At 42.2% G+C, this 144,179-nt stretch overlaps 1 protein-coding gene across 2 annotated transcripts; it reads left to right on the top strand.

Moving 5' to 3' along the window:
• Positions 1 to 27,693: 27,693 nt before the first annotated feature.
• Positions 27,694 to 138,700, top strand: cnih3 (cornichon family AMPA receptor auxiliary protein 3). 2 transcript variants are annotated; one of them, XM_061754841.1, is made up of 7 exons: positions 27,696 to 27,961; positions 58,121 to 58,189; positions 69,577 to 69,624; positions 114,632 to 114,744; positions 128,421 to 128,567; positions 129,010 to 129,065; positions 136,558 to 138,700. In XM_061754841.1, exons 1-6 carry the CDS (start codon positions 27,884 to 27,886, stop codon positions 129,035 to 129,037), a joined length of 483 nt encoding a protein of 160 aa, XP_061610825.1. In that variant the 5' UTR covers positions 27,696 to 27,883; the 3' UTR covers positions 129,038 to 129,065; positions 136,558 to 138,700. The 2 variants fall into 2 exon arrangements, with proteins under 2 accessions (XP_061610826.1, XP_061610825.1); XM_061754842.1 differs by lacking the exon at positions 129,010 to 129,065 and having other exon boundaries at positions 27,694 to 27,961.
• The last annotated feature ends 5,479 nt before the right edge of the window (positions 138,701 to 144,179 follow it).

The raw sequence follows: 144,179 nt of genomic DNA, 5'->3' as shown, positions 1-144,179 counted from the left end.
CTTGAACAACTTCTACTGCAGATTTGAAAAAACACTTTCCTACCCCACACCCACCCATCCGCACCACCGACCACCATCACACCTCTGACTCCTCCTCCTGTGTTGACCATCCACAAACAGGATATGAGACATATCTTCAAACAACAAAAGATCAACAAAGTGGCAGGCCCAGACCTTGTGTCCCCATCCTCCCTCGAAGTCTGCACGAACCAGCTCGCTCCAGTCTTCACACAGATCTTTAATAGATCTCTGGAACTGTGTGAAGCACCATCCTGTTTCACACGCTCCACCATCATACCAGTCCCTAAGAAACCTGCAATCTTGGGTCTGAATGACTACAGGCCTGTCGCTCTGACATCTGTGGTCATGAAGTCCTTTGAATGCCTCATGCTGGACCACCTCTAGAGTGTCACAGGTCCCCTGCTGGACCCCCTGCAGTTTTCCAACCGAGCAAACAGGTATGTGGATGACGCAATCTACATGAAACTGCACTTCATCTTAGAGTACTTCAATGGCGCGGGGACCTACGCGAGGTTCCTGTTCGTGGACTCCAGCTCTGCGTTCAACACAATCATCCTCAAACTCCTCTCCTCCAAGCTTCTCCAGCTCAGCATCTCACCTGCCATCTGCCAGTGGATTTATAGCTTTGTGACGGGCAGGACACAGCAGGTGAGGCCGACACAAACTGGTGCTGAACACGCTCAAGACTGTAGAGATGACCGTGGGCTTCAGGAGGCATCCTTCACCACCGCTGCCCCTCACGCTGTCCAACTGCCCTGTGTCAACCATCGAGACCTTCAAGTTACTGGGAATTACACTTTCTCAGGACCTGAAGTGGGAGACGAAAATCAACTCCATCCTCAAAAAGGCCCAGAAGAGGATATACTTCCTGGGGCTTCTGAGGAAGCACGGGCTGCCACAGGAGTTGTTGACCCAGTTCTACACAGCAATCATCGAATCAGTCCTGTGTTCATCCATCACAGTATGGTTTGGTGCTGCCACAAAAAGGACAAACTCCGACTACAACGGACAATCAGGACTGCTGAAAAAATTGTCAGTACCCCCCCACCACCCTTGAGGACTTGCACGCTCCCAGAACTAAGACAAGTGCATGCAAAATCCTCTGACCACATCCTGGTCACCACCTCTTCTCGCTTCTTCCCTCAGGTAGGCGCTATCGAACAATGCAAACTAAAACTAGCAGACATTCCAACAGCTTCTTCGCTCTTGCGATTAACTTCTTAAACAGTTAACTTACAATTCCTTTGTAACATGCTGCCAATTTTGTTTTGAGATTGCTGTCACATTTGTTGGGCCAATTATACATTATTCTTGCACTCACTATAGTAGTTTCGCTACTCTGCACTATTTGCTGATCTGTTGTTGACCAATACTGGCCACTCATGTGGTTGAGAAGTATCTGCACCATTTGCACAATTGTCATTGGCCCAGATTATCGCACTGCTAGTCACTTTAAACTTTTTAAATTTCTTGAAGGCTCAGGGTCATTTGCACAATGGTCACTGTACCAGAGTATTGCTCTATTAGTCATTTCAAATTGTTCTAAATTGCTAAAGGACTCTGCATCATTTGCACAACTGTCAAAAAAAAAAAAAAAAAAAAAGGATCGGCATTACCACATTACTAGTAACCTTTCATTGCTCAGTGACTATCCGTAGTGTGTTTTTGTTTTTATGTCTCAAAAGTATTTTCTGTCAAATGGCTGTCTGTTGTCATACTAGAGCAACTTCAACTACCAGAGACACATTCCTTGTGTTTTTTACATACTTGGCAAATAAGGATCATTCTGATTCTGATAGAAGAGGGTTTACTCTATACTGTACACTGCTCAAAAAAATAAAGGGAACACTTAATACATTGCAACTCTAAGTCAATCACACTTCTGGGATATCCACCTGTCCAGTTAGGAAGCAACACTGATCGTGAATCAATTTCACCAGCTGTAGTTCAAATGGTGGAAATGAGAGACAATTAGCAAGACAACTGAATGAATGGTTCTGTGGTGACCAGAGACCATTTCCCTGTACTCATCCTTTCTGGCAGATTTTCTGATATATTTATTTATTTTTTGTCAATTCTAACCCTAACCTTAACCCTAACGCTTGCCAGTGCTCTCATCACTAGAGGTATTATGAACGGGTGTCTACAACCCACAGAAGTTATTCAGGTAGTCCAGCTCATCCAGGATGGCACGTCAATGCGCACTGTGGCAACAAGGTTTGCTGTGTCTCCCAGCACGTCGAGAACATGAAGGAGGACAGGGCAGTACACCAGGAGACATGGAGGGAGCCGAAGGAGAAGAACCCAGCAGCAGGACCGCTATCTGCTCTTTGTGCACAGAGGAACAAGAGGAGCACCGCCAGAGCCTTACAAAATTACCTCCAGCAGGCCACTAATGTGCATGTTTCTGCTCAAACGGTCTGAAACTGACTCCATGAGGGTGGTATGAGGGCCCGACTTCCACAAGTGGGGCCTGTGCTTACCGTGCAGTTCGATTGGCATTTGCTAGAGAACACCGATATTGGCAGATCCGCCATTGGCGCCCTGTGCTCTTCAAGTTCACACTGAGTAAATGTGACAGACATGACAGAGTATGGCAATGCTATGAAGAAGGTTCTGCTGCCTGGAACATCTTCCACCATGACTGCTTTGGCGGTGGGTCAGTGATGTTCTGGGTGACATTACTTTGGAGGGCCGCACAGCCCTCAGGTAGCCTGACTGCCATTAGGTACCAGGATGAGATCCTCAGACCCATTGTCAGACCATATACTGGTTCAGTGGACCCCGGATTCCTTCTGAAGCACGACAACGCTAAGGCCTCATGTGGCTGGAGCGTGTAGTTCCTGCATGATGAAGTCATTTATGTCATGGACAGGCTTGCCCGTTCCCCAGACCTGATTCCAACTGAGCACATCATGTTTTGTTCCATCAACCAACGCTATGTTGCACCAAAGACTGTTCAGGAGTTGACTGATGCTCTGAGCCAAGTCTGGGAGGAGATCCCTCAGGAGAACATCCGTCATCTCATTAGGAGCATTGTAGGAAGTGCATACAGACACGTGGAGGCCACACACACTACTGGGGTTCATTTTGACGCGTCTTGACGAATGTTCACAGAAGCTGGATGTGCCTGAGATCTGATTTTATACTTTGATTTTCTGTACGATTCTGAATCCAGATGTCCAGGATTTTGATTTCTATTCATCATTCTTATGTTATTTTGTTCTCAACACATTCCACAATCTAATGAATAAAGATTTTCAACCGGAATATCTCTTTCGGTAAAATCTACGATATGTCATTCATGTCTTCCCATTTACTGTAGTTGCAGTAATTTTTTTTTTTTTACTATATCCATAGCAAGAAGTAATTTCCACAGTGCTGCAAGACAAGTCGGCGCAACGGCGCTGTTAGACAATCCACATGCTGTTTAGTCTAAGACCACCACGTGCAACCACATTCTTTTATATATTGTAGCATCTGACAAGATGCTGAAAGCTTGACAAGGTCGTTTATCAACAATCTCTCTTATAATAGCCACACCAAAATAACAACAACTAATTTAGCTGTGTGCTCAACCTTCTGCCCTCCCTCACGCACAAAGGCTAAGGCTCCCTCTTCCTTTTCTCGGGCCCCTTAACTTTCTCATCAAATCATAAATCAGGATTCAGCCTAAACACATTCACAGCCTGACAGAGAGTCGGAAATGATAACACTCTAAACACAACACATTAACAGCAGGGTAACTATACACTATTTTTTCTCACTTTCAAATTCATCAAGTGGGCCAAACTGAACTGCCTAGCAGGCCCGTTTTGGCTGTCCATGTGGATGTTGATTTATTTTTTATTTTTTTTGTCCAATCACTTACCAGCCTCAATGTGTTGCAATGTCAATCTAATCTGCCAGGGGCGTTCAGAATCAAAATGGTTCTGGTTTAGTCTGTGTAGGGCGTACAAGTAAAAAGTAGTACATAGAGATAATAAATAATCTTTACACTACATTATTCAAGGTTAAAATAATTTACAATTCAAGTATTTTTTTAAATGTTGAAGGCTTTGTCAATAAAATTTTAATCCTGAACGTCATCCCTGTATGAGACTTTACTACTGACTGCATTTGACAACAGTCATTGACTTTCATTACCCTAAAAGGACTTGCTGTTTGTGTTCGATAAAAGTCACTGAGAGCTACACTCATCGGTTAGGTGTAACATAAAAAAAAATTATGAATCAGACCATAAATACAGTACGAGCTGACACTTAGCAGAGAGCCTCTGCAACTAATAGGCTCCAGTTAGGGCATTATCCAAGATTCTTCCCTTCAGAGGGAAACAGAAGGCCACCATCTATCATTACTCAGAGGAAGCAGGGCTGCAAATGTAAAGAAAAACAAACTGCATCACTTAAGAGTAGCATATGTGACGCATACGCTCTCATTAACCTTTTATTAACTGAGGCAGTAACAGAAGCAACAGCAAACCCTACCAACATAAATGTAATTATATTTTTTATCATTGTCTAAATGATTGCTTTTTATATGACAATAATTCATTAAACCAGTTAACACTTCCCAGCATCAAGCTTTATTCAGACTTGGCTTAATTATCTAAATTCATTCATTCCTTCATTTTGCGTACCGCTTTTCCTCACTAGGGTCTGAATTCAACTGGAAAAATATATTACGTGGTGTTCATTATGGTTTATTCTTCGTGATGCACTGAAATGAAAATTCATGACTGAAACCAAAAATGTGGAAGCCATGGCCCAAAACCAAAAGCCGAAACCCCCGAAATAAATTATTATGTCAATTATTAGTAAACTTGTATTTATGGTTATGACTGCAGAGTTGCCCCAAACTATAAAAATTCACTTCCACAACAATTTGTCTGAATTTCCATATTTTTGAAAATTATGTCATGAACATTACCGGAGGACAGTTATTGCAATTATTGCAAAATATGTAATTGGATAGAAATAATTCTGCATGGATCTAGGTTTCCCTTGACCGGACGCGGGTCACCGTGGTCCCCCACTGGAGCCAGGATTGGAGGTGGGGCTCCAAGGCGAGCGCCTGGTGCACCCATGGGGCCCGGTCAGGCACAGCCCGAAAGGGTAACGTGGGTCCCCCTTCCCATGGGCTCACCACCTGTGGGAGGGGCCATAGGGGTCGGGTGCAGTGCGAGCTGGGCGGTGGCCAAAGGCAGGTACCTTGGCGATCCGATCAGAAGCTGGCTCTAGGGACGTGGAATGTCACCTCTCTGGCAGGGAAGAAGCCCGAGCTGGTGAGTTCCGACTAGATATAGTCGGACTCGCCTCCACACACAGGTTGGGCTCTGGTACCAGTCCTCTCGAGAGGGGTTGGACTCTTTTCCACTCTGGAGTTGCCCACGGTGAGAGGCGCCGAGCAGGTGTGGGAATACTTATTCCCCCCCAGCTCAGCGCCTGCACGTTGGGGTTCACCCCGGTGGACGAGAGGGTAGCCTCCCTCTGGCTTCGTGTGGGGGGACGGCTCCTGAGTGTTGTTTGTGCCTATGCACCAAACAGCAGTTCAGAGTACCCACCCTTTTTGGAGTCCTTGGAGGGGGTGCTGGAGAGCGCTCCCGCTGGGGACTCCATCGTTCTGCTGGGGGACTTCAATGCTCACGTGGGCAATGACAGTGAGACTTGGAAGGGCGTCATTGGGATGAACAGAACCTCAATCAGAACCCGAGCGGGGTTCTGTTATTGGACTTCTGTGCTCATCACGTATTGTCCATAACGAACACCATGTTCAAGCATAAGGGTTTCCACACGTGCACTTGGCACCAGGACACCCTAGGTCGCAGTTCGACGATCGACTTTGTGGTCGTGTCATCGGACTTGCGGCCGCATGTCTTGGACACTCCGGTGAAGAGAGGGGCGGAGCTGTCAACTGATCACCACCGGGTGGTGAGTTGGCTCTGATGGTGGGGGAAGATGCCGGTCTGACGTGGCAGGCCCAAACGTATTGTTAGGATCTGCTAGGAACGTCTGGCAGAATCCCCTGTCAGAAGAAGTTTCAACTCCCACCTCTGACATAACTTTGCTCATGTTCCGGTGGACATCAAGTCCGATTGGACCATGTTCTGCACCTCCATCGCTGAGGCGGCCGACCGGAGATGTGGCCGTAAGGTGGTCTGTGCCTGTTGTGGCGGCAATCCCCGAACCCATTGGTGGACACCAACGGTGAGGGATGCCGTCAAGCTGAAGAAGGAGTCCTATCGGGCCTTTTTGGCCTGTGGGACACCTGCGGCATGGGTACCGGCTGGCCAAGCGGAATGCAGCTTTGGTGGTTGCTGAAGCAAAAACTCAGGTATGGGAGGAGTTCGGGTGGCCATGGAGAAAGACTTCTGGATGGCTTCGAGGAAATTCTGGCCCACCATCCGGCGTCTCAGGAGGGGGAAGCAGTGCACCATCAACACTGTGTATAGTGGGCATGTGGCGGCGCTGACCTCGACTTGGGAGATTGTGAGCCGGTGGGGAGAATACTTCGAAGACCTCCTCAATTCCACCGACACACCTTCCCATGAGGAAGCAGAGTCTGGGTTCTCTGAGGCGGGCTCTCCTGTCTCTGGGGTTGAGGTCACCGAGGTGGTTAAAAAGCTCCTCAGTGGCAAGGCAGAGTTCCTAAAGGTTCTGGATGTTGTGGGGCTGTCCTGGTTGAGACGCATCTGCAACATCGCATGGAGGTCAAGGACAATGCCTCTGGATTGGCAGACTGGGGTGGAGGTCCACCTTTTTAAGAAGGGGGACTGGAGGGTGTGTTCCAACTACAGGGGGATCACACTCCTCAGCCTCCCTGGTAAGGTCTATTCAGGGGTGCTGGAGAGGAGGGTCCGTCGGGAAGTCGAATCTCAGATTCAGGAGGAGCAGTGTGGTTTTCGTCCTGGCCGTGGTACAGTGGACCAGCTCTGCACCCTCGGCAGGGTCCTCGAGGGTGCATGGGAGCTCGCCCAACCAGTCTAAACGTGTTTCGTGGACTCGAAGAAGGCGTTCAACCGTGTCCCTCGGGGGGTCATGTGGGGGGTGCATCGGGAGTATGGGGTACCAAACCCCCTGATACGGGCTGTTCGGTCCCTGTAAGACTGGAGTCAGAGTTTGGTCCGCATATCTGGCAGTAAGTCGGACTCGTTTCCGATGAGGGTTGAACTCCGCCAAGGCTGCCCTTTGTCACCGATTATGTTCATAACTTTTATGGACAAAATTTCAAGGCGCAGAGGGGTCCGGTTTGGTGGACTCAGTATTGCATCTCTGCTTTTGGCAGATGATATGGTTCTGTTGGCTTCATCCAGCCGTGATCTCCAACCCTCACTGGAGCAGTTCGCAGCTCACAGTGAAGCGGGTGAGATGAGAATCAGCACCTCCAAATCCAAAACCATGATCCTCTGTCGGTAAAGGATGGCGTGCCCTCTCCAGGTCGGGGATGAGATCCTGCCCCAAGTGGAGGAGTTAAAGTATCTTGGGGTCTTATTCACGAGTGAGGGAAGAATGGAACGGGAGATCGACAGATGGATCGGTGCAGCGTCGGTCGATTTACTTTCCTACCCTCACTTATGGTCACAAGCCGTGGGTCGGAAGAGCTGGATGAAGTGGCTGGGGAGAGGGAAGTCTGGGCGTCCCTGCTAAAGCTACTGCCCCCACGACCCGACCTCGGATAAAAATGGATGTATGGATGGATAATTCTGCATACTGTTCAATTCCACAACATAATTATGACTCGATAATTGTAATCTTTAATAAATTATGACTTAAATATTTGTTATTTTAATGTATTTATTGCATCAAATTTGTAATGCATTTGCAGCCAAATGTCTTCTCTTGCATGCTATTTTTGTAGTTCCTGTATCCACTATTGCTGCAGTAACAATGCAAATTTCCCCATTGTGAAACTGATAAATATTTATTATATTAATGTACTTTTGTACATTTTCTCAAGTGACGTAGCAGACTAGCAGTGATGTAATAATTCATTCCTGGTTTCCGTTTTCAGTCCCTGGGTGGCTGTCTTGTGTTATTATCCACCCATCCATTTTCTGAGCCGCTTCTCCTCACTAGGGTCGCGGGCGTGCTGGAGCCTATCCCAGCTAACATCGGGCAGGAGGCGGGGTACACCCTGAACTCTTTGCCAGCCAATCGCAAGGCACATACAAACAAACAACTATTCGCACTCACATTCACACCTACGGGCAATTTAGAGTCTTCAATTCATGCATGTTTTTGGGATGTGGGAGGAAACCGGAGTGCCCGGAGAAAACCCACGCAGGCACGGGGAGAACATGCAAACTCCACACAGGCGGGGCCGGGGATTGAACCCCGCACCTCAGAACTGTGAGGCTGACGCTCTAACCAGTCTTCCACTGTGCCGCCTTGTGTTATTATGTATTACCGTATTTTTCTGGAGGCACCATGTATTAATTTGCCTTCTATTTTGTTCTTCAAAGTTGGTTACTGTAACACTGGCTATAAAGCCCACATTTTTTTACATATTTGTAGTTTTTTCGTTCAGTTCACTGATGATGTTTTTCTGTTCGAGTATGAAATATTCTATCGTGTGAACGGTCTTTCAACACACCTCGTGTTTTCCCATTTGCTTCTACCGACGCAGCCATTAACTGTTAGTGCAACAAACTTTACAGCAAGGTTACTATAGTAAATGAAAGTAGAACTATAATAAAAAAAAAAAATAACACTTTGGTAAACTGAAATAAAAATGAGCCTTGTCATTTTGACAAAGCACACTCTTTGCATCTGTTCTCGGCTGGATTAGTGTCTTCTTTCTTCTTTTCCTCTCGGCTTGTCCTGTGAGGGGTCACCACAGCGTATCATCCTTTTCCATGTAAGCCTATCTCCTGCATCCTCCTCTTGAACACAAACTGCCCTCATGTCTTCCCTCACTGCATTAATCAACCTTCTCTTTGGTCTTCCTCTAGCTCACTTGCCTGGCAGCTCCATCCTCATCACCCTTCTACAAATATATACTCACTCTCACTCCTCTGGATGTGTCTAAACCATTGAAGTCTGCTCTCTCTAACTTTGCCTCCAAAACATCTAACCTTGGCTGTCCCTCTGATGAGCTCATTTCCAATTTTTTCCAACCTGCTCACTCCGAGAGCGAACCTCATCATCTTCATTTCTGCCACCTCCAGCTCTGCTTCCTGTTGTCTCTTCAGTGCCACTGTCTCTAATCGGTACAAAAACTCTTATAAACTTTTCCCTTCATCCTAGCAGAGACTCTTCTGTCACTCCTCCACCTGTTCCAACGTGCTTGGACCGGTTTCTTCACTTCCTTACCACACTCCCCTATTGCTCTGGATTGTTAACCCCAAGTATTTAAAGTCCTCCACCCTTGAGGAGAGGAGAAAGGAATCCATTGAGATGTGACATAGGGCAAAGGTAGAGGTGGCAAAGGCCAAACACCACCCTTTGGCTATTCTTCATTCCTCTCCTTTCCAGTGCATGCCTCCACCTTTCTAGCTATTCCTCCACCTTCTCCCTGCTTTCACTGCAGATCACAATGTTATCTGCGAACATAATGGTCCACGGGGACTCCAGTCTAACCTCATCTATCAGCCAATCCATCACCACTGCAAACAGGAAGGAGCTCAGGAAGGGCTGATCCCTGATGCAGTCCCACCTCCACTTAAAATTCATCTGTCACACCTACAGCACACCTCACCACTGTTCTGCTGCCCTCGTAAATATCCTGTACTATTCTAACATACTTCTCTGCCACTCCAGACTTCCACATGCAGTACCACAGTTCCTCGCTGGGTAATCGTCATAGGCTTTCTCGAGATCCACAGACACAATGTAGGTCCTTCTGACCTTCTCTCTACTTTTCCATCAACATCCTCAAGGCAAATAATGCATCTGTGGTACTCTTTCTAGGCATGAAACCATACTGTTGCTCACAAATACTCACTTCTATCCTGAGTCTAGCCTCCACTACTCTTTCCCATAACTTCATTGTGTGGCTCATCACCTTTATTCCTATAGAGTTCCCACAGCTCTGCACATCACCCTTGTTCTTAAAAATGTTCACCAGCACACTTTTCCTCCATTCCTCAGGAATCTTCTCACCCGCTAGAATTCTGTTGAACAAGCAGGTCAAAAACTCTACAGCCACCTCTTGCATACCTCCACAGGAATGTCATCAGGACCAACTGCCTTTCCATTTTTCATCCGCTTTAGTGCCTTTCTAACTCCCCCCTAACTAATCATTGATACTTCCTGCACCACCACACTAGCCTCTTCTACTCGTCTTTCTCTCTGATTTTACTCATTCATCAACTCCTCAGAGTATTCTTTCCATCTATCCAGCAAACTACTGGCACCAGTCACCACATTTTTATTTCTATCCTTAATCACCCTAATCTGCTGCACATCCTTCCCATCTCTATCCCTCTTCCTGGCCAACCTGTAGAGATCCTTTTCTCCTTCTTTAGTGTCCAACCTGGCATACATGTCATATGCCTCTTGTTTGGCCTTTGCCACCGCTACCTTTCCCTTACGTCACATCTCAATGTATTCCTTTCTCCTCTCGTCAGTCCTCTCAGTGTCCCACTTCTTCTTATCTAACCTCTTTCCTTGTATGATCTCCTGTACTTTGAGGTTCCCCCACTAAGTCCCGTCTGCGTAGCTTGACGCGCACATGAAAAAACAAGTTGCTGCACGTAGAATGCAGCGGAGATCATCTCTCATGATTGGTCCGTTTTAGTCACATGCTGTGATGATGTAATCAGCGTTAATCAAGGTTCCGCCTTCTCGATCGATTTCTCAGCATAATTAAACGTATCATCTGTTCATCTAGGTCCATTTGTTCTAGCAGACTCTGTTCCATGGTCGCCATTGTTGTTGCTTTCTTCCTTGTTACGGAAAGGAAAGTAATGTCATGGTCTGTGTTTTGGTTTGGGTTGTGTTTAGTTTTGTTCCATGTTTTCCTGTGTTCCATGTTTGTCGTGTGCTCATTAGGTTGTTGTGTCCACCTGTTCTCGTCTACTTTGTGTCGGCCAATCAGCTCTCTCCAGCCACTCGTGTTTTGTCCAGGTGTTCCTCGTTGTCTCATCAATTTGTTTGTATTTAGTTCCCTGGTTTCTTTCAGTTCTTGTCGGTTCATTGTCGTTGTCAAATGTTTTGCCATGTCATAGTCACCTGTTGTTTTTATCATTGTGATTAAATATTATTATTTTGAGATTCCCGCACTCCTGCCTTGCCTCCCTGCTTCCCTGCAATTGGGTCCACCATGTTCTTTTCTTGCGTTCCTCGCCTTCGCCCTAACCACGTACGTGACAAGTAAAGACGGCTGCCGGAAATGGCCACAAAATGCAGAGGAAACTCCACCCTGTTGCGTCCTAGCCAATACCAGCCGTAGAGACACCCCCAACTTGGAGGAGAACTGCACCACACTTTCAAAACTTGCTTGGGTTGCGCTCGAGTATAAAGGCAAACTGCGTGCGGGATAGCCGCAGTGACGTCAGCGCGGTTGCTGTCCGCGTGAGTATAAAGAAGCCTTTAGGCTGCGTTGACAAAGGACACGAAGCAAACGTTTGCCTCCACGGCTTGACATCATATTTAGCCGCATTAGCTGTAGCTCGTAGGTAGCTGGGGCGGTGCATTCAACAAGCATTCCCCATAGTACCCGAAAAGTGGAAAGAGGCGAGGTTGGGCGACTGTTCAATTTGGACGAGCTTTTTTTTTTCATGTTTTTATTTATTTTTTTAACAATATAGTGTACATGATGCACGGTGGACGACTGGTTAGCAGATCTGCCTTACAGTTCTGAGTACCCGGGTTCAAATCCGGCTTCACCTGTGTGGAGTTTGTGTGGAGTTTGCATGTTCTCCCAGTGCCTGCGTTTTCTCCGGGTACTCCGGTTTCCTCCTAAACCCTAAAAACATGCATGGTAGGTTAATTGAAGAGTCTAAATTGCCCGTAGGTGTGAATGTGAGTGAGAATGGTTGTTTGTTTATATGTGGCCTGTGAATGGCTGGTGACCAGTTCAGGGTGTACTCTGCCTCTCACCCGAAGATAGCTGAGATAGGCTCCTGCACACCCGCGACCCTAGTGAGGATAAGTGGTTCGGAAAATGTAATGAATGAATGTACATGATTGTGTGCTGGCCGCGGTTTTTTCTTCTATTATGACATCCTGTTTTGGCTGTTTTATTTCGGTGACAAAAGTATTTCGTTCTGAAATTGAAAATGCACTTTTCGACCGAAAGATTTCGGTGGCTGAAATTTCGGCACACCACTATTTATTATGTAGTGGTCACTCTGCATAACGTGGGGCAGTGCCCCACAAATTTTCTTTTTTTCTATTATAATATTTAATGTTTAAGTAATTCAATTTTTTATTGAATTTTTGTCAATAAATATATGAGTTTACTTTGCCGTATGTCTTGGCTCAATGGTAGCCCCATGACCTTGAGGTGGATGCAATAAAGCTGTCTGATGAGCCTTATTCTGGTGTTGTTTTCAGAGTAATTAGTGTGTGTTTCTGATTTCAGCCTTTATAGATATCTTGCTATTCAAACACATATTGACAAGGATGTGTCAAGTGTCTATTAAATTTTTTTAAAATAGTAATACTTTCAGATGTCATGATGCCATCTGGTGTCAGGTGAAACCTTTGGTAAAAATCAAAAAATGTATTCTATTTCATTCTAGCATTCTTGTCACGATCTGATATTAACGGGACCCAGAAGCAACCGGAGGCTGAAAGGATTGTGGTGAAAGGTTTACTGAAGTGGATATTTAGGATGGATCCTTGGGGCGTATTGGCAGGTCATCGAGGCGGGGAACGTGCGGCAGGTGGTGGCGTGAGCAGGCAGATGGCTTGGCGGTGTGGCAGTGGAGGTCTTCACAGCGGGGAACACCGAGGAAGCACTGAGGAGAAGGAAGAACACGGAAGTCAGAAGGGAATCTGGAACTGGTGTATCTTACGTGCAAGTAGAGAGCCATTGTACCGCAGGAGAAACCCTAATACTCTGGCAAGAGTTTTCCGGGATCTGGCATGCTTTTATGCAGGTGACGATGAGGGCTGATTGGTGAGAGGTGCGCGGCTGAGTTGGGGCTGATTAGAGAGAGAAAGGGCGAGGGGAGCGCAAAGCGCCACCCAAGCTCCAAAAAAAGACTGCAGGGCACAGCTCATGACATTTCTGATGAGTCAAATGTGTGTGTTCTCCTTCTTGGAGAGTGTTTTTTGAGTTTTTTTTTTTTAAATTAGTAAGTACAACCAGTAAGATACAATATCCCTGCAAGATGAACAATGCAAATCAATATGTCTGATTTGCCATGTTTTAACATGCATGCACACGTCCTCCAATACATAGTTTACAATTACAATGATGTCGAGTAAATGAACCTAACACACATTCTTCACCACTACAGACTGTACTGTACACAAGTGCAAACAGAACTACTCCACTCATGCATCACATTTTTCAAATGAATCGACCCATGTGCAGAGCCATTCTTGAGAATGGACACACATTCAACCACACATGCACACATTAGGGAACATCTGTACCTATTTTCTGCTTCATTGTGATCGGTAAATCATTAATAAATGAACATGGAAGCCTGAGCAATTTTCATTGAGTGCATTTGAAATTGCAGCGTCTACGTTGACAAATTTGAACGTATTTTGTGATGCAAGACAGAAATTGATGGGGTTCATTTCACCATCCTCGCAGCATGCTTACATGCCAGAATGCAGAACGACCAACACATTTAAGTACAACATTAACTACAGCATGTCCTTTACTTGACCCAGTGCATTATATTGTGTTGCTAAAAGGCCCAGTTTGGATGGTCATTATATGGATTGCTCGCAAAATCTAGCCACACTTACCTTAAATTAAGCACCTTTAATTGAAGGTTGGGCGGCACGGTGACCGACTGTTTAGCACATCTGCCTCGCATTTCTGAGGACCGGGGTTCAAATCCCGGCCCCGTCTGTGTGGAGTTTGAATTTTCTCCCCGTGCCTGCATGGGTTTTCTCCGGGCACTCCGGTTTCCTCCCACATCCCAAAAACATGCATGGTAGGTTGATTGAAGACTCTAAATTGCCCTTAGGTGTGAATATGTGCGCGGATAGTTGTTTGTTTCTATGTGCCCTGCGATTGGCTGGCGACCAGTTCAGTGTGGACCCAGCCTCTTGCAAGAGTTAGCTGGAATAGGCTAGTGAGGATAAGCGGTATGGAAAATAAATGAATGTTTCTATGTATGCAGTATTGACAATCTGAAACTGTACCAAGTCAGAAACAAATACAGTAGATAAACTGTAAAATATTATTTTTTTCTGGAGCATGTAATTTCATGGTTTAATTGTTTAATTTAATGGTTATCAATTTTCCTCTTGGTCGAAACCAACCACTTTAATTTTGTCGGTGACTTGTCTTGCTAGTGAATCTGGGCTCAATCTGCATTTTTTTTTTAACAACACTTCCAAGACAGAGCAGATACTGTATATTACAAATACAGTAAGTCAGTGATTCTCAAAGTGGTATGAATACCACCAGTGGTACACGGGCTCCCCCTAGTGGTATGTGATAGAATCAGTGCCCAAGTACAATTCATTTGTATTTAACTTAAGCAAGATTAAATGCCGGTGGCACGGTGAACGACTGGTTAGAGCGTCTGCCTCACAGTTCTGAGGACCGGGGTTCAATCCCCGGCCCCGCCTGTGTGAGTTTTCTCCTGGCACTCCGGTTTCCTCCCACATCCCAAAAACATGCATGCAAGGTTAATTGAAGACTCTAAATTCCCCGTAGCTGTGTATGTGAGTGCGAATTGTTGTTTGTTTATATGTGCCCTGCAATTGGCTGGCAACCGGTTCAGGGTGCACCCCGTCTCCTGCCCGATGATAGCTGGGATAGGCTCCAGCACTCCCGCAACCCTTGTGAGGATAAGCGGCTCAGACAATGGATGGATGGAAGATTAAATGTATTGAACATGTATGTCATGTATTGAACATTTGCATTTATTCTTTCCGAACTGTTGTTTTAAAACATTTATTTAGGTAAAATGTTTACTTGATTTTTCTGTGCATTCCACTTTAATTTAATCATTATTTAAGCTTTTTTTTTTTTTTTAATTTTCATGTACAGTATTTAAGTGCAGTGTCAATGTTCAAAGTGTTCATAATGTTACAGTGACTTAGAAGTAAATGTAGTTAAATATATGTTGTAGGACGAAAACAGCTTTCTCATTTTTGTTGCACACCACTACTATTTGCCTACTATGCTATGATATTTCAATTTCAGTCATGCTGGTGGTACTAGGTGAGCTGAGTAGATTTTTAGGTGGTACTTGGATGTAAAACGTTTGATAGCCACTGCAGTAAGTGATATTAGATACTGAGACAGAGCACAAAAGCTCCATCTTTCGAGCTGCAAACATTATTAGTGCACAATGATCTTGTTTACGATGTACCCTAGGAAAGTGCCGACATCCATTTTCTATATCACTGGGCCTTATTAAGGTCCTAGGTGAGCTGGAGCCCTTCCTTGATGACTTTGGGCGGAAGGTATACCCTGGACTGGTCACCAGTCAATCGCAGGGCATGTTTTTGGACATACAGATTGCTTGACAGTGCAGTTAACAGAGCGTCGAAAGGGTTAACTTGGTGTCTATGTGTTTTGCATTCTTTGACCATGATGCCTCCACAAAGGGTACCAAAGCTGGTATGCTGTGATGATGACCACTGAAACGGAACTTCAACCTTTACTTAATTGTAATGTATTTAATGGGATAATTTTTCAAACAGAGCAGAAATTCTGTTTGACTTTTAATGCTCCATTGTACATTGTGTTGTTTGAAGCCTGTTGAGAGGGCTGTCTCGGAGACTGAAGAAGTTGTAGAAGGCTTTAAGAGTTCAACAATGTAAAGATGACACTTGAGAGGCCTAAAATAGTAGATAAAAGGAATCAAGTACTTTATTGTCAGTTAAAAGTTATCCACCAAAGAGGGGCTTTATTCTGTACAAATAGCATTACTTCTTGTCATGTTGGTATTCGCTGTCGTTTTTTTTCTAACTTACACCAGAGGTTCTCAACTGTTGTCACCCTGGGATCCACATTTTCCAATTGTTGCAAAGTTGTGACCCACTTTTATAGAAATATAATAAAGCTAATAAAGTTGTTTAGAAATAGCTTCGAAAACACATGTACAGCATGTTGATTTAGTTAGACATTTAGTACCGCCAAAAGCATATTGCTAGCGTTGATGCCCACTAGCCAGCGACTGAGCTGCACTGTATTTGTTTACAGAGTAAACTAGCACAAGTAAGTAACATTTCCCTGTCACCTACCTAATATGTTCCAAGTGGGAACTTGTTACACCTATGTACTGTACTGAAAGAAATCAGAATACGAACACTTGTAATTGTTTAATTAGCTGTCCGTGAGCCACCCAAAATGGGTCCGTGACCCACCGGTTGCGAATCACCGCCTTACAACTGTTTTAGATTGAGGTGTGAATGAGTGCAGTTAAAGGTGCCATGTCATCAAACTAAAAAAAAATTCTACTGTTTTACACATAACATACTTTAGATCAAAATGACATCTGTGACATCATTTAAGTCTGACATCCATGCAGTTCGAAAGATTGAATCCAAAAGGCAATAAATGGCATTAGGCTTGTAAAACGGCTCAGATTTCCACACATTTGTGACATAGTTATTAATTATTCAAGTGTCTGCCCACTTCGTGGTTGGTACCCAACTACTCAACTCAGCTGGACAGCAAAATGGAATTCATTTCCGGGTTTTAAGCAAGCGAGTTCCAGCCGCTGCCAAGGACCAATCAGAGCACCCCAAGAAGCAGAAGGCGCATTCGGAATCATATTTACCGATGGAACTGCTGTATATCTGCTATATAATCACTTTGAAATGCCAGATGTGGTTTTTAAAGTTGTTCGAGAGTTATCAAGAAATGTTTTAACATCTGACCTTTAATGTGTATGTTGAGCTGCTGTATCAATTGAGTTGTCTTCCCCCAGAAATTGCGGTTACAGTATGTTTATTTTACGATTCCAGTCCATTCCTATTTTGCTGTGGCTCAATATTTAAAAACCTTTATCAGATTTGCTGGTTTAGTTGCTTTAGTTTTGCACTTTTCTGTCACAAATGAAGGGATGACATTGCATTCAAACCTGTATCTTGCCTGGTCAGCCAGCACAGCAGCTCTAAACCTCTGATTCTAGAACCTACAGTACATGGGCTGTTAAATAGGGCTCACTCATACACTCACTGTGCGTCACACATGAGCGAAGCTGAGGTCCCAGGACAACTGATGTCACACCACCTCTTGTCTACTTCAGCCCCCTTGTCATTCACCTTTCCTTTACCTTGAAATAAATCAACATAAACATTAACTACTGCACCATACTCATGCTTATAATATCATGGTTACCTTAATTGGCTACATTATAGTGGTAAAATATTTGAAAAAAAATTCCAATATGATGAAAAAGAGCATTATTTTATACTGTGCTTGTATTGGAATTCATCAGATGGTGCAGGTGCAGCTAAAGTTGTGACCGAGAAGCATTTGTGCTCACAAAGTCGGTAGTATTTATTTCTCAATTCTGTTGTAAACTTGTGTCAGTCACTGTGCTGCTCTCTGCTCCCTGCTTAATTGCCCCTGCAGGGGATAAATAAAGTTTTCAGAATCTGACATTATTCAGTGTCATTTGTTTTAACCTAGGTGACATTTCCTTTTATTAATTTGTATCGTGGCTTGAGAAAAGCATTGCATTTATTAACTGCAGGGTGAACCCTGGCGCAAAAAAACCCCCCAAAAAACATACTGCATATAGTATTTAAACTGCAAATCCATCAAAATCTATGGCTGATAGATGCTGTCACTCGATCGAAAGTGCCCTGCGATTGGCTGGCAACCAGTTCAGGGTGTACCCCGCCTCCTGCCCGATGATAGCTGGGATAGGTTCCAGCACGCCCGCTACCCTAGTGAGGAGAAGCGGCTCAGAAAATGGATGGATGGATGGATGTCCAGATCATTGCTTTTTCAGTATTTATCCACCAGTATTTTGGCAGAAATTGTGTTTATATTGAACATGGTTTATACAAGCAATGGAAAACTATTTTCTCAATGCTTAATGCTTGAAAGTATGTGTTCTCTAAAAATTTATTACAATATAATGGTAATATACTCAATGGCAAAATGAGGGTTGGTGTTACCAACATCCAATCCTCCAAGTGGAGCATATTTTTACTTGACGTTTGTAGATTTTAACTGCTCCTTATTTGTCTTCCCTCAATAAAAACAAAAGAAACATTGTCAATATGGGTGTGTGCGTGCACGCACCCGTGCCAATGTGTGTGTTTATGTTGTTCCTTGACTAATCTGTCTTCATTAGCGGAACGGACCCTGAGTGTCTAATGTCCTTTTTGCCCTTTAGCTCAGTGCTGAGAATAAACACCCCTGATACCACTAGTGGGGCTACACAAAAGAATTCAAGTCAAATTAGAAAAATGACTCAAAGTCAGAAATACACACGTGGCCCATGTTTTCTTGAATAGGTTTTAAAATGATAGTAAGTTAGTGGGACAGGGTAGCATGTGATTAGGGAGGTTCTGATTAACAATGTGACTTTAAAGGGGCAATTTGCTGAGCTTATTGTTACCACTTCAATGGTGCATATTGATTGGCCACGCATTTACATCAAAGGTGATGTCTTGGAGGGACTGTAAGCAAAGAAAATAGCAAGCGCTCCTCAGGCTCAAGCTGACATCTCGACTTTTCGTTGAATGCAAAAAACAAAAACAATGCCGTTATATACTGTACTATATAACTCAGTGGTGGCGAGGGATGCTGTGACTTTGGAGAAAGGATTTCTCAGCAGGCAGCTGGTGCTTCAGCAGTTCAGTTGTCTCACTTCCAGGAAACTAATGGAGTTCTCTATAGTCTGTCACATTGTGTACAACAGTATTGCTGCGAGAAATACACAGAGGTCACAGAGATGCACTGGTGCAACCACACATTTTATGGTATTGCAGCGTACGCTTGGTGGGATATTGTCGCTTCAATTTGGTCAATTCAGACTTTTTGGCATTATTGTGCAACAATGAACAGTGAACAACAACAAAATAATAATTTCCCTTTTCTAATTGATGTTTTTATGGCCAACATACGATGTGTGTCAGAAACGTTTCAGGACTGGTATCACAAAAGTATACAGTTCGCCCTTGAAAGTAGTCCTTTGGGAGTCTAACGCACTTTCCCAGCTTCCTCTGCCATGCCTTCATGCAATCTTGGAAGGATTCTCCACAGCTCCGTCATCACAGCCATCTTCAGACCAGCGAGGTTACTTCAGCATGGAGATGTTCTTCTCAGCCAGGAGCTGTCAGATGCTCATTTCTTCTCGCCCACTGAATGAAGCAAACACAGCGGGATCTCTTGAAAGACGTGCTGGTTGATCGCCTGGTCCACACTGAAGGGGAAAACTTGTGTCATTACCCGCAAATTTCCACTCTTTACTTTGGTGCTCGGTGCCTAACTCCCAAGAATAGGGAGGGTTCACTGTACTTACTGTAAATGGCCAAGCAAAACAAGTTCATAAAAACCAAATTACTGCTTTAGTGTCACAGGTCACTTACAGTAGGCAAACATTTATGCCTGCAGCACTTTAAGGCACCATATGACTTTTATACAGGCCAGGAAGCAAGAATCAAAATATAATAACTGCAGCTTCAGACAGCAGTGAATTGATTTTTGATACATCCACAGTAGTGGAGAACTGTGTGTGTGTTCATGCAAAAAATAAAATAAAAAATGGTAACTGTAGTCCAAATGGTCACTCACTGGTCAGATCTAAGATCCAATCTTTGGTGGGTGACTGATGAGAGAGGTGAGCGTTGTGAGAAATGAAGCACGCGACATATTAAAGCAAAGAACGTTGCCATCTAGTGGCGAGAGAGTTAAGTACATCGAGCAGTAGCCACTCTTTCAGTGACGAGCTAAAACAAAAACTAATAATAATAATAAAAAGAAGAAGAAGAGTCCAACCTTGGCTTTCAGAGTAAAATGTTATCCATCTTTGTATAAGGTGGACAAAGTTATGTGATAAATGTTTGTTACCTTTAGCAATTTGTAAATACCACCAATGCTGACATTATGTGATTAAATACTGCTCTCTATAAAATCTGTGACAGAGTATGTGTCAACAAATTTGATTGCCCGACATTCTATGACTTCCTAAAATTCAAATATATTGGGGGTGGTGAAGGGCGTTGAGGTCAGGTATCGATAGATTACAAACCTCTGAAATATGCATGGAAAGATTTTAACATGGGTTGAATTCCAAATGTTGTAATACATTCCTATGCGTCTAGATAGATTAGATACATTAGATTGAGGGTTAGAAAACAAAGTAAACAAAAACACAAATATGCATCTATGGAAGCTTCAAGGAACGTTCTGGTCTCTTTAGGAAACTGAAAATACAGAAGAACCTTGTGATGGGTTGCAAACAAGAAGGCAGCAAGCTGTTTGTATTATCTTATCGAGCAGCGCCATACTTTACTTCAGTGTCATACCTCTAATTACATGCAAAGCATTTTGAGGATTTAGTGAGTTTCGAAGTGAGTGCTTATCTCTCGCTGTGGGCACATTCAACCTAAAAAAAAAAAATATTTTACATTTTATACGCTCCTTGTTATGCCTGTCAGACCTGACGACCGTGTTGTAAAAAAGGTATTATGAAATGCAGAGTCAAAGGCTGTTCTGTAAACAGGCTGTTTATGTAACCAACTTAGATTAGGCCCCTGCAATAACTGTATTTTGGCCCTCTCATGGAGCTAAATAAAACAACCAAAACACAGTAAAGGAAATTTCGCTTAAACTGGGCGCAGAATGTATCAATGAAGTCAGCTTCAAACCCAATTCAGAGCTGAACCATTTCAAATTTGTTTCTTCGCAAGTCATGTAATGTACATAGAAGGGGAAACAAGAATAATTGGCAACTTCCAATCAATCATACAACAATTGCTGGAATTTCTGGAGTATCAGAACGGACACAATAAATCTGGCTAAACAACTGTGTTACTTCTTAAAAATGTATGTGCCATTTCCCAAGTTTGGTCATGCGCTGGACAAATATATATCTTATAATATATATATATTTTTGTCAGATATTCTCTTCAACGTTTTTATAAAGGATTATATATTGTATTATATATATATATATATATATATATATATATATATATATATATATATATATATATATATATTGTATTATATGCTGTGTAACTTAACTAACTTAGTGATTCCCAACCAGGGTGCCATGAGAAATCATCACAGGTTCTGTGGTAAATTTCATTTCCCGTAATTGTGTTATTTATCAATTACAAATATATATTCGGCCATCTAACTATGCAACCGTAAAAGAGTGACAGACAGAACAATTAAATGGCCTTCCACTAGATGACCGATTTTACAATAAACTTGTGTAGATCCACCTGAAGTCATGGCTTCCTGCAAGTACCATAATTTCTCGTATATGCACTTTTTTTTTTTACCCCAAAAATTGTCAAAAGTCAAGTTTAATATATTGAAAAGTAGACTTTACACCGATCTGATCGGCTTGATCGGTATCGGCACATAACTAGCATTTTATGCTGATCGGCTTTAATGTCATAATTCACTGATACCATTAATGACGTCATTGATCGGCTCCGCAAAAGACATTTACTCCACGTCGCCGTCGTGTACAGTATATTTGAATCTAAAAGCTAGTTTATTTTTAGCCTTGTCACGTGTCTTTTGACGTCATTTACGATCACTGGGCTTTGTAAAATAAAATGTGACCGGATACGTTCGTTACCACGGCAACGACAACAACAATGGATCGCGAGTGTATTGTGTTGGTCAAAAAATAACAAAATGTGGAAAAACGTGTGGTAGTGGTGGTCACCGGTACTTGGGAGAAGACATTCGTTTAAAGATTGCTTGAGGTATGTTCATGTACTTTTAATACGATACGGCTCGCAAGCAGCCAACAAAACGTTATGTAGCCTAGCAAGCTAGTGCTAGCACTAACGGTTGTACGTAAACATGCCGGCATTATGTTAAATCATGGTCTAAAGTTTTGGTGTGTGTGAAGTTAATTACAATAAAGTATTTTTTTTATTACACTTAATTAGCACCCATTATTTCTGTCATGTCACTGGTGGTGTAGCGGTACACTCGCCTGACTTTGGTGCAGGCAGCGTGGGTTCAGTTCCCACTCAGTGACGGTGTGAATGTGAGTGCGAATGGTTGTCCGTGTCTATATGTGCCCTGCGACTGACTGGCGACCAGTTCAGGGTGTAGTCCGCCTTTCGCCCGAAGTCAGCTGGGATAGGCTCCAGCGTCTCGCGACCCTAACCAGGATAAGTGGTGTTGAAAATGGATGGATGGATGGATATTTCTGTCATGTTGTAATGTTGGTTTGACCTGCCAGATTAGAATACATGACCTGACTAGAGAATATTTTTGAAGATACTCAGTATATAGTACACAAGTACTGGATATACAGTAAATGAAGGAGTCATTTAAAGAGACTCATCGCTTCATCTTGTGATCGGATCGGTGAGCAGTTATCGTTTTATTTAAACTCTCTGATCGGTGATCGGCCCCAAAACTCCTGATTGCGTAAAGCCTTTTGAATAGAATGTGAGGAATAGAGTACTGTAGATTGACTTTAGTAAGTTAAAACAATTTTAAAGGGGACATATGGGAAATTCACTTTTTAATTGCATGTACAGGATGAGCAAATTAAACTTTTCGCTGCATTAAAAAAAAAAAAGAAACTCACCTAGTCGCTATTTTGGTGTTCAAGCCAATGCAATAAAAGTATTACTCTGGTGCCATCTTCTGGCATCTTGGTGTCAAGGAACTATGTTGAAATGAGTTGAGGAGTGTGCCTGCTGCATGCACCAGCAGATCTCACCAACTGACGTGTGAAATGTAATTTGATGCTAAATGATAAAGTGTTGCCTCCACTTTACAAACTTGATAGAAATTGGAAGTATCAATGGATATTTTCAGACATCTGAGAATGTTTTATTAATTAAAAAAAAAAAATGGGACCATCACAGTTGACTGGTGACGTGGAGGCAAAGGCATGTGGATACAGGTCCTGGGAAGCGCGAAGGGAGGACACTCCTAAAAAATATCCATCCATCTATTCTCAATACCACTCATGTCACGTACGTGGTTAGGGCGAAGGAGAGTAACGCAAGGCAAGAACATGGTGGACCCAATTGCAGGGAAGCAGGGAGGCAAGGCAGGAGTGCGGGAGTCTCAAAATAATAATATTTAATCTTCAAAAAGGGAAAACTGAACGAAGTCCCACAACAGATACCAATCAAATCAAAGTAACAAAGAAACACTCGAATATCTAAAACTGGAAACAAACTATGACCTGTGAGTAAGACGTGGAATAGAAAGGGAAAATGACACCTGACAATGACATACCACAATGATAAAGACAACTGGTGACTATGACATGGCAAAGACATGTGACAACGACAATGAACCGACAAGAACTGAAAGAAACCAGGGAACTAAATACAAACAAATTGACGAGACAACGAGGAACACCTGGACAAGACACGAGTGGCTGGAGAGAGCTGATTGGTCGACACAAAGTAGACGAGAACAGGTGGACACAACAACCTAATGAGCACACGACAAACATGGAACACAGGAAAACATGGAACAAAACTAAAGACAACCCAAACCAAAACACAATGACAACTCATCCTGTTCAGGGTCACGGGGTGCTGGAGCCTATCCCAGCTGACTTTGGGCAAAAGGTGGCCTATACCCTGAGCTGGTCGCCAGTCAGGCACAGGGTACAGACAACCACTCGCACTCACATTCACAAGCGTCACTGAGTGGGAAGTGAACCCACGATGCCGGCACCAAAGTCAGGCGAATGCATCAGTGACTCCGAAAAAAATATATTTTTGCAAATAAATAAATAAAACACTAAAGCTGAGGAAACTTGCTCAGCAGTTGTTTCCCCTGTAGAATTCTCAGGCAGGTCAATACAAGGCTCCAACAGGCAAAGAGGGTAACTCGAGTTGTACTTTGGATCCACAAGTTGCACTACCTCCTGTATTAGGATCACATTAAACAATGACTTCTTAATACTATCCCTGAGATACAAAAAAAATTTTAAAATATAGGAACAAAGGATTATAAATTGCTGTGCGAACCACCAAGATTATGATATACTTGGCCACTTTCCAGAGGAACAAATGTGAATCTATATATCTATCTATATAAAAAACTTCACAAATAACAAGTCTTCACCCTATCTAAAGTAGCAGCATTTTTCTCATAAATTGTGTATGATTAGTAGTTTGTGGTGTTCTATATGTTTTATGGGAGCCCCCTTACTGCTGATGACATCCACTCTGCATGACTAATTTTTACAATCTAAACATTACAACATAAACCAATATGCCCTTTCCAATTATGAGGACGACGATGACCCTCATATTATACCAATTTTATGTGCTGTTCCCTGATAAAACAGGTGTTGCACTAAATTATAGTGTTAAGAAAAAGCAAGATTGTTGCATCTGGTCAACTCTATAGAAATTGTGCATGGTGAGAAATAAGAATCATATTAATGGTAAATCTAAATGTTGCAGCTCTACCTTTGCATGTTGTTTCTTGTGTTATTAACTTAACTTAATTGGAAAAGTGAGGATAAACAGTAAAGAAAATGGATGGATGGATGGATGAAAATAGTTTTTGTTAAAGACTAATACAACATGCAACAGTATACACTAGTTTGGAAATTTTACTGCTGGAATGGGACTGATTCAGTCAAGTGTACCTCATCCCTTAAAATATTTTGGTAAAAGTTATGATGCAAGGTGGAATCTGAGTTCCATGTTAGTTCACTCCTGTAGTCAAAATTATTTTAAACATGAAGGGCCCTATTTTTGTAAATAACTGCACGCTTGCTGTCATTGATTGAGTTGACAACAAAACTAAGCAGCATCATATTTAATTTTCTATTTTAGGAGAGACTCGCCAAGTCTGTGTGGTGGTTCAAAGTCAGAGTCTTGTTTTGGTTGTGCACAAGGGTCAAATACATTTAAAACAGTTGTAAATCTAGTTCTTTAATCTAGCTATAATCATCCGTCCATCCATCCACCGCTTATCCTCACTAGGGTTGCCGGCGTGCTGTCACCTATCTCATCTGATTTCGGGCGAGAGGTAGGGTACACCCTAAAATGGCTGCCAGCTAATCGCAGGGCACATAGCATCTTAAACATTATTATCAAAATGATGGATAGTGAAAATGCTGAGTGGCTAGTAACTCTGGGAGACCACTAGCCACAATGGCTGGTGAGCAAAAATGTTGATGTCAAGCCCTGTCAGTGTTGGTAATTTCGTGGACAAGCGCTGGACAACGGATCTGAGAATGGGCGGGCTGCGCCGCTGTGGGAATGTTTACAGCCGAGATCAGTCACCGCCAATCAAAGTGGCTCCTCTTTTTGTCTATAAATGTGGCGCAACTGACTGTCTCGATGGAGACATGACATGATTCTCTGTGTAGAAAAGGACGATGTGTAATCGCAGCGATCTGTGCATAAGTGGAGCATTGTCACTGCTCTGGCCATGGTGTGGCAAAAGATAATGTGAGTGGCCCCCTTGTTAAATACAAAATAAGATGGTGATAACAGCTGGCAACTTAAACATGTCTTCGGAGATCATTGTCTGTCTGCTTGTGCCCTCTGATCAAATCCACCAAAATCACATTAGACCAGCGGTCGAGCCTTGCGCCACAACTTACAGTCGATGTGGTATGAGCAGACTTAAGTTTAATTCGACCTTCTGCCACCAAATTGCCACCAAGGAAACTCCCTCGCTGCGCCGGAACACCAAAGGTTGGCACACACCGGTCTGCCAAATTGGCAAACACACGCAGTGAGCCTTGCGCTTGCACCAACATTTGCACCCCGCTACAGATGCGCTGTCTATGAAAATAGAACCCATCGTCTTATCTTTGAAGACACCTGTCAGTCCACAAACAAACACAAATTTCCTCTCCAAGTATATGCAGAAATGTGTTGATGAGAATTTTAGTTGCTGTAGGATTAAAAGCAGCATTTTTAATTTAACATCATAGGAAAGCTTGAGTGACAGGCTTAGGACAAAGAAGTTCTGAAATAAGAAAATTGTTCACCTCTTCATTACTCTAGAAACAAACTATGCTCTGAAATGAGTTTACTTGAGTATCATATCTTCTATGCTTTTAATTAAATTGTATACATTTATTCTATTTAATCAATTTTGTTCTTGTTTGTCATTTCAGGCATTAATTATAATTTGGATTATAGTATGCTCATTACACAACTGTTTATCGGAAGAACACAGTACAAAGATTTCAAAAAAAGTTCCATCCATCTCCATCCATCTTCTACTGCTTATCCGAGGTTGGGTCGCGGGGGCAGTAGCTTTAGTAGCTTTCCCCAGCCACTTCATCCAGCTCTTCTAAGGGGATCCCGAGGCGTTCCCAGGCCAGCCGAAGGACGTAGTCTGTAATCGAGTAAATGTGCGTTACTGCCCACCTCTGTTTTAAGCCATTTCAAATAGGAAAATGTATCTGATTTGCGAATTAACTGAGTTAAAAGTTATGCAACGAATAAAAATTGCAAGTGTCTTACAATTTACTAACATTGTACTTCAGGTCACCACGGATCATCGAGGACCCCATGGATGCTGGAAAAATAAAATCCTTTGATTATCCTGTGCATTTGAACATGCACATTGGTTGCACGGTTAAAATGTGTTAACACGCTCTATATTATTTGATTACTTACAATGAAAAGAGGGGAGAATAACGTCAGTTTACCACATTTTCATCAAGTGCAACCGAAAATTAAGATACTTTATTTTAATTTTAATTTTTTTTTTTTTTAGTGTACATGGAAAATACATGTATACAATAATAGCCAGTAGAGGGTGCCAGTCGCCCAGAAATATATTTTGTATAGCTTGGTTACAGTATGTTGGACGCCAGCAGAGATACTCTTATTTTAGTCTTTTTCATCATCGCGATCATATTTACAAAATCATTAGGCAACTCATTGCCCCCCCATCATCCTAAATGTGTCATGTTCTTCTTTCCCTTGATAATCATCGATGTTGGCAAATTGATATGCTCATCGTTTTGTCGAATATTAATTGGAAAATCAATCACAAGCAAACGTTCAAGATAAAAAAAAAAAGCGTTTCCAAAAGGTAACACACGCACACACACACGCACACACACACACACACACACACACACACACACTAATACACTATTATAATACTAATAATAATATAGAGTGAAATGAAGTATTTTTGCGCGTGCACACGCCCTGGGTGCTCTTGTCAATCCACCTGTTCGCGATCTTGCGTATGATGTGCTCTCAAACGCTTTTTTTTTTTTTTGCATATCTCCCAACAACCTTCCTCTGGAGACACGAGCCTTGCAGCCAAGACGGCGAACACCGCTGTGGGCTGATCTCGAACCAGTTTGGATTTCTGAGTCGCAACATCATTGCGTGGGGAGACGCAGTGGAGGCGCCGCTGTGAGCTTTTTCTTTTATTGTTATTATTATTATTCTCCCCCCCCCCCCCCATGTTATTTATTTTTCTGCATTTTATTCCTTGATATGGGCGAAGTCGTGGTGCCGGTACCACCTCGCCTTCTCGTGGCAGCGTGACAACTTTATTGTTCACCACAGCCCTCTTTTTTTTTTTTTTTTTTTAATGGGATCGTCCTTTTTTTCTGGGGAATTACCCGTCGTTTTCCTTCCCAATTATGTTCACTTTTGCTGCCTTCTGCTATATGCTGTCTCTGGTCCTCTGCGTGTCTCTCATCTTCTTCGCAATATGGCATGTAAGTACATTAGATGTGGTTCATTTTTAGATGTAATGTTCTCTTCCACTGCAGCCTATCAACACACTTCAATTCATGTAAGATGCACTTAATATCCGTGGGACATATACAATGTGCGGAGTAATTTTTTTTTAATACAGTGACTGGTGCACACCTGTATCAGCTCTCATTGTCGCATGTTTATTCCTATTGTCATAATTTGACCCCTAATTGTGTTTCATGCAATCGGGCTTCGGCTTAATGCAGGTTGCAACACGACGCAGCATCTTAAATCAATAGATCAGCAATCTTCCGCGATCTATTCGGGAGTCCTGCGGCCGCACGCACGCGCACGTACGCACAGATCCATCCTCGGCTCCACATCACCATGCAGTGTAGAAATGATTGACTGCATCACGACATCTTGAATAATATAATGAATGGCAGGTGGTCCACACCTCCATCATGATCGACCTTTTGTAAATTCACACCGATCAGATATTATATCCTGTTCAATGAATTGTAAACAATAAGCAGAACTGAATGGCCGCAGCAAGTAAAAATATAGCCTACACTGTATTAATACATGTATATGGGTCATTTTAATATCATTGGATCAATAACGGTAAACGCACTTGTTAGAAACAAAAAAAAAAATAATAATAATGCATCAATTTTTGTTTTTATGTCGCCTGGGTTTTATATGGGTAAATATATCCCGTGTTGAAACAGCCACACTTAAAGTCCTATTCTCAAAAAGAGGATGGAAGATTTAAAATTGTAGGCATTCATAATAAAGGCACACTTATTGGCTAACTGTAAAGGCAGACAGCTTCATAAAAATCACGTGAGTTGCACAATTTACATGTGTTGCCTTTCGAACTCTGCAGATACAAGTGCAGAATGATCCCTACTACTCATTAAACCAACTAACCGCGTGTCTTTAAACAGTTGTAATAATGGTACAGACATGCAATAGTTATGACACCTTCTCAAATTCATACATATCTCACAAATAACAATTTATTTTGCGGTCTGCTATTGTGTGAATGCAAAATGACTGCCTCATCCTGGCACTTCAGCTCACAGATCCCTCGAGTGTATTGCAACAATATGATGAGGCTCTTTCCAGTAGCATGGGCAGTAAAGACAACTGAGTGACAAAGACGGACAATTTGTAAAAATAAAAAAAAATTAAAAAAATTGTAAAAAAAAAAAAGCAAAAAAAAAAGGAACTCTGAAGACACTAAGATGCAATTTCATATTAAGCAATAGGAGACAAATCCTATAAATTCAAAAGTGTAATTAGCAGCTTCACAAAACATGTTACAAATACTAAAGACTTTGAAAAACATTTGAATATTTATTTTTTTCTTATAAACTATTATCGATGTCTGAATGATAACATGGCGGCGCAGTGCACGACTGGTTAGCACATCTGCCTCACAGTTCTGAGGACCAGGGTTCAAATCCCGGCCCCCGTCTGTGTGGAGTTTGCATGTTCTCCCCGTGCCTGGGTGGGTTTCCTCCCACATCCCAAAAACATGCATGCTAGGGTGATTGAAGACTCTAAATTGCCCATAGGTGTGATTGTATGTGCAAATGGCTTTTTTTTTGTTAATATGTGCCCTGCGATTGGCTGGCGACCGGTTCAGGTTGTACCCCGCCTCCCGCCCGAAGATAGATGGGATAGGCTCCAGCACGCCCGCCGACCTTTGTGAGGAGAAGCGGAACTGATGATGAGAGAATGAATGATAACAGTCACCAATAATCCAAATACATCAGTGAAATTAAGTGATTTATAACAGGAAATTCAGTGGGTTGTCTTTGTCGTTATTGATCAAATAATATGAAAATGACCCATATGTTTAGCAAAAAATAAAAATAAAATAATACTGGTAGGTCTTACAGACTTACAGTACATTTTCATCACAGCACTTTTATTATTATTATTACATATCTGGTAATAGTATTATACAGTATATTGTCTGACATTATGTTATTCATACAATCAAGAAAAACTATATTTTTAACTTGTGTATTTATTTCTGTTAATAAAATCAACACTGTCAATAAAACAACTGTTAACAAAGAAGGTGAAGGGAAGCTGCGGAGGATATAAAAAGTCTACACACCCCTGTTCAAATGGCAGGTTTTTGGTATATTCAAAAATGACACAAAGGCAAGATTAATCATTAGTTAATCTCTAACCTGTACAACTCAATTGAAGAACAAAAAATAGAGAGGGGAAGTAAAAATAAACAATTGAGATAACGTGGTTGCACAAGTGCACACACCCTCGTATAAATTTGTTTAGAATTAAGCAATCACATTCAAACAGATGATTAACCCGAAATAAAGTTAGGGGTTAATAGAGTTTGTACAATTCTAACATGGACTTAAATTAATGCAGCTCAAATATCAAAACAATTTGAGTGGAATTGATGACAGAAAGTTTGCGTGTGTGTGTGTGTGTGTGTGGGCAACAGAGGAACTCGCAGTGCTTTTTAAAATACATTCTAGAATGTCTTTGCGACATTTCTGCTTGTAAAAATCCCACAATAAACAAATGTAACCCAGCAAACAGCATTATTACTCTGTCTTGAATAACAATATGCTGTCCAGTCTGATTGTGACTTTAAGCATATGTTTATACTGGCAGCCTTGGTCCAATGATGAAAATGCCAGTGTGAACACCAAGAGATCCAGGACTAAACGTGTGATTCTAAACACACCATGTGCTTTGGTCCAGATAAATATAACACAGCCTAAAATGTGATTTTAATTAACTCTGCAATTCTCACACAGTTACACTCGTATTCTAAGGAACTAAATAAGTACATCTGAATAATGAGATTCATTTTCAAAGTGTCATTGTAATGTGCACATAAATTAACTGAGGTCGGTGGGGGGAAAGGTTGAATATACAATATTTGCATGCACAAGGACTATTTCACAAGTTATTTGTTTTTAAAAAAAAATCTTTGTTCTGTAGTTCAAAGCAAATCCCTGCTGATATGCACTACTTGCACTCACAGTATGGTTGCAGTGTGGAGCTAACTTACAAAAACACAGTAAATATTGTCAAATTAGCGATATAACTATGATGATGATGATGTTAATATTGCTATATGGAGTGACCACTCGCAACTTTACTTCCTACTAAGAAACAGACATGGATGGAATCATTTTCATATTGTGTTCCATATGACAATAAAGGTGCCCATTAGAAGGCAATTAGAGAATCAATCGCACTAAATAATGCCAAAGACACGGTGCCCATTGCAAAAAAATGGAGATTTATCGACATGCTGGAAACTTTTGATGTGAGCTGTGTGTTTCCAAGCCGCAAATTATTTGCTGAGGTTGCTTTCCCTCACTTGTACAACTCTAAATGAGAATAGAGTGTGAGAGAGCTGGAGGGGTTGCGGTGTTTCTCTTCAAAAACAAAGTAATATGGATTAGCCAAGCCGTTCAATTTGATAACTCATTTGATTATGTTAAATTGTTGAACATTTAGAATGTTCATTTATTCATTTAATTTATTAATTTGTTCATTTATAATTTATTCATTTATTCTTTCCATACAGTATGTTTTGACAACATATTTTTTTTTCCCCAAATGGGAACAATTTATTTTAACTTATTTTCAAGAGTAACAATTTGTCACATTTTCTGTAAAAAAAAAAAGTTTTAAATGTTATTTGCTTATTCTACAAGTAAATTGGAAAACTCCATTAATATAATGAAATTTTTTTTGTGGAAAAAAAACAAAAACAGACTAAGGCCATATTCCCCACCCCTGACATGCACAATATTACACTATTGATTTTTTAACGTATTTTATCAAAAGTATGTCAGTCATTATCAATGTTGGTTGTTTTTTAATTGTTAAAAGAAAGTTACTTGCATTACATTCTAATTGGGGGCACATCACCTCTAAAGTTACGATCCCATATCGCTGCTGTTTCATAAATAAGGGACAGAAAGCAGACCATTCCCACCAGTATTATTTTGTTTACAACTGGACATATTTGTCACAATGAGGGTTCTTTGAGGGCAAGGCAAAACATGGAGGACCCAAGTGCAGGGAAGCAAAGCAGGAGTCTCCAGAAATGTCTTCATTTCCAAAAAACTAAAGAAAACGAGGATCATGGAAAACTCTAAATACAACAATCCAAATGCAAAGTAACAAAAGAAAACAAGACATGACTAGTGATATAACAACTTCGACATGTGACACTAACATACTAAAATGACAATGAAGTGACAAGAACCAAAAGAAACCAGGGGACTAAATACAAACAGACTGACGAGACAAGGAAGAACACCTGGACAAGACATGAGCGGCTGGAGGGAGCTGATTGGTCGACACAAGGTAGAAGGGTTGACGAGAACAGGTGGACACAATAACTAAATGAGCACACAAGACATGAAAAAAATGGAACACAGGAAGAGATGAAGCAAAACCAAACAATCGAAACCAAATCACAGACCATGACAATATTATCTGGAAGGTACAACAATGATCCACGTTGTGAGGGGCTTGATTGTGTATTCTGCTTAAGACTGCAGAAAGAGTGGTGATGCCTTCTCCACAGATTCCCACTCACACTGACATATAGCAGCATAATAAGATTAGGCTCCGCACTGAGAGGAAACATAATTAGGTAGCGGCTGTGGGAATATAATGGCGGGCTGTGGAAGCATGCTGCAGAGCCACGCTGTGCACATCTAAACTAGACACCTGCCGAAAGCTGGGAATGTTGGCTTCGGTCAAACCTGTTTGGCAGACACCCCTCCATCAGTTTGTGTGTGATTTTTTATCATATACATTCACACGACTTCAAATTTGGCTGGTGGTGGCAGCACTTAGCATCCATCCATCCATCCATCTATCCATCCATCCATCCATCCATCCATTCATCCATCCATCCATCCATCCATCGCTTATCCGAGGTCAGGTCGCGGGGGCAGTAGCTTTAGCAGGGACGCCCAGACTTCCCTCTCCCCAGCCACTTCATCCAGCTCTTCCGGGGGGATCGCGAGGCGTTCCCAGGTCAGCCGAAGGACGTAGTCTCTCCAGCGTGTCCTGGGTCGTACCCGGGGTCTCCTCCCGGTGGGACGTGCGCGGAACACCTCACCGGGGAGGCGTCCAGGAGGCATCCGAATCAGATGCCCCAGCCACCTCATCTGGCTCCTCTCGATGTGAAGGAGCAGCGGCTAAACTTTGAGATACTCCCGAATGACCGAGCTTCTCACCCTATCTCTAAGGGAGAGCCCAAACACCCTACCGAGAAAACTCATTTCAGCCGCTTGTATCCTGGATCTTGTTCTTTCGGTCACGACCCACAGTTCATGACCATACGTGAGGGTAGGAACGTAGATCGACCGGTAAATCGAGAGCTTCGCCTTTCGGCTTAGCTCCTGCTTCACCACAACAGATCGATACAAAGTCCGCATCACTGCCGACGCTGCACCGATCCGCCTGTCGATCTCCCGTTCCATTCTTCCCTTCTCCAAGTCCACAAAACACATGTAGACTGGTTGGGAGAACTCCCATGCACCCTCGAGGACCCTGCCGAGGGTGTAGAGGTGGTCCACTGTTCCACGGCCCTTGCGAAAACCACACTGCTCCTCCTGAATCTGAGATTCAACTTCCCGACGGACCCTCCTCTCCAGCACCCCTGAATAGACCTTACCAGGGAGGCTGAGGAGTTTGATCCCCCTGTAGTTGGAACACACCCTCTGGTCCCCCTTCTTAAAAAGGGGGACCACCACCACCCCAGTCTGCCAATCCAGAGGCACTGTACCCGATATCCACGCGATGTTGCAGAGGCATGTCAACCAGGACAGCCCTACAACATCCAGAGGCTTGTGGAACTCCAGGCGAATCTCATCCACCCCCGGCGCCTTGTCACCGAGTAGCTTTTTAACCACCTAGGTGACCTCAACCCCAGAGATAGGAGAGCCTGCCTCAGAGAACCCAGACTCTGCTCCCTCATGGGAAGGCGTGTCGGTGGAATTGAGGAGGTCTTCGAAGTATTCTCCCCACCGGCTCACTACGTCCCGAGTCGAGGTCAGTGCACTGCTTCCCCCTCCTGAGACGCCGGATAGTGAACCAGAATTTCCTCGAAGCCGCCCGGAGGTCTTTCTCCATGGCCTCACAGAACTCCTCCCATGCCCGAGTTTTTGCTTCATCGACCACCAAAGCTGCATTCCGCTTGGCCAGCCAGTACCCATCAGCTGCCTCAGGAGTCCCACATGCCAAAAAGGCCCGATAGGACTCCTTCTTCAGGTTGACGGCATCCCTCACCGTTTGTGTCCGGGTTCGGGGATTACCGCCACTACAGGCACCAACCACGTTACGGCCACAGCTCCGGTCGGCCGCCTCAGCAATGGAGGCGCGGAACATGGTCCACTCGGACTCCATGTCCCCCGGAACATGAGCAAAGTTCTGACGGAGGTGGGAGTTGAAACTCCTCCTGACGGGATTCCGCCAGACGTTCCCAGCAGACCCTCACAATACGCATCTTCCCCCACCATCGGAGCTAACTTCCCACCAGGTGGTGATCAGTTGACAGCTCCGCCCTTCTCTTCACCCGAGTGTCCAAGACATGTGGCCGCAAGTCCGACGACACAACCACAAAGTCGATCATGAAACTGCGACCTAGGGTGTCCTGGAGCCTTAGAACCTTAAGCTTTAATGCCTGCAGTAAATTTCTTAAAATGTGTGTGCATTGAAAAACATTCAAAGCAAGCCATAAATTATACCAACATAGACATGAAGTAATGAAAACAGCCCACAGATAAAACTGCATTGGAAGTAAAATGAATAGGGAACTTTTAGGTCACTGAAAATAAGATGAGTCTGCCGTGACTGTTATTTTCACACAGACGCTGGACCTTTTGGCCAACTTTCAAATGCATTTTTACGAAAGGCAAGAGCATGCATAATTAAATTACTCAAAAAGAAGAATGTGAATAATATTGTTAAATCCTAGAATTGTTGGGTTCTTACAGTGATTTTTACATTCACTTTTTAAATCATGTAAATCAATGAGAGAGGGTACATGGTCTAACAAATTAAATTCATTATAAAATAATAATAATTAAAAATAATTGTAATGACTGTGAGAGGAAATTAATAATATGGGGTATACAGACAAAGTCATTGTTGTGTAATTGCAAACAGGAGACAGGAGAAAGTCTTTAGAAAATATGTTCATGTTAAATCTCCAGAGTAGCTTTGCAGGAATGCTATCAGGGAATTAATACGTTTTTTTAAGTAGTTCTGACACCATTTAAAAAAAAAAAAAAAAAAAAAAAAAAAAAAAAAAGGGTTTTATATTTTTCTATATATAATGAAGGCGGCACGGTGGACGACTGCCTCACAGTTCTGAGGGTATAGGGTTCAAATCCTGGCCGTGCCTGTGTGGACTTTGCATATTCTCCCCGTGCCTGCATGGGTTTTCTCCAGGTACTCCGGTTTCCTCCCACATCCCAAAAACATGCATGGAAGGTTAATTGAAGACTCTAAATTAGCCGTAGGTATTAACGTGAGTGCTAATGGTTGTTTATATGTGCCTTGCGATTGGCTGGCAACCGGTTCAGGGAGTACCCCATCTCTCGCCCACAGATAGCTGGGATAGGCTCCTTCATACCCGCAACTCCAGTGAGGATAAATGGTGTAGAAAATGGATGGATGGCTGGATAATGATCAATTTATATAAAGGAGATATAATGTGCAATGTTAAAGATACAATTAAATGTTGCATAATGTACATATTTAGGAAACAAATCTCTTCAGGTGTTTTTGGCCCAACGTCTGTGAAAAAGTGACCATGCATTTTCAAGTCTTACTATTTGGGAGAGCAATTGTATTGATCAATGATGTTTGACAGGGTGAGCTATGCGTGTGTGCATGCGTGCGTGTGTGGTGTTCTAAGAGAGAAAATGACTAAATACAGATTGGTAAGTAAATCCAATAGGATCAGTCAGTAGTGGCTGGTCAATTGAGGATGCTAGAGTGCCGCCCCACCCCTGATGAGTCACCTTTAAAAGGACAAAAGTTAAATAATGACAATGAAATATTATAATAAAAAATGTGAGAGCAGTTTAGTCATGGAAGTAAGGAACTCCCCTTCAATAGGCAGAAAACTTAAACAGAACAGTGTGTCGTGGCCATCTGACTTGACTGGTTGGATTAAGACAGACAGCAAGAGAGACAATGTGGATCACAATAGTTTCATTAACAGTAGTAATGCTAGGGGCGATAAGGAATTGTGATGTATTGAATTATTGATCCCCATGGGGGAATTTGAACTGTTCCGGCAGTATTGGGTAAAGCAGCACACAGCAGATTGTTAAAAAAAAATACAATACAAGATGCAGTCATTGAAAGAATCTGTCTGTTCATTGCACAAGAAACAAGACCAGTCGGCCACAGGGGAGCTCACAAAAACAATTATGAAGCCGTTGTAATTAACATACAAGGTGAACTGCAACCTCCCTTGAGCTCTACTGCTCAACGCTTCACTAGGCCAACTCCGCTTGAGTAATTCTCTTCCCGTGTACCAGGAATCTCTAATGTCCTCCATGTGTCATTAAAGCTGAAAGTGTGCCAAACGATCCTCTGGCACCATCTGTGAGATGGGGAAGTCCTCTGGTGCAGACATGATATAGAGACTGTCTAGCCAGTGTTACGCTGGGCACACCGGGAAAATTACATTCTCTCTCAGCAATAGGCCACAACTTTTTGGGTCCCTATTTCCATGGTAAAGCACAATCAATCAGATGATGAATGTGTGCAGATGCCATATCACACCTACTGTAGCTGGGAGGGAAACATCTGCAAAGTAGTGGCTGCTGGGGACATTGTACTGGGGTTCCAAATTCTCTCATACCTTGTGAAATCCTTCCTCCTCAACCACGGAAAAGTGGTGGAATTCTCATTAATATTTGATATGTAAATAAGCTTTGGTCTGATTGGATCGCTCTCCTCTTTATTTGAATGTGGAAACCAGATTTGGTGTGATTGGTAGTAGGCTCCTGTATATATCGGCAGGTTTCATCATGCTTGCCGGGTCGCTTTTTGATCCTTCGATGTCAGCTCTGCCTATCATTTGGAAGCAGAATTCACCAAGGGGTGGATTGTAGCTGGAACATGAGCTCGGTTCAGACTGCCGTGAGAGAGGTTAATTTTACCCGACTGATGATGTGTTGTCGCAATAGTAATTATTCTCGTCGCCAAGATAAAGCCTGACTCTGACCTGAAAGAGATACAGTAGCAATTTGTAGCTGCAGAGGCTACTTTGACTGTCGAGCGTTGTCCAAATGTGCTGCTAATGTCCATCCATACCATCCATTTTCTGAGCCGCTTCTCCTCACTAGGGTCGCAGGCGTGCCTACGGCAATTTAGAGTCTCCAATTAATGCATGTTTTTGGGATGTGGGAGGAAACCGGAGTGCCCGGAGAAAACCCACACAGGCACGGGGAGAACATGCAAACTCCAAACAGGCGGGGACGGGGATTGAACCCCGCACCTCAGAACTGTGAGGCTGACGCTCTAACCAGTCAAAATTATTGAGAATATGTTTGATTTGTGTTCATAAAAGTACTTGTGGAGAGGTGGCTAACCTGCGTGTTGCTGGCCCAACTCCAAGTTTGGCTGTACTCCGCGGAGTATTCGAAGTTATCCTCCACGAAATGTGCCGACACAGCACAATTCTGGTTCTGAAATACTTGGGAATTTGTCCGAAAATAAATTGAAGGCATTTATTCCTCAACTCCTCTGAGGTTGGCGGGTGATGCAAAGTACAAGTTTTAGCTTTCCATAAGACGTCGGTGCGTTGTCAGCCATTTTCCAAAGTTGAGTTTAGTGGGTGGGTACCAAACAAGAATATAGCGTAACTAGGTCACACAATGACGCCTGAAACTGATTGGCTCACTTTCCTGCCTTTGGCCTTTCCTTGGCTATTGCATACAATCAACACACTTCATGGATTTCAAACTTAAAGCAGGTCACAGACCAATTTCAACCTGATTCTCCATGGATCAATGGTACTCCAATAGGTGGCTTCTGGGTCGCATATTGTGGACCTATCGAAGCTCAGACGAGATCGGAGGTTCTCAGAGTAATAGTATGGGTATAAGCCACTCTTCACGTCACAGAGCACAGTCCGTAGTCAGCCAGTCCATTCATTGTGGATGTGAGGTGCTTGCAATGTGGCAAGTGGAAAAGATTTGTATCTTGGTTGGGTTATCACATGCTAACGATACCGCAAAGTCATTCATTGTCAGGGATAATCTTTTCTTTCATCTTTATAATTTGGTTGTCTTGAACATTTATTACATGAGTGTTCATGTGTATATTTATTATTCAAGCAGTCCAGTTCACATGGCTTGTGTATGGGCAGTGACGTCACGGTGGCTGCAGTAGCAATTGGTGTGTCAGAAGCATGCTTATAACATTATAAGTATCATTTGGCTGCGTGCGTCAATGACAAAGTGAGCAGTGACACAAGTATACTTTAAATGTCTTGTTGGCATTAGCCATTACTTGTTGCACCAGAATGCATTATTACAGTGTTTTATGTGATATTAATAAGTGAAAGTTACCGTGTATTGTTCGCTAAATCAGCTACTTCCGCTCCCTCTGCTACCGGAATTTGTTTGCTTTGTCTTTCAGAACAAGAGCGTAATACAGGAAGTATTATGTTAACTGTGTAAATGTTGTTAACTTAACAGAGTTCTTGATGGATACGGTATCATTTGTGTACTCATTTGATTATTATCATTGATCCTACGTATGTTTGGGTTTACTTAGCAATCTGTATAAGGTTATTCTTTTTCCCATTCTTAGAAAACCACACACAAACACACACACACACTCTTCCCAGTAACACTGTGTATGATCAATCAGATTAGAGTAAATTTGCAGTGGTACTATTCATGACTTGTTTGCAGATCATAGTCCACATTTTTCCCTTAGCTGAGAAAGTAACACAATTGCTGAATAATAATTCATGTTGATTTTACAGTCATGCTGCCAACCCCCCTCCCCATCCGTCCGTCCATCCATCCATCCATCCATCCATCCATCCATCCATCCATCCATCCATCCATCCATCCATCCATCCAACCATCCAACCATCCATCTATTTTTGATACCGCATAGCCTCACTCGGGTTGCCTATCCCAACTGACTTTGGGTGAGAGGCAGGGTACACCCCTGTACTGGTTGGTGAATACAAATGAAGGATAGGTTTGTGTACCAAGCCATGTGTTATTGTTATTATTTTTTATGGTCCCTTTAATTTGCTGGGAATGTTTTAAGCTCTGTCCTTGTAGATTCCAAGTGGGATATGCCCTAATTCCCAGTTTTCTTGATTGCATCAGCAGATTTGTCTTGCTCAGAAAGAACAATCTTCAGTAGGGAGGATGAAGATCAGTGAGACATTGGAACATAGCAGACTAGATCAAATATGGCATTCAGGGAGCACTAACACATTTGACTGTACACATCCTGAGATAAAACAGGTGGAAAACATTTTGATTTAAGACTTTCAAGATTGTAACAGTAGTCTGAAAATTGTGTTTCAAGAGTTCGCATGAATAGAAAACACCTTTTCGATTCTACCACAATATGTAAAATCAGAGTCTGCTGCAGTGTAAAATAGTGAGGTGGATGAGTGGGTTTTATAGCCAACATACATCTATTGTATGCATCTGGGCGGCACGGTGGACGACTGGTTAGAGCGTCAGCCTCACAGTTCTGAGGACCAGGGTTCAATCCCCAGCTCCGCCTGTGTGGAGTTTGCATGTTCTCTCCGTGCCTGCGTGGGTTTTCTCCGGGCACTCCGGTTTCCTCCCACATCCCAAAAACATGCATTCATTGGAGACTCTAAATTGCCCGTAGGTGTGAATGTGAGTGCGAATGGTTGTTTGTTTGTATGTGACCTGCGATTGGCTGGCAACGAGTTAAGGGTGTACCCCGCCTCCTGCCCGATGATAGCTGGGATAGGCTCCAGCACGCCCGCAACCCTAGTGAGGAGAAGCGGCTCAGAAAATGGATGGATGGATGGATGGATGTTTGCATCTCACCAAAGTCATCAAATGCAAAGCTGCTGCCCAGCACCTCCAACATGAAGACACACACACACCTTTTTGTACACCTAGAGATTTTGACGAGAACAGGGTATTGGTCAATTTAACCAAGGTGCTGTAAGACTAATCATTCACACTTAAAAACCATAACACTCAACCGGCTGCTGCTGTGTTTGTGGTGTTCCCATGATGATGCAAACCCTGTTTTCCTATTCAAGAAGTAGAGCCTCATGTGTATTTGAGGTTTTAATAGGCACAAGGCAGGAGTGCCCATCTTGGATGAAATGCTGAGGAAGAGATTTATTTACAACAACACTACAACAGATAGGTGTACACTAAAATATTAATTGTATTACATTTTTATAGTTAGGGAGAAATGGAAAGGGCTTCACAAGTTGTAAGTACTGTAGCTGCTTTTTTCAGTCAAAAGGTTTAAAAGACAGCCACAAAAGCAGTGGTGAAACAATCCGGACAGCACTATTGATGTCACAAGTGATTTTCAAATTTTGACAGGACACCTTTTGGGTGTTCCAAAAAGTGAATGGCTGGTCACCCTAATGTAGGCATTAGACAGACATGAAAAGAGAGTACTTAAGTGTTCCTGGTATTTGGTGTCCTTCCACCTTTTTCATATTAAAATGCCACTGGGAAGAAGGGTCGATATTTTTTTGCCAAGACTGGCAGAATTCTGTTTATGTTGTTTTCACCATTAGTTTGGGTTATCATCCATCCATTTCCCATACCACCTGTCCTCATTAGGGTCACGGGTGAGCTGGAGCCTATCCTCGGTGGATTTGGGTTAGAGGCGGAGTACATTCTCGACTGGTTACCAGCCAACCGCAGGGCATAGTTTGCATTACAGGTGTCTTAAAACAAGAAGAAAACAAATATCAAAGGATAAGGGTATTACCATATAGATTGTTCAGAATTTTGCAGGAAGCCAATTGTAAATTGCAGTAGTAGGTGTTGATGACCGTTTCAATGGGTGATTGCAGTGACAGGAGCTCATCAATTATGGAGGTTTAACAGTTCTTATTAGATTTGGCCAAGAAGCTGACCTATGTATTATTGGCATACAAAATATATCATGTCCCTTGACCAAATGACCCAAGGTGAACACATAAGAAAACAGGACTGTGCCAAAGACAGAACCATGTGAGAGACTTCACACAAGTGGGACACTAATCAGGACATGTAAGAAGCACATAGGCAAATAAAGATCTACTAGTTAAGTGGAACTAGTTTAAAGAACTAAAGGAGCAGCAGGAGAAGTTTAAAAAACTTAAAGGAGAAAAGTTACAATTAAAGGTGGTTTGTCATTGTCATGGGATCTTTTTAAATAAAGTACTGTTTCTCTGATCTTGAATGCTGTTAACATGTAATACAGAAATGGCTGCAAAAGCCGAGTGAAGCTACAGAAGACCGGCGCTGAGAACAACACACGAGAATAGATAAGAGAGCTGAAGGAAATAAACTAGCAGAACCTTTAACATAACCTTTTGGAATGATGGATAAGCAAAGGAAGAAAGGCCATTTAGACTACAAAGATTTCTCACTGTGGCGTATCTGGATTCATTGATGGATGAGTGGAGCAGAATTTAAAATGAAGGTCAAACTTTTTGGGAAGGAAAAAATTAGCTAAGAAAGACAGCAATTAGGGAAGTTCTACGGTTGAACGCATTCCATTCTGGGACATTGGTTAACCTCTGATTTGTTCAGATGTTTTTCACATTATCTTCAACAGACATCCTTTTTATCTCTTAAGTGCAAAGTTAACATTATGACTGGCAAGAGATCTTGCTTTATCGTGCTGACTGCACGATATCATGGACAAGAAAATCACATTCCTACGGTTTGAGAGACATGATAAATGTAATTGTCAATGTATGTTAGTTGTCCAGCTAGAGCACTAGATAAATTGTCTGCTTCCTAATTTCTAATTAATTAATTTCTATTTATTGGTGTACATTTGTGTGACTTTATGCTTTTCAACAGTCTATACACTCTGGTGCTGACTAGGGTTCTGCAGAACGTTATTGAAACCTTTTGAGCACTAAATCGTATCAGTGTACTTCGAGGTGAAAATGTGTAACACACACAAAATATGAACAGGTGGCAGGTCTGTTACCCATCTGACTATGAGTGCCAGCGTTCGACATTAACGGTGACCCGATGGAAGCCAGTGTGCAGTGTCGGGCCACGACCTACCTATAGACGCTGGCCTGACCGGGCCTGTTTTTTTTTGTACTGTAGATAAGTGATATTCCTCCCACTTGGCAGCTGCTGAAAGTAACTAAAAAGTTACTTTTTTCTAATTTAGTTACTTTTTAAATCAAGTAATCAGTAAAGTAACTAAGTTACTTTTAAACTAAAGTAATCAGTAAAGTAACTAAGTTACTTTTTCAAGGTAACTGTGGCAACACTGGTTATCTCTGTGGTGTAAATAACCAAAAATGTCTTCACATGAAATGCTCAGCAATGCTAAAAGGTTTGGGGTCCGTTGCCTTCATTAAAAAAAGTTTTTTGTGGGTTGTTGGAATGTCAGTGCTAAGTAAATATTTTCATCCAACCATCCATTTTCTGAGCCGCTTATCCTCACAAGGGTCATGGAAGTGCTGGAGCCTATCCCAGCTATCATCGGGCAGGAGGCCAGCCAATCGCAGGGCGCAAAGAAACAAACAACCATTCACACTCACATTCATACCTACGGGCAATTTAGAGTCTTCAATTAACCTACCATGCCTGTTTTTGGGATGTGGGAGGAAAGGAGTGCCCGGAGAAAACCCACACAGGTACGGGGAGAACATGCAAAATCCACACAGGCGGGGCCAGGGATTGAACCCCGGTCCTCTGAACTGTGAGGCAGACACTGTAACCAGTTCACACCGTGCTGCCTAAATATTTTCATCCATCCATTTTCTGAGCCGCTTATCCTGACAAGGGTCGCGGGAGTGCAGGAGTATTAAATATTTTCATATTTTTTTAATTCATTTATTATTTGAAGCATTCATATTTGTGCAATTGCAATGCCTTGATTTTAGTGAGGTTAGCACATATGTCATATGTAGCCATGAATGCAATTGTACTATGTTATTAAAAGTGGCTTAACTAATATAGTATAAAGACACTAAATATGAAAAGAAAAAAAACACACCAAAACTCAACATATTATACTGTAAATATACAAGGCCAGTACTGGTTCTGACAGAGCCACCACAACTTGGCTCATGGTGGCCCGATAGGACCGCCACTCAATAAGGGTTAATGTCGGACTCTGAATGCCTTCCTGAACAGAGCTTCTTGTTATATTTTCCTTTTCTGACATTCCATTTTTTAAATATCTATTTGAGGCTGGTCCTTTTGAAATAAGTAAAGCAAAAAGCTCCCCAAAAAGCAAAACACACTGCCGCAGTTAATCTTATGACGCTCGGCTAATCAAGGACTGAGAAAGAGCAGTCCACTGACATCTAGTGTTCACGATGAAAGTGGTGAAAATTTTAACAAACCGTTTGGTCAGATTCTAAACTGGACAACCACAGGAGTGTTCCATTGTAAAATAAATTATATATTCATATTTTAATGCGGGAAGTTATTTTTTTGTTTGGTTGATTTTTTTTTGCTGGGGAAGCCCTAGCATGGAAAACAGATTGAGGGCAATGAAAGATGAAGAACGACATAATTGAAAGGGCAGAAAACAGCGACAGAAAACAAAGTTGCGGTTTGTGCACTCAGTCTGCACTGTCTTCATCTGGATTATTTATGTCTTAATATCATTAATGAAATAAAGATGAAGTCCAATTAATTTCCCTCATAATGTCATAGTTGCGGCGGCATGGTGGGCGACTGGTTAGAGCGTCAGCCTCACAGTTCTGAGGACCAGGGTTCAATCCCCGGCCCCGCCTGTGTGGAGTTTGCATGTTCTCCCCGTGCCTGCATGGGTTTTCTCCGGGCACTCCGGTTTCCACCCACATCCCAAAAACATGCATGAATTGGAGACTCTAAATTACCCGTAGGCATGACTGTGAGTGCGAATAGTTGTTTGTTCCTATGTGCCCTGCGATTGGCTGGCAACCAGTTCAGGGTGTACCCCGCCTCCTGCCCGATGACAGTTGGGATAGGCTCCAGCACGCCCGTGACCCTAGTGAGGAGAAGCGGCTCAGAAAATGGATGGATGTCGTAGTTGCATTTTTTTCCTTTACTACATTCACTACGACTAGCAGGGACTTTATTGCCGTCGATCTGTCCGTCCGTCCGTCTGTCTATCTATCTATCTATCTATCTATCTGATTTCGAGAGCCAAGTCAAAAACACGTTGGTTGTTTATTGGATCAAAAAATTAATAAATAAATAAATAAAACAAATACATTTTTAATATTAATGAGCTTTTCCTCAACACGGTGTTGAACATATTTTTGAGGTTTGAAAAATCCCCCATATGTTGTATTATGCACTTAATGCAGTATACAGGATTGATGAATCCATGGCTAGGGTTCGATTTACAGTACAAGGTTGAAGAGTCAGAATTCCGATTTTATGCTCCCAAGTGGCACAATCCGGATGTGTGTCATTTTGGCAGTGTTAATTGAAAAGAATACTATCCATGAAATTAGACAACCTCTTATTAGAACCAGGCCTCTTCAAAATGTGGATAAAAATATGATCATATCAAATATGGAAATAAAATATGGACTTTGATTCAGTTTCATTCTAATGTGAAAATAATGATTCGGTTTTTTGTCAAGCAGGCTCACAAGTGAATCCGAATTGGCACTCCTTCGTTGGTAGCACTACTAAAAATTTCGGTGTAAATAGAATTTAGAATTGAGCACTTGGACTTGCAGTGTATATACACTTCATATGAGGTAACCAAAGTATTAGATTACTTGATATGTGATGCACCACATCAAATATCAAGTAAAATGTCATAGGCAGTGAGTGTTGCACCGAAGATGCACGTTTATAAATTACAGAACAAAAAACACAGTACAGTAAATGTAGTTCTTTATGGATTTCTCCTGATACACACCGTGGGAGTTTCCGCCATGCTCACTGAACTGAAACGTGTGGACAAGGCGCCCTAGTGAGACATCAAGTGGGAAGAAATTCATAGGTGCTACAATTGATTGTAATCTCAATGACGCAGTCAACAGAGTTTTTGGCACCAGGAAATGGAGGTTAATGGAGGTGGCGTTTGGTGTATAACTGGCTTGGCTCAGCATTGATCCACGTGTTCATTAACCCCCGCTGGCTCCTCATCCATCATCCTGACTCCACGGTTTCTATTGTTTCATTGCACAATGCACACACTGGGGGATTATGTGGGTGATCCTCATCCCTCCTTCTTTTTTCACTTCTTTTTCCATCTTGCCGAACTGGCTAACACTCTAGCTCTCCATATATCACAGGACTGCAGTCATCATAAGCTACAAATAGGAAACTTGTTTTTCCCATTCTTCATCTTCCGTAACCTAACAGCTAGTGCTGTGTGATCGCAGCCGACGAGGTCAACACTCTGGAGATTTGTGTACTTGGAATCATTTGGATTTGCATTGCTTTAAAAGATACTGGCAAAATCTCATTAGTGATAGAGAACTGGATACAGTCCGTTGACTGTGTTCTCATTTGACAGGTTAGGTTAACAAATTGGAAAGTGATTTTTATGATAGTTTTGTTTGTTTGAGTTTGTATGAAAGCTACCGTTTGAACCACTTTGTGTACCAAACAAGGGGGCTGAGACCTCTTGAAGAGGTTGGTCTTGCTGGCTAAAAAATTCAGCATTTGAGTCAGTACAGCTGACATAAGTTACATTTTAGTCTCGTGAGGGTGAACACGAAGAACATTACTTAAACCACAAATTGGATTAATTTATTAAAGGGGACCTATAATGAACATTGATTATGATGAAAATAACCAGTGGTGGCTTTGTACAAGGTATATGTTGGAAATACGAATATGAAGGTAAAATCGAACAAACTATCTTGAAAAAACATGTATTATACACACACAATCTAACAAATTCAGAAACAAAAACCCTTTGAGATCAACTTAAAAAAAAAAAAAAAAAAAGACCAGGCAACAAACAAGCTAAGGTTTCACTCAGGTCAGGCTACAAGTCTTTCAGGATTTGGTTTGGGAAGCTGAGTCCATGACGAGCTTCACAAATCTCAAAATAACTGCTCCCGGAGGTGGAAGCCAATCTTATTTGAGCAGAACAGACACATACACACAGCCATGTGCACAGAGATTTGAGAGGGCAGGTGATCAAGCCGCAAAAAGGGCACCCACGGAAAATATAAAATATTCGTCGATGGGGGGGGGGGGCTTCTTTCCATCTTTCCTGATCAGAAAGTGGTGTGTGTGGGGTGCAGGCGGGGTGGTGTGTGTGTGTGGGCGGGGGGGGGGGGGGGGGGGGGGGGGGGGGGGGGGGGGGGGGGGGATTTGTGGCTGACAGATTTGGTAATCATCAAGGTTGTTTATGCATTTCTCAATTGTAAAACTGAATTGAGGAAATGTTTTATGAGTTTTATCAGTGTTGACACACTGTCACCTGTTCACTGTGACAAAATATTTGAAGAAGGTAATCAATACTGAAAACACAATATTTTTCAGATAGATGATTCAACAATGTATATAATTTACATACTATTGATTCTTGAGTGTGTCTCTTGATTGCTTTTCACTGAAACTGGTTATAATACAAAATCACTTAACTAAATAAATGATGCATGTCACTATGTCTATATTGCCTTTCCCCTCATGCTTCACAGAAAGTCTGACAGCAGCATACAGAAAACTCTGGAGATGTCTGCGAGGAAACGATTAGTTTCATTTGATTTCCTCAGAGTGAAGTGAAGGGTTAACTGTGCCAACACTATTTATCAACATCAGGGAAACTGGCTTCTCCAGCTGTCTCCCTCTGCCAAGGTGTTCTGCACAGATACAGGCCCTGTAGGGAGCATGCAAGCGATTAAAGTAGTAGCCAACTCCCAGCTCATGGACTGCCATTGACCTCTGGGAAGTCTGCAGCACAGATTTCGATATTGCTTGCTAAATCCTACTAAGGATTAGGTAAATGTTGCATGATGGAGCTAGAAAAACAATCAACAATGTTGTTGTTAATCTTTGTGTAGTGTACTGAATAAAATGTGTTGAACTGTATTTGTTTGAATTGCTGTTGTGAACACTAGTTAAAAGTTTGTTTGGTTCTTTGTGTGGATGGATACTGGGGTGTCCTGCGTTCCGAGGGGTCTGTGAACATTTCAGGTTTTTTTTTTGTTTTAATGATTGATTGAAGGGGTGGTGGTCCAATGGGATTGGGGGAAGGAGGTGGGTCGTGGGGGGTCTGCACCTGGTTTTTCGACGCGAACGGATTTTTGGGACTGTTTTCAATGCGAACGGACTTTTGACTGTTGGCAACGCGAACGGATTTACTATTTCAAAGCCACGGGTCCTGCCTGCTCAACGCCACCGGGCTGCCGCTTCGACGCTACGGGATCCAGTCGCTGTGCCTACTGAAGCGTTTTGAGGGCTCGTTCCTACGAGTTAGGGTTTCTTTTCCCCAGTGAACTGAGGTTTCAACGGTTTTGTGAGTACTGCCTTTGAGGGCTACATGTGAGGGCTCGTCCGGGATTGTTATTGTTCACTAGTGTATTGGTGAGCAAAGAGGGAAAAAAAAAAAAAAAAAGGAAGAAATTCGGTCAATGTTGACCGGGGTTGTAATAGTACTGTATTCACAATACTGAGTGTGTTTTGTGTGACTGGTTTTGAAAAAAAACCAAAAAAAAAAAAACTCAAAACAAAACATGGAGTCCGAACAAATAATCAAATGGTGTGACGCCAAAGGTATTGATGTTAAGAATTCTATTGTGCTTAGTGGGGTTTCTCTTGATGTTACTGATGTGAACATTTATAAGGTACTTGAGGAAGTTAAAATTTTTGGTCGCACTAAAATCAGAGGACGGTGTCTAACACCCACAAACAACAATCAGTCCGTATTAGTTGAGACCACAGATGACATGACTAAAACTGACTTACCTGAACAGTTGGTTGCTGGGGACCCGTCAGACTTGTGGGTAGTAAGTGTCCCTGATTTTCAGACTTTCCATGTGACTAGTGAGAAAAGAGGTTTCCAATCCAAGCTAGTATCATTCTTAGCCAGTGAAGGAAATACTTTAGATGATGTGACAGGTTTGCTTAAGACCACGCCTGCCCCACCCGCTGTTCCTGACTTGAACACAGAGCTTGTCAATGCCATCTCTTTGCTTGTGGAAAAATGTCAAGCCCCGCCTATGGACGGACAATGCTATCGAAAACTTCGCTTCTTCTCGGGCATAAAGCCAACGCTACCTGGAGAAGAGGAGTATGACTCTTGGGCGGAACAGACCACCCACCTGCTGGATGAGTGGCAATGTTCTGATGTTGTCAAGAAACAGAGAATCGCTGAAAGTCTCAAAGGGCCTGCAGCAGATATTGTCCGGGGTTTAAGAGCCACTAACCCCAGTGCCACTGCCAATGAGTATCTTAAGGCCCTAGAAACAGCTTTTGGGACCACAGATAGTGCAGCTGATCTCATGGTAAAGTTCCGTAACACACTCCAGCAAGAAACTGAGAAGTTGTCAGGATACTTACTCAGGTTAGACAAACTGCTGCACGCTGTTCATCGGAAAGGTGGGATCGACGTCACTGACATGAACAGGACACGCATCGAGCAAATTGCTAGAGGTGCTCTCACTCATGATTTTGCTGCACTTCGTATAAGGATGACTTACAAGCTAAAGCCCGCTCCAAGCTTCACAGAGCTCCTTCGTGAGGTAAGAGAAGAAGAGGGGATGGTTCTTGAAAGAGAAAGAGTGAAGAATGTTGTTTCTTCATCTGCGGTTAAGTGTGCAGGTTGTGCTACGGCGTCACTGGTGTCAAAACAACCAGAGTCTGCACCATCAGTAGCTGTTGGAGTGGAGACCGACCATGCCATAGAGAATCTGAAGAAGGAAATTCAGGGGCTTAAAAGTGATATTGCACGTCTGCTATCTGTCTCTGTCGCTACATCAGAAAGTCCACCACAGCATGCAATCCAGAACCACACTCAAAAAGATGCTGTAAAATATGCAAGTGGGAAAGAGAGAACTCCCAGATTTCAATATGGTGCAGATGTTTTTTGCTACAAATGTGGTGAAGATGGTCATTTTCAGCGGGAGTGTGAAAACCCAGAGAATCTCCGAAAAGTAAATAAGCGTCTCCTGAAAGCAAAACAGCTGATGGGAAACTTCCCAGGAGCTCAGTAAAGGAATGGCCTGATGCTCTGGAGAGAACACGTTCCACAAAGTGTGATACGCTAAAAGAAAGCAAGGCTGATTTGCCAGAGGGTTTAATTGGACCTAGTTCTGTTGTTCCTGTACAAGTTGAGGGCATCTACGCCAAAGCTTTGCTTGATAGTGGGTCCCAAGTTAGCCTGCTGTACCGCTCCTTTTATGACAAGTATCTGAAACACCTGCCCTTGACCCCTATTGAGTGCTTGGAGATTTGGGGCCTCAGTGTAGACCGATATCCATATGATGGTTATATGTGTTTGAAACTTGAGTTTGCTGGAGATGTAGTGGGTGTAGCTAAGACCATAGAAACACTTGTGCTTGTGTGTCCAGACCCAGCCATGAAAGGTGAGATTTCTATTGTGGTTGGCACAAACACTTCCATAGTTCGGAGCTTATTTCATTCCTGCAAGACACAAAATGGAGATAATTTCTTACATAACATGTCTGTTCACCCCGCAATAAAAGAGGCTTATGAGAAGTTTCGGAGCACCCCAGATGACACAGCTGACCTAAAAAGAGGAACAGTCTGGTTCACTCGAGAGAAGCCCTTAGTGCTGTCTCCTGGTGGCGTTGCAAAAGTGGTTGGCGTGCCAAAATTTGTTGGGGGGTTTTCTGGTCAGGCTGTTCTTGTAGAACGCCCAGAGGAGGGTTACTTCCCTGAAGAACTGTTAGTGATGCCTGTTGTTGATAAAGCAAGCGCTGTTCATTGTCGTCGTATCACAGTAACTTTGAGAAATGTATCAAATCATTCTGTGACATTGAAACGTGGTATGCAAATTGCTCATTTGCACAGGGTGGATGTAATAAATGCAGTCCCTGAAAAGAAGTCCTCTAAGCCGTCCACATCTCAACTATCCCCCTCGTCTTTCAACTTCGCAGATTCTCCTGTGCCTCCTGAGTGGAAGGAGAGGCTGTGTCAGAGAATGATGGAAAGGAAAGAGGTTTTCTCCTGTAGTGAGTTTGACGTTGGTTGTGCAAAGAGCACACAACACAGCATTTGAGTGACGGAGGAAAAACCATTCAGAGAACGCTCTAGACGCTTACCTCCAAAGGATTTGGAGGATGTGAGAAAACATTGAAATGATTTGAAAGAAGCTGGAATAATTTCAGAGTCTAGAAGTCCCTATGCGTCACCTATCGTTGTGGTCCGAAAGAAAAATGGGACCATACGTATGTGCGTGGATTACAGGACATTAAATAGGAGAACAATTCCTGACCAGTACACAGTCCCACGTGTGGAGGATGCCCTGACATGCCTGAGTGGTAGCAAATGGTTCAGCGTGCTTGATCTCCGAAGTGGCTACTATCAGATCCCTTTATGTGATGCTGACAAAGAAAAAACGGCATTTACCTGTCCGGCAGGATTTTATCAATTTGAGAGAATGCCACAAGGCATCTGCGGAGCACCAGCCACGTTTCAGCGTATCATGGAAAGGACGGTTGGTGATATGAATCTGCTGGAAGTGTTAGTGTACCTTGATGATGTCATTTTTTTCGGGAGAACAATGGAGGAACGTGAGCAGCGCCTTCTTAAAGTGCTTGACAGATTAAAGGAAGAGGGACTTAAATTATCTTTGGATAAATGTCAGTTCTGCTGTCCCTCTGTAACCTATCTTGGGCATGTCGTTTCTAGCAATCGCATTGCTACTGATCCTTCAAAGATCGAAGCTGTGAAGTCGTGGCCACGCCCAGAGAACATCACTGCTCTCCGTTCTTTTCTTGGGTTTTGCGGATACTACCGACGGTTTGTGAAAGATTTTTCCAGAGTCTGTCATCCGCTCAATCAGCTACTGCAGGGCTGCATTGTGACTGGAAGGCCAGGAGGAAAGACTAAAATGGAAAAGAACAACAACGAGAAAGAGAACTCAAAAACAGAGTGGTACCACCCCTCAGAGCCGTTTGGGGCAAGGTGGAATGAAGACTGTGAGAAAGCTTTTGAGAAATTAAAGGTCAGTCTTACAGAATCACCTGTCCTAGCAATCGCAAACCCAAATCTGGCTTATGTTCTGGCTGTTGATGCAAGTAGAGAAGGCTTAGGAGGTGTCCTCTATCAGGACCAAGGAGAAGGTTTGCGCCCGGTTGCATTTGTATTTAGGAGCCTCTCTCCGTCAGAAAAAAATTATCCCACGCATAAACTTTAATTTCTGGCTTTAAAATGGGCTGTCACTACCAAGCTGCATGATTATCTCTATGGAGTCAAGTTTGAGGTTCACACAGACAATAACTCGTTAACATATGTCTTAACCACTGCTAAGTTGGACGCAACAGGACATAGATGGTTAGCGGAGCTATCAATGTATGATTTCAGCCTGAAATATCGCTCTGGAAAACAAAACATTGATGCAGATGCCTTGTCACGGCGTCCTCATGCTGACAGCGATGTGTCAGGTGAAGAGGAAGTGTCCATGTCTCCTACCAGCGTCCAAGCTGTCTGTCACATGTCGTCAATTAGAACACCTTATCCTCACCGTTGCAGAGCTGTGGATCTCCTGGGCTCATCCAAGCATGCTGTACCCAGAGCTTATTGTAGTGTGTTATCTGTAAGCACTCAGCCACTGCCCCAAATGTCTTTAGCTGACATCTCACATTCTCAGCAGGAAGACCCATGCATCGGAGAAGTGTGGTGTGCTGTTTTGCAGAACTTTGCGGACCGGGCTAACAAACGAAAACATCCGGATGTGTCGTTGTTAAAAGAGTGGGAAAAGTTAAAGGTCAAGGACTCTGTACTGTACTGAATCAGTAAGCCTCCCAACAAACTCTTACTCCCACAGAAGTTCCGAGAAACTGTTCTTCAGTCTTTGCATGACCAGTCAGGTCACCTTGGGTTTGACAAAACCTATTTGTTGGTGCGAGAGAGATTTTACTGGCCTCGTATGAAAACACAGGTTGAGACGTATTGTAAAAATTGTCCAAGGTGTATTCAGAGAAAAACGCTGCCCAAGAGAGCTGCTGGGTTGTCACATCTTACCAGTGAGGGGCCGATGGATCTTGTCTGTATGGATTTCTTGACAATTGACCCTGACTCCAGAAACATTTGTAATGTGCTTGTAGTTACAGATCACTACACACGTTATGCTCAAGCTTTTGCGGCTTAGGATCAAAAGGCGTCAACAGTTGCTAAGGTCCTGTGGGAACAATATTTTGTCCACTAAGGTCTACCGAAGCGAGTACACTCGGATCAAGGCAGAGATTTCGAGAGCCGCCTCATTCATGAACTGTTGAGTGTGCTTGGTATAAAGAAGTCTAGAACCACACCCTACCACCCGCAGGGTGACCCGCAACCTGAGCGTTTCAATAGAACTCTTCTCAACATGCTCGGTACTCTTGATGCACAGCACAAAAGTAAATGGAGTAAATACATCAGTCAGCTGGTGCATGCATACAACTGCACGCTAAATGAGTCAACAGGCCACTCGCCATATTTTCTCATGTTCAGTCGAGAGGCTAGACTGCCAGTAGATGTGGCATTTGGAGTCTCAAGTGATGGTACATCCACCAAGTCCTATCTGAAATACGTCAAAAACATGAAACGAGAATTACAGACTGCCTACCAGCTCGCCGAGAGCATGGCTAGAAAAAAAAATGAAGGGAACAAACAACGCTACGATCAGAGAGTTCGTTTCTGTTCATTAGTCTCTGGTGACAGGGTGTTAATCAGAAATCTTGGACTGCAAGGAAAACACAAGCTAGCTGATCGCTGGAAAGCTACACCATACGTTGTGGAGAGTCAACTCCCTGGTTTGCCTGTGTTCAAGTTGAAGCCAGAGAACGGACAAGGCTCTAACAAAGTATTGCACCGAAATCACATTCTGCCCATTGGACAGGAAGTGAAATTGAATGTGGAAAAGAACGAAGATACACTTCAACGCAAAAGGAGAGCCAGCAAAAGACTCAAAGCAAAGAGGGCTGAAAACTGTAATCTTTCTGGTGTACCAGCGCTTGATCATGTTGAAAAGATTGAGTCTGCATCTGACTCAGAAGAGGATGAAATGGGTGTGTGGTATGATTATCACTCCATATGTGAGTCAAGACAACCGGAAGCTCAGGAAACTGTTCAATCAGAACCTGTCAGCATGGATTTGGATCAAGTTGTCCCTCCAATTAACCAAGAGATGGATGAGGTTACAGTTGAGGCATCTGCGGCAACAGATGACGATGGATCCGTAGTGCAAGATGAGACTTTTGAAAGTACTGTTGATACTGGAAGGGACACTGAAGCACAGACATTCGATGTAACGACTGCGAGACAAGACTGTTACAGAGAGTTCAGACGAGGCACGACGGCCTCAAAGACTGAAAAGGGTTCCTACCCGACTAACCTATGACTTGTTAGGGAGTCCAAGCTCTGTGGCAGTTAGTACTCATACTGTCTCTCTTGCTAAGGTTGATGATAAGACAGATGGCTTATCTCCATCACCTTTGAAGTACAGGAGCACTTTTTATAAGTGGATTGGTTTGAGAGGGGAGTGTTTATCCTGTTCATAAAAGGTTATGTTGTTATACATGTCATGAGGGCATGACCATTTTTTTTGGTGGGGGGAGAGTGTAGTGTACTGACTAAAATGTGTTGAACTGTATTTGTTTGAATTGCTGTTGTGAAAACTAGTTAAAAGTTTGTTTGGTTCTTTGTGTGGATGGATACTGGGGTGTCCCGCATTCCGAGGGGTCTGTGAACATTTCAGGGTTTTTTTTGTTTTAATGATTGATTGAAGGGGTGGTGGTCCAATGGGATTGGGGGAAGGAGGTGGGTCGTGGGGAGAAAAGAGCGGGAGATGCGGTGGGAAAAATAGTTTTTTTTCGGGGGGGTCTGCACCTGGTTTTTCGACGCAAACGGATTTTTGGGACTGTTTTCAACGCGAACGGACTTTTGACTGTTGGCAACGCGAACGGATTTACTATTTCAAAGCCACGGGTCCTGCCTGCTGAACGCCACGGGTCCTGCCTGCTCAACGCCACCGGGCTGCCGCTTCGACGCTACGGGACCCAGTCGCTGTGCCTACTGAAGCGTTTTGAGGGCTCGTTCCTACGACAATCGGTTTGGGTTTCTTTTCCCCAGTGAACTGAGGGTTCAACGGTTTTGTGAGTACCTTGTGCCTTTGAGGGCTACATTTGAATTTTTAATTTGTTTCCTGTTTTAAAAACACTTCCAACAAGGATAACAAAAGTATGGCTTTGTCTGTAAACATGCAAACCTTTTGTGGACAAAGTCAGTCCTTTTTTTACTTTAATCATTTCAAACATTTGTGTTCAAACTAGTGATTACCAAGAAAAAAATGTCACATGCATCTCACACCTTTGGTGCATTTTGTTCATCAATCGTTAGTCAAGTTCGTCAATAAAACTGTAATCCGCCTCACCCGCCGTAGAAAGTATAAAACTTAAAGGGGAAACTTCATGTTATATTTTCCATCAATCCATCCATTTTCTGTACCGCTTATCCTCACTACGGTCGCGGGCATGTTGGATCCTATCCCAGCTAGCGAGTGGCGGGGTACACCCTGAACTGGTTGCCAGCCAATCGCAGGGCAAATATAAACAAACAACCATTCACACTCACATTCACACTTACGGGCAATTTAGAGTCTTCAATTATCTATCCTACCATGCATGTTTTTGGGATGTGGGAGGAAACCGGAGTACCCGGAGAAAATCTATGCAGGCACGGGGAGAACATGCAAACTCCACACAGGCGAGGCCGGATTTGAACCCGAGTCCCTCAGAACTGTGAGGCAGACGTGCTAACCAGTCGGTCATGTGATGCGTATCAGTCCTTACTTCATTCCTGCCTGCTTTATTTACTGACAAAACCATACAGAGTTAGTAAATATTCAGCAAAGACAAGCCAAAATTCAGTCAGATCCACTTATCTAGCCAGATAATGGCTAAAGAAGTAGTAAGATTCGGCCATGCGGCATGGGAAATTGGCTAAGGCAGCTAGCTATTAGCCATGAGCCGCTAACGGCGGCGCCTGGCGACTGATGAGAACAGCCGTAGCGAGTCAGCACATTTTCCATTAGCTGGCTAGATAAGTAGATCTGACCGATGTGTTGCCTGTGGCCTGATGGACCCCAATAAATGGACGTTTGAGTCTTTGAAAAAAGACTTTAAGATTTGTATTTGAGTACAGCTGCTCTAAACTGTCCATAGCAGTAAATGTGCAATGGATATTAAGTGTGCATGTTTGTGCAGATTATCCCACAATATGCAAAGATCTACAGTATTTACACATGATAAAACTGTATATGCAATCCCATCAGGCAGGAGAATAGCCTAGGGGTATGTAACACTGTAACAGAGTGAGGCAATGAACCAGGATCACTCTTTGGATCTACTGGGTAATAACATGTAAAAAGCTGCCTGTCAGTTATGGAGTCAAGGGAAATAATCAAGATCAGAGCAAACCTTAGCTGCGTCTAAGAAGGTAACACATTCACATACAAAACATGACACACATGCCGCTTATTTCTGCACATATTGTGCACGACAGTCATATTATTACACATTTTTATTACACATGCACATACCGATGCACTGGTAATCTTACAGCTGCCCTGTGGTGCACACCAAACACCAGAGACACAAAGTGAAACTCAACTGAATGAGAAACCCCTTTCTCATATATGAGCTCATTACCATTGAGGAACTTAGAACTTAGAGTGCCGGGGTCCAATTTGAAATCTAAAAATCAACACGTGAAACTAGGATCAGAAATTCCCAATTAAAAGTTAGGAAATTTGTGTTTGTTAGATTTTTTTCTTTGTTGTAACAATTCTTATATATATATCATGAGTGTCATTGTGAAGATTACTTTGCTTGGTCATGTGACATCTGTGACACCTATGGTGCATGCAGCAATGCCAGTACATTCACCTGTGACTGCATTAATGGCATCCCTCCGTTTGGACAGTTCTGTAAACCAATCTCAAGTAAGTGCAGCTCTTATGAAACTGTTGAAACAACAGTCCATAAAAGTCAAGCATAGCTGGTGTCCAATCCATTTTCTTCTAATCATCGAGGTTGTGGGAGCAGCAGTCTAAATTGGGATCCCAAGACTTCCTTGTCTCTGGCCACCTCCTCCAGCTCCACTTAGTTGTTCCCAGGCCAGCTCTGACAAATTGTCCCTCCAGCATATTCTAGGTGTGCCCCAGGGTCACCTCCCAGTGGGACATAACTGGAACACTTCGTCGTGATCTGTCAGGGAGGAATATTTTTGAAGTGCCAGAGCCAACTCATCTGGCTCCTCACAATGCGGAGAATCAGTGGCTCTGACTCCCTCCTGGATGACAGAGCTTCTCTTTCCATAGATTAGAGTAAGCAAACCCACACGGCGGAAGAAGCTTCTTTTGGCCGCTTGTGCGCTAGATCTTGTTCTTTAGGTGACTCACCAAAGCTTGATGAGGGTGGGAATGTAGGTGGACTTATAAATTGGAAGCTTCCTGTTTTCGCTCAACTATCACGTCCCCACACCAGTTCCATGCAGTGAATGCATTACTGCAGACGGCCGTGTTGAATCGACTTTGGATTTCACAATGCATCCGTCACTCACACGTAACCAAGACCACAATAGACTAGAACTCCTCTATCTGTTCCACCTGAAGAAAGACTTTGTTCCAAACCCGTAAGGCACAATTCACCCATTCGCAAATGAAGAACATGGCCTCCAATTTATAGGGGCTAATTCCAGTCCCAGCAGCTCCACACTCAGCTTGGAACCATCCCAGCAAATGTTGCCGTTTACCGATTATTCAGGCTATCTTGTGTTAAGAGAACATGCAAACTCCACACAGGCGAGGCCGGATTTGAACCCGGGTCCTCAGAACTGTGAGGCAGATGTGCTAACCAATTGTCCACCGTGCTGCCAAATATATTGTTATTATTAATAAATATTTGTGATATAAGATAATCTTAATTAGTCTCACAATGGGGAAATTTACATCATTTCAGCAGCTATTGTGGATATGGGAAATATAAATGTGTAATATGAATAGCGTCCAAAAGAAGACGAAATTACATTACTTCTTAAATTTACTTCTTGTACGCCTACAAGAAGTACATTGCACAAAACCAAAACTATTATCCTTACATAAACTATCCAGTTCAGTCTGTCAGCAATGTTATTTGTTTGTTTGCAAAATAGAGTGCTGCGTTTTAATTTTGATGTTGAGATCTGATTATTCGACTTGAAGACTTTTTTTTGTTTGTTTTTTGTTACCAGGGCTGAAAATAAAATTGGCAGAGGTGAATTAATCCATAGACGCCGCTATTTTGAATGTGGAATATCGAAATCTCATATACTGGTACTTTGATTCAGGCTGCAACTGCGTTCGACATTATAAGGTTGATGTAATAAAAACATTCAATGACAAATATTGTAGCCATGATTTATTAACTATTATGATTATGACTGTCACACGGAAATATTCTTGGTAATTTCACAGATGGGAATTCAGACAAATTTGGACAAATTGTTCTGGAAGTGAATTTTTATCGGTTGGCAGCTCTGTACACACACACACACATGCACACACACACATATACATATATATATATGTAGTCATGTGATTGACAGGTGATGAGTCCACGACGTCTTCTGCCTCTCATCCCAAATCATCTGGGATAGGAGATACAGGAGATATATCCCAATATTGGGACTTTTATTAATCACCTAATTGTTGGAATTTTTTTCATTTAATCAGCTCATTCCTCTAAAAAAATGCAATGGTCCAATGATCACAAAGTCATTATATGTATTTTTCATTCTCAGATAACAGCTTTTGATGAGCTCCAGGCTGACTTCAAGGTGCCAATTGATCAAGGCAACCCACTCCATGCGGTAGGTTTGGTCTTTCTTCTTTAATCCATTGTTATTATGATTACTAATATATCTACGGTAGGGCTAGGGACGTGAATAACAAAAATTGACGGCCATTAAAACGCCAAAATTCTTGAATGAGCGGGGATAAACCACCAATTAACGTTTTCAGGTTTGGGTCCTCCCCAAAAAAAGAAAATAGAAAAAGAACAAAGAAAAAAAATTAACTAAATTTTGGGGTAAATTGCAAAAAGGTGAATCCGCGGCTATATATATGTACACACACACACACACACACTGACACACACACACATACAGACACTTTTCAGTCTCTATTTTCAGTATATGGTCTAGCTCAGGGGTCACCAACGTGGTTCCCGCGGGCATCATGTAGCCCCCAAGGACCACATGAGTAGACCGCGGGCCTGTCCTAAAAATAGCTGCTATTCTAAAAATTAAAATAAAATGCCGCCACATACCAGTGAGCTGCATATAACTTTTTTTTGTTGCTATTCTTTTTTAAATCACACCTGCAACAGTGTAACTCTGGAAATGATTTTTTTTTTTTTAATTAAAAACCTATTAGTTCAAAGGTCACTTTTGAGCACGTGACCAAACAGAGGATTCGTGGAGACAAGCTATGGTATGACTATGAGGAAAAGATTCACCCCCAAATATTTTGAGGATTTTTTAAAATTTATTTCGAAGTGCGTATCAAACTGGTAGCCCTTTGCATTAATCAGTACCCTCGAAGTAGCTCTAAGTTTCAAAACGGTTGGTGACCCCTGGTATATCTAGTGTTTCATAGTACAACCCCAATTCTAATAAAGTTGAGACGTTGTGTTAAACATAAATAAAAACAGAATACAACCATTTGCAAATCATGTTCAACCTATATTTAATTGAATACACTACGAAGACAAGATATTTAATGTTCAAACTGATAAACTTGATTGTTTTTAGCAAAAAAATCATTTACTTAGAATTTTATGGCTACAACATGTTCCAAAAAAGCTGGGACAGGTGGCAAAAAAGACTGAGGAAGTTTAGGAATGCTCATCAAACACCTGTTTGGAATATCCCACAGGTGAACAGGCTGGGTATAAAAGGAGTCTCTGAATTGCTCAAGAGGTTCACCTTTTTGTGAACAAGTGCATGAGAAAATAGTCGAACCGTTTAAGGACAATGTTCCTCAACTTACAATTGCAAGGAATTTAGGGATTTCATCATCTACGGTCCATAATATCTTCAAAAGGTTCAGAGAATTTGGAGAAATCACTGCATGTAAACCAACATTGAATGCCCGTGACCTTCGATCCCTCAGGGAAACGCCGCTGGCTTCTCTAGGCCCGAGCTCATCTAAGATGGGCTGATGCAAAGTGGAAAAGTGTTCTGTGGTCCGACGAGTCCACATTTCAAATTTTTTTTGGAAATTGTGGACGTCGTATCCTCCGGGCCAAAGAGGAAAAGAACCATCCGGACTGTTATGGACGAAAAGTTCAAAAGCCAGCATCTGTGATGGTATGGGGCTGTGTTAGTGCCAATGGCATGGGTAACTTACACATCTGTGAAGGCACCATTAATGCTGAAAGGTACATACAGGTTTTGGAGAAACATATGTTACCATCCAAGCGATGTCTTTTTCATGGACGCCCCTGCTTATTTCAGCAACACAATGCCAAACCACATTCTGGACGTGTTACAACAGCGTGGCTTCATTGTAAAAGAGTGCTGGTACTAGACTGGCCTGCCTGCAGTCCAGACCTGTCTCCCATTCAAAATGTGTGGCGCATCATGAAGCATAAAATATGACAATGGAGACCCCGGACTGTTGAACAGCTGAAGCTGGACATCAAGCAAAAATGGGAAATAATTCCACCTACAAAGCTTCAACAATTAGTGTCCTCAGTTCCCAAATGTTTATTGAATGTTGTTAAAAGAAAAGGTAATGTAACTCAGTGGTAAACATGACCCTGTCCCAGCTTTTTTGGAACGTGTTGCAGCCATAAAATTCTAAGTTAATGATTATTTGCTAAAAACAATAAAGTGCATCAGTTTGAACATTAAATATCTTGTCTTTGTAGTGTATTAAATTAAATATAGGTTGAACATGATTTGCAAATCATTGTATTCTGTTTTTAGTTATGTTTAACACAACGTCCCAGCTTCATTGGAATTGGGGTTGTATTTGCATTACTGTAAATTTGAATATTTAAAAATTATCAATTGAGTTTAATGTACTCTATAAGCCATGAATTAATTGAATTAAGATGCTATATGTTTAGGTTCTGTATGCTCTTTGTGGCGCATGAATTCTTATGCAATTCAATCTGCTTCATTAATCTTTGTTAACTGTGGGCCTGTGAAGCCCTTTGAAATTATTTTGTGATTAGGGGCTATACAATTAAATTTTCCTTGACAATTATCAAATAAGTAAATGTGTATCAGAAAAACTATTTTGACTTGAAGGTGGAAAGTACGGCGGCACGGTGGGCGACTGGTTAGAGCGTCAGCCTCACAGTTCTGAGGACCCGCGTTCAATCCCCGGCCCCGCCTGTGTGGAGTTTGCATGTTCTCCCCGTGCCTGCGTGGGTTTTCTCCGGGCACTCCGGTTTCCTCCCACATCCCAAAAACATGCATTAATTGGAGACTCTAAATTGCCCATAGGCATGACTGTGAGTGCGAATAGTTGTTTGTTTCTATGTGCCCTGCAATTGGCTGGCAACCAGTTCAGGGTGTACCCCGCCTCCTGCCCGATGACAGCTGGGATAGGCTCCAGCATGCCCGCAACCCTAGTGAGGAGAAGTAGCTCAGAAAATCGATGGCTGGATGGATGGGTGGAAAGTACATGCTAACAACTTTCAATATGAGTCTCCATTTTGGACGAAGCCACTCACCTCAGGGCACTGCAAGACAGTCTGCTCACTTACAATAATACTTCCAGCAGAATTTTGACACTTCATGTGACATTTGCAACTCTCTTGAGAGTATAAATGTCATCTGAGTCTTCTTGCTGCACTTTTACTTCATCATCTCTCACAGATTACACAGACTACTTTGTCTCGTGCTGTATTGTTTGACTGCTACTTAATTCCATGTCGACTGAATTAAATCATTTCAAAACCTCAGCAGTCAAATTTAAACAATGACTAAATAATAATTATGTAAATCTTAAATCATACAAAGAGAATAAATTAAATTAAACCAAACAACATCATACTAATGCTTTAACATAGAAACAGAAAATAAATCAATATTTAATGGTAAAGCACTGATTTGCAATTACAGCTTTTATGTGACTTGTCATGCTCATCGTTATTTCCCATTGCTGTTGGGTGTCTTAACGCCACTCCTGGCGCAACGATTCAAGCAGCTCGCCATCCAGTTTCCTCTTGATCGCAGACATACCTCATACATCCATCACATACATGAACATTCCAGATGTTTTCAGTGGACCTCAGTCTGGAGATTGGGAGCAGCCATGACAAGATCTTGACAGGGGTCCTCCATACACACCTTCACCGACCAGTGTCTGTAGCATGGAGCATTATCCTACTGGAAAAAATGTAAAATATTGTCAAAGAAGAATGAATACATTTTCTATTGCAGGACAACAATGTGGCTTAATTCATGCGTCTATCACAAAGATAAATATGCCTGATATCAGCCTTGATGAAGCGTCCCCAGATCATTACAGATCCCCCAACAAATTTCATAGTAGGTGGGATACACTTGACTTGTGGAATGAAATGGAATTCAAATAACACTGGAATGGAATAGCTATTTTGTTGATACAGTATACTCATTTGAGGAACATTATGATTCTCTGAGGAACATTTGGAGTGCTCTCTTGATTTTTTTTTTCACCAGAGCTGAAGAGATGAGCAACCATTCACCCTCACATTCACACCGAAGGGGAATTTTGAGTCCCCGAACACCGAGTGCCGTGCCTGGAACCGACTGAACCTTTGTGCAGTGTGTTCTGTGACTAATTTTCAGTACCGACCATCAGCCAATGGTTTTGCTACAATTCAAATTCTGTGCCTATGGCCCCACCACATTCAATAATGGACAATGTGGGTTAAGTGTCTAGCCCAGGGACACAACGACGACATGCGCTCACACAGGGATACAAACCAGTGACCCTACGGTTTCAGGGTGTACACTTACCCTCTGCGCTGGACTGCCCAAAGACAGTCATGATGTTAATGATTTCTCACAATAATTCAGAAACAGATAAATATCAATAGGCAAGACTTTATATAAATCTCTACCAGTGTTTACATTTTCAAGAGCGTCTCCCTCACAGTTCTGAGGACCGGGGTTCAATCCCCGGCCACACCTGTGTGGTGTTTGGATGTTCTCCCCGTGCCTGCGTGGGTTTTCTCCGGGCACTCCGGTTTCCTCCCACATCCCAAAAACATGCATGGTAGGTTAATTGACAACTCTAAATTGCCCGTAGGTGTGAATGTGAGTGCGAATGGTTGTTTGGATCTGCAATTCATTCTTTCCTCAATGAATCTTTTTTCCCCCACAGTAATGCCACCAGTGTATATTAGACATCATAGGCAAACTTTCTTCCCCTAAAATGACTCCTACTTGTACTATAAAGCACAACAAGATACTTTTTAGGCTCTTTTTCCACTGCCACATCTCCTTCGCTAACTCTGAAAAGAGATAAGAGTCCCATGTGACATTTGGGATAAACGAGAGATAGGCAGTTGAAGACATGATTGTCTTGTCGACACACACACACACACACACACACACACACACACACACACACACACACATATGAAGCAATGTTTCAATCACTCCACAGTATATAAAACTGTCTCAACTTTATTTCCCATAGACACATCCTCACTCGAACCATATACACTACTTGTGTTGCCTGAGCAACACAACCCAGATTGTCATAAAGATCTCTCTTAAAAATTTGCAATGTCTGAGCACAGCTGAATCCTTAAATAATCTCACAGGAAAAAGAGGCCGTGTCTTTTTTTTCTTCCCCCCCTCGTGTGCCAACTTGGACCAAATCATTGGCAGTTCCTCCTCAAGAATATGCCTCTAAAACAGATGGAATTTGTGAATTTGAATCATGGCCAATGGAATGGTAGCAGACATCACAAGCTGATTGGTTGATCCAAGCAGAGCATGTGAGGGAGTAACTCGGTGAAACTAATGACTCATTATGATACTAATAAACATTTTGTTCATGCACAGCAGATCGTGTGTTTAAACAGGAGACAGCTCTGACTTTCAACTTGACTGCGACACACCAAAAGGGAAGAAAGAAGTACAGTAGTTTCTTTTTCCCGATTGTCTTCACCAATTGTGTCACACCACCAAAATGTTGGAGAGACAATTGTCTGTTCTGTGTGAAGAGGACAAAATGGAAAGATGATAAAACACAAACAAACAACCTGACTCATGGATCTTTTCTCATGGAAAATTTAGACTAATCAATGTGAAAATTGGCATCGGCCAAAAACAGCTCCTATTATTAAAGAATACACATATGACTTCCTCTTTCCAAGGAGAAACACAGGAGCTCTGACATAGTGACTATCTGGTTCTTGGTCTCTTCTCTGTCTAAGGTCCTTCTCCCTGAATCACTCAGTTTAGACGGACAGCCAGCTCTGTAAAGGCTTGATGGTTGCGAACTTATACCATTTACGGATAACGGAGGCCACTGCGCTCAATGGTACCTTTAAAATGGAAGATATTTCTCTGTATCCTTCCCCAGATTGGTGCCTCGAGACAATCCTGTCTCAGAGGCCTACAGAAAATTAATTGGACTTCATGCTTGGTTTGTGTCTACATGCACTGTTGACTATGGGACATTACATAGACAGGTGTGTGCCTCACCCAATCATGTTCAGTCAACTGAATTTAACACAGATGGATTCCAATTAAATTGTAGAAACAATGCAAGCATGGTTAGGGGAAATAGTATGCATCTGAGCTCAAGTTTGAGCTAAATGGCAACAAGCTTCATGGTAACAGCTGTCAATACTTATGTGCATGATTTTTCAGATTTTTATATTTGTAATACAGTAACTAAAATTAAAAAAATATTTACTGTATATTTCACAGGGGGTGGTGTGTAGAATTCTGAGGGTAAAAAAAACCAATTTCATCAATTTTGGAATAAGGTTGCAACATAACAAAATGTGGAAAGCGTTAGGTGTTGTGAATACTTGCCAGATGAATTAAACAAATTGAGAGAAGAACACAGGGGACAGACTCACCACCACAGGTAATGTAACGGGACGCACGGCATACACTAAAATCATAGGTAGGTATGATCACCCTACGTTTACTCCGTCACAATTACTCAAGTAACATTTTGTACCCGTCAGAGTAGTTTTAACGCGTCATACTTTTTACTTTTATTTGTGTATTTATGTTAAGAAGAAACAGTACTTTTACTCCGCTGCAGTGGTCTACGTGCCATTCGCTACTTTTATTGATCAATTATTGTGTGCGTGATCTATTTTTAGACTTTCGTTTTCGACGTCCGCAACAGCGGCGTTGCACCAATCCAACGTAACCACAGTGAAGTTTGACTCCAATTCACCAATCAAACGACAGAAAGTCACGTCTCCACACAAAGTCTTCGCTTGGGCTTCGCAGGCCAATCACAATGACTCATATAGAAAAGGGGAAAAAAAGATGTGGGACACGTGTTTACAATAACTTTATCATGCAATGCAGTCTTGTAACTGCCGAAACCTAGATATTTCAGCCCACTTCAAACATGCGAAAACATCAAGGTCAAGAGTAACTGTTAAACATGCATCTTTGCTGTGATGTAAACTCTCTCTCTCTCTCTCTCTCTCTCTCGCTGGCTGGCACACGCACTCATGCTACAGTTGAAGTGCAGAACCATAAAACAAAGAATCTAGTAAAAAGCCTATACTTTATCAATAAATCTTGTCAGCAAACAACTTCTTTATTCAGCCATTCTAGTTAATAAAGTAAATAATTTGTAAGGCCCTATGCATGTATTGATGCTTTTTGGGTCATGGTGGATGTGTGTGGCCTCCCATTTAACATGAGTTTGAATGTGATTGGTTACTCCTGAACACAACCACATCCCATTTATAAGAGAGAGTGCAACTTTGTGCAACCAGATTTTTTTAATTTATTTTTAATTTAACCTTTATTTAATCAGGTAAAAGACCAGTTGAGACAGAACATCTCTTTTGCAATGGTGACCAGACCAAGAAGGCAGCAAATTAATCCCCAAGTCCAAGTCAATCCCATACAAGAATATTTCTGTTGTTTATTTTCACCTCTCAAAATAATTAAAATAACAAATCGGGTTGTACCAATTATAGGTCCCGTTAATGGTGGGAGACAATTTGAAATGGTTTATTTTGGTCTAAATTCTTTTACGTCACAAAAACCTGCCATTTGAAGAGGGTTGTGTAGATTATTTTTTTTATATCCACTGCAGCCTTGTTTCTGTCTTTGTCATCTCTTCCTGGTGAGCCTATTGTGCTGTTTAAGAACTGGAAACAAAATAATATAAAACCATTTCTGGGTCTCATTTTTTTCACTGAGTACTTTCTTACTCTTACTCAATTATTTTGAGGACTACCTTTCACTTTTACTTGAGTCATATTATTCTAAAGTAACAGTACTCTTACTTGAGTGCAATATTTTGCTCCTCTACCCACCTCTGAACTAAATATACAAGGACTATCAAGACAACGAGGCAAAACTGGACAGGAAACAAGCAGATGGTGAGATCTGATTCGCTGATATAAAGAGCGGGACTGACAAGACCAGGTGGAGAAAATGGGTGCATCTCAAGTCCCTTAAATGCAACGTTCCTCGCTCCTCAAAACATTGAATGCGACCTGGAAGTTGTTGTCATGCCACCATATTAAGAAGTGTCTCAAAGGTCTTAAATGCGCATGGAGGAGCGAGTAGCGAGCATGCAGGCGGGGGTCTAGCTTAAATCAAGGGATGTCTGATGTATCCTCCGTGGAAGTCCAATAACGTCTCGATGGTGACGTTTGAAAATGGGCGTGCACCAGCAGAACTTCAAATTAAATAGTTAATCTGTTTTCATCATTCTTTCATTATTGTAGTAGGAATATACATATTTTGTTGAGTGTCTCTTGTATTTGGGGCAGTATTTAATACTAAAATTACTTCATTACACCTTCTCACGGTTACTATATGCCTATCCAACCATATATTGCTTAGGATTGTGTAGTATTTAGTATAGTATATAAAGCATAAAGTGGACATTTGTGGTGATAGTAATAATTTAGCCACGCAGACAGTTCGTCATCTTGAGTAGAGATCTACATGAAATGACGTCATCGAGGAACGTTTGTCCTATTTCTCCTAAACATTCCTACAGCCTCCTTTTTTAAATAAAATTTTTTTGTATTTTTTTTATACCATCCTGTTCAGCTGCATGGCCTTGCAGAATGGTGTATCTGTATGCCTTTTGTGCTGGAATAGTTTTGCTGTGCAACAGAGGAGTCTGAAATACTCCCTCTACTTATTATTATTATTATTATTATTTTTAATTATTCTGGTGTTTATTGAGAATGCAGCCAGGCAGAAAATGGTTTTAGGGGACAGACAGAGGGACAGAGTGGACAAGGGGAACTGGGGTGAGAACCACAGCAGAACAATAGTGAATTTAGATATTTGAACACTAGTAACATTACAACAGTTAAATCGTGTTATTATTTGTGGATGGGGGGGACATGCAATAATTAACCAAGAGAACAAGATTAGAGAGGACAGAAAAGGGCAGGACGGGATGTGGGGAATGAGCAAGGCAGTGCTACTGCTTTGTGCATTCCTAACTCCTCCTGCATCGCCCCTCTGTCAATATCCTGGCTCCTCGATGTCATTTCTGGTGGGAGGAGCTAGCATGTAAACAGAGGAGCTCGGACCTACGAAGCTCCAAATGTAGAAATGAGATGCACCTAATGAGTTGATGAGCATAAAATTCATGAAGGGACAAACAGGAGACATGAAATAAAACACGAAATTCCAGATAACATGAAACAAGACCAGATCAAAACACAATGCAAAAGCAAATCTAAAGGTCAAAACAAACACTGACACACTGACACTAAGAAAAATCAGTATAGAATTATGGTGGACGACTGGTTAGTACATCTGCCTCACAGTTCTGGGGACCGGGGTTCAAATCCCGGCCCCGCCTGTGTGGAGTTTGCATGTTCTCCGCGTGCCTCGGTGGGTTTTCTCCGGGCACTCCGGTTTCCTCCCACATCCCAAAAACATGCGTGGTAGGTTGATTGAAGACTCTAAATAGCCCAGAGGTGTGAATGTGTGCGCGAATGGTTGTTTGTTTATATGTGCCCTGCAATTGGCTGGCGACCAGTTCAGGGTGTACCCCGCCTCCCGCCCGAAGATAGCTGGGATAGGCTCCTGCACCCCTGCACCCCCTAGTGAGGATAAGTGGTAAAGAAAATGGATGGATGGAATTAACCAGAGACTTCTGAAAAATACGTGACTCAACAATGTCCTTAACAGGCAAAACCTGTACAGATCCATAAATAAATACAGTACATACTGTAGCTTTAGACACACCATGTTTTTATACAACTTGTCATTCACAAGCAAACCACGCTTCTGACAGTGGTCAGCTAATTGAGAAGCAGCATATAGTCATCAAATAACCACAGGATCAACTATTCTTACACTGAGAAAAACCCTTAAAGTATTCTTTAGAACTAGGAACACTGGCAGGAAAAACGCAGAATGTGATGCTATGGGAATTTGTTTAATATTTGATGATGACGTTAAAAGCTTAAGTGAAATAGAGGTTGCTGGAGTCAGCACTTTGGCGAGTGCTGATTTGTGCTTCTGATGCTTTTTACACGTTATTATACAAGCTTAAAAGCCAAAACATTATTAATACAGCAGCACAATGTTTTTCTGAAGTATTTGTGAGCTTCTTGATGTCACACCACACACAACTAACCATTGTGGTTATACACTGGATGTGAAGTGATGAGCTCTCACATCGGTTGATGTGAAGTCTCCAGAAGTCATCATGAATCCAAGACTTGTGGAACTGCTGGAAACGCAACGCATTCCCTTTTCACTTCCAGAGATAGTGTGTCTCATTTTATCAAATACTTTTGTCAGTATACAACAAATGTACTGCCTGCTTTTTCTTGTCTCACTGTGACAGAGCCCGACCAACCTCAATAATTGAGGCATGGAAAAAGGCCCACTCGTACCCAATGTCCACCCCCTGCTCCAAGAAATGGTCAAAGTTCTGCTGGTGGTGGGAGTTAAAAGTGTAAAACGTTCCCAGCAGACCCTCGCAATAGGTTTGAGTCTGTTAGGCCTGACCGACATCCTCCCTCACCCATCAGAGCCAGCACACCACCAGGTGGTGATCAGTGTCTGATGACATGACCACAAAGTCCATTGTGCACATGGGGACCCTCACGCTTAAACATGGTGTTTTATATGGAGAATCCATGAGAACCACAGACGTCCAATACCACTGCTCGGGAGGGAGGCTACTCTCTTGTCCATTGGGGAACCCCAATGTACAGGCACTGATCAATAAAAGGTCAATAAGGGGTCAATAAGAATGCCCACATCGCCATGTCGCCATCTCTCACCAGGGGTAACTCGGGAGTAGATTAGAATCCAACCCCTCTCAATATGATTGGTTCTAGAGCCCAAGCTGTGTGTAAAGGTGAGCTTGACTGTATCTAGCTGGAACTCGCACACCAGCTCAGACTCCTTCCCTGTCAGAGCGGTGATGTCTCTAAATATCAACTTCTGGAGATGTGGATCATACCACCAAAGTCTCTGACCCACTTCACCTCTCCTTTGTGTGGTGAGCCCATGAGTAAAGGGACCCACGTTACATTTTTGGGCTGTGCCCGGTCGGGAACATTATGTGCAGTCACAGCCACCATGAATTCGCCATCCAGCACCACCACCTTGCCCTGGTGACCCACTTCCGGGTGAGGGGAAGAGGTTGACTTATTGTCATCGTCATGAGGGTTCTTGAGTCATGCTTTGTCTGGAGCCTCAGTTCTCCCTGAGCATAAAGACCACAACAACTGAACTCCTAGAATCATTGGGACACAAAAACCCCTTCAACCATCGTAAGGTGACGCTTCATGGAAGAGGTTGTAATACTACACTTAATAATAATTTGGTGTTAAAGTTTTGCAAAAAGCACAGCAAATACTAAAATTATCTTTGTAGTGATTGGTTTTCAATCCAATAACAGTCTAAAACAATGAAAAAAATGAAAGTAATGTCTACTGTTTGATCATGAAACTGATGTCTGATAATGCAACATAGCCACAGTGTTCTGTAAATGTACGTACTGTAAGTGACCTCATTATTTTCTTTGCTTCGTCGTCTTACAGAGGGAGAGACTGCGAAACATCGAGAGGATCTGCAACCTGCTGAGAAAGGTGAGCAGCTTTCAGTTCTATGAAATATTTGGTTTGATTGTTATGAGTTACAACAAGGTCTGTCTTGATTTAATTTTTAAAAATTCCTTTATCATTATAATTTGGGAGTTTGGAGTGAGTCGTGGAGCTCTTTAATCTTTTATAAATGCATAGTGACGCTTCCTATGCCTTCTTGCGTCCTGTTGGACTTGCATTAAAGCAAAACAGAGAGTGAAAGTTGAAGTGCTATGCAGAGTCATCTAGAGTGTGTGTTCCTGGGTTCATGTGTTTGTGTGTGTTCATGTTGACACAAATCTGATTCCATAACAGTTTGCCTTGAGGATGCATTGTGAGGATAAAATAAGGCTTTAATGTGACATTTCTATCTATCTATCTATCTATCTATCTATCTATCTATCTATCTATCTATCTATCTATCTATCTATCTATCTATCTATCTATCTATCTAGCTATCTATCTGATTTCGAGAGCCAAGTCAAAAACACGTTGGTTGTTTATTGGATCAAAAAATAAATAAATAAATAAATAAAACAAATACATTTTTAATATTAATGAGCTTTTCCTCAACACGGCGTCTATCATCCAGTTCCAGTTATGTCCAGCTGTTTTCCCCAAGTATTTTTCAGTTAGCTGAAATTACTCCAAAGTAGTTGTAACTTTATTGTCAAAACAGGAAAGAAAAGCTGTAGAGGAATGTATTTCACAGCACACAAGAAAAGAAGAAGAAAATAGTAAATAACGGTTACTGATTAATTTAATACTCAGACATATATTTATTTAATTATACAACCCCTGCAGCAAAGCACCCATGGGGTGTCTGTTCAGACAGGAAGAATCCCTGCAGACTTCAACCTTCCAGCACACTACAGTGAAAAGCGTCATGACTCTGTTAGGACTGATGCTGAGGGTCAGCAGCATCTGAACAGACAGTGGGTTTTACTAATATCAGCATTGAAGCTGCATCTGAAATGGTCATGTCTTTCCTTCTGGTTGTGCTTGTCAAGCATTTTGATCTTGGTGAGTTGAGCCAACACCTGTTGGACCTGATTCAAATGGCCTGCATCTACGTACTTGGGGGCCACACTGAGTGAGGGTGGGGTTGCCACTTGCCCATCCCTAAAATAAACAGTAACCCTATCAAATAAATTTTCCTGTTCAGGCATTAAGTGCAGACAGTTCACAGAGTATATTTTCATTCTGTTCTGTGGATGCCTGAGGCTGCGAAACAGAAGGTTCTGCAACACGATGACTGTTTCCCCTCTTTTATCCCTTGAGTGAACTATTCAGCTCACTCCAACTGGCGCAGTCACAGCACGGTGGTCAGGATTGATTTGGATAAAAGCTTTGGCGAATGTTTTTTTTTTTTTGTTAAATTCTGGCAAACATTCAGTTACATTTAAAAACAAGCAGAAATTGGAACGTGCCATTTTTTGACCTCACAGCAGTGAGTGGGGTTCTCTTGTTTTTTTGTAAAAACAGCAGGGGTGCAGATGACATCATCAGGAGAAGTATTGGTACAAATGTGAATGTTATTCATTAGCTGTGAATTCTTGTGGCTTTAAGCAATGAGCCAGCACGTTGTCACAGAAAGTGTAAGAGTGATGGAATTAAAACTTTGTTTTTGTTTTTTTTGTTTTGGCAAATTTTTGGTTTGCATGCTTTTCCTGTGTCCTTCTGTAGTTTAATGCCCTCGCTGGGTCAAAGATGATCAAACCAGTGATTCTCACAAATAAGAGCTGGACAACAGGTTGTCCTGATTGTATGTTGCATAAATTTTTAACTTTTTGTCAGTACTCTAATCATTCAAGCTTTTCTCCAGTCCTTCATCTAATTTTGTAAAGCTTTCAATCTCACATATCCAACTTCCTTTGCTTCAGATTGTGCCTGGCCAATCCACCTGTTTTGAGAAGAGCTTCAAGAGCGGTTTTAATGTTGTTAGAGTGATAACTGCCAGCTTGTGAACAATGGTGGCTGAAGACATTGAAGTAATTCACATGAAAGCTACTAGCAGCTGTGTTATCAGAACTTTATTACATTTTTAATTAACAGGGAAACACTCTTTTCATTTGCCTTTTCTCTTTTATTGCTTCCCAATAAACAGGTTTCTTTGGGCCTACACCTTTCCAAACAGTTTTTTGGGCTCTTTCTCATATGGAATTGTTGAACAAAATAGGGTTACTGTTTATTTTAGGGATGGGCAAGTGGCAACGCCACCCTCACTCAGTGTGGCCCCCAAGTACGTAGATGCAGGCCATTTGAATTAGGTCCAACAGGTGTTGGCTCAACTCACCAAGATCAAAATGCTTGACAAGCACAACCAGAAGGAAAGACATGACCATTTCAGATGCAGCTTCAATGCTGATATTACTAAAACCCACTGTCTGTTCAGATGCTGCTGACCATCAGAATCAGTCCTAACAGAGTCATGACGCTTTTCACTGTAGTGTGCTGGAAGGTTGAAGTCTGCAGGGATTCTTCCTGTCTGAACAGACACCCCATGGGTGCTTTGCTGCAGGGATGAAAAGACTAATTAAGGAAAGTGGGTTATTTAAAGGATCATTAAAATGATTTAATCTGACCTTGAACTGAAATAAGTGGTTAATATAACTACATTGCGTCTGAGTAAATGCCGAACCCCAAATATACTTTTTGTTGACAATTTAGCCGCAAGATCATTATAACCTTCATTCATAGCTTTCAATCCCAAGACCGCAATAGACTGAAGAGTGTATAAACTGTCTTAGAGGAAAGACGCACAACGGCTATCGTACCTCAAAATCGGTGGTAGTACATATCAGTGCGACAGGAGCAAAGATGAATGATGAAATCAGCTTGCAACAAAAGATGGCCTGTGACAGTTATCAAGCAGTGTGTCTGCCTCTCGCTGCCGCTAAAATCTCTCTGGCTCAGAAGCATATACAGCTAGAAAGCAGAATTATACCTTCGGCTGTAACAATATCAGCCTCGCCTGTCCCTCACCACAATAAGACAATCTAGACCACTCATACTGCATTACTAAGCTGCAAAAAAGAATAGGTTTAATAAAAAAAATGTTGATGTCCACTTTATAATCTGAAGTCAATGACATTGACATTGAAAAGGTTTTTCTTTTTTTCTGCCATTCCTCACAGTGGGTAGGTTATCTTAAAGACAAAGCTTTGGCTATCCAAATCTCTTCATGTCTTGCATGCTTGTCATCCACTTGATTTCTTCTTTTATACATGGTACTAATTTTCTTACCCAGCTGTTCATGCTGTTTGTGGCTGTCAACAAAATGTTTACAACTGAAAAGGGATCTTGTTATTTCCATAGCTACAGGGTTCTCTGCAAACATTTTGACCTCAGTTTGATGTCCACTTTATTACCTAAAGTAAATGACACCAAAGAGGTGTTTTTCAACAATTACGCACTTTGTGAAATTCCAGAAACAAAATTTTTAATGACATTTCATTACAATTTCTGAGCTTTTCAATGAAGGCCAGCCGCACAGCAAGTGACGTAACTAAACACGACTGACTATCACAAAGAAATTACAGTCGGAGACTCCCCCCCGTACGGCAGGCGATTGACCCTTGCACACATACCCTCTCGCTGTAACTGTAAAACTGCAACTGTAGAAGCCCATAACGTAATAACAGCTCATAACATAACAACAGCTCATAACGTAATAAATGTCTGTCTCTATCCCTTGCCCTCTCTCCATGTATTTTGTATATTTAACTTGATGGTTAGCATAATCTCTACTAGTTGTGTCTGCTCCTTCAAAGCATTTCCAAATGTACAGTTGAAACCAGATGTTTACAACCCCAATTCCAATGAAGTTGGGACATTGTGTCCATCCATCCATTTTCAACACCGCTTATCCTGGTTAGGGTCACGGGGGGCTGGAGCCTATCCCAGCCGACTCCGGGCAAAAGGCGGACCACACCCTGAGCTGGTCGCCAGTCAGAGCACATAGAGACACGGACAACCATTCGCACCCACATACATACCGTCACTGAGTGGGAACTGAACCCACGCTGCCTGCACCAAAGTCAGGCGAATGTACCACTACACCATCAGTGGATGTTGTGTAAACCATAAATAAAAACAGAATACAATTATTTACAAAACATGTTCAACCTATTAATTGAATACACTACAAAGACAAGATATTTAATGTTCAAACTGATCAACTTAATTGTTTTTAGCAAATAATCATTAACTTAGAATGTTATGGTTCCAAACACGTTCCAAAAAAGCTGGCACAGGGTCATGTTTACCACTGTGTTACATCACCTTTTCTTTTAACAACATTCAATAAACGTTTGGGAACTGAGGACACTAATTTTTGAAGCATTGTCGTTGCAATTATTTCCCATTCTTGCTTGATGTACAGGTTCAGCTATTCAACAGTCTGGGGTCTCCGTTGTCGTATTTTACACTTCATAATGCGCCACACATTTTCAATAGGAGGCAGGCAGGCCAGTCTAGTACCCGCACTCTTTTACTATGAAACCACGCTGTCCTCGTGATGCCATCCATTTTGTGAAGTGCACTAGTCTCTCCTGTCACAAAACAACCCCACGACGTGATCCTGCCACACACACCTGTATTTCATATGATGGTGTTCTAAGACTTGCAAGCTTACGAGCATTATAAAGATGCTCATTAAGGCCAACCATTTAAATTTTAGTTTCATTAGACACAGAACATGTCTCCCAAAATTATGGTCTTTGTCCTAGTGTGTCGTTGCAAACAGTAATCTGTCTTTTTTTGTTTCTTTGGGAGTCATGGCTTCTTCCAGCAAGAGTGGCCTTTCAGCCAATGTCGGTACACTACTTGTTTGACTGTGGATAATGGCATAGTCTTACAGCTTCAGCCAGCACCTTCACAAGGCTTTTTGCATTTGTTCTTGGGTTGATATGCACATTTCGGACCAAAGCACGCTCATCTCAGGGACACAGAACCCGACTTGCTCCTGGGCGGTAAAATGGCTGGACATTCCCATGGTGTTTATGTTTATGTATAATTGTTTGAACAGATCAACATGGTACCTTCAGACATCTTTAACTTGCACCCAAGGATGAACCAGACTTGTGCAAGCACACAATTTTCTTCCTGATGTTTTGGGTGATTTCTTTTGACTTTATTTCCATGATTTTATGCAAAGAAGCAGTGTGTTCAGGTGTGCCTTCAAATACATCCACAGGTGTGTCCAATAAACTCAGATGTTGTCAATAAACCATTAAGAAGCTTCCAAATACATGACATCATCATCTGGGTTTCCCCAAATTGTAGTACAGAGACTGTATGTAATCTTACTGTATGTAAATGTTTGACTTTGAAGAAAGTAATGAGAAATTGTGTAAATAAATAAATAAATAAAAGTCATTCTCTGATTATTCTGGCACTAAGCAAATGTAATTTTTTTTAGTAATCTCAGTTGACCTCAAGCAGCAAAATTTTAGTCTAATTTCATTTCAAACTGAGAAAAAACAAAAAACAAAAAAAACAAACCTATGTGTATTTTTAAAAGTCCGGTATTTTGGCTATTTAGTCCTCCATAGAGTGACTCGCTAACAAGTATAAAAGTGTCAATTTCATTTAACAAAAAAACACCTTGGTTTCATCATGTGAGTGTCCAGAAAAGGCCCCTCTGACAGCGACATCTGTTTGACCCAGTTTTGTATCCGCTTTGTCCATGTTAGACCGCCCCTTTTACTCTGATTGGTTGCCTCCGTGTTGAAGACCCACTTGTGATAGCACACATGTTTGTTATGTTGACAGCGCTGGCTCAGGAGTCTTAAGGGAAGGTGGAGATCTTCAGTTGTGACGTAGATAACCTCGAGAAATTTGACGGACCTGATTTCAGGGCTCTCAGCAGGAAAACATCTGGAACTCAGGAATGCATGGATGATTTTAATTCATATTTCATATTTACTGAGGCACCATAGAGACAAGACTACATCTCAAATACTAGAAAAAGTTGGTTTTGCATGATATATCCCCTGTATGTAAACTTATTGTTTCAACTGTAGTGGACATAATAGGTTCAGGATTTTTATTACGTTATTGGCCAGTTATTACTTTATTGGCCTATTACATTTTAAAAAGGGCATATTTATTACGTTATGGGCCATTATTACGTTGCGGGCCATCATTACGTTATTTTGTTACATTTTGTAGGTCTTTGTGCAATTAGGTGTATTTTGCAGGTTTTAGACATACATGAATATGGCTGTCTGCTCCCCAGATACTGTATCTTACATTCCAGATTGGACATTATAACAAACACATGTGGTCTCACAAGTGGGTCTTCTACACGGACGCAACCAGTCAGAGAAAAGGGGGCGGTCTTATAGGGGGCAGCCATATATGGACAAAGCGGATACAAAACTGGGTCAAACAGAAGTAGCTGTCAGAGGGGCCTTTTCTGGACACTCGTATGACAAAACCAAGGTGTTTTTTTTTTTAATGAAATAGACACTAAGTCCATGTTAGAGAGTCACTCTATGGTGATCTAAAATCCAAAGTATGTTGGTGACCTGATGACGACTCGAGTCTCCGCAATGTCTCCTGGAGACTAGCCGGATACCCGGGGAGTTGCATTAAATTCAAACATGTTAAATTTTTCGGCTACCTTTTGGAGACTTTTTCAAATCTCAACTGGGAAGATGGGTCCACGAGGTCTCTGCGATATTTTCGAGACTTTCTGGGAGATCAAGAACACTGAGGAGACAGACATCACGGAGACACCGCGGCGACCTCTGTGCGAAGTGGTCTCCGCTAGAGGTCGCCCCGGTGAGACCGCAGGCAATATTTTGGTCTTCTGTCAAGTCCAGTCCAGTCGAGGCAGTTGTCTTTGCCAGTGTGATAGGCTCTTTAGGCATGCATTACTATGGCTGTCAGACCACCAAATATCGTACAGCCCAGATGGGACTTGAATCCACAATATCAGGTTTAGGCTGTGAGTACTTTGTCCATTAGCCTACTGGAGCATTGAATGCCTTCTTCTCTACTTTGAACCCTCAGTCTTGGTCAGCTGTTCAATCAAAACTTGCCGGCGAAAAGGAATATTATGGTTCTTATGTTTCACAAAAGTTATGTGTAATGTTAATGCAAAAATCCCACATTTTACTTCAAATGGGTTATTAGAAAATGTTTTAAAGTCTGATAAAGTTAAAAATAATGTTCCATAGTTTTCTTAATGGAGCTTCTGAATGAGTAAATGTTCTTTTCTGATGCATAATGTGATGTTTTGACCCATGTTGAAATTGCAGTTTTTACTTAGTTTGTAGTTATGATATTGGATATTTGCGATTGGCTGACGATGAATCCACGGTGAATCATTTACAACCCCAATGAATTAATAATTTGAGAAATGGGATTAAATAAAGCTTTTTAGTCAAAAGCACATTACTGTATTAGGTTCCACATGGATATAATCACACACAGGACATACTATATGTGCATTAAGAACAACAAAAGTGATCCACTGTGTTTCTGATAAAAGCTGTACAGTATGTGTGAGTGCGATCCCTCATCTGGGAACAGTTTAAATCTCAATCAGTCTGAATAAAGAGTTTATGTGCAAACCACACTACGTTGGTCCCATGCAGTGCTAACAGGCAGGACGTCCTCAGATGTGCAGAACACTGTGGAGGAATGGTGTCAGGAGCAGAGGAAGGGAAGAGAAAGAATCGGACAGCAGAGAGGATAATAACAAGAGAGGTGAAATGGGGGAAGGGAAACCCATCTTTGACAGGAAAATAGCATTCACTTGGGGATCTGTATGAAATTAATATTAATAGTGCCGTGACTCATGCTGGAAACAGTATACATTTACAGAATTGTCGCCATTGTATTAGTCTGTATTGAGATTTTATTCTACGCTGCAGAGGAGTTTATGAAATCCAACTGATTGGATAATTACAGTGTTCAGTATATGGATTATGTCTGACAATAAGACCTAAGACTATTGAGTCACTGATCTAAAGTACTGTATGCATAAACAGGTTCAAAAACCAAAATGTACAATATATTATTATTATTATTATATATACGTAGGTCACTCTGTCTTTAAGAACACCCACATTGACGGGATCATAATTTTATAACATTTTTAGTCATTTATTAGCATCTCCACCGCCTTTGAGTTCCTGGAGGGAGCCAAGGTTTTCACCAAACTAGACTTGAGAAATGCGTATCATCTAGTCAGGAAAAGGAGGAGGAAACTCACATCATTCATGCCCGATCTGTGTTGCGGCGGTTACTGCAGAATGAACTATATGTCAAGGCTGAGAAATGTGAGTTCCACAAGGCGTCCGTTTCTTTTCTGGGTTTCATGCTGGCTCAACGTGAAATCAAAATGGACCCTTGCAAAGTTGATGCCGTGACAAATTGGCCCACTCCCACATCATGCAAGGACGTACAAAGGTTCTTAGGGTTTGCAAATTTCTACAGAAAGTTCATTAGCAATTTAAGTTCCTCGCCTTTGCATGATCTTACCTCGCCACACAGATCCTTTGCGTGGAACCCGCTTTGTCAGTCAGCTTTACAGAAACTAAAATCGAGCTTTACCTCCACTCCCAGCCTCACTTTGCCAGATCCCAAACAGCAGTTTGTTGTAGAAGTTGATGCGTCTGATGCCGGAATAGGAGCAGTGCTCTCCCAGAAATGTCTCAAGGATGGTAAGTTACATCCTTGCGCTTATCTCTCTAAAAAACTGATTCCACCCGAGAGAAATTACGACATAGGTGACCGTGAACTGCTGGCTCTCAAGGTGGCTTTGGTGGAGTGGAGGAAGGGCTCAGACCCCGTTTTTAGTATGGACAGGTCACAAGAACCTCGAGTATCTTAAGTCTGCTAAAAGATTAAATGCTAGGCAGACTAGATGAGCTCTATTCTTCACAAGATTTAATTTCACGTTATCCTACCGACCTGGTTCTAAAAATGGTAAACCAGATGCTTTATCGCGTATTTTCTGCGTCGAGAATTCCTTGTCCGAACCTAAAACTATTTGCCCAAGTCATGTTCTATTTCTGCTTTTGTTTGGGACATTGAAACTGTGGTAAAAGAGGCTATGAATAACACTCTTAGCCCTGAAGATTGCCCTGAAAAGATGCTTTATGTGGTCCGACCTTAAGGGGAAGAGTTTATCCACTGGGCTCACACTAACAGGACTGTATGTCATCCAGGCATTGCCAAAACGCAATCTGTGGTCGAACCAAGCATCTTCCACTTCAGTGGAGTCCTGGAAGCTCGCTCCCAGGTTCGTTGGGCCCTTCCCCATCGCAAAGGTCATCAACCCTGTCACCATGAAGCTTAGGCTCCCAAGCTCGATGCAGGTCCACCCTGCATTTCACGTCGGCCTGCTCAAGCCCGCCCGAGAGTCCTTTCTGGTCCCGCCTTCCAGGCCCCCTCCTCCCCCCTGTTTCGTGGACAGGGGCTCCGTCTTCACGGTGAGGTGGCTGTTGTCGTCTCGTCGGAGGGGGTTGCAATATCTGGTGGACTGGGAGGGCTACGGGCCTGAGGAACGTTCATGGGTGCCGTCTAGGTTTATTGTTGATAACTCGCTCATTCGGGACTTCCGCATTGCGCATCCTGAGGCTCCAGGGCCTTTGCAAAGAATAGTTTTGACACAAAATACATTTGTTAGTCATCTTTTTAAAGTAATGAAGCTCAATTTTGTTTAAGTAATATTTCATTATTATCGGCTTTACATCCCATCTGCTTCGGCTTTCTGGGTTTTTAATAATAATTAGAATGCATTGTATTTAACAGTGCCATCCATTCATTTTCCATACCGCTTATCCCTTTTGTGTGTCTCAGACACAGGAGGCACATCAAATGAGATCCCTGCACTAACAAAATGTGTATTTGACGATGGTAGTTTTTTTTTCCTTTTTTCCCCCCATAATCTTAATTCTCTTTGCCTGCGATCGAATGCCATTGACATTCCATGACACAAAAATTAAGTGTGACATATAATGGTTGCGTGTATCATAATTTTAAATAAATTGGGTACTATGTATTCTTTCTTGTTGTTTTTTTTTGACAGTTTTCCGGGATATTTTGGGGTATTTTGTTATTTAGAGAGGGTGATAGAGATGCGATATTTAGTACAGCAAAGCCAGAGTACATAGAAGGGTAACGAACAAACACTGAACATAGAAAACAAACAGTGACAAGGGGATAATATAGTGTGTGGTGGTTGTTTGTAGTGCGCAACAAGAGGTTTGAGCGACTTGTGTGTTTAGTGTGTGTGGAAACAAGCAGAGCAGGAAAGCAGACAGATAGGAGTGAGAACTCATGCTGGTGGCATGTGTGATTCTTTTTTTGTTGTTGTTCATCAAAGCAAAAGTGGAGAGAATGACACAAGCTACAATACACTTTTGATAATTCATAACAACTTAGCACTTTGATGATAGTGTAAGTATCAAGTAGTTATGGGTGTAATGTAAAAGTGGGTTAAATGAACTGTATGCCATTAATGTACACAAATACTTGCAAGTAGATTTTTTCTTCTTGGTATACTAGTTGTTAAGGTGAAGCCCTCTCTGCTATCTACTGTAAAACCAGCCAATAAGATTTGGGAGCTTGGTGATGAGTGATAGTGGTAGGTTGGGGTTGAAGAGGTTCCCCTGAGATTTCCGTGATGCGTTTTGATGTTTCACTACAAAGGCTCTTGACGCCGCCTCTCTCTCATTCCTTTTTGCTTCGTCCGTCATGCATCACATCCATCTCTGCATCTCATAGTGTGTTCCCCATCCTCGTTTCGTCTTTTATCTTTCCACTGGTTCCACACATTCACACACACACACACACACCGACTCATCATGTATCTACATACACTGTAGGCTACTGAGTAGCAGCTGGGCTTGCTGTTGCTTTAGTCAGTGTGAAGTAGATTGTCTAAGATGATGCCACTGAGGACCTGTCCTGCATACTTTGATAAAGTTTGCCAAGACACATACAAGGATAGCTATACAGATGGTGGTTCTATTTGCTGTGAGAGAACTAGAGCGAGAGAAAGACCTTTCAAATAAAGGTATATGAACTCGGCTGTGAATCCACTACAAAGGATTTCTCACTGGACTGCCCAAGTTTCTTGTTTGGTTTGAACTCTCAACTGATCTTAAAACTCTCGGAGAAAAATAAAGAACACATTTGATGACTATACAATGTAAATTTTCAATATTTTTTTTAAAACAAGAATTGGATGTACAAGTTTGAATATACCGTAAAGTTTTGACTATAAGCTCTAACTTTTTCTCCCCAGTTTTAACCCTTGTGACTTAAACAATGGCATGCCTTATTTAGAGTCTTGTAATGTAACACAATACAAATACTTTGTTTCTGTACATGAATAGACTTTTCAAATATGTGCACTTTATTTCATTATTTGTATTTCTGGAAAGTTCCACTCCTCAACATTTCCTAATTAAAATGTATTCTTTCACTCCAATGCATTTCCCCGAAAACAAAGTGGAAGAAAAGTCCTGCCTGTACAGTGGAACCTCGATTTAAAGTACTTCTGATTTAATGGCCAGAAACGTGTCCAGTTGAAGTCAAGATGACCCCTTTAGTGTACCAGTGAGGTAAGTTTGTTTTTAGGCCACAAAAAAGTGTTTAAATTTAACGGACAGTCAAATTTAATGGACAACACCCTCGCCGCTATTAGTCCATTAAATCGAGGTTCCACTGTACTAATGTGGTAGGGATAACGATAGGGTGAGGTAGTAAAAATAAGACACAGGGAATCAAAGTCTTTCTGGGTCTACCGTTACTACACAATCAAAATTGTAAACATTCACTTTTATGATATTTTTACTTTTACTTCCAATACATTTAATATCTGAAAATTACTTGAGATACTTACCGTAATTTCTCGTGTATAATGTCAAAATTCTGGAAAACCTTTCAACCTATGTATAATGCATTTTTACAATCCATGCTTTTGCTTCTACCCATATGATCAAAACATGAAGTATCTGTATTTTGTTAGTTTTTTCAAATAATTATTCTGAAGTTAAGCACTTTCTTTGAACACATACTTTGTTTTTATTTACTTGCTCTTTCTTTGAAATTCACAGCCCTACTTGTATTTCGTAAATGAGAAAACACACAGTTGTGCTCATATGATTGATTACCCAGGCAGAATTTGTAAGATGTGTACAATTCTTTTAAGAAAACATGTAGGACCAGGCGAAACACATTTAATTTTATTTTACTGGGATTCAAATTAAACTGTCAATCATTTCAGAAAAGCATTATCATTAAACAAAACATAACCATAAAGAAATAAATGATGGTTGTTGTTCAGTCATCAGTTGTATTAAAAAACAACAACATTATTTCACAAATTCTGCCTGGGTATGTAAACTTATGAGTACAATTGTACATATATGCAGTCATATGTACCCCTGTCACATTGTAGTCTACACCTTTTTCATAACCTCTAGGTGGCATACTAGAATGAAAGTGTAGAACTTTTTCATAACCTCTAGGGGGCGGTGGCATATTGGAATGAAAGTGTATAGCATTTCATAACATCTAGATGGCGGCATACATTTATAAAACGTGAAAGTCTTTTTCATTTTCTCCTATACCTATGTATAATGTGCACTATTGACAATTTTTGGGGTAAAAAAATTGGATTATACACAAGAAATTACAGTAAGTAGTGCAAATATCAGAGACTTTCAGACTTTAACTCAAGTAATGTTCTACAAGGTAACTTCTACCAAAGGTATTTTCCGTTAAGATAAATATACTTTTATTCAAGTGTTGCTTCAAGGTATTTTCCGTTAAGATGAATATAATTTTATTCAATTGTTGCTTTAAGGTACTTTATACAAGACTGCTTATTTACGCATTTTTCCTGATCCCAGCTCATAGTCAACTTTTGAACTCAAGTTCACACAAATTGAAGCATTTGGATCTGTTGCGATCTGCTCTGCGAAAGCACACACACTCATCATGCCGGAAACGTGACATGAGGCCCATTGGAAAAGTCAAGCAAGCCGCTTAATCCTAAGATTCCTGACCTCATTTCTGTTTTGCATTTTATTATTGTGGCACAAGCATTTTTTTATCCCTTCTCTGTTACTTTTTCTTTGTTGCTTTTTCTACTCTGTTAATTTCCTTCATCCATCCATCCATTTTCTGATCCGCTTCTCCTCACTAGGGTCGCGGGCGTGCTGGAGCCTATCCCAGCTATCATCGGGCAGGAGGCGGGGTACACCCACAACTGGTTGCCAGCCAATCGCAGGGCACATACAAACAAACAACCATTTGCACTCACAGTCACACCTACGGGCAATTTAGAGTCTCCAATTAAAGCATGTTTTTGGGATGTGGGAGGAAACCGGAGTGCCCGGAGAAAACCCACGCAGGCACGGGGAGAACATGCAAACTCCACACAGGCGCGGCCGGGGATCGAACCCCGCACCTCAGAACTGTGAGGCTGACGCTCTAACCAGTCGGTCACCGTGCCGCCTAATTTCCTTCAGTTGGCAGTTTTTGTTTTTTCTGCCCTACCTGAACATGCAGTGTTCAGTTCAACATAAATGAGTGTTTTTTCTTCAAATATTAATAATTAATAATTCTTTATTTGTCACCATAAATGTTCATTCAAAGTATCACGGCATCATTGCCATTATTATATCTTAATGCTAACATATAGTATGAGGTGTGACAGAAAAACTTTACATTCAATATCAAAGTTCGAGAAAGAATAACAGTCATATGGTCTCTCAGATGTATGGAAACAATCACAACTGCTGTAGTTTAGCTTCAACTTTAGTTAACTGACAGTCTATTTCATCGAGACATCATTGATCAACTCTTACCGAAGTCACAGTACTGCTACCGTGAGGCTAAGGCATGCCCACTAGAAGGGACAGCACACTCTTTCTTGTAAACTTGACTGCCTTCCCGGTTGACAATATTTAGACAGAATCCTTTTGCTCGCATTGTCTGTTTTAAAATGAGGAATCAAAACAAAAATATGACTTTTGTCCTTAATGTGCAAACAAAAACATGCAACACAGCATGAAAGGAACGATAGTGAAAGGACATTGATAGCTGCATTCCTAGCAGCTGTGGCTGACTATATTTTATCTATTCTTATATTACAAAACAAAATAAATTCATATTGTCACCGTGTGATCGCACTGTGTTTTAACTAAAGCATTCTGAAACAAATAATTTTCCTAGAAATCCATGTTTACTATTATGTACTGTATTACAAAAGAACCACCAAAGAACATTCACTCCCATTTATCCACTGTCCCTGAATGCACCTCGCACACTAACGCAGCTGCGGCGTGCCTGCCTAATGTACTGCAAACATGAATGGCGGCCGCGGCCATACCGAATCGGTTGCCAAGTACAGCGCGCACCCCCGACATCGGAAGGCTCGTATATAGTGTGTTCCGCCTTGTTTTGTCCCGGAAGTCCCGAACAAAACCTGGCATTCTTGAGTGCAAATGAACTATCGCTCAAAAACTGTTTAAAGACACCAGAATGAGCGTGTGGTCAATAACGTTCACCAGGCAGAAAGGAACTAAGTTTAATTCACGTTCGCCGAAAATATGAAATTCAGCACTGCTACGTCCTATATACTGTTGTCATATAGGCTACCGGTTTATACTGTTGTTGACCTCTGTTAATGTATTATTTTTTTTTTTGCTCTGTTCTCTTTTCTCTCTCGCTCTCTTTCCACTCTCAATGTTCGTTCTGTCCAACTGCATTTCCAGTAAATAAAACTTGGCATAAAGAGGCATACAGATCCAGCATACTGCATGACAATGCAGCCAAAACAGGACAAGTTAAAAGAAAAATGCAGTGTATTGTACAAAAAATACTGTAAAGGGCAATCTGTATACACACCAAAATCCTCATGATATTTTTTGCAGCAGTCCTCTCGCGTTTATTTTCTAACAAATGTAAAAACCTTTCGTTCAGATGGCATCGCTCCAAGCGAAGCACTTACATGTAAAATAGCTACTCTTGTAGCGGACTCTCCAGAGGAAAAGAGTTTTAAGTGAAAATCTCCAGATACATGTATTTGTGAATAAATGGTATTTAAATATGCAGGGTTTTTTTCTCTATATTTCCCAGCTGACGGCAATGTTGCATACGTTCCTTGTATCACATCTCCACCCAAGTGTATGAAGGCATTTGGAATGTAGCGAGGCCCAAAGCAGCTGTCCTGACAACTCATGCGCAGAGGACATTTTATCAACTCAATTGCGAAAAGAAGACTTCTGTTTCATGACTATCATTGCTGTCCTTGGGTTGAAAGAGTATCAACATAGTTCTGTTGAATACTGTCGTTGGTGCCATAAGAGGACTAATGTAAACATATTTGTTTTCATGAAAACAGTGAATATAAATTCTGCGGCCGGCACGATTGACGACTGGTTCTCACATCTGCCTCACAGTTCTGAGGACCGGGGTTCAAATCCCGGCCCCGCCTTTGTGGAGTTTGCATGTTCTCCCCATGCCTGCGTGGGTTTTCTCCGGGCATTCCGGTTTCCTTCCACATTCCAAAAACATGGGTGGTAGGTTAATCGAAGACTCTAAATTGCCCGTAGGTGTGAATGTGAGTGCGAATGGTTGTTTGTTTCTATGTGCCCTGCGATTGGCTGGCGACCGGTTTAGGGTGTACCCCGCCTCCCACCCGAAGATAGCTGGGATAGGCTCCAGCAGCGCGCGACCCTAGTGAGGATAAGTGGTAAAGAAAAGTTATGGATGGATAAATTCAGCAAAAGCTGTCATATATGAAGCTCAAACAATATTTAGGCAAAATTGTTTGATTTAACAAAAAAATAATTTATAGTAAAGGCAGAGTTTAGGATTTTTTTTTTCTCATGAAGCAAAACATTGTATTTGCAAAGCCACAAATATTGTGAAAAGGTAAGGAAAGGTGCCATTTTGATATTGTTTGACAGGTTGACTCCATGAGAACGTCTGTCTCACAGTTCTGAGGACCAGGGTTCAATCCCTGGCTCCGCCTGTGTGGAATTTGCATGTTCTCCCCGTGCCTGCGTGGGTTTTCTCCGGGCACTCCGGTTTCCTCCCACATCCCAAAAACATGCATGGTAGGTTCATTGAAGACTCTAAATTTCCCGTAGGTGTGAATGTGAGTGCGAATGGTTGTTTGTTTGTATGTGCCCTGCGATTGGCTGGCAACCAGTTCAGGGTGTCCCCCGCCTCCTGCCCGAAGATAGCTGGGATAGGCTCCAGCACTCCTTGTGAGGATAAGCGGCTCAGAAAATGGATGGATGGATGTTGACTCCATGTTGGCATTGTGGACGGCTGGTTGCTACAGCCGCCTCACAGTTCAGTGGTCGTGTTCAAATCTGGGCTCCGGTCTTCCCGTGTGGAGTTTGTGTTTTCTCCCTGTGTCTGAATTTATGGCTGCAACATGTTCCAAAAAAGCTGGGACAGGTGGCAAAAAAGACTGAGGAAGTTGAGGAATGCTCATCAAACACCTGTTTGGAACATCCCACAGGTGAACAGGCTAATTGGGAACAGGTGGGTGCCATGATTGGGTGTAAAAGGAGCTTCCCTGAATTGCTCAGTCCTTCACAAGCAAAGATGGGGTGAGGTTGACCTCTTTGTGAACAAATGCGTGAGAAAATAGTCGAACAGTTTACGGACAATGTTTCTCAACATACAATTGCAAGGAACTTGGCGATTTCATCAGCTACGGTCCATTATACCATCAAAAGGTTCAGAGAATCTGGAGAATACACTGCATGAAAGCGGCAAGGCCGAAAACCAACATTGAATGCCTGTGACCTTCGATCCCTCACTGCATCAAAAAGCGACATCAATGTGTAAAGGATATCACCACATGGGCTCAGGAACACTTCAGAAAACCAATGTCAGTAAATACAGTTCGGCGCTACATCCATAAGTGAAACTTGAAACTCTACTATGCAGAGCAAAAGCCATTTATCAACAACATCCAGAAACGCCGCCGGCTTCTCTGGGCCCAAGCTCATCTAAGATGGACTGATGAAAAGTGGAAAAGTGTTCTGTGGTCCGACGAGTCCACATTTCAAATTGTTTTGGGAAATTGCGGACGTCGTGTCCTCCGGGCCAGAGGAAAAGAACCATCTGGACTGTTATGGACGCAACGTTCAAAAGCCAGCATCTGTGATGGTATGGGGCTGTGTTAGTGCCAATGGCATGGGTAACGTACACATCTGTGAAGGCTCCATTAATGCTGAAAGGTACATACAGGTTTTGAAGAAACATATGCTGCCATCCAAGCAACGTCTTTTTCATGGACGCCCCTGCTTATTTCAGCAAGACAATGCCAAACCACATTCTGCACGTGTTCCAACAGCGTGGCTTCGTAGTAAAAGATTGCGGGTACTCGACTGGCCTGCCTGCAGTCCACACCTGCCTCCCATTGAAAATCTGTGGTGCATTATGAAGACATACTTTGTGGTGAAACACTGATGTGAGCATCCAAAGCTAAACTCAAGAATCTAAGTAGAATGATGACTGCATTTAACTTTGCTTCCTTTTATTTCAGCGTTTCCAATAGCTTGCTCTGTGAAATCAATGTAATGGGTAACTCTCAAGAGAAACAGAGAAACTAAATGGATTCCTTCTATGGAAAAAGATAGACCCAGCTCGGTTTATCCCAGGGACTGAACTGATTGAGTGACAGGGCAAGGCTCTTATGACTACCGCACTATTGCAATACTAGTCTTTCGAACTACTCTAAGTGCTAGAGGACTGCATCTTTTTGCACAATTGTCAAAAATAAATAAATAAAAAATGTACCGGCATTACCAGATAACTAGCAACCCTTTATTGCTCAGTGACTGTTTTTTGTCAATGTCTTTATGTCTCAAAAGTGTTCTCTGTCAATTGACTGTCTGTTGTCGTACTAGAGCGGCTCCAACTACCGGAGACAAATTCCTTGTGTGTTTTTTGGACATACTCGGCAAATAAAGATGATTCTGATTCTGATGACAGCTATCTAAATTCGACTATCGGGCAAGAGGGAGGCAAAATAAAGACACATAGAAAACGATTTTAAATTTTTTATTCATAGCTAACCTTATTCATCAATTTTTAACTAAATAAAAAACAAAACATAATTTAACAGTGCAGTGAGAATTTGAACTAGAAATTTGGAACTGAATGTGAACATTTCTTTCCCTTTCAATTAACATTGCCATTGCATTCCTTGGTTATGTGCCATTTGTCAATGGCCATTTTTATGGGCAGTGAAGGAGTACATAATAGACCTATGATGACCACGTCATGTGGAGTGACTAAATCACAATGACACTATCACAGTAATTCTCCTTGAGGGCTGACTCTGGACTAACGCTTGTGTAACAGTAATGTAGTGTAGCAGTGTGGCTTTCCTAAGCTATTAATGGCAGAGCAACGAATGTGTGGATGAAAGTCATCTTAACGCAGCACATCAGTGTGTCAGTAAGTAAAGGTACAAGGTACACTTACAAACAATCGGTGCAAATCTGAGTGTTTTCCCTCCCTTGTAGTAAAATTTAGCAAAGGTCCAATTATCAGATGTCTCTGAAAGTTTATCCTGACTGATTATTCTGTGGTGTGGAGTGTGTTAAGAGGAAGTTTTTCCCCCTCCCTGATCACTTTGGAAAACAGTTAGAGCATAAAAACATAAAATCCTTATGGGTGTTGTCAACACCAATTTCAGCCGAGCCACATACTCCTTGATTGTGATGTGAAACGGAACTTTCCTTTTCATGTGTAAGATCTTACACATTTTAAAACTTGTTAAAGACGCTAAAAAATTGTTATACCCGTATGTGTATGTACCCTCTCTATAGAGTGTTGTAACTGTGTCAAGTGTCAGCAACGTCAAAGTGTGAATTTGAGGCAATTTTTAAACACACAAAGGTATTTTGTTTTAGTCTTGTCCTGGTTTGCTTCCTTTGTGTGACATAATGGTAATTTTATAGTCAAGTGCATTATTACGGTGTACATTTTAGGATGTCTTCAGGTGTCAGTCAGATATGTGATGAAAACGAAACAGGTCTCCAGAACACAGGCATCAGCTTAAAAGTTATCAGCTGTTAGGAAAGGTCTGCCATGATTATGGAATGGCACCATCTGACTTTTCTTTTTTTTTTTTTTTCTGTTTGGCTGGTCAAGCAGAATGAAAAATCTGTATCCCTTTTATGCCGGAACAGTTTTACTGTGTCACAGTGGAGTTTTTAAGCTTCCGCTGTGGTATTATAATTGAGCACCATCTGCCTTTCAATAAAACAGTGTCGGGAAAACATCTGTCAAGTTTATAGACCATTGACCAGCAGACAACACAGCCTCAGAGAAAACTGATATAGTGTAGTTGCACACCCATGAAAACTACCACTTCAATAATAAATCTATTGGTGAATTCATACTTCACTGAAAGTGGAAGCTAAACCCAAGTATTATCATATTTATAACGTAAAATGGAAGATATAGGGAAGTGACGTAGGCGGTTTGAGTTTGCGCCCGGGAACGTGCAGCGCTTCTGTCGGGATGAACTCGAAGTGTCGGTTTCCTCTTCAAAGAGCACAACCCATCGCTCAGGTGTGAGGGAACCGGCCGGCGCGGCGGACCTTTTGGCGAGGCAGCGAAGTCCGCCGAAGTGAAACGCGTCCTCCTCTTTCTACTCGGCTAACCTCGCTAGCCGCCGAGCTAACGTGCCGCCAGCTAGTTGGTCACACCGTGGCGGAGGGAGCTCCTCGTCGGCGCCCCACGAAGGACGAAGTGACCGAATTTGCCGGCTCCGTCGAAGACGAAGCCCAGCCGCGCACAGGCAAGTGTTATCATGTGTGCCAATGGGCCTCCACCTCTGACGGCTGGGCCTCCACCACCACCGACGGCTGGGCCTCCTCCACCACCGACGGCTGGGCCTCCACCACCACCGACGGCTGGACCTCCTCCACCACCGACATCTGGGCCTCCTCCACCACCGACGGCTGGGCCTCCTCCACCACCGACGGCTGGGCCTCCTCCACCACCGACGGCTGGGCCTCCACCACCACCGACGGCTGGGCCTCCACCACCACCGATGGCTGGGCCTCCACCACCACCGACGGCTGATGCGGAAGCTGGCAGCGTAAAGCTATATGCAAACATTGCCAATAAAAGAAACAGGGGGCTGTTGCAAACCCCGCAATACTAAAGCACCGGAAATGGAGGGCGTTCCAAACCGTTAATAACTCTAAATTAATATGGGACTCAACACGTAAACCAAAAGGCATTCTTTGTGCACACTTAAATATACGAAGCATTTTAACAAAAAGTGATCAGGTCAATCACCTTCTCACTGACTCAAATATTGACTTCCTCTGCCTATCTGAGACATGGCTCCATGAATCTTCGCCCTCAGCAATACTATCTGTACCTGGTTATAAAATGTTTAGAAACGACAGACAGGGTTCTAAGGGAGGAGGTGTTATGATTTATGCCAAGGATACTTTTAATTGTAATGAAATACATGTTACAGATGAGAATGTATTAGAATTTCTTGGACTAACTGTTTCTTTGTCACAGCAAATGTCTTTTATTCTTTTATTCTAGTTATTTATAGGCCTCCCTCATCAAATGCCGCTTTCTATGAAAAGCTGGAAATTTTACTGAAACAACTCAATCTTGCAAAAGAGGTGATAATAATGGGTGACCTAAATGTTAATTGGGAAGTTAACAAAGTTAGGAAAAAATTGAAAAGGGTTATGGATGATATAACGGCCGGCCCCAGACGGCCCTGGGGCCCCTGGATGCGCAACGTGGAAGTCCCGAATGAGCGAATCATCCACGATAAACGCAGACGGTACCCATGAACGCTCCTCAGGCCCATAGCCCTCCCATTCCACCAGATATTGAAACCCCCTGCCCCTCCGACGAGACGACAACAGCCGCTTCACAGAGAAGACAGCACCCCCATCCACAAACCGGGGGGGAGGAGGGGGCCTGGAAGGCGGGACCAGAGGGGACTCCCGGGCTGGCTTGAGTAGGCTGACGTGAAAAGTAGGGTGGACCCGCATAGACCTTGGGAGCCTCAGCTTCACGGTGACAGTGTTGATGATTTTTGTGATGGGGAAGGGCCCAACGAACCTGGGAGCGAGCTTCTTGGACTCCACCCGGAGTGGAATATGTTTGGTCGAGAGCCAAACTCACTGACCCACTTTGTAGTTCGGGGCCGGTGTCCTCCGACGGTCAGCAGCGGCTTTGTAGGACCGTCCCTGGCGCAGCAGCATCTGGCGGGCTCGCTCCCAGGTCCTCCTGCAGCGTCTCACCAAGGTTAATGCCGCTGGAACTGTGGATTCTGGGGCTATGGCAGGAAACAGAGATGGTTGGTAACCATACACAACGTGAAAAGGCGATAGACCAGTGGATGCAGAGGGGAGGGAATTGTGGGAGAATTCGACCCAAACCAGTTTCTGAGACCAGGATCACGGCTCCTGTGAAGCGAGACATCGGAGCCCCATCTCCAGGTCCTGGTTCAGCCTCTCGGTTTGGCCGTTGGTTTCAGGATGAAACCCAGATGACAGACTGACGGTAGCACCTATGAGATTGCAAAACTCCTTCCAAAATTGCGAAATGAATTGGAGACCCCTATAAGACACCACATTCTTGGGGAAACCATGGAACTTAAAAACCTGATTAATCATTAGCTCGGCAGTGTCTTTAGCTGAGGGGAGTTTTGGAAGTGCGATGAAGTGCGCCATCTTAGAGAACCTGTCAACAACTGTAAGAATGGTGGTATTGCCTTTAGAGGCCGGTAATCCTGTCACAAAGTCTACGGAAATGTCTGACCAAGGACGTTGTGGTATTGGCAGGGGTCGCAACTCCCCAGAAGGACGTTGATGAGAGGCCTTGTTAGCAGCACATACCTGGCAAGCATTGACGTAATCGATAACATCCCTCCTAACATTAGGCCACCAAAAGCGCTGTTCGACCACTGATAGCGTCTTGGCAATGCCTGGGTGACATTCAGTTCGGTTCGTGTGAGCCCAGTGGATGACTCTTCCCCTTAAGGTCGGAACCACATAAAGCCTGTTCTCAGGGCAATCTTCAGGGCTTGGAGTGTCTTTCAGAGCCCCTTCAACCGCAGTTTCAATGTCCCAAACAAAAGCGGAAATGAAACATGATTTAGGCAAAATAGTCTTAGGGTCGGACAAAGAATTATCTTCGGAGAAAATGCGTGACAAAGCATCTGGCTTACCATTTTTAGAACCCGGTCAGTATGATAACGTAAAATTAAATCTAGTGAAGAACAGAGCGCATCTAGCCTGCCTCGCATTTAATCTTTTGGCAGTTTTAATATATTCAAGGTTCTTGTGATCTGTCCATACTAAAAACGGAGTCTGTGCCCCCTCTAGCCAGTGCCTCCACTCCGTCAAAGCCACTTTGACTGCCAACAGTTCACGGTCACCAATGTCATAATTTTTCTCAGCTGGGGTCAATTTTTTGGAGAGAAACGCACAAGGATGTAACTTATCATCCTTGAGAGATTTCTGGGAGAGCACTGCTCCTATTCCGGCATCAGACGCATCGACTTCTACCACAAACTGCTGTTTGAGATCTGGCAAAGTAAGGATGGGAGCGGAGGTAAAGCTCGACTTAAGTCTTTGAAAAGCTGCCTGACAAAGCGGGTTCCATACAAAAGGTTTGTGTGGCGAGGTAAGATCATGCAAAGGAGAGGCTATAGAACTGAAATTTCTGATGAATTTTCTGTAGAAGTTAGCGAACCCTAAGAACCTTTGTACATCTTTGTGTGACGTGGGAGTAGGCCAATTAATAACTGCATTGACCTTACAAGGGTCCATCTTGACTTCACCTTGAGCCAGGACGAAACCCAGAAAAGAAACGGACGCCTTGTGGAACTCACATTTCTCAGCCTTGACATAGAGTTGATTCTGCAGTAACTGCTGCAAAACAGAGCGGACATGAATAATGTGGGTCTCCTCATCCGGGGAGAATATCAAAATGTCATCTAAATAAACAAAAACATAAACATTCAACATGTCACGCAGGACATCGTTGACAAGGTTCTGGAAAACAGCTGGAGCGTTAGTAAGCCCAAAAGGCATTACCAAATATTCATAATGTCCCGTTGGTGTGTTGAATGCTGTTTTCCATTCATCCCCCTCCCTTATCCTGACTAGATGATATGCATTTCTTAAGTCCAGTTTTGTGAAAATCTTAGCTCCCTCCAGGAACTCGAAGGCGGTGGAGATGAGAGGAAGAGGGTACCTGTTTTTTACCGTGATCTCGTTGAGACCCCGGTAATCGATACAGGGTCGCAGGGTCTTGTCTTTTTTGTCCACAAAAAAAAATCCTGCTCCCGCAGGGGATGAAGATGGGCGAATGATCCCGGCTGCCAGTGATTCTTCTACGTATTCCTTCATGGCCTTGTGTTCCGGCCCTGAAAGAGAGAACAACCTCCCTCGTGGGGGTGTGGTTCCAGGCAGCAAGTCAACAGCACAGTCATAAGGTCTGTGGGGTGGAAGGGATTTGGCCTTGGACTTGGAAAAAACATCTTTAATATCCTGATAACAGGTGGGCACTTGAGATAAATCAGGATCCCCAGATGGGGTCTGTGGATTGTCCTTAGAAACATGACCCTGAACATCACATGGCGGCTTGAAACAGTTCCGGGCGGAATTGCTGCCCCATGACATAACCTGCCCAGAGGACCAGTCAATGTGGGGGTTATGTAATTTGAACCATGGGTTCCCTAAGATAAGGTCATGATTCATGGCGTCAAAAACATGAAAACTAATGCGTTCCGGGTGAGAATCAGGGAATGTCAATGTGAGTGTTTGGGTGTGGTGAGTGATCTTGCCCATAAAACTGCCATCTGCAGCATAGGTGTTGCGGTGACGTTTTATTCCAAAGGTTCTAAGGTGCATACGTCTAACAAGGATCGAGTTGAGTAAGTTTGCATCAGAACCAGAGTCAATTAATACAGGTGTATGAATTTCTTGATCCGGAGAGCATAGTGTCACTTTAGGAAGAACCCGTGTAGGGTCTTCCTTAATGAAATTCAGACTCACCTCTCCCGTGCCCTGGCTACCGGCACCGGCAACTTTGACGTGACAGTTGCTCACGGAATGACCCAACTGACCACAGTAGAAGCACCGCCCTTCCCTCAGTCGGCGTTGACGTTCCTCAGGGGAGAGACGGAACCTGCCCAGTTGCATGGGTTCATCCGTGGGGACGCTAGCCAGTGGGTTGAGACCGGAACCAGGGGATCTGCCTTCGTTTGGTTGGTCACCGAGGCTCGTCCTCCAAGTGCGCGTTGACGCAGCCTTCCGCCGATCTCCATCCAGCTCGCGATCCAAAAGCCTCTTGTCAATCTTTACAGCGAGAGCAATGAGAGTGTCCAAGTCGGTCGGCAGGTCTAGCGGGACTAAATGATCCTTGACGGCGGGGGATAGTCCTTGAAAAAAGGCATCGAGTAGCGCCCGATTATTCCAATGACTCTCAGCTGCTAGAATGCGAAACTCAATCGCGTAATCTGACACCCTGCGCTTGCCTTGTTGTAAGGTGACAAGGGAGCGAGCTGCCTCACGATCAGGAGCGGAAAATTGAAAAATTTGCTCCATAGTCTTTACGAAAAAAGCCCATGAATGACACGCGGCGGAATTGCGGCTCCATTTAGCAGTAGCCCACGCCTCCGCACGACCAGTCAGGTGGGAAATGACGAATGCGATTTTTGCCCGCTCGGTGGGGAAGGCAGCTCCCTGTAGTTCAAAGTGGAGCTCGCACTGCGTGATGAACGGCTTAATGTTCCCAGAATTTCCAGAGAACCTCTCCGGTCGAGAGAGCTGTGGGCAGACAGCAGCAGAGGTGGCAGGTGGCTGCATGGTGACTACTTCACATGGAAATACCGTGGCGGTACTGGGTGTGGTGCCAACTGGTTCCTTCTCTTGAAAAAAATTCATAAGAAGTTCAAACTGCGAGGCCACCTGTCTCATCATATTGTCCTGATGCCTTGACAGTCCCTCTAGATGAAGGAGGAGGGCAGCAATCTGCTCATCCTGCTTCGTGAGGCGTTGACCCTGCGCTTGAAGGGCTTTGCGCACCGGGTCTGAGTCTGCTGGGTCCATGTTATGGCCAGTTCGTTCTGTCATGAACGGAACAGAGGATAGGACCCAAAAATGCACGACTCCAAAACAAATAGACAGTTTTCAAAAAGAGAGGTTTAATAGACGGGCATAGGTCGGTACACAGGCAGGCAATCCAAGAGAGGCAACGGTATCCAAAAACATGAGGCAAAGAGGCCAGGTCGATAATCGGAACAGGGTCAAGTCTTACTGTGAATCTATGACGTGGAAACAAGGAATGCTGGAACGCGACGACAAGGTACAACGAACTGGCAACGAGAGGGAATGAGACACGAGGTTATATACAAGGGGTAATTAGGGTGAACGAGGCACAGGTGGTGAAGATGCTCACAGGAGCAGGTGTGTGTGAAACAGGGGGGAAGACAAAACCCGGAACACACACACACACACATGACACTGGCTGAGTTCATCAGCCAAAGAAACAGCTCTGAGCGTGTCACTCGAGGCTCTGTCAGAGGTGACTGTCTCATTCCTCTGCGCAGGAGCACTTTCAGTAAGTCAGCCTGGTCAGTGAGGAGCGCTGGTGAGAGGAACTCAGTACCTGAGGAGGTTAAACTGCTTACAACATACAAGGCCTTCACAAAAAAACTGAAAATGTGGCTAGTTAACACCTATAGCTGCCAACACTAAAAGACAAGTATGTTATGTTGTTTTTTTGTTATGATCAAAAGGAAATTATGGTTTTATTCTCTCTTAATAGTATAGTTTGATTATGTATCCTGCATTATATTGTCTTGTAGATGTATTTTACTGCTTTTTTACATCATGGCCAGGGGACTACAGATGAAAACTAGCCTTCTGGCTAATTCTGGGTTTTTTAACCATGTGTACTTCATGTGTTTTATGAAATTGCATTGTCCCCTTTCAAAAATAAACTGCTAAACATATAGCTCATCTATCGGCTCTCATTAGATTGCGTAAATGTACCCGGTGAAGTGTTCGGGGAGTGACTGTATTAAAGTGTCATTTTCTCTTGGAATGAGTTCAGCTCTAGAAGTTGTTTCTCTGCAAGCAGGTGGTTAGAAGCCAAAACACGAACATGACCTAAAAAAAAAAAACACAGTCCCATAAAATTTCCAATTACTTTTCCAAGGCTAGCTTGGAAATGTAATTGTTACATATATCAATAATCAATGTTTTTCAATGTGGTTACCTTGTGCCTGTGAAAGCAGTCAAATTTGAAAAGTTCTCTATTCCTTTTTGTCACCTGAGAGTGTGCACATGCAAAGGCGGGTGGCCTCACTAATTGGAATTGGAGAGGAAGAGGCTAAGATGAGGCAACCCTGTGAGCATCTGAATGAAACGTAGCCAGGTGCTCTCATTTGCCATGTTGCAGTAGGAGACCTGAGAGTGGTTTCAGTGAGCACCTGACATCGACCAGTAGGATTATATAATGGTATGTTGCCTGCTTGCCAGCAGTATTAAAAGTATGTGAGCATACTGTACCTCCAGCTCTCCTTGAATGGACAGCCCAAAACATCCCGTACCGAGCACCTGGTGACAACACCACACATTTTTTGAACTGTATTTGTTTGAATTGCTGTTGTGAAAACTAGTTAAAAGTTTGGTTCTTTGTGTGGATGGATACTGGGGTGTCCTGCGTTCCGAGGGGTCTGTGAACATTTCAGGGTTTTTTCTGTTTTTAATGATTGATTGAAGGGGTGGTGCGTCCAATGGGATTGGGGGAAGGAGGTGGGTCGTGGGGAGGAGGAGCGGGAGATGCGACGGGGGAAGAGGAGTTTTTTTGGGGGGTCTGGACCTGGTTTTTCGACACGAACGGATTTACTGTTTCAACGCGAACAGATTTTTGACTGTTTTCAACGCGAACGGATTTACTCTTTCAACGCCACGGGTCCTGCCTGCTCAACGCCATGGGTCTTGCCTGCTCAACGCCACCGGGCTGCCGCTTCGCCGCTACGGGATCCAGTCGCTGTGCCTACTGAAGCGTTTTGAGGGCGCGTTCCTAAGGCAATCGGTTTGGGTTCCCTTTCCCCAGTGAACTGAGGGTTCAACGGTTTTGTGAGTACTGCCGGTGAGGGCTACATGTGGGGGCTCCTCCGGGATTGTTATTGTTCACTAGTGTATTTGTGAGCAAAAAAAAAAAAAAAAAAAAAAACTCAAAACAAAACATGGAGTCCGAACAAATAATCAAATGGTGTGACGACAAAGGTATTGATGTTAAGAATTCTATTGTGCTTAGTGGGGATTCTCTTGATGTTACTGATGAGAACATTTATAAGGTACTTGATGCAGTTAAAATTTTTGGTCGCACTAAAATCAGAGGACGATGTCTAACACGCACAAACAACAATCAGTCCGTATTAGTTGAGACCACAGATGACATGACTAAAACTGACTTACCTGAACAGTTGGTTGCTGGGGACCCGTCAGACTTGTGGGTAGTAAGTGTCCCTGATTTTCAGACTTTCCATGTGACTAGTGACAAAAGAGGTTTCCAATCCAAGCTAGTATCATTCTTAGCCAGTGAAGGAAAGACTTTAGATGATGTGACAGGTTTGCTTAAGACCACGCCTGGCCCCACCCGCTGTTCCTGACTTGAACACAGAGCTTGTCAATGCCATCTCTTTGCTTGTGGAAAAATGTCATAGACGGTTCTATGGACGGACAAGGCCATCGTAAACTTCGCTTCTTCTCGGGCATAAAGCCAACGCTACCTGGAGAAGAGGAGTATGACTCTTGGGCGGAACAGACCACCCACCTGCTGGGTGAGTGGCAATGTTCTGATGTTGTCAAGAAACAGAGAATCCCTGAAAGTCTCAAAGGGCCTGCAGCAGATATTGTCCGGGGTTGAAGAGTCACTAACCCCAGTGCCACTGCCAATGAGTATCTTAAGGCCCTAGAAACAGCTTTTGGGACCACAAAGTTCCGTAACACATTCCAGCAAGAAACTGAGAAGTTGTCAGGATACTTACTCAGGTTAGACAAACTGCTGCACGCTGTTCATCGGAAAGGTGGGATCAACGTCACTGACATGAACAGGACACGCATCGAGCAAATTGCTAGAGGTGCTCTCACTCATGATCTTGCTGCACTTCGTATAAGGATGACTTACAAGCTAAAGCCCGCTCCAAGCTTCACAGAGCTCCTTCGTGAGGTAAGAGAAGAAGAGGGGATGGTTCTTGAAAGAGAAAGAGTGAAGAATGTTGTTTCTTCATCTGCGGTTAAGTGTGCAGGTTGTGCTACGGCGTCATTGGTGTCAAAACAACCAGAGTCTGCACCATCAGTAGCTGTTGGAGTGGAGACCGACCATGCCATAGAGAGTCTGAAGAAGGAAATTCAGGGGCTTAAAAGTGATATTGCACGTCTGCTATCTGTCTCTGTCGCCACATCAGAACGTCCACTACAGCATGCAATCCAGAACCACACTCAAAAAGCTGCTGTAAAATATGCAAGTGGGAAAGAGAGAACTCCCAGATTTCAATATGGTGCAGATGTTTTTTGCTACAAATGTGGTGAAGATGGTGATTTTCAGCGGGAGTGTGAAAACCCAGAGAATCTCCGAAAAGTAAATAAGCGTCTCCTGAAAGCAAAACAGCTGATGGGAAACTTCCCAGGAGCTCAGTAAAGGAACGGCCTGATGCTCTGGAGAGAACACGTTCCACAAAGTGTGATACGCTAAAAGAAAGCAAGGCTGATTTGCCAGAGGGTTTAATTGGACCTAGTTCTGTTGTTCCTGTACAAGTTGAGGGCATCTACGCCAAAGCTTTGCTTGATAGTGGGTCCCAAGTTACCCTGCTGTACCGCTCCTTTTATGACAAGTATCTGAAACACCTGCCCTTGACCCCTATTGAGTGCTTGGAGATTTGGGGCCTCAGTGTAGACCGATATCCATATGATGGTTATATGTGTTTGAAACTTGAGTTTGCTGGAGATGTAGTGGGTGTAGCTAAGACCATAGAAACACTTGTGCTTGTGTGTCCAGACCCAGCCATGAAAGGTGAGATTTCTATTGTGGTTGGCACAAACACTTCCATAGTTCGGAGCTTATTTCATTCCTGCAAGACACAAAACGGAGATAATTTCTTACATAACATGTCTGTTCACCCCGCAATAAAAGAGGCTTATGAGAAGTTTCGGAGCACCCCAGATGACACAGCTGACCTAAAAAGAGGAACAGTCTGGTTCACTCGAGAGAAGCCCTTAGTGCTGTCTCCTGGTGGCGTTGCAAAAGTGGTTGGCGTGCCAAAATTTGTTGGGGGGTTTTCTGGTCAGGCTGTTCTTGTAGAACGCCCAGAGGAGGGTTACTTCCCTGAAGAACTGTTAGTGATGCCTGTTGTTGATAAAGCAAGCGCTGTTCATTGTCGTCGTATCACAGTAACTTTGAGAAATGTATCAAATCATTCTGTGACATTGAAACGTGGTATGCAAATTGCTCATTTGCACAGGGTGGATGTAATAAATGCAGTCCCTGAAAAGAAGTCATCTAAGCCGTCCACATCTCAACTATCCCCCTCGTCTTTCAACTTCGCAGATTCTCCTGTGCCTCCTGAGTGGAAGGAGAGGCTGTGTCAGAGAATGATGAAAAGGAAAGAGGTTTTCTCCTGTAGTGAGTTTCACGTTGGTTGTGCAAAGAGCACACAACACAGCATTCGAGTGACGGAGGACAAACCATTCAGAGAACGCTCTAGACGCTTACCTCCAAAGGATTTGGAGGATGTGAGAAAACATTTAAATAATTTGAAAGAAGCTGGAATAATTTCAGAGTGTAGAAGCCCCTATGCGTCACCTATCATTGTGGTCCGCAAGAAAAATGGGACCATACGTATGTGCGTGGATTACAGGACATTAAATAGGAGAACAATTCCTGACCAGTATACAGTCCCACGTGTGGAGGATGCCCTGACATGCCTGAGTGGTAGCAAATGGTTCAGCGTGCTTGATCTCCGAAGTGGCTACTATCAGATCCCTTTATGTGATGCTGACAAAGAAAAAACGGCATTTACCTGTCCGGCAGGATTTTATCAATTTGAGAGAATGCCACAAGGCATCTGCGGAGCACCAGCCACGTTTCAGCGTATCATGGAAAGGACGGTTGGTGATATGAATCTGCTGGAAGTGTTAGTGTACCTTGATGATGCCATTGTTTTCGGGAGAACAATGGAGGAACATGCCTTCTTAAAGTGCTTGACAGATTAAAGGAAGAGGGTCTTAAATTATCTTTGGATAAATGTCAGTTCTGCTGTCCCTCTGTAACCTATCTTGGGCATGTCATTTCTAGCAATGGCATTGCTACTGATCCTTCAAAGATCGAAGCTGTGAAGTCGTGGCCACGCCCAGAGAACATCACTGCTCTCCGTTCTTTCCTTGGGTTTTGCGGATACTACCGACGGTTTGTGAAAGATTTTTCCAGAGTCTGTCAACCGCTCAATCAGCTACTGCAGGGCTGCATTGTGACTGGAAGGCCAGGAGGAAAGACTAAAATGGAAAAGAACAACAAAGAGAAAGAGAACTCAAAAACAGACATGAAGACAACAGAGTGGTACCACCCCTCAGAGCCGTTTGGGGCAAGGTGGAATGAAGACTGTGAGAAAGCTTTTGAGAAATTAAAGGTCAGTCTTACAGAATCACCTGTCCTAGCAATCGCAAACCCAAATCTGGCTTATGTTCTGCATGTTGATGCAAGTAGAGAAGGCTTAGGAGGTGTCCTCTATCAGGACCAAGGAGAAGGTTTGCGCCCGGTTGCATTTGTAAGTAGGAGCCTCTCTCCGTCAGAAAAAAATTATCCCACGCATAAACTTGAATTTCTGGCTTTAAAATGGGCTGTCACTACCAAGCTGCATGATTATCTCTACGGAGTCAAGTTTGAGGTTCACACAGACAATAACCCGTTAACATATGTCTTAACCACCGCTAAGTTGGACGCAACAGGACATTGATGGTTAGCGGAGCTATCAATGTATGAATTCAGCCTGAAATATCGCTCTGGAAAACAAAACATTGATGCAGATGCATTGTCACGGCGTCCTCATGCTGACAGCGATGTGTCTGGTGAAGAGTAAGTGTCCATGTCTCCTACCAGCGTCCTAGCTGTCTGTCACATGTCGTCAATTAGAACACCTCATCCTCACCGTTGCAGAGCTGTGGATCTCCTGGGCTCATCCAAGCATGCTGTACTCAGAGCTTATTGTAGTGTGTTATCTGTAAGCACTCAGCCACTGCCCCAAATGTCTTTAGCTGACATCTCACATTCTCAGCAGGAAGACCCATGCATCGGAGAAGTGTGGTGTGCTGTTGTGCAGAACTTTGCGGACCGGGCTAACAAACGAAAACATCCGGATGTGTCATTGTTGTTAAAAGAGTTGGAAAAGTTAAAGGTCAAGGACTCTGTACTGTACCGAATCAGTAAGCCTCCCAACAAACCAGTTCGACAACAACTCTTACTCCCACAGAAGTTCAGAGAAACTGTTCTTCAGTCTTTGCATGACCAGTCAGGTCACCTTGGGTTTGACAAAACCTATGGGTTGGTGCGAGAGAGATTTTACTGGCCTCGTATGAAAACCCAGGTTGAGACGTATTGTAAAAATTGTCCAAGGTGTATTCAGAGGAAAATGCTGCCCAAGAGCGCTGCTGAGTTGTCACATCTTACCAGTGAGGGGTCTGTATGGATTTCTTGACAATTGAGCCTGACTCCAGAAACATTTGTAATGTGCTTGTAGTTACAGATCACTACACACGTTATGCTCAAGCTTTTGCGACTAAGGATCAAAAGGCTTCAACAGTTGCTAAGGTCCTGTGGGAACAATATTTTGTCCACTATGGTCTACCGAAGCGAGTACACTCGGATCAAGGCAGAGATTTCGAGAGCCGCCTCATTCATGAACTGTTGAGTATGCTTGGTATAAAGAAGTCTAGAACCACACCTGAGCGTTTCAATAGAACTCTTCTCAACATGCTCGGTACTCTTGATGCACAGCACAAAAGTAAATGGAGTAAATACATCAGTCAGCTGGTGCATGCATACAACTGCACGCTAAATGAGTCAACAGGCCACTCGCCATATTTTCTCATGTTCGGTCGAGAGGCTAGACTGCCAGTAGACGTGGCATTTGGAGTCTCAAGTGATGGTACATCCACCAAGTCCTATCTGAAATACGTCAAAAACATGAAACGAGAATTACAGACTGCCTACCAGCTCGCCGAGAGCATGGCTAGAAAAAAAAATGAAGGGAACAAACAACGCTACGATCAGAGAGTTCGTTTCTGTCCATTAGTCTCTGGTGACAGGGTGTTAATCAGAAATCTTGGACTGCAAGGAAAACACAAGCTAGCTGATCGTTGGAAAGCTACACCATACGTTGTGGAGAGTCAACTCCCTGGTTTGCCTGTGTTCAAGTTGAAGCCAGAGAACGGACAAGGCTCTAACAAAGTATTGCACCAAAATCACATTCTGCCCATTGGACAGGAAGTGAAATTGAATGTGGAAAAGAACGAAGATACACTTCAACGCAAAAGGAGAGCCAGCAAAAGACTCAAAGCAAAGAGGGCTGAAAACTGTAATCTTTCTGGTGTACCAGCGCTTGATCATGTTGAAAAGATTGAGTCTGCATCTGACTCAGAAGAGGATGAAATGGGTGTGTGGTATGATTATCACTCCATATGTGAGTCAAGACAACCGGAAGCTCAGGAAACTGTTCAATCAGAACCTGTCAGCATGGATTTGGATCAAGTTGTCCCTCCAATTAACCAAGAGATGGATGAGGTTACAGTTGAGGCATCTGCGGCAACAGATGACGATGGATCCGTAGTGCAAGATGAGACTTTTGAAAGTACTGTTGATACTGGAAGGGACACTGAAGCACAGACATTCGATGTAACGACTGCGAGACAAGACAGTGTTACAGAGAGTTCAGACGAGACACGACGGCCTCAAAGACTGAAAAGGGTTCCTACCCGACTAACCTATGACTTGTTAGGGAGTCCAAGCTCTGTGGCAGTTAGTACTCATACTGTCTCTCGAGCTAAGGTTGATGATAAGACAGATGGCTTATCTCCATCACCTTTGAGGTACAAAAGCACTTTTTATAAGTGGATTGGTTTAAGAGGGGAGTGTTTATCCTGTTCATAAAAGGTTATGTTGTTATACATGTCATGAGGGCATGACCATTTTTTTTTGTGGGGGGAGAGTGTAGTGTACTGACTAAAATGTGTTGAACTGTATTTGTTTGAATTGCTGTTGTGAAAACTAGATAAAAGTTTGTTTGGTTCTTTGTGTGGATGGATACTGGGGTGTCCCGCGTTCCGAGGGGTCTGTGAACATTTCAGGTTTTTTTTCTGTTTTTAATGATTGATTGAAGGGGTGGTGCGTCCAATGGGATTGGGGGAAGGAGGTGGGTCGTGGGGAGGAGGAGCGGGAGATGCGGCGGGGAAAGAGAAGTTTTTTTGGGGGGTTTGGACACGGATTTACTGTTTCAACGCGAACGGATTTTTGACTGTTTTCAACGCGAACGGATTTACTCTTTCAACGCCACGGGTCCTGCCTGCTCAACGCCACCGGGCTGCTGCTTCGACGCTACGGGATCCAGTCGCTGTGCCTACTGAAGCGTTTTGAGGGCGCGTTCCTACGGCAATCGGTTTGGGTTTCTTTTCCCCAGTGAACTGAGGGTTCAACGGTTTTGTGAGTACTGCCAGTGAGGGCTACAAGTAGTTTTCACCGTGGAACATTTGGGAGAGCACCGCAAGTGCAAAATGAACTTAGTCAACTTAATTCCCAGAGCGCTTTAAAAAAAACAACCACAGCTGAAACAAACTCCTGCACATAAATAAAATTTAACATAAAACAAACACTAAACTGAGGCAGCGCCCTTAGGAACCGGAGATTCACCCAGTGTATCCGATGCAGATAATTAAGAGAAGAGAAGAAGAGGCAGATAACGTCCTATACTAAGTTACAGCAATAGTCATTATTCCCACAGAGCAGAATATATGCCCTTGAGTAATATTGTACTGTATCGTTTGGTTGAACATGTTGGTGTTTGTACAATGTTTAATTCGCTTATGTGGTATGATATGCTGTTCCATGTGTGTAAAAGGAGCAGCTGTTTGAAGGTTTATTATTACCGTAACATGGATGCTAATTTCCGCGAGCTAGTCTGTCGTGTTTCTCATTACTGTTATGTTTAGGGTGAACATTTTGGTGTTCATATACTGTATACAATATTTAATTCTCTTTTGTTTAATGTGTTGGTTTTACAGTAAATTTTAACTGGGAGTGACAAAGAAACAGCTTCAAAAAAGCACTTTTTGCTTATTACAAGAGTCTCTTATACATCCATCCATTCTCTGTTCCGCTCAGCCTCAGTAGGTTCACAGATGAGTTGCAGCCTATCCTAGCTGGGGAGGTACACCCTGAACTGGTCGTTAGCATGGCACAAATAGACAAATAACCATTCACACTCACACCTACAAGCAATTAAGGTCCCATCAATATTTTTGGACTTTGGGAGGAAGCCCATTTTTTATATATAGTGAAAGTGTAAGTGTGTTTCAATAATTTGAAATGTGTTTTAAGTGTATGGGTTGGTTTAAAACAATAATTTAAAAAAAATGTTTTTTTAAAATGTGCTCTATATATCATGATTTTTCACCAATCAATGGTGGGTGTGTCTGGAACGTTGTTTCTTTCTTCTTCTTCTTTTTTTTTTTTTTAAGCGAGGGTTCAAAATGACCAAATTGACATCAGGCTCTGTTGCGGTCCTAACCTCATAATGTTTAAGTCCTAACTTTATATTATTATATATATTTTTTCTCTCTTATGTACAAGCCGATACTGGACCTATAACATGTAGAGCAGTCACCGACACAGCTCATTAGTGCCACAGGCAAGATCTAGGTTTCGTATACCTGTAAAGGGAATCATGATGCAATGTCATCTACATTCAGTGGCCGTACTGTACCTGATCTGGAGCAGCACATCAGAGAGGGGTGGATGTGTCAGTTATCATTTGCAACAGAAATATAAACAGGAGGAGATGATGCGCATTAAGCATGGAGAAGGGGGCTTTTTTTCTTTAATATAGAAAATTCTACTTTCAGGCCTTGGGGGTATGAGAATATACTTTGATGAAGTAAAAAGCATTTTGAATGCTCACAATAAGAGGATTTTGGAGCACACCACCCCTTTTTGTCAAGGGAAATTGAAAAAACAAAAACACAAAAAAAACAGAATAGAATAGAAACATGTGAATAGAAATATGTTGGGTTTTATTTTCAGAGCAACCTGAACCTGATGTACTCTTTACATTCCAGAATGGTGTCATATAATCAACAGAAAATGGAAATGTGGGAATTTTTATACAGTAAGGAAAGTTCCAAGGGAATTAATGTGAGCCGATGGCAATTACCAAGTATTTATGAGATTTTACGTCAACTGGAAAGTTACTAAATGAATTACGAAATGAATAATTGTATGAAAGTGTCGAAATGTATTACAATTTTGAACAGTCATGGTTTCTGCAGTCTACATTTTTCCCAGGAAAAAAAATTGGGAAACTGTCCAGCGATTTATCAGAAATTTAGTTGCTCTTGCCACTTTTAAAACAGGGAGCAAAAATGTTGTCATGATCTGTGTTTTTGTTGACTTTGTTTTGATTAGATTTAGTTTAGTTGTTTTTTGTCTCCACCTGTTCTTGTCTGCCCTCTACCTTGTCATCCAATCAGCTCCCTTCAACCACTCGTGTCTTGTCCAGGTGTTCCTTGTTGTTTAATCAGTTTGCTTGTTGCTGTATGTCACAGTTCTCTCGTTATGTTATGGTTCATTTTGTTTTGAGTTTAACACTAATGTTTATTTTTTACTCTGACCCCTTTTTTTTTTTTTTTTTTTTAGACTTTCGTTAATTTGGTGTTTAGATTTCTCTGTGCGCCTTGTTTGCCCCTTTTGTGTTTTTGGAACTAAACCATTTTTGGAGATTCATCCTGCCTTGCCTGCCTGCTTTGCTGGTTTGGGGTCCAACCTGTCGCAAACCGTAAAAAATGTGTATACTAAGCTGCACTCTATTTGTTTTAAGTTGAGATCTGGATTCTGCACTTTACAGTATATATTAAAGACGTGTCTGTACACCATCTTCACAAACACTTCAATCCTTTAAGTGTACATTTTCAAAACTTTCTTATATGTACAAAAGGCCTCTATGCCCACATATTCCCAGATGTGGGTGATCCTTATGATCTTGTTCTGAATCATCACCAGTATCAGCTATAAAGTGACATAACCAACCCGAACTACCCTGGCAAATTTATCTCGCAGCATCAGCTGGCAGCTTTAAACTCTCGACAGCTTTGAATGTCCGCACTCTCACCTCATCCAGATCAATTACTTTTGCCTCTTATTATTTGCCCCACTATGTTCATGGTTATCCTCAATTTAAAAGTATTTGTATTTGACTGGGATATGTACAGTACACATTTGTTCCAAACCTTAGTTGCCGTGTTTTAACACAGTATTAGTGGCAGCTGGTCTATAGAGGATGAAAATTGAGGGGGGGAAAAAATAAATACTATGAAATACTCACTGGCATTTGTTATACTGTATCTGTTTTACATACAGGTAAAGACATCACCAGATCAAGACATTACTAACATTTTGGACATTTAAAATGTATACCCTTAAACAAGAGCCAACACACACACACATACACGCCTACGCACACATGCACACACACACACACGGAGCAGTGAGGACCACACTAAGTCAGCATGATAGCAAGCTAGGGGAACCAAATTTTACCTTTCAAATTGCAGAAGTACAATGAGATGTAAAAATGTTAAATATAGAAATAGCAGTTCCAGCAGCCAGCCAGCAAGTGAACTTCACCACGCTTTGACTGCAGGACTTGTGAGCAGAGAATGTGATCCAATTATATTATGATATATTAATATATTATATTATGCGTGCAACTCTCCACAATAGCAATTCCACTTTGGGAGGGTGCATTCGTCTGTGGGCGCTGGAATTCGACGCCCCGTCATGCTCCCATCTCTTGTATTAAACAGAAACTACCATGGCCTAATGGTTAAGATCATCGCCTGCCACCGTGGGGGACCTAGGTTCAAGACCCCGACTGTACTGGATGCATGCATGTTCATGACAATAAAAGATGATTCTTCTTCTACTGTGCATGCCCAACTTTTAATGAGGCAATATTTAAATATTTTTGCTCCCCAAACTGGACATGCGTCACAAAATGAGGCAATAGAGATAAACAAATGTACTCATTCACTGTCTACACTGTCATCTTGCTCATCTAAGAATACATCCATCCATCCATCCATTTTCTGAGCCGCTTATCCTCACTAGGGATGCGGGAGTGCCAGCTGTCATCGGGCAGGAGGCGGGGTACACCCTGAACTGGTTGCCAGCCAATCACAGGGCACATTTAAACAAACAACCATTTGCACTCACATTCACACCTACGGGTAATTTAGAGTCTTCAATCAACCTACCACGCATGTTTTTGGGATGTGGGAGGAAACCGGAGTGCCCGGAGAAAACCCACGCAGGCGCGGGGAGAACATGCAAACTCCACACAGGCTGGGCCGGGGATTGAACCCCGGTCCTCAGAACTGTGAGGCAGACGCTCTTACCAGTCGTCCACCGTGCCGCCTCTAAGAATACATATACATATATTTTGTTATATTTCATTTTCATTATTTATTTTTTTCTCTTATTGAAGGTGACTCAGTTAGTTAGTTAGTTAGTATTTAGTATGTAATTAACTTAAATGTATACCGGATCAACATGTACTTGATGATTTGAATTTACCTCAGTGGCTTCAGACGAGGGGAGCCAGTATACAGTATAGCCATATATTCACTTGATTAGATGCAGTATTGTAATCCTGGGGTTTTTGGTCTTTACCAAAATGCTGAGCTCAGATTTCTTTAATGGGTTATTTTTAGCAAAATAATTAAATTCAATCCCTCAAATGGCTAATGATGTTTTATGAAAGTCTATATGTACAGACACCGTTTATATTCGGCCATGAACAAAGTCGCTCACGTTTAGCTCATATGATTTGGAGTTGTGCTAAAAATGATGGCTTGACACCTGAATTCCCGGGATGGCAAATTTTCTGGCGTCAAACAGCACGGTTGCAGCTGTGTAAAGTACATTATTCCAAAGTATAGTGATGCCGTCTATCCTGGGACATGTCCCGGGAGTAAAATGACATTTCAGATCAGCGCACAAATGAAGTCTCGCCGATGTTAGAGATGAACAGCTTCTCGATGGATCAGATGGATACCTCCGGGCACGGTAACACGGCAGCGAGGGACATCGAGCTCCAGTCCCAGATGGACACAGTCCCAGATGTGCACCTCTGTCGACACACTGGCACTCATTCACTCCCTCATTTAGAACAGTCACCAAGCAATGAAATTGAATGCGTATGCTTCAGTGCACTTTCACACTCACAGTCATATCTGCCGTTGTGAACATGTTTGCTTCCTGTGTTAGCTTGGTCTTCAGTATAGTTTCTCGACTCTTCATAGTTTCATAAAACTATAGTGGATTAAAAGGATTTCAAGGCCAAGTATGGACTTGGCAGGAATTTGGTGATTTACATGCAGTTTGATTGTGTTACTTTATGTCAAATGACTATGACGATATCTGTAGACAAACACAGCTGTTTACGCAAATACTGTGTGCTCAAACATGAATGTTTCATGGCTAGAGACAAGGACACAAAAGGCATTCCTAATTTGGATTCTGTTGCTTATTTATCCTTCCAAAGTATGTATAAAGTATGACCAGTTGATTTTACACCTAAGGCGGTGTGCTATGAGCAGAAGAAAAACATGATAAAAAATGCAAAATACATAAACACCCGCGGCACGGTGGGCGACTGGTTAGAGCGTCAGCCTCACAGTTCTGAGGACCCGGGTTCAATCCCCGGCCCCGCCTGTGTGGAGTTTGCATGTTCTCCCCGTGCCTGCGTGGGTTTTCTCCGGGTACTCCGGTTTCCTCCCACATCCCAAAAACATGCATGAATTGGAGACTCTAAATTGCCCGTAGGCATGACTGTGAGTGCGAATGGTTGTTTGTTCCTATGTGCCCTGCGATTGGCTGGCAAACAGTTCAGGGTGTACTCCGTCTCCTGCCCGATGACAGCTGGGATAGGCTCCAGCACGCCCGCGACCCTAGTGAGGAGAAGCGGCTCAGAAAATGGATGGATGGATGGATGGACATAAACACCCGGATTGGAAATCTCTTACATTCTTTATTTGTTACCAGTCATGGGTGCCGTTGATCATAGGAACTTATTATAGCAACACACAACCCAAGCATAATGATGTAAATCATGTGATGCCACATAGCACCTCTGTTTGTGTGTTGAGTTATGTAGTATGCAGCGTCTTCTTTTTTCCTTTTCCAGAGTTCAGCGAGGCATTGCAGCAAGCGGCATATAGATAAAAGAAGTACATTTCTGTGACAGGGATATCTTCATGTCAGGCATGTAACGTAAAGCCAGTCAGCCCTACTCATCTAATCTTTCCTTAGTTTGACTGTTGCATGGGTAGGACAACAGCTCTCACAGCTCTGACATTTTCAATAGATACTGAACATTATCTTCGTAAAGGCAGCATTTTTGTATGATGTTGGTGCACAGACAGCTGAGGCCATAGATGGAAAACTGGAGACAGATAGGACAGATTATGATATATTGGAATATTGGAAGATATACAATATTGGAAGTAAACACTATGATCAGTCGTGTTCAAGGTGGAGCATTAACTGTTCATGGTTGTTGTGACCTCTGCTTTACTTTCTGTTTTGGAATTAAATCAGGAAACAAACTTGTATTTTGTCATTTTAATGAAATCTTTGCAAAGAGAGAGGCAGACAGAGAGGAACTTGCTTATAGCTGCTTCGCGCCTCCCCCTGACTCTGAAGAACACGGAATAGCAAATGAACAGTTCAACTAAAATGGGAGGGGGCCGAGGCCTATTGACACTTTATCTTATCTTGTCCTTGAGAGAAAAGGGAGGCTGGTCGAGCCACTGAGACAAGATGAGGAAAGACCAAAAAACAAAACAAAAAAAACCTAGGTATATTTGAAAAAGTCACATAAGAACTAAGAACTATTGAAGTAATAAAACTCACACAGAAACTAGGGAATAATATAATAAAAGAATATAGACTCGATTTTGTCATAACACTGCTTCATTTTGACCGTACGTTGTTCTTGCTGTGATATATTGCCCAGCATACCAAACAAAGCTGCACCAAAAACACCACATTGACAAAAATGGGGGATGTTGCACTTTTATAGTTATACTTTTTGTATTTGCACTCCAGTACGACCTCAAATGTAAAATTTGAGATGAACTGCGATTGTTGATACATAAATCCTAAACTTCAGCAATGACTGGTAGATAAGTAATTGTCTGCTGTGCTTCTCTTTTTTCTTTCGTTGGCTACCTTTCAAAATCAGCTTCACCTTCAGCTATCTTTTCCCTTGTTGCAGACAACACACTTGCCCTCTGGCCTGGTCCAACTTTCTTCCTTCCTATCATGACTTGTTCTTTCTTGGTGAATTATCTCAAAAGGATCATCTAATATTTACTGGCTGTACCAAACACCACCAGTGTTCGGGCCCCTGAGGATCAATCTCCAATCTCCCAATGTTTGTTCAATTTCCTTGTTAGCTAGATATTTGATATTCCTCAGAGGTTGCCTTCTAAATTAATGAATGTAATGAAACAATAAGGCATTCATTCATTCATCTTCCGTTCTGCTGCGGGCGTGCTGGAGCCTTTCCCAGCTATCTTCGGGCAAAAGGCAGGGTACAACCTGAACTGGTCACCAGCCAATCACAGGGCACGTAGAAACAAACAACCATTCACACTCACATTCACACCTACGGATAATTTAGAGTCTTCAATTAACCTACCATGCATGTTTTGGGGATGTGGGAGGAAACCGGAGTACCCGGAGAAAACCCACACAGGCACGGGGAGAACTGCAAACTCCACACAGGCAGGGCTGGGAATTGAACACCGGTCCTCAGAACTGTGCGGCAGATGTGCTACCCAGTCGACAACCAGCCGCCGCGCCTGAAACAATAATATACATTATTTATTTAAAAAAAAAAAAAAAAAGAATAGCAACCATGTTTTTTCTTAAACTATTTAGTGGGCGGACAGCCAAGCTCTAACTAACCTCATATCTTTGCAGGACTGCAGGTTAGAGTTCCCTACCATTCTTCTAAATTCAGGGTTTATTGTTCAATGCATTGGTAAAATAACATTTATTTTAAAGGCGTTCGTGATCAATTTCAACAAAATTTGAAAAATTTTCAATCTGCTATTAACTGATTTGTATTTGAACATGTTAAAGGTGGTCTACAATCAACATCTCTGTAAGAGCAAGTGTTGGTTGCTGCTTCTCTGGCTGCCTTCTATGTTTGTGTGCTTTTTATCATAGCCTGGCTAAGCTTTTGGCTTTGTTGTTTTAGATTATCTATCACAAGTAAAGTAAAGTAAACCTGCTGCAGCTGAGGAATTACCTGTTCCTTCACAACAGACTTTTCTTTTTCTTTTTTTTGTCGCCAAATTTCAAGAAGGGGAAATGTAAGTAGATACACTACCAGTCAAAAGTTTGGACACATTTTCCTATGCTATTGAACTATACTGTGTCCAATTCTTTTATTGCATGTAGTATAACAGCGGAAGAATTGTAGAAATTGTAATGAAAATAATGTTTAAAAATTCTAAATTAAATTGGGGAAAATAATTTTCAGCGTCTCTGAGGTTGGGTCTGTCGAGTGCCATTTAGGTTACCTAAAACACGAAATAGCCCAGAGTTGTGGTTGTAAGTAGTAGTAGTAGTTAGTAGTAGAAAATGTATGAATATTTGCACTGAAGTTTTAAGTGCTGCCTGCCACCATTTGTTAGGGATTCAGATTGGGACAGAGAGAGAAAGCGTGAAGCATTGTCTGCATGTTTTTTAATGAGGTTTTTGTTCATACAGGGAGTGGACAAGTGTTTTCCCACTCATCCATGCATACTGTAGTACAGGCAGCATTGTTAAATGGGTAAATTTTGTTTTAGTCATAACAGCATTTTCTTTCGTCTCCTGCTGATGGGGAGCTTTTCTGAGAGAATGCGGCCATCCGTTTTTATAAAGGTGTGCAGCCATTTGAATAATGCATCCAGAACAAACCCACTTAATGATAGCGGACATCTTGTACCGTGAAAGTCTTACTATACCATTAGAAACACTGAGTGAGTATACAGTTCATACAGTACATATTAACTTTGCTATTAAAACACCACTCTGCTCTGTATTGAAAGTAAAAGAAAAACAGCTCTCACAGATGGATCTGGTTGAGGTAGTGACCAGCTCTGAAAACGATTCATTCTAGGCCACGGCCATTTTAGACAAGAATTAGGTTTGGCAGACTGAACGATTTTTGTGATTGCATTTGACATTTTGTAACTCTGCAGCCATGATGCAAATGTTCAAAGCCCGGTCAATGATAAAGAATAAAGCTGTAAATGTCATTCCTTTGGATCTTAAATGTGTTCAAGCCAGTGTTGAAAGGGGCAAAGACCTACACGGTTTTTCTTGTTAACACTTGGATGCATTCATGTGTTTTCACAACCAGAGGTAACGTTTTAAGTCAAAAGGTGGGGGATTGTTGGTTACTGAATGACTGAATCACCTGAATCTCAACCGAGGGTCACTAACACTGAGCAACATGAAGCACAACTAGTCATGTGGCAGAATACTTGTTTGACCGGAATCATTTTAATTCATAAATTAAATTAAAATTTAAAATAAAAAACAATAAAAAATATATAAAAAAATAAAATCCTATTTTTTTTTTATTTAAAATTAAATTACATTACTTTAAATTAAAAGTAGGCATCACCGTGTAGCATGTGGTTAGCGCATCTGCCTCACAGTCTTGGCTCAGGCCCGCCTGTGTCGAGTTAACATGTTTACTGGTGCTTGCGTGGGTTTTTCCAGGTACTCCGTCATCCTCCCACATTGTTCGTAGGTGTGAATGTGAGTGTGATTCATTGTTTGTCTATATATGCCCTGTGTTTGGGTGACGACCAAAGGCTTCAAGCAGAAGATTGTGATGCTCAACAACTTGAAGTCACTCTTAGAAGCATCCACTGAATCAAGCTTTTGTTAATGCTGTGTTCCAGTGCAGCCATCCGAATAGACATTCTCTGGCTTTTCACAAACGCCTGCTCTAAGAGTTTGGTGTTTTCATCGAAAATGGTGTATAGCAGTGCGATAGCCATAATGCTTCTCAAACTGGCAATGAACTGCAGTTGGGGCATAAAAACTTCTTGGCAGGCGGCAAATTCGCAACGCTGCCCCAATGTAAATTGGCGAGTCTTGAGCAAGGGAATGATATGCTCACAAAAACTGCAAAGCCTAAGATGTCATGCTCATGACCTCACGTCTGTCTGAATGATACCTGAAATGAAATAGATAATATTGCGTGACTTTCGGACCACCTTGTATACATGAAGTATTACTGAATAATTTTAGTTATATATAGTTCTCCCTATGTAGCAATAACATGCAAGCTTTTTTGACCAAACAGTGATCACATGTTGTGATGACTATTTTGTAATCTGTTGGGGGGAGGAATAGTCGATTTAGTGAGAAACTTAGCAATGCTGCTGTGATGTGGATCAGTAAGGCATATTATTATTGTGATTGCACCTAATATTGCTGCTGCTTAACACCTGCAGGCATTCAAAAAGATTGTTTGATAGAAGCCAATTGGCCCTAAGCTTTAATTACTTTTTATTTAATTTTGTATTCATAAGTTCATACGAGTTAACTTGCATGTGCTTCATATAATCCACTCCAAGTACTGTAATTATGTTTGCTAAGAGTGAGCATAACCAATTGGGAAAATAACTGACTTTTAAATTCTTTATTTGTTAGGAGACATCCATCCATCCATTTTCTGAGCCGCTTCTCCTCACTAGGGTCGCGGGCGTGCTGGAGCCTATCCCAGTTGTCATCGGGCAGGAGGCAGGGTACACCCTGAACTGGTTGCCAGCCAATCGCAGGGCACATAGAAACAAACAACCATTCGCACTCACAGTCATGCCTACAGGCAATTTAGAGTCTCCAATTAATGCATGTTTTTGGGATGTGGGAGGAAACCGGAGTGCCCGGAGAAAACCCACGCAGGCACGGGGAGAACATGCAAACTCCACACAGGCAGGGCCGGGGATTGAACCCGGGTCCTCAGAACTGTGAGGCTGACGCTCTAACCAGTCGCCCACCGTGCCACCCTGTTAGGAGACAAGAACATATTTAAGGAGATATAGGGTCTTAATGGTACATAATTCACTAACAAATTGATTTTATGTATTTTTTTTCTCAAGAAAATGAAACTGGCAGTCATTTCCAAAAATATCAATCCATTTTGGAGCAATTGGCCCCTTTTTCGTCACCAAAATTGACACTCCCCATGTCTTGGTGTGATGTCAGTGGCAGAAGTGGAGACCAAATTCATTTCATATCCGGTATAGAAAAAGGAATGTACGATACTATACTATACTATACAATACTATACTATACTAAACTATAAAGTGGCAGCATTACCTCCTATTTTATATATCATAGCTGTTGTTGTTGTTTCATAAGACATGATGTAAAATGTCTATTAAAACAAAACCTAATCTAACCTGTTTTGTTCAGAGAAGGACGTTCTTTTTTATCCACAATGTCAACCATGTTGATGATGTTTCAAACTGTTGCATACTGTACTAAAGTATATACTGTAGGGTCATATGTTGACACAGAGATTTACTGGTTTGGAGTGGGAGCTCTGTGACTCACTCCTTTTGCATGTGTTGCTATCTCTCTCCATCTTATCTTTTAGTTGGTGCTACCAGAGTACTCGATCCATGTTCTCTTCTGTATCATGTTCCTGTGTGCCCAAGAATGGCTGACTGTGGGCCTCAACATCCCCCTGCTCTTCTACAACACATGGAGGTGAATACCGTAATCACAAACTATTGTTTTTTTTTTATTAATGTAGATGTGGGTGTAAAGGTGTGACCAATTTAAAATAGCTTACTAAACTATAGTTTTAAATAAGGCTATGTTTACACTGCATGGCATGATGCCCGATTAAATTTTTTTGTTAAATCAGATTTTGTATGTAGTCGTTCACACTGCAAAAACAAATGCGACTTGTAACGTGAATGGAATGTGTCCGTGAAGTGAAACGCATGCACACACAAAAAAAAAACAAGGCACAGCGTGTTTAAGGAAGTAAACATGGCCCTCGTCCTGACGTATTTATGGCAATATTCACATTTCAGAGTGGCCTTTTGTTGTGGCCAGCCTAAGGCACACCTATGCAATAATCATGCTGTCTCATCATCATCTTGATATGCCACACCTGTGAGGTGGGATGGATTATCTCGACAAAGGAGAAATGCTCACTAACACAGATTTACAGATTTATGAGCAATATTTGAGGGAAAGGCCCTTTTGTGTATGCAGAAAAAGTTTTTGATCTTTGATCTCACGAAAAATGGGAGCAAAAACAAAAGTGTTCCGTTTATATTTTTAGAAAATGGATGGACAGATGGACAATGTTAATGCTTTTCATCACTTTTGAAGTGTGGACTCAAGTCACATGACTTGGGACTCAAGTCATGAATTTTATGACTTTAAACTCAACAAAATGTCAATGCAGCCCTATGGGGGGCACAAGCCACTACAAACTGTAGCTTGGTCCCAAGCCCGGATAAATGGAGAGGGTTGTGTCAGGAAGGGCACCTGGCTTAAAACTTTGCCAAACAAATATGAGCGTTCAGCCGAAGAATTCCATACCGGATCGGTCGTGGCCCGGGTTAACAACGTCCGCCCCCGGCACCGTGAACCTGCAGGGCGCCGGTGGAAATTCAGGTACTGTGGGTCGAAGACAAAGGAGAGGTGGAAAACAGGTTCTTAGGAAGAAAAAGAAGAGGAAAGCACAGAGCCTACAACTGAATGTGGGGACTTTGAATGTTGGGACTATGATAGGAAAATCTCAGGAGTTGGTTGACATAATGATTAGTACACAGGTTGATATATTGTGTGTCCAGGAGACACAGTGGTTCTTAACCTTGTTGGAGGTACGGAACCCTGGCAATTTTATCTGGAGTTCACGGAACCCTTCCTAATTTGAAAAATAAAACATAATTTATTTCAATTTCAAAACAAGTATATATTTTATTGTCTGTGTAGATTCTCAGTCATCCAGGTCATGCACAAAATGAACCTCGCATCAGTTGCACACAAAATCGTTGTGTTAATAGAACAAAACCAACTAAACTTAAATTTCACACAAAAAAATAATAATTCATTCAATTTACTGTAAGTGAATGTGAATTTGGCTGTTGCCAGTCCCCTTGGTAAGGGTCACTCTCATGCCAGAGGAAAGGACTTCGTCGTGAAAATTCACGACAAAAGCTGTTCCTTTTCTTTGTTATTTCTATAATCTTCGAAAAGGGCTCATAGGTAAGAGTACATTTTTTGGGCTCTTTTTTTATTATTGGATGCGCTGTCTAATGCCACAGCAATGCTACTCAATTGTATCATTGAAATGTTGTTAAATAAAGATGGTTTTAAAAAAAAACAAAGCATTTCAACTCGAGGAGCAGCGCCGCAATGGTAAACGCCCACCTTGACACAGCATTGTTTTGAACGGCATAAACATGACATTCAAAATGCAGTCTGAAAAGGATGCATGCACGCACGCACACACGGTGTGTGTCGAGTCCTCGGTTGAAAAAGCGACTGCCTCACCGAACCTTTGGGGTTTGATCGAACCCAGGTTAAGAACCACTGATCTAGGAAAAGTGGCTGTGGAATTTTTTACCAGCTTGTTCAACAGAATTCTAGCAAGTGAGAAGATGGTTGAGGAATGGAGGAAAAGTGTGCTGGTGTCCATTTTTAAGAACAAGGGTGATGTGGAGAGCTGTGGGAACTATAGGGGAATAAAGTTGATGAGCCACACAATGAAGTTATGGGGACAGATGTATTTGTTAGCAACAGTATGGTTTCATGCCTAGAAAGAGTACCACAGATGCATTATTTGCCTTGAGGACGTTGATAGAAAAGTACAGAAAAGGTCAGAAGGAGCTACATCTTTGTAGAGCTAGAGAAAGCCTATGACAGAGTACCCAGAGAGGAACTCTGGTACTGCATGCGGAAATCTGGAGTGGCAGAGAAGTATGTTAGAATAATACACGACATGTATGAGGGCAGCAGAACAGTGGTGAGGTGTGCTGTAGGTGTGACAGAGGAATTTAAGTTGGAGGTGGGACTGCATCAGGGATCAGTCCTGAGCCCCTTCCTGTTTGCTGTGGTGATGGATAGGTTGACAGATGAAGTAAGACTGGAATCCCCATGGACCATAATGTTTGCAGGTGACATTGTGATCTGCAGTGAAAGCAGGCAGCAGCTGGAGGAACAGTTCGAAAGATGGAGGCATGCACTGGAAAGAAGAGGAATAAAGATTAGCCGAAGTAAGACAGAATATATGTGCATGAATGAGAGGGGTGGTGGGGGAAGAGTGAGGCTACAGTGAGAAGAGATAGCAAGGATGGAGGACTTTAAATACTTGGGGTCAACAGTCCAGCGCAATGGTGAGTGTGGTAAGGAAGTTAAGAAACGAGTCCAAGCAGGTTGGAACAGGTGGAGGAAGGTGTCAGCTCTGTTGCGTGACACAAGAGTCTCTGCAAGGATGAAGGGCAAAGTTTATAAGACCTTGGTGCGGCCAACCATGAGAGCTGGAGGTGGCGGAAATGAAGATGTTGAGGTTCTCTCTTGGATTAAGCAGGTTGTATAGGATTAGAAATGTGCTCATCACAGGGACAGCCAAGGTTAGATTTTGGAGACAAAGTTAGAAAGAGCAGACTTTGATGGTTTGGACACGTCGAGAGGAGAAATAGTGAGTATATTGGTCGAAGGGTGATGAGGATGGAGCTGCCAGGCAGGAGAGGTTGATTGATGAAGTAAGGGAAGACATGAGGGCAGTTGGTGTTAGAGAGGAGGATGCAGGAGATAGGCTTACATGGAAAAGGAGGACACGCTGTGGCGACCCCTAAAGGGACAAGCTGAAAGGAAAAGAAGAACAAGAGACTCGGCAAGACTTGCAACTTGATTTGGACAGGAACAACTCATGACTTCACTCATACTTGAGCCCAGTGACTTAAAAAGACTTGACACTTTTAGAGTTGAGAAATGATCACTCTGCAGCAATCTCTCCACAACTCAACTCACCAATTTTATTTACAGGAAGTACAGAACAATGTAACAATGAAATTGATGCACTCAACAGCTATCATTCAGGTGGAAGTACCCCACCATATCAAAGCTTAATTTGAACTTGAAATCGTTAAATTGTTCTAACTGACATACCACAGTTAAAATTGTGCCTTTATAACAAGATGACAAACTTGTGTTCTTGTTTTTTAATTAATGCCTTTGTTTTTGATACTCCCAAAAAATGCTGTTTAAACTGAAATCTATTTATATGTGTTTTATTTATTTGTATTTGTGTTTGAAATTGCTGCATTAGAAATGTTTGTAGACATGAAAATGCAGTTGCCTGCTATATCCACAATGTGAATTTAAGAAAAAATACTGTTGATTATCGAAAAGAGGAAACCAATTGGTCATTCATCCATCCATCCATCCATCCATTTTCAACACCGGTTAACCTGGTTAGGGTCGCGGGACGCTGGAGTCTATCCCAGCTGCTTCGGACGAAAGGCGGACTACACCCTGGTCAACCATTTGCACTCACATTCACACACCGCCACTGAGTGGGAACTGAACCAACGCTGCCCGCACCAGTCAGGGAAGTGTACCACTACACGATTAGTGACTTGGTCATTCATTATTAAGTGAAATGTCAATTTTTTTCTTGTGTATTCATAATTGTTCTAACCAAACAGAAATATATTTTATCTTGATTATTACTTGATTATTCAATAGAATTGTTTGTAGGATATTGGCAGTGATGCATGCACTCCAAAATGCCACTATGTTGAGGAACGAGCAAAGTAATGCATTACTTTCTCCAGGAAAGTAGCTACATACAGTTACATTTTCAAAAGCAGCAATAGTTACTTTTGAGTCATCAATGTTTCTCATCAAGCATTAACCTGTGGCTGATGATTTGAACAAAACACAGTCCAGCTATTCAATTACATTTAACTACTCATGCAGACAGCATCTTTTTCAACAAACCCAACAAAGAGATTGAGAGGTGATTGTTTATTCTACAATGCACAATGACGGTACAGTCATAAAAGTGCAAAGAAATGCACAAGTTCACTATTTCCACAATATTTGTATTTTCCTTAGTAAAACGTGTATATGATTGTTGTTACTTCTTTATTTACACTTTAAGAATACAGTTTTACTGGCGTGTTAAGGTTGGCACGGTGAACGACGGGTTAGCACATCTGCCTCACAGTTCTGGGGACCGGGGTTCAAATCCCGGCCCCGCCTGTGTGGAGTTTGCATGTTCTCCCCATGCCTGGGTGGGTTTCCTCCCACATCCCAAAAACATGCATGGAAGGTTAATTGACGACTCTAAATTTCCCGTGTGTGTGGGAATGGTTGTTTGTTTGTGTGTGCCCTGTGATTGGCTGGCAACCAGTTCAGGGTGTACCCCGCCTCTCGCCCAAAGATACCTGGGATAGGCTCCAGCAGCCCGCGACCCTAGTGAGGATAAGCAGTAAAGAAAATGGATGGATGGATGGATGGCGTGTTAAGTGCGCAATGCATTTTGGGTTAATTATTCATTCCAAAGTGCACAGTCATAAATCATCATACAATCAGGACTGATTCACTGAAGGACTTACAATACTTATCTTAAATAATATTTACAATGAAAAGTGAGAGCTTTTAACTTGGTCTGTAGTCCGGACTGTGAGCTGGTGTAACGCACTGCACGGCTGACGTCACGTAAGTAAGTGCTTCTCTCCCCCCGTCAATCACCCACAGTTTTTCTAGTTGCGTAATCTTGTCACCTTTTCTCGCTCTTCGCATCAAAATTACGATGGTGGGAGCAATGGTCTGTTTTTGTGTGTGTGTGTGTATGCCCCCAATATCAAACCGCCACTCAGGTTTACGTACATGCATGCACACATACACATACACACACAGTTGCCTTCATGGACCACAATCATCATCCATCTATCTAGCAGTTAAGAGTCTTTCGAGAAGTGTACTGAGAATGGTGTGCTTGTTTACGTTTAGGTACTAACTGTACTGTGTTGGCATGTCAACTCTGCACTAAATTGCTGTTTTAATCTGGGTTCTACTCAATTTATATTTAAGTTATTTGTTCATGTTGATGACATCGTTCTATAACTTGGGTGGCATACATTACCAATTAATGGGTACGGTTAATGCTTTTTTTGTACTGTGGATAAATGATATCACTGCCACTGTGCAGTTGCTGAAAGTAACTAAAAAGTTACTTTTTTCTAACTTAGTTACTTTTGAAATCAAGTAATTAGTAAAGTAACTAATTTACTTTTAAGATCAAGTAATCAGTGAAGTTCCGACTGAGGACCATGGTCTCAGATTTGGAGACTCGGCTGCGAACCGTTCCAGTGAGAGATCACGGCTTGATGAAGCCAACAGAACCACATCATCTGCAAAAAGCAGAGATGCAATACTGAGGCCACCAAACCGGACCCCCCTCTACACCTCGGCTGCGCCAACACTGCTCCTCCTGAATCTGAGATTCAACTTCCCGACGAACCCTCCTCTCCAGCACCCCTGAATAGACCTTACAATGGAGGCTGAGAAGTGTGATCCCCCTGTAGTTGGAACACACCCTCTGGTCCCCTTTCTTAAAAAGGGGGACCACCACCCCAGACTGCTAATCCAGAGGCACTGTCCCTGATGTCCACACGATGTTACAGAGGTGTGTCAACAAGGACAGCCCCACAACATCCAGAGTCTTTAGGAATTCCGGGAGAATCTCATTCATCCCCGGGGCCTTGCCACCGAGGAGCTTTTTAACTACCTTGGTGACCTCAACCCCAGAGAAAGGAGAGCCCACCTCAGAGACCCCAGAATCTGCTTCCTCATGGGAAGGCGTGTCGGTGGAGTTGAGGAGATCTTCGAAGTATTCTCCCCACCAACTCACAATGTCCCGAGTCGAGGTCAGCAGCGCCCCTTCCCCACTATACACAGTGTTGATGGTGCACTGCTTCCCCCTCCCAGAACGCCGGATGCTCTAACCAGTTGTCTACCGTGCCGCTCGACTTTCCATATTTTTTAAATCATGTCAGGAACATTACCATGGGACAGTTACTGCTGTGGCGGCACGGTGTAGGACTGGTTAGAGCGTCTGCCTCACAGTTCTGAGGACCGGGGTTCAATCCCCGGCCCTGCCTGTGTGGAGTTTGTATATTCTCCCCGTGCCTGCGTGGGTTTTCTCCGGACACTCCGGTTTCCTCCCACATCCCAAAAGCATACATGAATTGACGACTCTAAATTGCCCGTAGGTGTGAATGTGAGTGTGAATGGTTGTTTGTTTGTATATGCCCTGCGATTGACTGGCAACCAGTTCAGGGTGTACCCCGCCTCCTGCCCGATGTTAGCTGGGATAGGCTCCAACACGCCCGTGACCCTAGTGAGGAGAAGCAGCTCAGAAAATGGATGGATGACAGTTACTGCTGTATGTTATGTAGTCGGATAAAAATAATTCTGGATACTGTTCAGTTCCAAAACATAATCATTACTCTACAATTGTAATCGCTAATAAATTATGGCTTCAATATTTGTTATTTTAAAGTACAACCCCAATTCCAATGAAGTTGGGACGTTGTGTTAAACATAAATATAAACAGAATACAATGATTTGCAAATCATGTTCAACCCATATTTAATTGAATACGCTACAAAGACAAGATGTTTAATGTTCAAACTGATAAACCTGATTGTTTTTTGCAAATAATCATTAACTTAGAATTTTATGGCTGCAACACGTTCCAAAAAAGCTGGGACAGGGTCATGTTTACCACTGTGTTACATCACCTTTTCTTTTAACAACATTCTATAAACGTTTGGGAACTGAGGACATTAATTGTTGAAGCATTGTAGGGGCAATTCTTTCCCATTCTTGCTTGATGTACAGCTTCAGCTGTTCAACAGTCCGGGGTCTCTGTTGTCGTATTTTATGCTTCATGATGCGCCACACATTTTGAATGGGAGACAGGTCTGGACTGCAGGCAGGCCAGTCTAGTACCAGCACTCTTTTACAATGAAGCCACGCTGTTGTAACACGTCCAGAATGTGGTTTGGCATTGTGTTGCTGAAATAAGCAGGGGCGTCCATGAAAAAGACGTTGCTTGGATGGCAGCATATGTTTCTCCAAAACCTGTATGTACCTTTCAGCATTCCTTGTGCCTTCACAGATGTGTAAGTTACCCATGCCATTGGCACTAACACAGCCCCATACCATCACAGATGCTGGCTTTTGAACTTTGCGTCCATAACAGTCCGGATGGTTCTTTTCCTCTTTGGCCCGGAGCACACGACGTCCGCAGTTTCCAAAAACAATTTGAAATGTGGACTCACCACAGTAGATGATGAAATCCCTAAATTCCTTGCAATTGTACGTTGAGGAACATTGTCCTTAAACTGTTCGACTATTTTCTCACGCACTTGTTCACAAAGAGGTGAACCTCGCCCCATCTTTGCTTGTGAATGACAATGGCAATTCAGGGAAGCTCCTTTTATACCCAATCATGGCACCCACCTGTTCCCAATTAACCTGTTCACCTGTGGGATGTTCCAAACAGGTGTTTGATGAGTATTACTCAACTTTCCCAGTCTTTTTTGCCATCTGTCCCAGCTTTTTTGAAACATATTTCAGCCGTAAAATTCTAAGTTAATGATTATTTGCGGAGGCACGGTGGCCGACTGGTTAGAGCGTCAGCCTCACAGTTCTGAGGACCCGGGTTCAATCCCCGGCCCCGCCTGTGTGGAGTTTGCATGTTCTCCCCGTGCCTGCGTGGGTTTTCTCCCGGCACTCCGGTTTCCTCCCACATCCCAAAAACATGCATTAATTGGAGACTCTAAATTGCCCGTAGGCATGACTGTGAGTGCGAATGGTTGTTTGTTTCTATGTGCCCTGCGATTGGCTGGCAACCAGTTCAGGGTGTACCCCGCCTCCTGCCCGATGACAGCTGGGATAGGCTCCAGCATGCCCGCGACCCTAGTGTGGAGAAGCGGCTCAGAAAATTGATGGATGGATGGATGGATGATTATTTGCAAAGAAAAATAAAGTTTATCACTTTGAACTTTAAATATCTTGTGTTTGTAGTGTATTCAATTAAATATAGGTTGAACATGATTTGCAAATCATTGTATTCTGTTTTTATTGATGTTTAACACAATGCCCCAACTTCATTGGAATTGGGGTTGTATTTATTGCATCAACCTGGCAGACGCATTTGCAGCCAAATGTCTTCTCTTGCATGCTCTTTTGTATTTCCTGTATCCACGATTGCTGCTGAAATTATGCACATTTCTCCATTGTGGGACTAATAATGGTTATCTTATACTCTAAATATTTATGATATTAATGTACTTTTAAATTTATAGGCCCGTTTTTTTTCAAGTGACGTCGCAGTTGTGAAATACCAATTCATTTCCGGTTTCCGATCCATGTGTTATGTCGCTATCAAGCATTGTAGTGCATTCTAGTATTTTCCTCGATAGACACCGATTCATTTGAGTGCTATTTTGCTCTTCGAATTTGGCTAATCTCTGCTATAACGCGATTCCAGACAGACGTATGTGACAAGTGTACTGTACCACCCAATCACTTATTTTGGTGCTTTGTGACTTCATGTCACGATAGCTTAGCAACTGGCTTCCCCGCCGTCTGTCTTTAATCTTATTCTCCCTCCATCCTTTTTCACAATACTTGTCAAAATGTAGTTTATTCGCTGTCATGGAGGCGATAATTAGTGACTTATGCTGCGTTGACAACTGACGCACGTTCTTCCGCCTCTGCAGCTCAGCATCGTATTTAGCCACATTAGCTGTAGCTGGGGTGACGAAAATACATAACATGCAACAAGCATGAACAGCTTTCCGAACAGCAGAAACCAGCGAGGTTAGGCGACAATAGGGAGGCTGCAGTTTGCGGTAGCCACTTGCATAATGACAGTAAAGTTGATTGACAGTTGATGAAGAAAGTCAACACACCCCATCTTTTTGCTGAACATAACGGGGCCATGAAAAAACACCATTCACATCATTTAGAATTACAATTATATAAATAAATGCACAGGAAGGAGACTGAATATAAAGCAAAGGGTGCTGCATTAGGTTAAGGGTTTCGCTTCCAAGGGTTTATACAGTATACTGTACATTGAACAAAATAAAGCAGTCATCTTGCACACTTGAATACGCAGACAGTCCAGTTTTCTTTCAATATCTGTGTTTCACATATACATTACATTTCTGGAGCCCCCGGAAGGTAGCAAGTGAAAATTGGGTCACCATTAATTCATCTTTCTCTGTCATTACGACTGTTCTTCCCATCGGTGCTATCGCGATGCAGACCGCAAGCAATCTGATGGGTCTGAGCTCAGCTGGTTGTTGTTGCAAAGGGGAGGAGACTCAGGGAGAGAAAACACGTCTTGCTGTTTCATTAATTGGAGACTGTGCCAGATGCCTTCTGGCTACAGATGCTGCTTCACATGCAGCTGAGAGATGAGAAGACAAGAAAACAGGAGAGAGGGAGCAAGGCAGAGGTAGAGAAGGGAGGAGGAACAGCTGGAAGCTTGGACGGTGAGGCAGAGGAGAAAAGCATGTGAGTGATAGCTAATCGCGACAAGGTGATTCAGTGGAGAGTGGCAGTGATGGAGAGCCAAATACACACATCTCCCAATGGGAGTGTACCGCATTGGCACATGAGTGCAGCTGTATCTTGTTGTGATACTAGCATGCCTCCTGGGTTGATTGCGAATGCCAACGTTGAATTTTGGTCATGAGGGATGAGCAGCCAATGAAACCAGATGCCTTTGTATAATCGTATATCGATTTCATTGTAGCTACTCAATTGTTACATTTTGATATTTCATTGACTTTTTGTCTTCGTCCAACTGGTTTATTAAAGCTGCATTTACACTACATGGTTTGACCCATTTCTGTTCTTTTCCCCCAGATGGCCCAATTTGGATATGATTTGGCAGTATTGGGGGGAAAAAAAAAAAAAAAAAACACACACACCTTGGCAAAGTGGTGCCGAGATCCAATTTACTAGAATTATTTTAACTGATGATACTGGAATTTGCAATTGTTGCAGTTGTTTAGAAATGCTACCATGCATTTTAAGTCTTTAATGTTTTAACAGGCGGCATGGTGGTCGACTGGTTAGAGCGTCTGCCTCACAGTTCTGAGGACCGCGGTTCAATTCCCGGCCCCGCCTGTGTGGAGTTAGCATGTTCTCCCCGTGCCTGCATGGGTTTTCTCCAGGCAGTCCGGTTTCCTCCCACGTCCCAAAAACATGCATGGTAGGTTGATTGAAGTCTCTAAATTGCCCCTAGGTGTGAATGAGATGTGCAAGTGGTTGTTTGTTTATATGTGCCCTGCAATTGGCTGGCAACCAGTTCAGGGTGTACCCCGCCTCCTGTCCGATGATAGCTGGGATAGGCTCCAGCACTTCCGTGACCCTTGTAAGGATAAGCGGCTCAGAAAATGGATGGATGGATGGACGTTTTAACATAGAACATGTTGACATCTGCTCATGATGAAGTATTGACTGATAATATTAAGATGTCAGTGTCATGATTACTCAGCAGGATCGTAACAGCTGTTATGGCCTCACAGGCATTTGCAATTCTGCCCATAACTGCTCTGCATACTGTATACTGATATATACAGTACGTGATATTATACATGATCAAGTTAATTGCGTGACTGTCTGTGTGATTAATCATACACCTTTGAAACATATTTTTTTTTGAGTGAAGTTAACACTCCTATCAACTTTGAAGTGCAAATATATGTGCTATACATATTTTTCACCTGCATTAAAAACTGGATTTTGCAATAATCAAAGGCAAGCTCCCTTCCAATGGTTTCATATATGTTCCCGTGTTGGCCATTGCAAGGTTACCTGGCAGTTTGCTGGGTTTGGCAATTAGTTTTCATGAGTGGCGAACTGTCAGCCACTAGTTTTGCTGTGATTAAAAATTTGAATCGCTGTTGAAAGGCATCGTGATGTTGCAGATGTAACAGGCTCTCACCCCCCAAAAAATATGTTTCTGGGTTTTAAGTATAAGCAAGCTGAAACAAAGCCAAGCCATACCAGTACAGTTTAAACCCGTGATCCCCAACCTTTATTGAGCCGAAGCACAAATTTTACATTGAAATAAATCTCACAGCACACCACCAAAGACCAATACTGACATGATGAATTTGTTGTACCAGCACTCTTTTACAATGAAGCCACAAACTGGCTTACTCAGTAAGAGTTCTGGGGCTGTTTAATTGAACACAAAGCTGATAATACAATGAATTAATTGTACCTTCTGCCTTGGACTGGAAGAGCATTTAATTGTTCAGCCTGTCACCATATGTCACTGCCATAGATAAATGAAAAAAATATTTGCAATGAATAATATTGTTCTGACAAATTAAGTGAAATTTGATAATTTCCTGCAGAAACCCTAAGGATCTTTCATGGCACATTAGATTGCCACAGCACCTTGTTTGGGAATCACTGCAATATTGTCACTGTTGGGTGGAAACTCTGTATGTCCAAGTATGGTCAATTTAATATTTTTTTCATCAATCGATACTATTGGTCTCTCCCCACTCCTTCTGTTATTTTTAGGCAATATTAACCAATTTAAAGTGGTAAAAATAGCTTAAGTCGAAATCCATTAACACTCAAAATGTCTGAAAAGTACTCATTTTTGAGGTGTGAGAATTCCACCTAACAGCAATTACACACATTTTGTTAAACAATAATAGTCAAGTATATTTTTAGCGGCTAAAGCAAAGCACCTAGAGTCTCTGTCACCGAAATGCACAGGTGACAAAACCCGAAACAGGGTTGCAGTTTTTCTGTTGGAGCGCTTTGTTAGACCTGCGATGCTCAGTCGCTTGATGTGCGGTGCAGTCGCCAACTTGTAATTTTATTTTATTTTTTTGTAAGTTTTTTTGCCATGGTTCACTTCAGTAGCATTCGATCGCGATGCTCAGTGTGTGGCGGGCCAATTTATCCTAAAATCCAGGTAATTCCAGAGGGTTCACATACTTTTTCTTGCACCTGTATGTTTTGTTTATTAATGAGGAAGACATAGTCATTTGGTCCATGTGATACACAAATATTCTGGAGTAAACCCCTCATCACTTGGGTACATTTAAAAAATGCATTTGTGCTGTTTCAAATGAGTCTACACAGATAAACAGAGCTCTTTTTACATTTCATCTAATATCTTAATCCTAGCTCTTAATTAAGTCTCACTGGAATGGAGAATCTCCAGGAAACATCTCAACATCCCCCCAATAATTCTGTTATTAATATTCCATATTAGTAAAAGTCCAAAATGACACTCCTTATGAAGAAGAAAAAGCTTATTCTGCTCATTTTAAGGGCTCTATTTTCGTAGACAGCGCATATGTGGCATGGCGCAAGTAAAGGCAGATTCTGATTTTCGTGCAACAGCAGGGCAAGTGTTTGCCAATTTGGCACACCGGTCTGCGCCAAGGTGGGCATTCCGGCACAGCAAGGGTGTGTCCTTGGAGATGTCCTCACCGGCGGAGTGACAATTTGGTGGCTAAAAGTTGGCCTAATTTTACGCCTGCTCAGACCACGGTCAAATGAGATTTTGGTGAATTTGATCAGGGCAGAGGGAGACAGATAGATAGAGGTTTGTGGACATATTTAAGTCACTAGCGTGGTGACCACCATCTCATTCTGTATTTAATAAGGGTACCCCCTCACATTGTCTGTTGCCACACCAGCCAGGAGAAGTGACAATGCTCTACCCATGCACAGATCACTGTGATTACGCATCATCCTTTGTCACACAGAGATGTCTCCGTCAGGACTGTCACTGTGCCACTTTTAAAGGGAATGAGAGGAGGAGGAGCCACTTTGTTTGGTGGTGAATTAAGTCAGCTGTAAACACCTACATTGGTGCAGCATGGCCACTGTCGGATCCGCCAGGCTGCGCTGGTCTACGAACTTATCAAAAATGGATCTATCCCGCCCCTGGTGCACAGTTGCCCCGGGTGCCACGCCGGATTTACACTGGTCACAAAAATAGGGTCTTAAGTATATACTGACCATTACCAGAACTGGGTTCAAAATAGATATGAACAGCATTCATTTAACTGTCAACACCGAAATGAATAATGTCTTAATTTTTCATTTTTTCATTTGTTCTGCCAATAAATCATGGAATAATACTGATAACAGAAACATGTTAAGAAACCTGAGGTTTGATAGGTCAACCATTTACATCCACCATCAACTGTCAGCAACCTTCTTTTCCATGCTGTCATCTTACCATTTACAGTACGTGCCTGCAACTCCCCATTTAATTCCATCCCCTCTACTACGGCGTGGTGTCGAACAGGTCAACTACCCGTGTTGTGTTCTTTGCCCTCTGCGGTAGGTACTTCCATTCCCCAACGGATACCAAGGAGTTGATCTACGACCCAGCTTCGGTTATGAACGGCGACACGCTCAAGTTCTGCCTGAAGGAGGCCTGGTGCAAGCTATCCTTCTTTGTCCTGTCCTTCTTCTACTATTTGTACTGGTGAGCATTCAACATACAGTGTGGTAGCCATAGCTGTATCACAGGTCAAAAAGTCGATTACAGCAGCTGCAGGTAAAATACAAGGATGAAAACAGATATATACCTTTTATTCGAACTTTTCAAGGTCTGACGAAGCAGTATGAGTGCAACTCACTGAATAAAGTAACCATTTCTCTAGCAATCACATGCAATTACAGGTCTGCTAAAATAGTTAGGGTGTACATTTAGGCTTGTTGTTGCTAATGCATGTGATGTTAAGAGAATTTGATTCTTTAATTCATTGACAAGCACTAGAAGAATTAACATATTACATATTTCCGGATTATATGATTACAAAATGTTGATTGAAATGTGTTGCTCTTGTGAATATGCTGACCTTGTCTATGATGCTGATAATAATCACTACGGATCTTGTTCCATGTGTCATATGTGGGGGCTGCAGTGTGTGGAACCTGGAAATATCCCTCTAATAGGTCTTATCAATGGGAACACTTAAAGGTACCATCCTTATATTTTTAATCTTTATTATTATTATTATTAACATTATGGTTGTGTTATACGGCATACTTATAAATGTATTATTCATGTGCCAATAAATATGTAATATACATTCACTAGCCACAGCATGAGGTACACCATTTAATGAGAACAACTCAAAAATATTTATAAAAAATGTATGGCTTTTCAGTGTAATCTGCCAACATATCAGACTACACATTTACTTACCCAAATTAAGTAAAAGCTACAGCCTCTATATGGAGCATTCATTTGATACCATTCTTTTACTGGCTCCCATTTCATTGTGTAAGTGTACCTAATGGTGTAACCAGTGAGTGGATATTTGTGGCTTCTAGCTGTACCGTGATTTTCTGCTTTTGACAGCGCCAGGTCAGAGTGTACAGTTTTTATTACTTACAACTCGGTGCTAAATACATTTTGAGTTTGATTTTTGTTATCTTACATTGAGTTGCTCGTGTATGTGTGTGATGTGTATGCTGTAATATAAAATTATCGCTAGAGGCATTTAAGTAAAGGTAACTATTGTAGTTGTTGTGTTTTAACCCCAATGAAGGATGTTACATCATAATCAACATGATTACATTTTCAAAGTGGTTTTCCTAAAAGTTTAATTAAAATGTTGTATAGTAGGGCCTAAACTATAGCACATTCACTCTTCTTAGTCTAGATTATATATTTTAAAGATGCAGATGTCATGATTAGATTTTCTTTCCCCCATCCTTTTTATAATCACCGATATTAAGAGACAGGACAAGTTATACTGTGATTTTTTTCTTCTTTCTTTGGTGTGCTCCCTCCTGGCATGGTAATGTGGTGGAATTACTTCAGGAGCTCCTTATTTAGTCATAGTCATATATTACATTCATTTTCATAAGATCTTTTTTTTTCCACAAAAACAAAAACATTCCTTATTTCTCAGAGGTTGACATGTCCTTTGGAAAAAGACTTCAAATGCTTAACATCTTAAAAGGCAAGTTCAAAGATTATGCAGCAGAAATAGATTAAAAGGTATGATGCAAAGCCGTGGTAAGCAGTGGTTTTGATTTGCAATATTTATCCACCAAGACTCAAAATTGCCCGTAGTTGTGAATGTGAGTGTGAATGGTTGGTTGTTTGCATGTGCCCTGCGATTGGCTGGCAACCAGTTCAGGGTGTACCCTGCCTCCTGCCCGATGATAGCTGGGATAGGCTCCAGCACGCCCGCGACCCTAGTGAGGAGAAGCGGCTCAGAAAATGGATGGATGGATATATTGTATATAGGAGGAAAGGAGGCAGGTTTAGTTGAAGATGTACAAAAAGTAAAAGAAAGTTGTTCTCCCGTTGGGGTGCGCTCATAACTTTTCCTGCCGTTTCAACTTGTTGCGCATCCTGGTCTTGCTCTCAACTGCGGGCGTAACTGGTACGGCTGCCGGGATTTGCTCCCATGGGCTCCGCCAACAGACCAGGCTTGGAAAAACGATCGAAGCCGCATGGCTTCTTCGATCAGAAAGCGCTGCCATCTTGGTCCAGCTGTTGCTCGCACACGTGGTGGAAAACAAAGAACAAAGAAAATGGGACAGGGGAGGGGTGGCAGCACGGAGGAGACGTGCTTAGGTAACTTTCAGCATGAAGGAGCTGAACCAAGAACATTTCATTTAGTCTACAATTATTGACCCATAAAATGGGTTTAAAATCATTTATTAATTTAAAACACTCCCAACTTTGTACTCTTACTCAGAGATCAACCATGTAGAATGATTGTCTCAACTTTAGTCTTGGTAACTACCATATTTTCACGACCATAGGGCGCACCGTATTAAAAGGTGCAGTCTCAGTTACGGGGTCTATTTTTGTATTTAACACATACATAAGGCGCACCGTATTATTGGGTGCAGGCAGGGTAAAACATACGCTAGCTTAAAACATACGTTAGCATTACATGCACGCTCTAACAATGTTTTTAAAATGGCAGCGGGAGCAAAACTGAGTTCGGTTGTACTTTATTGAAGTATTTAACAACGTACTCACGTTATTTTTTTATCGATCCTCATCCACAAATCCATCAAAGTCCTCATCTTCTGTATCTGAAATGAACAGCTGGCCAAGTTCTCCAACAAACACGCTGGGTTCCCCCTCGTCATTGTCAGAGTCAGTCTCGTTGCCGGGGCGGTGGGGGGTGGCTGTTCAGCAATAATGCCAGCTTTTGCGAAAGCTTGGACAACAGTCAAAGCAGATACCTTAGCCCAAGCATCCCCAATCCATTCAAAAATGGTGGCGTAACTCGCCCGACTTCTCGTGCCCCGTTGTGCGTATCGCTATCGTGCTGGGCCCCTTCTTCTCGACAGTGTGGTTCACTGGGTGAGCGGCATCTCGTCCATGTTGGTGATGTGGTTGGGCTGGATGTGTTTGTCGGCAATCTTTTTACTGCAGTAGGAGCGGAAGCTGGCCACCATTTCCTTGTAATCCGCCGGAGGTTGCTGCGCCATGGTAGTCCTTTCCCGTATGGATAAATGGCATCGTTTCATAAAGCGAAAGCACCAAGACGGACCTCCTTGAAAATGTTCGATTTTCATTTCTTCTGCAAGCGTTATTGCCCTCAGTCAAATGGTGACTGTAGAGACGCTTCTCCCGGCTGTTCTTTGATCATTAATCCATTGGCCACCTCACCTTGTTTCTGCGGAAACTCAGCTTCGTTTTCTTGACTTGGCGACGCTCGTTTTCCTGCTTCCTCCACTTGCGAACCATGGATTCATTCATCTTGAATTCTCTCGCAGCTGCTCGATTCCCATGTTCCTCTGCATAACTGACAGCTTGCAGCTTAAGCTGTGCTTCGTAAGCGTATCTCTTTGTAGGTGCCATTTTCGGTCTTTAGCCAAACCGATGTTGTTTTGCACAATGCACATACCCGCACTATATACCTACAGGGGGCATGGCTTTAGTGTCCTACTTCACCCACCCTTCCCCTGTCCTCAGCCACGTCCGCTTTTCCTCTGTGTAAGCAGCATGTCGGCAGGTAATGCTAAAAAAAAATGATAATAAAAATAAAAAAAATAATAATAAAAATAAAACAATTTTTTAAAAAGTCAAGCGGAGTGATCATCACACAACAACATTTATAGATGTTGGAACTCGGTGCACACAGAAGGCACGCCACATTATACGGCGCTCCGCCCATTTTGGAGAAAATTTCAGACTTTTAAGTGTGCCTTATGGTTGTTAAAATATGGTAATTGTTCAATACAACATCATTTCGTACTGCTTGGCTTCAAATCAAGAGGAACAGTTCTTAAAGTCTCACAGCCGAACCTGTAAGCTGACACATTAATGACACAGACATTGAGGCATACATTTAGAATATTCCTGCAGGTTTGTTTGTTACAAACGTGGGATTTCAATGTCCACAGGCAGTGTCCCTAAACACCACTGATCGTTTTCCAGCACTTGTCCCAGAGCACTTGGCCACTTTTGGTCAGCGTCTCAGTTCTGCACACCAAAGGGTCTTTGAAGAATGGAAACCCATATTTCTAGGGGAGCTGTTTAAGGTCCAGGTGACATAAACCAGACTTTTTGTGACTGTCTGGCCCAGCAGGGCAGCAGCGAGAATTGCAGTTTATCAGTTGTGTGGGGTTTGCTATGACAACCGGGCCATAGTCACTGCTATACACACACACACACAGTATATGTGTATATATACAGTTTACTGATCCAAACCTGAACCAAATAAAATTTTTCTGATTGATAGTTTTTGCAATTTCTTTTGAGTACCTTACTGAGATCAAATATGCACAATTTCTGTTCATAGTATGAAGAGACATTTTAATTTTCTTATAACTGTAGGAGAACTGTGTATGTTGCTTCTTTACCTAATACAAGGAAAATTATTTGAGCAAACAGAAATTTATCTTAACTTATCACCTTACTTGTCTTCTCCTTTTTCCTCTAGTTGCTTCTGTCACAGGAATGTGTTGCTCTTCAATCACTAATGCACTTCCCTTCTCTGCAACTGCTTTTCTCTGGCTGTTCTTAACTGTTCAGCAGTTTCATATCTTATTCATGCATGCTGTTGGATGCCGTTCCAATTTGGTTTTGTATGTGGGCATTTATGGGATGAATATTTTTAATACACTCTTTTCCCAGGCATGAAAATCTGCTGTTTATAGCACACACACACACACACACACACACACACACACGCACACATGCACACACACACGAATCAACTTTGGCTCATTTACTTGACAGCTGTGTCACGCTAATGAGACATGAAATAAGCGACATCTGTCACTTGATATTGGAGCAGCCAGGAAAATTAGCTGATATGACATGAATTATGTTTTAGTCTAGTTTATTTACCAGGCATCAGTCAAGGATGTTGTTAAACAGTAATGCCAAATATCATAGATTGACCTGTAAGGAGAACATAATTACAACACTGTATTTGTTATTTACCCACAAAAATCTGGAAAAAAAATCCTCTATTTTCGACTGTCAAAATATGCAAACTCACTTTTCACAAAGTCCGTTGATATGCACTAAAAAAAATAATAATAATAATATTGCATTTGATTGAAAGAAGACTTTTAAAGTACAAAGTAATCAGAACGTAGTTGTGTTCGTCTTCATTAAGGTTGCATTCCCAGACAATTCGATATTCGATTGGGAACCAAATTTCCATTTCCATCTGTATGCTACAGTCTATCTAAGAAATGTTATTTATAACTATAACATGGTGACTGAGCAAATATGTGTATCCATGTATCAATCAAGTGTATTAACACCAAAATGTAATATTTGTATTTACGTTTGGATAAAATGCCTGTATTTTGTTAATCCATGACAATAAAATAAAAAAAATAACACTACAAATAATGGTTTGAACTTAATGTGCACACAAAACAATTTAGACGTCATAACTGTTATTTATGAGTGCATATATATATTTATTTTTAAAGTTTTCCACAGAAAATGGTTTTGTTTCAAATATAAAAATCAAACAAGCTATGTAATCCATTCGTATCATACTAGTTTTGATTTGATCAACATTCAGTAATAATGAGAGCACTTACCTAGTAAGTGGACGGATGTATTTTTACCACCATTACTTGATTGGATTGGATGAAGTGCGGGAAAGTTTACAATGTAACCGAGGGTGTACGCAGACAATTAATGTAATGTTCAGAAATGTGGCGGCACAGTGGTTGACTTGTTAGCACGTCTGTCTCACAGTTCTGAGGACCCAGGTCCTGCCTGTGTGGACTTTGCATGTTCTCCCCATGCCTGCGTAGGTTTTCTCTGGGTGCTCTGGTTTCCTCCCACATCCCAAAAACATGCATGGTAGGTTAATTGAAGACTCTAAATTGTCCGTAGGTATGAATGTGAGTGCGAATGGTTGTTTGTTTAAAATGTTCCCTGTGGTTGGCTGGCAACCAATTCAGGGTGTATCCCACCTCCTGCCCGCAGTTAGCTGGGATAGGCTCCAGCATACCTGCGACCCTAGTGATGATAAGCGGTGTAGAAAATGGAGGGCTTGATGGGTAAGACATTTTGTCAGAAAGCTGCACAATACTACAGTTGATTCCCCCAAAAATTAGTTAGTTGTTCGTGAAAACAATAAGTCTGGATCAATACAGAAACATTTGTGACCAGATTCCACCTACTGAAGACCTCTGATCTACTTCCAGTAGTTTCGCAACCCAAAGCAGAGCTGACCCACCTCAGGTCTGAGGTTCCAGTTTCTTCACCACACAAACGTCCATCCTCGCAAGCCACTCTCAGCCACTATGTACATCTTATTTACGTACTTCTTTACTCTTCTTTGTATATTCGCGAGCGATCTTTAGTGAATATAAATGAAACTGTCGCAGGCTCCTAAAGGCACCAATGATGAGAAAAGACTTGTTAGTTAGCTCTGTGCTGAGCTATTCTTGTCAATTCACAGCTCATGAAAACAACTGTTAAATCCACAATCTGTGACTTCGATGGAGTCATTTTATTGTATATTGTGTTGTATAGTTTCTTCTTTTTCAGGTATACATAACAGAGCACAGGAAGGCCTAGACATTGAAATTAAGCCAATCAGGCAGTGGAAGAATTATCATGCTAAAGAATCACTTGTCGGTAGCAAGAGCAGTAACGAGGATAACATACCACCAGTAGTCCTGAAGCACAGCAACCTTGATGATATAATTCCGGAACAAAGTATTACTTGATTGAGATCAACCTTCACCCAGTGTCTATTCCAAAGTCAGGAGATCGGCTTACGCGTGGTAACTACAGAGGCATTAACCTCAGCTCAATTGTGGCAAAAATGCTCAAATGGCAGAATAAGACCTACCTACATCTGAGAAAAAATCTAAATGGATTTTGAGTTGAAAGAACAACAGTGGGACACATTCTTGCCCTTAGAACGATTATAGAAGGTGTAAAAACCTACAAACTCCCTGCAATCACCGTTACTGATTTCAGGAAAGCGTTGGACACCATCAATAGAGGCAAAAATGCTAAAAATCCTAAGAGAACAATAAAGGAAAACACGACAAGTTTATGACTATGCCTCAGCGTGGGACAAGAATAGGGAACAATTTCAATAGAAATGCAAATAGTATTTGCAATGGGAAAGGCGTAAGGCTGCATAAATAAACGTTTTAAATAATTTAACAGCAGAATAAGCTTAACTAGCTAATTAATTGGCTGATTAATAAAAATATAGTATATATATATATATATATATATATATATATATATATATACAGTAAATGCAGAATCTTACCGAAAACCTGGTATTGTTGTTTGTTTGAGTGTCATTATCTTTGTCTTATGTTTTAATGTATTGACGTGTAAATAAAAAAAGAAAAATCGGCAGATTTTTTACAGATTTGTTTCCGTTTTTTTTTCCCCATGTCATTATACAGTATTGGTCTTAGTTTGTAATGTGTTAATGTGTTAAAAAAAAAATTATCGGCCAAAAAAAAAAATGTCCATGTTCGCTGAGTTGTAAAGGGCCTAACATCAGCTGATGAGATCGACCGGCTGATTAAGGGGTTTGGCCCAAATAATTACACTTTGTAAAACGAGTTTAGCTGTTTACATTCTCTTCTATTATGTTTTTAGACAATAGAGTGCTATTTTTCTTTATTTTGACCTGGTAATTTTAGGGGTGCTGGAACGGCTACATGACAGTTCAATTAATTTATTTGGGGGAAAATGTATGTGGTATACGAGTAAATTGAGTTGCGAGATTGGTCACGAAGATTAAACTTGTAAATCAAGGTACCACTGTAGAGCATATATGGGAAACAGTGAAACAAAACAAAGTTTTATATAGCAGATTTTGCATGTTGATTTCAATCAGCACTGTAAAAAGAAAACATTTCTTCTGCACACATACACTATCATACTTTTTATTCACAATGATCACAGCTTCATGATAGTTGCACAATCATAAAAGTGTCCACTCACTTTCTATCCTCTCTTTCTTCTTCTTGTGTTTCAGTATGGTCTACTCCCTGGTTACCTCATAACAACTGACTTATCACGAACTGGAGAAGCAAAAACCCTCTGGATACACAAACTGCCGTTTTTCACGAGAGTGATTTTTGCAAGAGACATAAATTTATGCATCTTTGCTGCTTCACTTTCAACTCAAAAGCAAAGGGACAAGGTCAACTATACATACAAAAACTACCATTCACAGTTTGATTAGAAATATTGAGTTGATCATAGCCTGGCGAACAAAAGTAATGTTAACTCTCTCTCACACACACACACAAGAACACACACACATGCACTCACATATACAGCTTCCTCTGGAGTGTTCCAGTTATTTATGGTCTAGTAGCAGTGATGGTAGCGCACAGGATGAAAAGCATAGTAGCATTTGCACAGTTTGTCTCAGGCACAGCAGTACTGCCCGACCCAGCTCAGCTCAGCATTCGCCCGGCTTCGGAACCTCAACGACCGTAGCAACAGTGAGTCAGATACGGAGGATGCATGGATAAACTGGATCACACTGCGAAAGGAAAAACCATTTGGGGGCGGCACCAATAGCAGCACATACATAAAGTACATCATGACTTAGTGTGGTGGGCATTTTGATGTACTCTTTGTCAAAAGGCATTTCCAACTGAAACATGGAGGTTCTGTATACAGCAAATGCCTTCTTCATGTTTTAGTGTTGTCCTATGAGAAATATTTCTAAAACTCCCAGCTAAAAGGAAATGTGTTAAAAGTTTTATTTACCCACACATTTGCACAAAAAGGGGATTTAATCTTGCACAACATTTGCGATATTTGGCTGTGTGTTCATGATCATGTATGATAGTTCAGGCACCCAGGTGAAGGTCTTCCAGTATGTAAAATTTAAAACAGGGAAGCTACTGTATGTGACAATATTGTAGCTCTATTAAAACAAGGGACCAAATGCTTTTTGGGTAATAATTTATTATGTGTGAGATTTTATTGCATCCATATTTATCTAAATGATTGTTGTTTTCCAACATTAAGAATGATGAATGAAGCACAAATGGACATTGTTGATTGGAATCCGTCACTTATTCTATCCATTCTAAATCTAATAAAAGCAACTGTAGCAGCTGATGTAGGCGTCATCACAACTGACACTATTTACACAACATATGCTTGCTATAACACGATTCCCTTCAAGTAAGATATTACCTACATAAATAGGTCACATGGCAAATATGTAATTTTGTCAATGCAGAGCAGGCATTTCCCAAATATAGTCTGTGTCCTCGTCCAAACCACCGCCTGTTCCCAATGCTACCACCATCATGGATTAGATTGGAAGTCCTGCATTTTTTTTCCTCTGTATTTTGCCCTATTCAAATTCTAGCATTTTCTATCCTTACTGTGTATGTGAATTTAGATATTGTTTATGAAATAAACTATTTTAAAATCAAAAGTATCAGTATCTTTTAGCAGTAATTATGCATTATCCTGTTTAAAAACAAATGCCAGAGAAAATCAAAATCTGTGTCCCTTTTTTTCTGGAACAGTTTTACTGTATTAGTAGAGTTTTTAAGCTTCCGCTGTGGTATTATAATTGAGGTTTATTGAGAATCAGACTTGATCAGTTGAACAGAACAAAGTTTCTAGAAGGGAGAGAGAAACAAAGACAAATCACTAATTGTAAACAGGATGAGAGAAGTAAATCATTACATTATCTCCAACAATGAAACATCAATATGAGTGTTGCATGGGACTGTAGTGCTACACCCTGTGAGGGAAGGACAGGACAAGATAAAACAGGACAAGGACAGGAGATGAAGCATGCGGGACAAGGGTCGTGAACCCCGCTATACAACAGAACTGTGGTGGCATTAATTATGTGAATTATAAAAGTCTACAGGACAAGAGTATAAGTGAGGGGATAGACAAGCGATTTGCATATTGTGTGTGCCTGCGGATACATGCAAGTGAATTGATATCATTTGAAATGCACCAAGACTGACATAAGTGTCATGGAATTGCTGTGGCCGCACCGCGGCAGCTGAGGACACCACCCAATCAATCGAGGGGCGGGAACAGGCCCAGGGGTCCACCCGAGAGCAGCCCGGTGGCGTGACATGTCCCACACCGAGGGACCCAGGGCGGTCTGCTGGCCCCACCGAGGCGCCCCGACAACCGGCAACCCAGTGGGGGCTGCAGGGACCCAATGACACCCCCCCCCAGACAACCGCCCCACATGCCGCTCCACCCCACCACCCCCTCCACCCCCAGGAGGGTTTTGTTTTGCCGCACTAACGAGTTTTATGAGTCTCTGTCAATAGATACTTCCTCAAAATCAGAGATGATAGCAGGATGGGTGTCCACACTGGTGCCCACATTAGGCTCAGTAATCAACACATTCAACTGGGATTGAGGCACAGTGTTCTTAATCTCATTCCTAATGAGTTTATTTATTTATTTATTATGTAAACAAAATTGCAATGAAATCATTAACTGAAAAGGAGGAGCTATTGGAAGTAGGCTGCCCTTTGGTTAGCATTGGTACTGTATCAAATAAGTATTTAGGGTTATTTTTATTAAAAATCATTCATTTTAGTTAAAATTATAACTTGTTTGTATTTCACTTAAACTATCCCCCCATGGCTGACAGAAGACCTCAAGTTTAGTTGCAGGCCATTTGCGCTCAAGCTTCCAACATGCTTGTTCTTGGGACGCGTTTTAAGTGTTTAATGGTTTCAAGAGCATTACACAGAGCCACCTTAAAATCATTTGTGAGATTATCAATAGGACCCACATATAAGAAGGAAATGAAGCAATTGCTGAGGCTAATTGGTCAGCGAGTGCAGTAGTAGTTGAAGAACTAATACTGTATTATAGCTATTATAGCTTTCATTGTGGTCAGAACGATGGCAATGGGCCAAGACTTCAAATTTTATAAAGTAATGGTCGGACATAGCAGTAGTATAGGGAAGTACCATTATATTTGAGGTTGCGATGCCCCAGGTTAAAAGCAAATTTAAAGGATTACCCTTATTATGGGCCGGTTCATGTCTTAATTGCACGAAACCAAAAGTATCAATTATTGTCTGAAACGCTGCACTAAGATTTTCCGACGGGGAATTCATATGAATATTAAAGTCACCTATGATTAATTTATTGTCACGGTGGGTCACCTAGTCAGCAATAAATTATGAGAATTAATCTAAAAAGACAAAATAAGGGCCATGGACGGTAGATAACTGCAAGATAGAACGGCAGTGGTGTTATAGATCACATAACAAGAGCCTCAAAATTTTTAAAGTCAATGTTTGGCCTCGTGCTAAGGTTGAAATTGGATTTGGAGATGAGGACAACAAACCCTCCCTTCTTAATAGGACGCACAACATGTTAATTCACAAAGTTTTGGGGAGATGCCTCATTGGGTGGATAAAAACTCATTTGGTTATAACCAAGTTTTGCAAAGACCAATCATATTAAGATTATAGTCTATGATAAGATCATTGACTAGCAAAGCATTTGAGGAAAGTGATCTAATATTCATAAGACCAATTTTCATTAAAGAGGGCTGATCGGTGCAATAAGTATTCATAGAAGTCATATAAAAAAGATTGCATTGTTTAGAAACTGTAATATATTTCGAGTTGCTGTGGGGGCGGCAAGAGATTAATATTGAAGGAATCTGGTAGTTTTTTCTCGACTTGTCATCGGTAGAACAAACCGGGGAAGAGTGCTTAAACTCATCAAACAGTACAACCTCAGTAGAAAGCATCAAAGTCTGCAATGTATTCATGGGTAGTGGATCAGAATGTGGAGTATGTCACTCTAATCTACATATAGGACTGTGTTTAGAGTCCAGCATAGCACTACTTAGCCTTAACCTTACAGACTCCACACCCGCTCTAATAGGCTCACTAATCATCAGGGTTACGGGTGAGATTGAGCCTCTCATAGCTGACTTTGGGCAAGAGGTGGGGTACACACAGGACTGTTGAAGATTAGGTTCCCATCAATCAAAAATAAGCACACCTTTGTTTCTTTCTTTTTAATGTCTTAGTGATATAAATAACTCAACATTATTATTTCTTAACACAAACATAGTTACTATAATGAATTAAAATAGAAATTAAATAAAAGGTTTGTTTTTTTATAAGAGATCCATGTCTCAGGTGGTGGCGCACAAGCATCTTGGTGGGCAGTCATGGCCCCCTATGGACCAGCCGTGGTGACTGCTGATGTCCACCAAGACGTTTGGGGATTGCCACCACAACAGGCACTGACCAACTAACTGCCACAGCTCTGGTCAGTTGCTTCAACAATGGAGGCCGGAACATGGTCTACTCAGAGTAAATGTTCCCCACCTCCTCTGGGACGTGCTAGAAATTCTCCCAGAGGTGGGAGTTGAAACTCCTTCTCGCAGGGTATTATTCTGCCAGACGTTCCCAGCAGACCCTCACAATATCTTTGTATCGGACCGGCATCTTCCCCCACAATTGGAGCCAACACACAACCAGGTGGTGATCAGTAGACACTTCAACCCCTGTTTTCCAAGACATGCGGTCACAAGTCCGCACATGAAGACAAAGTCAATCATTGAACTTCAATGTGTCGTGGTACCAAGCGCACGAGCACCCTAATGTCTGAACACGGTGTTCATTATGGACAATCCATGACTAGCCAAGTCTGGCATTGCCTACGTGAGTGTTGAAGTCTAGCAGAATATGGGAATCCACAGTGGGACACTCTCCAGAACCCCTGCCAAGGACTTCTAAAAGGGTGGGTACTCTGAGCTGCTGTTTGGTGCATAGGAGCAAACAACAGTCAGAGCCTCTCCCCCTACCCGAAGGCAGAGGAAGGCTACCCTCTTGTCAACCGCAGTGAAGCCCAATGTATAGGTACCAAGCAATAGTATGGGCAATAAGTATGACCACACCTGTTCAGTGCCTTTCATCAAGGGCAACTCCAGAGTGGAATAGAGTCCAACCCCTCTCAAGAGTACTGGTACCAGAGCCCAAACTATAGTATGTGTTGAGGCAAGGCCGACTATGTCTAGTCAGAACTTCTTGACCTTGCAGACCAGCTCCTTTTCTGCCAGAGAGGTGACATTCCATGTTCCAAGAGACAGCTTTTATAGCTAGGAGTTGGCCACCTTTGGCCGCCACCCAGCTGAGCCCATGGGAAGGGGGACCCACGTTGCCTCTTCGGGCTGTGCCCGGCTGGGCTCCACGGGTGCAGACCCAGGGACCAGGCGCTCGCCAACGAGCCCCACCGCCAGGCCTGTTTTCAGAGGTAGGCCCTGGTGACCAGCGTCTGGGCGAGAGGAAACGAGGTCATTCATGTTCATCATAGGGGGTGTTGAGCCAGGCTTTTTATGGTCCCTCACCTTCGATCTGTTTGCCGTGGGTGACCCAGCTAAGGGCATAAAGCCCCAGACAATTTAACTCATCGGCTCATTGGGACACACAAACCCCTCCACCATAATAAGCTGATGGCTCAGGGAGGGGAACAACAAAGTAAACCTTTTGTCATCTGCCGATTTCTGAAAATATGTACGTGAGCACTCCCACTGTTACGTATGTAATAGTGGGCCTAATTACCCAGAGATCAATTCAGGCTGTCTTTTGCACAGTCAACTGGGATAGGTTCCACTTCAACTATGACCCTGAACAAGAAAAAAGATGGCTGGATGAATCAAAATCAAAACTGCATGTCACAAAAAATATGAGGTACCGTAATTTCTCATGTATAATGCGCACCCATGTATAATATGCACCCCCAAAGTTAACTTCAAAATTCTGGAAAACCCTTCTACCTATGTATAATGTGTACAATGCTTTTGCTTCTACCCATATGATCAAACCATAAAGTATTATCTGTATTGTGTTAGTTTTTTTCAAAGAATTATTCTGAAGTCAAGCACTTTATTTGAACGCGTAATACTTTATTTTTATGTACTTACTCTTATTTTGAAATTCACAGCCCTACTTTTATTTAGTAAATGAGAAAACACACAGGTGTGCTCATATGTTTGATTACCCAGGCAGTATTTGTAAGATGGGTAAAATTATTTAAAGAATACACTCAAAACTGTCAAGCATTTCAGAAAAGCATTGAACAAAACATAACCATAAAGAAATTAATGATGATTGTTGTTCAGTCAGTCGTATTAAAAAAAAACCAAAAAAAACAAAACAATAGTTCACAAATTCTGTTAGGGTATGTACACTTATGAGCACAACTGTACATGTATCCAGTCATACGTACCCCTGTCATATTGGAATGAAAGTGTAGGCTACACCTTTTTCAAAACCTCTTGGTGACGGTGGCATATTAGGGAATGAAAGTGTAAAGCTTTTTCATAACCTCTCGATGGCAGCATACATTTATAAAATGTTAAAGTTTTTTTCCATTTTCCCCTATACCTATGTATAATGCGCACTATTCACTTTTGACCATTTTGACCATACATGAGAAATTACGGTAGTATACAACTACATACAGGAATGTTTTGTGCTTGGTTTTTTTTCATCTGGAAATTGAGTTTTCTTTCAAATTAATCAGATTCTGATATTAATCTGAAACTGAAGTTAGAGATTCATCTTTCAACATGACATTGACCTCAAGCATGTTGCCCCCTCAACAGATTAATGGCTTCACAAACAGAAAATTTAAGTTTTGGAATGATGCAGCAAGAACCAAAATCTAAATCAAACTTGAAAGCTGCAAGGTGACATGAAGGGGGCTACTTTCAAGGGATTATGTAAGTAATTGCAGCAATAATCTCCTTTCAGAGGCAGTATCAGGGTGCGGCAATCAGACGACACAAGGCAGTCACATGACCGCGCACGTAGCCTTCGCGAGCCAATAAAAATGACTCATTTTGGAGAGTCATTTGTGTGTGTGCATGCATGCTTGTGTGTGTGAGCAAGTGCGCAAGTGTGTGTCCAACCCGTGGCAGACAAGGGGTGACAGATTGCTGACAACCTGTCTTCCCAGTATGGTCTTGAGACCGATTTCACGCATATCAACATAATTACACCAGACAGCCACTGCTTACCTTCTGACCCCTCATCATGTTCACTTGTTTGGGCATATGTGTGTAAGTGCATTAATTTAGATATGAAGACCCCACCCTCCTGCATTAGCCCCCACTCATTCCCATCTCTTTTTCCAGAAGTCCTTGCTGTCATCCAGCTTTCGTCTTAAAGCTGCAGAATGACACTGAGCTCTTGTCCCGCGGCTCTGGCACACAGTGCTCAGCTTTCTGGAACCTCGGGTCTTTCTGTAGAACCTGTCTGTTTCCTCAGCTTTTCACTGCACGGGAGCCAATTTTAATCACCCTCTGCATAGAACTGAAGCCCACTCATACATATTGATACTTTATTTGTGGAAAAAAAGGGCCCAATAAAAACAGACTTTGAATACCATTCTGAGGCATTTCTAAATGATGAATCAAGTTGCTTAGTGTGCTGGTTTCCCCGAGTACTTAAATGTGGCATAAGCATGTCAGACCACTCTGAGAAAGCATGAAATTAAATGCCTGGCAGCTCTGAATTGATGTGTGTCTGCCAGACACCTTTAACTACCTGGAAACATTTACAATCATTGCTGCGAATCTAAAAATATTAGCAGATCTGACAATAGAAAACA

Source organism: Phyllopteryx taeniolatus, chromosome 18 (genome assembly GCF_024500385.1).
Source record: "Phyllopteryx taeniolatus isolate TA_2022b chromosome 18, UOR_Ptae_1.2, whole genome shotgun sequence".
NCBI classification, from domain to species: Eukaryota; Metazoa; Chordata; class Actinopteri; order Syngnathiformes; family Syngnathidae; genus Phyllopteryx; species Phyllopteryx taeniolatus.
Note: the sequence above shows the minus strand (reverse complement) of the source record. Positions and strands in the feature narration are given on the sequence as shown.

Excerpts from the sequence above, each read along its gene's own strand:
- cnih3 (XM_061754842.1), top strand. The coding sequence starts at position 27,884 with ATGTTCACTTTTGCTGCCTTCTGCTATATGCTGTCTCTGGTCCTCTGC. Across the intron at positions 27,962-58,120 it reads TCTTCTTCGCAATATGGCAT|ATAACAGCTTTTGATGAGCT; the intron begins GTAAGTACATTA and ends TTTCATTCTCAG. Across the intron at positions 114,745-128,420 it reads CTCTTCTACAACACATGGAG|TAGGTACTTCCATTCCCCAA; the intron begins GTGAATACCGTA and ends TGCCCTCTGCGG.